At 40.4% G+C, this 129,737-nt stretch overlaps 4 protein-coding genes across 4 annotated transcripts; 1 reads left to right on the top strand and 3 right to left on the bottom strand.

The window, feature by feature from the left end:
- Nucleotides 1-5,146: 5,146 nt before the first annotated feature.
- On the bottom strand, nucleotides 5,147-6,377 carry mid1ip1 (MID1 interacting protein 1). The gene has a single exon (NM_001293138.1). It carries the CDS (start codon nucleotides 6,242-6,244, stop codon nucleotides 5,780-5,782), a length of 465 nt encoding a protein of 154 aa, NP_001280067.1. The 5' UTR covers nucleotides 6,245-6,377; the 3' UTR covers nucleotides 5,147-5,779.
- A 10,233-nt stretch (nucleotides 6,378-16,610) lies between these two features.
- Nucleotides 16,611-63,818, bottom strand: tspan7b (tetraspanin 7b). The gene is made up of 8 exons (XM_007901410.2): nucleotides 63,686-63,818; nucleotides 29,019-29,207; nucleotides 27,759-27,833; nucleotides 26,686-26,781; nucleotides 25,649-25,804; nucleotides 23,018-23,101; nucleotides 21,057-21,141; nucleotides 16,611-17,540 (listed from the first exon to the last, which is right to left on the bottom strand). Exons 1-7 carry the CDS (start codon nucleotides 63,764-63,766, stop codon nucleotides 21,073-21,075), a joined length of 750 nt encoding a protein of 249 aa, XP_007899601.1. The 5' UTR covers nucleotides 63,767-63,818; the 3' UTR covers nucleotides 16,611-17,540; nucleotides 21,057-21,072.
- A 5,348-nt stretch (nucleotides 63,819-69,166) lies between these two features.
- On the bottom strand, nucleotides 69,167-92,023 carry otc (ornithine transcarbamylase). The gene is given in 10 exon segments (NM_001292625.1): nucleotides 69,167-69,453; nucleotides 70,668-70,805; nucleotides 71,496-71,645; nucleotides 71,742-71,795; nucleotides 72,502-72,624; nucleotides 74,378-74,531; nucleotides 78,247-78,334; nucleotides 86,982-87,063; nucleotides 89,836-89,974; nucleotides 91,840-92,023. Coding segments are annotated over 10 exon segments (1,059 nt in total). The 5' UTR covers nucleotides 91,911-92,023; the 3' UTR covers nucleotides 69,167-69,393.
- Nucleotides 92,024-101,532: 9,509 nt separating this feature from the next.
- Nucleotides 101,533-129,266, top strand: rpgra (retinitis pigmentosa GTPase regulator a). Its single transcript, XM_042334405.1, has 16 exons — nucleotides 101,533-101,584; nucleotides 108,861-108,986; nucleotides 109,851-109,943; nucleotides 112,122-112,184; nucleotides 113,113-113,271; nucleotides 114,006-114,155; nucleotides 114,520-114,678; nucleotides 115,668-115,823; nucleotides 117,928-118,052; nucleotides 121,098-121,286; nucleotides 122,467-122,665; nucleotides 124,019-124,122; nucleotides 124,954-125,019; nucleotides 125,831-127,631; nucleotides 128,169-128,516; nucleotides 129,205-129,266. The coding sequence occupies exons 1-16, from the start codon at nucleotides 101,554-101,556 to the stop codon at nucleotides 129,264-129,266; spliced, it is 3,831 nt and encodes a 1,276-aa protein (XP_042190339.1). The 5' UTR covers nucleotides 101,533-101,553.
- Nucleotides 129,267-129,737: the final 471 nt, after the last annotated feature.

The following is a 129,737-nucleotide window of genomic DNA, read 5'->3' as shown; positions in this document are numbered from 1 at the left end:
ATAGAGTAAATCAAGGACAGAATACTCTACTTCTCTTGGTTCCCCCTGTGTATGTAACAAATGTGACGTGGAGTGCAGGTAACCTGATCTCAGGTCTCCATCAATGCTGTTCTGAACAGCTTCAAGGAGTCCAACAAATGCTCGGTAACTAGCAAATTTTACATTCTCACTTATAATGGGATATCTCATTAGAAGCCGAGAGCATAAAATTAATTGGGGTTAGTAATGGGAAAGTGTGAGACCCCCAAGAAGACACGCAGGAATCTCCTTAGGAAGACTGTTTGCTCTGATCTTTCTTCCCCCCCCCCCTCGTCTTGATGAACTTAGTGTGGAGGATCACTGCTGCCACTTGGCTAACTTGCTTAACTAGTTGAAGTATGGGAACTAAAGTTCAAGCATTTTTTTTATTAAACCGTGACTATGCAGATTTTATTGGAATTATTCTTTAACAGTGCAATAAAACTGGACTTTAGTTCCATAATGTACATTCATATAATATTCTTTACATTTGATATAGCGCCTTATCACTTCTTCGAGACATCTCAAAGCGCTTCACAGAATATTAAATTACAGGTTGCTCAGCAACAGAATTCAAATCTTTTGATTACTAAAAATGGGCATCATTTATGCTGGGTTTATGTCTGCAGGTTATGACCAGAAGTGTACCACTGTAGTGGAGGTGCTGACACTCACATTAAAAACAATGACAGTGCCTTTCTGGCTTTGGTTCCATATTATTTCCCGCTCGATGAAAAAGGCCAGTAATGAAATAACAAAGCACAAGTTGTACATGAACATCAGGTGGCTTTGCTGTCAGCTTGCTTTCTGGTCTCAGCTACTATTATTTAGATGCACCCCAGTTGCATGTACCTGCAGCTTTCCATTGTCAATTGTCAGCCACAAGCAGCAGCTTTGGGCAGCACAGGTAGAAAATGAATGCAACGGCGCACTGGATACATCTATGGCTGCCTCAAACAGGTTTCAGATGGTCCGACAATGGCAGAACTCCAATCCTGAAGCCGAAATATGACATTGAAGTGCCCCATAAACAAGCAATTACAATTTTGTTAAGGAAACCATTTGCTTAATGTGCTGTCATTGGGTTTCAGAAGGTGGAGTGGCCTTACTTGCCTCTTTAATCCACATTCAGAAGCCTAAAATAACCCTGACATTAGCAGGAGAAGTTTATTGCCAGAGGATGGTTAAGACCATCTCCTGAAGTGGTCTTCATCTCATCTCAATAGGCCTCAGCACCAGCTCTCTAAAGCTTACTTGGTTTGCATGACCCCCCTTTCAAACAACAGAAATAAGGTTTAGACTTTCCAATATCCTCTGAATTACTGATAAAAATTTGCTTCCACAAACTTTAAACATCATGAAAGTTTTGTTCCTAAATAGTTTAAGCATTCTAAACAGAAACATGCACCATTTCAACAAACAAAATCTCTCATAACTGGAAAACATAGCAAGTAGTCACAATAAAATTCAAGGACAGGATAAGAAAAGGCAAATAATTTTATTTTCCTAATGTAAATAAATCTTTGCCATGAGATCTGATTGCCATTTTCTCTCCTCTCCTGAAGGCAATGACCTTTGGTCAATCAAAACTCTATTTTAATGTTCTTCACATTGAATCATTTAAACTATTGGCCATTTACAGCACAAAAGGAGGTGACTGCTCTCAGTCTACGTTCCTGGATTCTTTTATTGGGGAAAAATAAAAAGATAACAGATGAAATGTCACCACCATTGGGAATTAAACACCCAGGAGTGTCAACAAACAATGGATGGCAATGGTAAGAAAAGTGGTACTTGAGCCAGTTCTGAATCAACCTGTAAGCGGCATCTGATTGTCAAGCATACACTCATATGCCAGTCTTAGCCTTTCTATCTTTATTTTGAATTATGTCTGGCTCTCCGTGGGATCCAAAAGGAAAAGAACTTGCGTGTGGCAGCACTGTTTAGTGTTGTGGCTACAGTTTTATTTTCATCCGTTATCATAAAATGTAGCTGGCACCAGTTTGTCCTTCGATATTTGATCGGAATCCAAATCAACGTTGAAATTATCTTGAGTCAATGAAGAAGAAAGTCGACTTTGTCCCTCAGACAAGAGCATTTTTTTAAAAAAAATCTGAATAGTTTTATCACTAAAAATAATAGATACAATAAACAATAGTAACCAAAGCAATGAAATAAATCATAAAACCAAGATGTGAACAAGACTAAAAATAAATAGCAACAATATTGATACAAAATGCACAATGTCTTAAAATTATCAATATTATTGTTAGTTAGTAGATACATCCTGATAGAGATGTTAGTGTTCAATCACCAAACAAAACCAGAGCGATATCAAGGTTCTCATTCTCAGCAATGGCCTGACAGAGTTGGGTAGTGGATAAACTTTCAGAGGACATGAGTGTCTCGGTAATTTGAACTTTGTCTCTTCCTCTTATTTACAGGCAAAATAACCCAGCTCAGTCTCTCTGCCCACTCCCCTTTCATACTCTACAAATCTATCTTGTTAGCAAAGATTATCAACATAGTCCAACGCTATACTGTGTACAAACAGAAAAGCAAAGTAGGAGGAGGGAAGACTGAAGTAAAGAGTTCCATATTTTTTCCTCTCTGGAAATTTCTCCCTCTGTTCAACTGTGGGGTGGGAGTGGGCGGGTCAGCATTTGAGCATCACTCATAAAGCATGGCATTTGAGTGGATTCACCAGTGATCATTATCACATATCACAATAAATTACATTTAAAAAATGCATGCAAATATTTCCTGCTGAAATTCCTATCTATTAGTGGTAACATTTCTTGCAAGACAACATACTAGACTTGAAACCAAATATTTGTAGAATGAAATTTTATCTGAAAGTACAGATACTTTAAATACTTGTAACAAAGCACAAGGACAAAGCAAATTATAATTGATCCTCCACTTGCTTATTAACAGAGATGTGAAGGGAAAGTGGTCACTGGGGGCAGGGAGAGGATTCCCTGCCCCCAGCCCTAACAGATAGGATGGTCCTACCAGGACAAACAGTGGGAAAGCTTGCCAGACAGTGCTGCGAATGGCAAGTTATGCAGTTTTACCTGGATCGACTCCAGCAGTATCCCAACTCACACTCTGGGGTCCCCAGGCCTTGCCAACCTACACCTATTGCTTTCTGGAATTAAGTAAGCAGGATGCGTCCTTCCAGGGAGAGAGCACAAATTCCATTCCAACAATCTATGTCTGCGATTTCCATTTGTAGGTGGGATGCATTGAATTCTCAGTTTGGTTTGGATACTCTTTAAGCATAGAGATAGGTTTCTATATGTGTCAAGACACCCAGCTGACCAAAACAAATTGACTGCCCACCTGTCAGACATCAAGTACTGGATGAGCCTTAACCTCCTGCAGCTGAACGTCTTCAAAACTAGAGCTATCCTGCTCACTGCCACCAGCATCCTCTCACCTAAGGTGCCCTCTCAACCTTCATTCCCACTCATAGGTGCAGGAGGTGTGCAATTTTAATAACAACCCTTAGATTTGATACAGCACCTTATTATGTCATTAAAATATCTCAAAGCTGTTCAAGGGATTTACTGCAGAGGTTGTCTATTCCCAGCTGTGGAAGAAAATGTCAAACAAAGATCTTACTTCGTTCTGTTTGCTATCCAGTGACCTCGGCTGGAGTGTGCACTTTTGTGGACATCAGGTAATAGTAACTTCAGGCCTGAATGTGACGCCCAATTGGAGATATAGTCAGACATACAGTCACACCTCAAAAAAATAATCACTTGATCAAGGTACCAGAAATCAATTGGCATTTATATTCTAGGAAATGTGTGTGTGTGTGGGGGGGGGGGCAGATCAAACGGGGTGGGAGTTAAAAAAAAAGGAAAATAAATAGCCTAACTTTTGAAGTCTTAAAAAAATTGGTCCCGTATTAATCTGTGTTAGGCAGAAAACAGTGCATCTGCTCTCCACCGAACACAACAGTAATATTAATTAAACCATGAAGCAAACACGATCGCCCATCACTGTCCATTTATCTTAATGCTACACTGAAATGCTTTGATTGTCTGTGGTGAACACTGCAAACTAACTCGTGATTGTAATATTAAATGACGGTGTTTATTTTAACAACACAGCTGAAGCTCCTCTTATTGCCTTACATTTGGGGGTTTAAGACTATGAGTCCCAATACATTAGACTAAATCTGGAGTGGTCATTACCGTCAAAAACTTAAGTCGCATTTACTTTGGGGGCTCCAGAATCCCCACTTGTTACTGTAATTGGATCTCTACACTTTTCCGGGTGACATTCCCTGCGATTATGGAGTATCCTCCTGTCTGCTGTGCCGACAAGACCCGAGCAGCAAAATAATAACGCATTGGGGGATTGGACAACGTCGCCTGAATAACACAGCGCGATTTGGTGCGTATTAGGATCTGAATGTGAGTCAGCGTTTACATCAAACCGGTTCATCAACACCCACCCATCCGACACGTGTTTAACTTCAGTTTTTCTGCTCAAACATAAAGGAGTTTTTCTGGTTTTTTTTAAAAAAAAATATATATATAAATGAGAGGCTTTCTGGTAAGGAATGGCATTAATCCGGGTTGAGAGCCAAGGTCAGGTCGGTAACCATACACTCACCGACAGCTCTCTGGGCACCGCCGCCCCCCCACACACCCACACACACGGGGGTTGGCTGTTGCACAAACTGCTCTGACAGTGACACCGGGGAGTAACGTACCGATGTCACTGCAGAAGGGAATGGATGTGGCAAAACTGGCAAGTGCACCCCCCCCCCCACTAACCCAGTCTGTGCTCATGCCACAGCCAGAAACCCACCCCCACAACCACAAAGCCCCACTGACAACACACAATGGGCTTTTGTAGACAGCAGAGAAATATATTTTAGACATCGTAAGCCTCGGGTCCGGTCACCTGATGTAATTCAACTTAAGCGTTTGGTTTATGGCTGATCGAGGCGAAGGCCTTCATTTTCTGCACGTGAGAGACATTTTGTAACCAAGATCTGATGGCCGACTGTTCCTTCCATCTCTCGTTGTTTAGTGGATCTCCCTCCCCCCCCCCACACACTCAGGCAAAATCACAAGAGATAAACTTAAGATGGCTTTCTTTTTTTTTTAATTTGATTACATGTACAATTCATATACCAACCTGTACAAAACTTTTTTTTTAAAATAAGAAAAAGAGGTTGATTATACAGACGTGGAACCCCGTCATTATTCCGTGCCAGGAGATAGAAACGTTCAGTTGGTTCCACAAAGTAAGTTATAGACAAGTAACTACAATATTCGGTCGTTGGCCCTTGGTTTTGCCGCACAATATTAGCGATTTTACAATCTCGACTTGGAGATATTTTAAAACTAATTTACACACCATATACATTGTAAGAAAAATATGATGCTTCAACTTTGTGCATTCCAAAAATGTAGTTAACAGAATAGCATTCGAGACACTTACAATTTTACAATTGACATACAAAGTAGTACAAAGTAAGATGATGTAATCTCAACCGGCGCAGCCGCTCAAAACCACGCTTTAGCTGCATGGATTGCAAGTTTACTTCATAAGTACGTCCTACAAAGCCTCCCTTTCCCCCGGCAACAAAGGGAAAAAACAGTAAAAGGCAGATTATGTGATCGTTAAGTCGGCGCTGCTATCGCTTTCTGGAGCAGAAAAATAACCCTACAACCTCAGTTAGGATCCGTCTAACTTCATTGGGGAGGTTAGTTTCTGCAATTTTCTTGTGTTGTGTTCAGTGCCCCCAACTACCGAATCCTATCTCCTGTTTGTACCGGTTAGTCAGAACGTTAGCTTTCCTGGTAAGTTTTGACAGAACAGTGTACAGTCCATTTAGATGATAATGGAATTGTTTCTGCAAGTCTTCTTCTCCTTCCGCTTCATCCCCCCTAATGTCCACGGTGGTGACTTTGTCTTTCTTTCTGTCGTCCAGTTGCACCACACCCCACTCTACGTCGGTCTTGATGGATTTGAGCAAAACGTAGTAGCTGTACATGTCCCTCTGGTCGGAGTAGAAGTTTGATGCTCCACTGCTGCTGACGCCGTTAACTTCGCTTTTATCCTTGTCGTCAAGTGGAACATCCCGCAAAAGGCTGGGCACCATTACAGTCTGGTCCATATTATTGACAGCGCCGATAAACTTGTTCATGGCGTTGAACAGCGAGTGCTTTTGGTTGTAAGAATCCACAATTTGCATCATCGTGGCTGAGGGTTGTGCTCGCTTTTTGTGTCTTTCCTGGTGGAATCACTCGATCGGGGGGAAGGGAGGAGGGGAAGAGTTTGCAACTTTCTTCCTTCCGCAGCGCCTGCCTCTCGACTCGCCGATATGCACTGCGACGAGCCCACTTCCTCAACGGCCTTATAAAGGTATTACTTAGCAAAGGAGGTCGGAACCTGCTATAGGATGACCTGGACGCCGGGCGCCGACCCAAATGCTGTAAGCGCCTCCCTTTTCCCCGCCGGCCGGCGCTGCCCCTTTCATACTCTCATTAGGTCTCTGACGGGGAGAGTCGCGATGGAGAGGAGGAGAGGAGAGGAGCGGCGGCGGCTGCTGCTGCTGCGCGCGATCCCGGGCAACGCCCCGTCGCCTGGCAACAAATCAGACCCGGCCATTGTGACATCGACCTCACCTTTTCGGTTCCACCCAATCGGGTTCCGCTTCCTTTGTGCCGTCCGCTCCATTGGCGTCGGGGCCGCCGGTGCGCGCGAGCGCGCGCGCGCGTGCGTCACTGCAGCGCCCGGCAACAGGGGCTGAGCCGTCACTGTGAGTGACAGGAGCAGCTGCTGGGAGCGGCTCCTCCAGCCACAGGCGCTGCTCTCCCCCTGTGGGGGGAGGTGGTTGGGAGGGGGTTTTCTTACGTTGCACACATCTGCATTTCAAATTATACGGCATCCAATTCAATTTTTTAATTTTTTTAAGAAAGGGTTCAAAGGAACACTGTTTTGCTGTTGGCAAATTTGAAAGGGAATCGCATGTCAACCGACTCTGCCCGGAGCAGTTATTCAGTGTTAACCTTTTAATTGAGTGTAAAATTAAAGATTAACCAAAGGAAGCAAAACACCTTCTTATCGTGTGTGTGTGTGTGTGTGTGTGTGTGTGCAAAAAAAAAACCCAACTGGTTTTCAACTTTAGGTCTGAGGCCTCCAGGCTTTCTGTTCTAAAGGAGATTCAAAAAGTCAGCATCCCTCGTATCCAAATGATCGGCTTAGCCGATGACATTGAAGGTCGCAGGAAGACCATGAGAGTTTTCACCCGACCTAAGAGATACTGAAGGCTGCAGAGAGTGCGGTTGCATGTAACCTTAGGGACTCATTCACACGCGCCATGTTTTAATTTGCTCAATTTCTGCACCTTCAATGTGTGGAATCATCGCTCAACAGCAACAAATTACATTTGATTAGCACCTTTCCCGTGGAGGCTGGATAGTCAGGGATTTAGACCCAAGCAGGGTTCAGGAGGGAGGGAGGGCAGGGATACGTGGGTGGCTGAAGGCGTGGTTGAAGAGGAGGGTCTTGAGAAACGCCTTGGAGGAGGCAAGGGAGAAAGCAGGGCAAAGGGACTGGGAGAAAGTTCCAAAAGGTGGGGGCAGAGAGGATGAAGGACTGACTGCCAATGGGTAGGGATTTGTATATGGAATAGGGGCAGGAGAATGGTGTCAATATGCTTTTAGCTGGTTAAGCTCCATCTGTACCTCAATGCACCTTCTGAGATCTGCAAGCCTTTAGATTTCACCAACCTGTGTGAACACTGCAGATTTAGGCGATGAGGGTGATTTGCTCCAGGGACAGTCTGCGTATTCCATTTCGGACACAAGGAAATTTCAATGTGTAGGTTTCAATACATATGTGGAACTCTTATTCTGATTTGGGTACTCTTTACCATTGTGTTGGTTTCTGCATGTGTCAGATACCCTCACTGTCCAATAAAAAGTGTTTTATTCCAAGAAGTCAAACCAAGAAAATGTTAAGTTATTGATCTAGACCCCTCTCTGCATGAGTGTACTATCCGCCATTCCAGAACCAGGCTCACCACAATCCTATCTTTCTCTATCCCCCCCCCACGCACACACGCATACATACATACTTGTCCTCTTTTTCTTTATTATCTTCTTTTTGTCCTGCTTTGATTTTTGAAATTTCCTCTTCCATTCATGTGAATTTAATTGTAAATGTAACTATAATTTGTCCAGGCTAATATTCCTCCCTAAATGAAATTCAGCTAAAAATCCAAATTACTTGGTTGCTCAGCTCAGTGTTGGTTGTAAGATATTGCTGGAGCAAATTGTACTAGTCGTCACATTTGGGTACATAACAACATTTACTGCATTCTGTTTTTTTGAGGCCCTTTGAAATGTTTCAATGTGAAAAGATGTTCTCTTTAATACAGGTATTTATTGTTATTTTATTCGAGACCATCATCTCTCTTTGTCAAACCTAGGGCTCATCTGCCTTGTAATTTATGTGAATGTTAGAGATTTCTTTGTCACAATCTTAAAGGAAAGTGGAGAGTTTCTCCCACGTTTTCTGGATAACATTCCTCCTCATCCAAATTCACTGCAAACTTTCAGATTTATTCACTACTCAGCTCTTTGTTTGTGGGATGTTTCTCGTGCGAATTAGCTATCACATTAGGCCACATAACATTCATTTCATTTCTAATTATTCTTAGTTTGTGAAGTGTTTCAAGGCATTTAATCTACGTGATAAGCATGACAAGTTTTTTTTCTCATTGGCAATCTTAGCAGTCCAATTATATCTCAGGGAGATGAATAAATCATTAGTGGTACAGCAACGGTTAAAACGAGAACAGCAAATCTTAAAAGGAGCACACTGAAGTATTTGTCCATGCATTCCTTAATAGCCACTGTTTGCTTCTCTCAAAATCTGTTGCTTTTCATTCAAAAGGCCACTGCTACCTCCTGCTGTTCTCCCACACAAATACAAGTATATCAAAAATTAGTAACCTGTTCAGGTACATTATTGATCCCAATTGAATCTGTTTTTTTATTTATTTTGAGAGATATTCACACCCAACACTGAAGAGTTGTGAAAAATCCAAGTTTCTTCCCAAATCAGAAACAGAAGATTTGCTTCAGCTCCACGTGCACCTAATACTTTCCAGAATTAGGTAAGCGGGATGTGTCCCTCCAGGGAGAGAGAGCACATTCCATTCCAACAATCTATCTCTGGGATTTCCATGTGTGGGTGGGATGCATGGAATTCTCAGTTTGGTTTGGATACTCTTAAGCATGGTGATGTGTTACCGCATCGGTCAGACACCTGGCTGACAAAAAAAAAGATCTGCACTATGATGTGTATAAATCAAACAGTACTGCGAGCTCCTATTGTGCACTTCTCTTGCATGGTGGGAATACACCACTAGTGTATTCTTGCTTGTTGAACCATCTCCCAGGTAGTATTGACAAAGGATTGTGTCTCTTACGAGCAGAGATGTTCTTGTTGAACTATTAATCAGATAGTGCTATCAACTAAAACTCCAGCTGCAAAGATTAAAAGCAGCATTAATAATTATTTAGTAAACTCGGGCATTGATTAGTTTTAGAGAAATTTGTATCTTGCCTTTTCTCATCCCTATACATTTTTCTCAAATCTTGCTGTGTTCCCAAGAACCATTAGGGTTCTTTGCATTTGTAATACTGCATCCCTTTTAATGCCACATAGTTTACAAGATTTACAAGTTATTCACTTCTGTGGATAGCAAGTACCATGTGTAACACAAGTTTGTCCTCCAACTTTCCCTATCTCCCTATAATTAGTTACTGTTAAACAATAAGTGATGATAAATCACAGTATAGCATGTTAGCAGTTTGAAATGATGTGTTCAACTTACATTAGGTTTCTCTTTCAGAGTTTCCTTAATCAGCCAATTCAGATCTATTCCTCAACTGATGTTCACACAAGTACTTCAGCTGAGTTGTGATTTGGTAGAGGAATTCCTATCCTTTGTTAATTCATTATATTGAGAGGAAATAAGCCAGATATTTGACTTTAACCATGAGCCATTGTGGTGGTGGGTGAAAATATTCTTGGGGGGCAGGGGAGGCAGCAAATATTTTTGGGGGGCAGGGAGAGGTGGAGCAAAAAGGTGGCCATAGATGCCACAGTTTGGAGCTGCTTGGAGGACTGGCTGTAGTTCTCAGGGCTCAGGGCTTTCCCCTCCTGGCTCCCCTTAAAGAGGTGAGCTGTAGATAGTTGGGGGGGAATGACTCAATCCCCTTTAGTAGGGTGACCATACCGCCCTAATTTCTGGGGATAGTTCCCGGATGAGGTATTGTGTCCCTGACTAAATTTGCCTTGTCCTGAGTTCAGCAACACATTGAGCAAGAACAATAAAATTCTACAACAGATACACTCCGATACTCAGATAAACTCCTCTTTGACCGTGCTTACGTTCACCTCTCCCCAGCTTGGAGTCAGGCTCTGCCACTGTTAAGCTCTCTGAAATGCTACCCTGCGTGGAGGGCGCTATAAAAGTGCAAGTTGTTGTTCTAGATACACAGATGCACTCATCACTCACCTGGCCTAGACACAGTGGGTCTAATGGCCTTCTTCTGTGCTCTATAATTCTATGATTCAATAATTCTATGATTTTAATCAGCCATTAATCCTACAAATTTCGCCAATACTGCCAACATCAGGAATTGAGGTGAGTTTTACATGTGTCCCTGGATTTGGTTTATGAAATATGGTCACCATACAGGTCTAGCCCTCACCACCCTCCGCCTATCTCAAGAGCCCTAGCATGTAGGATTCAAATTATTAAGCCTCAAGAAAGTTAAGAGATTGAAATGTATTTTCCACAGGGTGGTGGCTGTATTAAAAAGACTCAGAACAAAAATGGTTAATGCTATATGATTCACCCTCAAAAATAACAGAATAGCTATCTGCTTGATTGGAGGATTTAGCGACATGTGCAGATTCAGATGAGTAATTGTCCCATTGGGAATGTGATTTATGTGAAAATGGAATCAGTCAGGGGAAGAGGATGAAATGCAGATGGAAGCAGGCTCAGCTTTGAATAGCAGAGATCTGGGAATAGTTGACTCTTTTGCAATTTTTACTTGATTGTCATTGGGGAGTTTTTGCTTGCACCATGTCGAGTTGGTATGGTGGTCTGCAATAAGGTAGTTTTTACATGAACTGGATTAAGTGGGTTTGATTAACTAAATAGTACTTCAAGTGCTATTGGAGTATGCAACTTCATATAAATCAGTCATAGATGTAACACCCTGTAAAAACCCTGAATGTGGTCACAAGTCTGAATGAGTCAGTCATCATCAACAACAACAATATATTGCATTTATATAGAGCCTTTTATGTTGGGAGGATGTCCCAAGATGCTCGATAGTCGAGGGTTTGTACCAGAACAAGGTATTTGATTTGAGAGGAGTTGGAGCCAAGGGGTTGGGGTGGGGGGTAAGGTGACCAAAGGTGGAGTCAACGAGAAAAGAGCATCTATCACTGGAACAGCAGAAATCAGGAAGCATTACCCTAAGTAGTCTTGTTCTGTGTAAGAAAATATTAGAAACCAGTTTATGCAGATAAATGCTTAATCTTTTTTAAAATTATATGTTGGATCATATATTTGATCAATCTATCAATCAAATAGTGTAGTGTACTATTCAGGATGATCTCGCCATCCATTGTTGGAACTCAAACATTGAAAATTAGGTTTTACACAAACTGAAAAGCACTGTATATGTCATTAATCACCATATACCTGTATTATAATTTGGTTTGGCATTAATAAATAGTTGCAGCTGCACAAATAGTGATGCAAGTGGTTATAACTTAGAAGCCATTGCTGTGATTAACTGTCTTCAGTAACTAGTAGTACTACTAAGAACTGTACTGTAGATCACATTTTTTNAACTGAAAATAATTTATGAGTATACAGTGCCTTTGAAACTAGCTCGCCATAAAATGCTGTTTAAGATGAGACCAAAATACACACTCAAGTTTTAACTAATTATAGGATCAGAAGGTAAATTAGCCAATGAACAGTAGACATGGAATGAAGAGATGAAAGAGCGATTCAGGGCAAGAGAAGTTCAGTGACTTTTTAAAACACAGGCTGATTTATGCAGTCTGTTCAGCAGCTTTTTGTCTATATACATCTGCCCATGTTAGAGCTCATTTTGGTGTTAATCTGAGTACAGAATTTGGGATCATTTTAAAATATATTTTTTACTTCAGGATTATTTCATGAGAAACAAACGCTTTGTCTGCTCAGTATAAGCTTTTCAGTTATGTGAAGGCATCTATGTGTAAGAAAGTGCAAAAGAAAATTTCCTTTTTATGTTACATATTTTATGTATATTTTACCACTGAGTCCTGTAGCTCAGTGGTTAGAGCACTTGCCTTGCAAGCAAGAGACTTGGGTTAAATTCCTGGCTGGGCGAAATGTTGGGCAAGTTTCCTCACTCTACGCATTTGTTACTCAATTGGAGGATCGCTTTTCTGGGGGTAATAATTCCTGGAAAAAAAATTGGTCACTTCAGTCTACGACTGTTTGTGGGACACTGCTGTGCCCAATTGGCTGCCACATTTTGCCCACAAATATACAGTCAATTCACTTTACAGTATATTCTGTAAAGCGCTTTGAGACGTCTAGAAGATGTAATAAGGCGCTAAACCAAATGTAAGGATTATTATTATATTTTGTATACAATGGACTTTTCATTTGTTATGTACTTATTTAGGGTATATACTTAATAACATAAAGTACATTAGAGTACAAAAAAAATTGTCTGGAACTTTGCATTTCTAGTAATCACAGCAATATACTTGCATTAATGTAATATTCATTGATAAAGAACATCCTAAAGATCCCATTAACAATGGGAATGGTCAACAAAGAGCATCAAGTGGGAGGAATTTAGAGGTGATTGAAGGCACAGTCAAAAAAATAGGTTAGCCTGAAGGTTTAGGCAAGCTGAAGCATGACATTCACATTGGTTAGATGCTGACTTTAAAATCTATCCATCTATCTGTTGAGATGACCAGGCCAACTAATTAGCGTTGCCAGGTGAAAAATGTTGCTGTTAATTTGTTGCTTAAATAATGACATACAATTGCTTAGAATCTAAAGCACTGAAACATGAACTTCCAAAAGGGAGATTCCACCGTTTCACATTTCCTATTGCCTAGTTACAAAACATGTTTTACAAAGCTGCAAGAAATAGCCATAAACGTCATAAACCGAGAATTTAAAAAAAGTATAAAGTAAAAATACAAGGCCAAGTGTTGTGTGTCAAGACAGCAATACCAGGTTTAGCAATTTAGATTTGCTAAATGATGCAGTGTCATTGTTACCCAATCATGTCTGTAAGCAATGTAGCTTGGGGTGAGACTCTTAGATACTACAATGTGAGGAGTACAGGAGGGTACAGATTCAGGGATTTGAATGGCAAGTTCAGGACAGACACCAGGAAGTATTTCTTCACACAGGGGTAAATTGACAACTGGAGAAGGTATACCACAAAAGGTTGTTGAGCCCAGGACACTGGATTCATTTAACAGTTCAATGCTGTAATGGAGTGGGAATTCTGGAAGGGTCAGATGAAGCTGAAGAGGCTTCTACATCCATAATCTCACGTGTGGTATTATGCCTACTCATAAATATTTAACTTTGAGAACAAAAGCTGAGTTTAAAGTAGAAAACAAATACCCATTTGAAATTGTGTTTGTATTGTATTGCTATACTAAACTAACTATTCCTGATGGCCAGGAAAGGAGAGTTTCAGTGTTGTTTTTCAGCACAACTATTCTTAGTAGTTCCTGAAATGTAGCCAAACGTCTGTCAGGAGTTCCCTGTAGAGTGCCAACACCACTTTAAATTGCAATGCCAAGAAAAGCCTCAGAAAAATATTTCAAAAACTCCTTGGGTTTAACATATTTTTACATTTTTTTGAAAAAATTCCCAGCTCCCTGTAAATAGCTATTTGGAGATGGTTGTGAGTGACGCTTTGATTGGGAAATTCTCCAGATAATGAAAATAAGTGGAGCTCTATAATCTGTTCAATGCTGTCAGAAGTCTTATTTCATTTTTAAACTATAGACAAAGTATTCTTTTCAATGTCGATTTAAAACTTACAGGTATATTTATCTGCACCAAACTCTGTGCCACCATCACCCTTGCCAAGCTCCACTGGCTCCTTTGTACGGAATCGATCGAATTCAAGATCCTCACACTCATGTACAAATAACTTCATACCCTGACACCTTCCTACCTCTCTGACCTGCTTACATCCCACTCCACTACCCGCCGCCTTCATTCAGCTTGCTTTGGTCTCCCGCACGTCCCTTGTCCTCTCTGCTCCGCCATTAGTGGCCACGCTTTCAGCTACGCCTTGAAACTATAGAATACTCTGCCTCATTTCCTCTTCCTTGCCTCCTCCTTCTCCGTCTTCAGACCATACCTGAAGACCTTGCTCTTGGACCATGCCTAGGGTCATCTTCCTCCTTCTCCCGGCTCGATGTCAAGCTCTGCCACGTGAACGGCACTCTGTAAAGGCAGGTTGTTGCTGTTGTTGTTGTTGATAGTAGGTTTGTTATTCTGGTAGGAAGAGGTCAAAGGGCTGCCTTGACCCAAATTTTGTGACAACAATAATGAGAAAAAAAGTCATGTTTCACTGCAAGCAGGATTTTATGGTATATTTTATGGTATTTGTTGGTTGATTAATCTGTGTGCCACTCAGTGATGGAACAATAGGTTGAAGGCTATGGTTTTCCACATGTGTAACTCATAGTTATAGCTATGTCACTGAGGGAGGCACAAAGTGAAAAAAGCAGGTGCACTTTTCCACAGGAAGGGAAAATGCATTATCTGGTTTACATCAAAGGGTAGCATATGCAGAACTGTCTGATTAGATCATCTGCCCGTTTTTCAACCAGGGAATAATTTAATCCAAAGGGCTAGGCACAAGTATTATTTTTCAAAAATGAATATTCAGTATTCACCACACAACTCTTTGCAAATCAAAGGTGCCACAGTGCCCTCTGGTGTTTGTTGTGCAGCATATAATTTCCAAATGCAATCATTTTTTTTATCGTTATTACTAAATAATAATCCTTGCCTTTGATATAGTGTCTTATCACATCTTCGAGACATCTCAAAGCACTTCACAGGATATACTGGTTGTTTTTGGTCAGCTGGATGTCTGAGACACGTGAAAACCCATCACCATGCTTAAAGGTATCTGAGAATTCCATGCATCCAGAGATATATGGAAATTCCAGAGATAGATTGTTGGAATGTAATGCACATTCTCTCCCTGGAGGGATGCATCCTGCTAGGATATACTGTAAAGTGGTTTAACTCTGTATTTTGTGGGTGAAGTAAATCTGGGTATTGGTAAAGTAAAACAAACTGTAAATCCTGTCAAATTGTGCAGTGATTGTTCGGTTTCAATGGAAGAAGGTGGATTTGAGTCCTGGCACATATGTTGGAGAGCAAGAAATTGAGAGAAAGTAAACCCAGAACAATATAAACCCAGAATAATATATTTGTAGCTTGAAGTCATATAATGCCTTTAATCAAGGAGAGGTGCAGAGGACTATAATATGTGGAGGACAGTTTAATACAAAAGAATAATAATCCTTGCATTTGATATAGGTCTTATCACATCTTCGAGACGTCTCAAAGCGTTTCACAGAATATACTGTAAAGTGAATTGACTGTATATTTTGTGGGCGAAACACGGCAGCCAATTATGTCCCACAAACAGTCATGGATTGATGACCAAATTATTTTTAAGGAATTATTACTCCCGGAAAAGTGATCCATCAATTGACTAACAACCAGGTTCCTACTTACTGCTAGGTAAACAGAGGCGTGTGGAGTAAGGAAACTTGCCCAACGTTTCCCCCTGCCGGGAATTGAACCCGGGTCCTCTCGCTTGCGAAGTGAGTGCTCTAACCACTAAACTACAGGACTCCAGAATATGGCCAAGCACCCCTAATAGGTGAGCAATGATTTTTTTCAGTTTATTTTGTATCCTCCACATATCTACCTCCTCATTTAGAGCATTAAAATATCATTTAATTTTGATAAGTTGTTTCCTTCACTGTATAATTGCTGTCTGTGGTGTAAGTTGCTGTCGCAGATAAGAAATGAAGACCGGTCTATGGGTATGGATTTCATGTAGTCTGCTTGAAGGGAGTTTCTAAGATTCTCTATCAGAATGGCTTACTGGCCCACTGCTTTCAAGCCTGCCTCGTGTCAATCAGGAGTGGTAATTGCTGAATTGGGTTAAAAATAATTTGTTGCAATCTATGCTGAATTGGGTACAAGGATATTATTAGACAATCCTGATGGTCAAATTTCTCTTTTCCATAGATAATGTAGGGCCAACAATTTACATAGGTTTACAATAGCCGATTTGTGTATCCATATGAAGGGGTAGGTCATAGAAAGGTACAGACAGAGTAACGTTGTAAATCTTGTGCAGAAGAAAGTATGGTACCTTAAAGGGTAAGGGTTAGTTGACATATGGTACAACATAATGCTAATGCTTAGAACACAAGAGAAACTTAGAAACAAATGTAATTAACAGATTTTATTACTGAATACAGAATTCACAGAAGCTTTCTATCATTGCACTTATATTGGCATGCAAGCTGGTGGCAATGTTTTTAATGCATTAATTTTGAACTAAATGTAACTTCTCAAATGTTCTTTAAACTTTGCTTGACATTTATCTTCTTGTTAAATTAACAAATTCAGTGGTTGCATCAATTACTATACAAGGTGATGAAAAAACAGGAACGTTAAAGGCTGAATAACAGCCGATACATACAGTCCAGTGTAAATGTTAACTTCCACATACTCAAAATGAAGCAACATTATTTACTGTGTTCACATAACAAACAGCACAATTTTAACCACATTTTATACAGAATGGGAAGTTTTACAACTACGTTTAGTGGATGTTGCAGCAATACTTCATGACACTATGAATAAAAAAACTGTAGTTTACTTGTAGGGAAAACAATCAAGTGCCTTTTTCCCTTCAAGCACTACATTGCTATTGTAATTTTTTTTGCAAGTCGTCCACTTTTTATTTCTAAATCTATCTGGCTGAACAACAGTAGTGTACGAAAAAAAAAAAAAACTAGGCATATCTATATTAAATACTCTTTTAGATGTATCACTATAAATAACAGGTGTAAGAAATTCAAATTATAGTGCTAAATGGCCTCTACTCTCAAATATTACTACATGCAGAGCCACATCAATGCAGTTATGGTATCTGTCACTGTAACACAGAATGGAACCCAATTATTGTGACCAAATTATCTTAAAAAGTTTGTGTTTGAGTGTGAATAGAAGCTACCCTTTCATGGCACAAATGTATAACAAGAATTAGTGCACATCAAACAACAGAAAGGGATGGGGAGTGTTTTGTGTTCCTGGATGTTGATCCACACTTCTTCAAATCCTGAATTGGAAAGGCCAAATCAGATCATTGTCTCTGTAAGACAAAACATGCTGTTAAAACAGAATGCAAAAGTATGAGAAGTCGCTGGGAACACTCAGCAGGTCAGGCAGCATCTATGGAGAAAGGAAAGTGAGTCAACGTTTCAGATCCACAACCCTTCGTCAGAACTGAGAAGGGTCCCAGTTCTGATGAAGGGTCATGGACCCGAAACGTTGACTCACTTTCCTTTCTCCAGGGACTTCTGTTTTTGTTTTCAGATTTCCAGCATCTGCAGTATTTTGCATTTTGCAAAAGAAAGAGGTTGGGCACTGTTTGCATAGATGCACCAATGTCTATTTTCTTCAAGTTTATTTACAATTTTTACTCTCCTGGAAGGCAGTAAGTATACTTCTTTGGGCAGTGGCACCTCTCTGCTACACCATCCAAATTGTTGATTAATAAACTGGACAGTGAATATTGGCTGCCTATTCAACTCTAGGCACTAGCCTCAGGCTATCCTCACTCACTGTAAAACTAGAAAGTGATCTGAAGTAGCAAAGCTGATATTTTTACTCACTAGCCAAGAGACTCTAAACCTAAGTGTATTACCCCTGCTGAGATTGATTAACTCAGCATAGACCTGGTATTAACCTCCTGATTCAGTATAGTTTACTGAACAACATTGTATAGTGCATTCACCCAACAAACTATTAGGAAGCTCCTCTTCTCCATTTCTATAAACATTTGTGTACGAGTTGAATCATCTCTAGAGATTGCTAGAATAAGAATTTCTAACATTACATCTAGTCACAATGATGGTATCTCTCCCCTTTACAAAATTCTTGCTAAACATTTTCGCCGCTGAAGAACCATATATTATCTAGCTGTTTCTTGAAGTACAATCTCCCTGTACTCCAATGAAACATATTTCTGTATCAAGCTTTTGGTGGAAGTTGAACATTCTTTTTAAAAAAAACTAGTGGGCTGCTGAAGATTTAACTCGGGTAGCCTATTTAATATCCCTCTCTCTTCCAAATTTACCCTCTGAATACACAGGTGAGTCGAGGGACTTGGAGCAGGCCGGAGCCGGCTGAGCGGAGGGAGCTGGCGGGTTGGTAGGGGGTTAGGAGGTCGCAGAGGCCATGGAGCCTTTGTAGGTGAGGACCAGGATCTTGAACTGGATCCTCATCAGGATAGGGAGACAATGGGGTCGGGCGAGAATGGGGGAGATGGAGTCACTAATTTGTATGTCAAATAAAATGGAAAGAAAGTTTCTGAGATAGTGCTACCTATTGCTCTCACTCTGAGATAAGATTAACTCTCCGCTTAGGAATATTGCACCTTGATTAGATTACACCTGGTTAATGGTGGCCATTATGAAGAGAAGTCATAATTCACAGCAGTTAGTGGGGAGAGGAGTTTGTGCGGGACAATTACTGAGGATACGAAGAGCAGTCCATTGGCCTCTGACTTAATCAGGTATGCCAACCTCACTACCCCCTTTCCCTCTGAGTGTGTGAGCAAAGATGTCTGTTTCTGAAACAGAAACTGTCCTGAGGCATCAGCATAACAAGCATCAGCCTGGTAGTTCTCCCCCCTCACCACCGGTACTGTCTCTGGAGTCTGGGTGGCTCCCTTATCTTACCGGAATTACAGAGAGTGATTTACAGCCTAATCAGAGCACTGTACAACTTCTGGGATTATAACTCATCATATTTGGCAGTGTAGCCTCAAATCATGCACATTTTGTTTACTGCTGGCTCACGCTGTCTGGATATTGTGAGTCACGAATCAACTGCCGCCCTTTGGTCTCTTTTAACATTCCACTTAGTAAGTTTACTGATGTCAGAAATTGTGTGGAAAATCATGATCATAAACTTGCAATTTGCAACTCACGACCTTGTGCAGTCAGACTACATTAGCAATTGTGATAATTAAGGTGATCAGAATCACTTTCTACTCACCAAAACAAATATAACATGAAATTTTCATTCTAAGCATTTTGGGACTTTGCACCAAGCAATCATAAAACTGCTGCCTACTCAGTAAAGCACAGTTCTGCTGCCTTTAATAGATACTAACTAGCACTCAAAGATAGTTCTTATGCTTATCTTTCTCTGCCTGAGCTGGATTTAAAGACAAATCCCAGAAATTGAAGAAGTGAAACTGGAAAGATGTCATGGGGCTGACCAGCTTCCTCTTAGCTTCTCAAAAAAATCTAGTTGAGATAATAAATCGACAGCAACAACAAAATTACATTTGTAAAGTGCCTTTCACATCGAGAGGATGTCCCAAGGCGCTGAACAGTCAGGGATCAGAACCCAAGCTTGGGAGGGCAGGGTTGGGATGAGGGTGGGTGGGTGGGGGGGGGGCAAAGAACTAGAACTCTGCAGCTCGTGTACTATCACGCACCAGGCTTAGCGACCACATCACTCCCACCCTCGCTCGTCTCCACTGGCTCCCCATCCCCCAGAGGATCGAATTCAAGATCCTCATCCTCACCTACAAGGCCATTCACGGCCTTGCTCCCTCCTACCTCTCCAACCTACTATCCCCCTACTTACCTGCCCGTACCCTCCGTTCCTCTAGCTCCGGTCTGCTCCACATCCCCCGCCCCAACCGCCCTACCATTGGTGGCCAGACTTTCAGCCTCTCAGCCCCTAGGCTCTGGAACTCCATCCCCCAGTGCCTTCGCCTTGCCTCCTCCCTTTCCTCCTTCAAGGCCGGTCTCAAGACCTTTCTCTTTGACCGTGCCTTCAGCTCCTCTCTCGACTCTCTACCCCCTCCTCACTCCCTCCCTTCCCTCACCCTGACCATTTCACCCCTGCTTAGGTCCTGACCCAACTGGCCAGCTCCTTGGGACGTCCTCCCGATGTGAAAGGCGCTCTATAAATGAAATCTTGTTGTTGTTGTTGTAGAAGGGCGGCTGAAGGTACAGTTGGAAAGGAGGATCTTGAGACATGCCTTGATGGAGGCATGCAAGGGGACTTTGGGACGTCCTCCCGACGTGAAAGGCGCTCTATAAATATAATTTTGTTGTTGTTGTTGAGAGAGCACGGTGAAGGGATTGTGGGATGGAGTTCCAAAGGGGGCAGAGAGGCTGAAGGCCCAACCGCAGATGGTAGGGCGGATCAGGTGGGAGAGCTGGTGCAGGCTGGAGCCTGCTGAATGGAGGGAGCGGACAAGTTGATAGGGAGTCAGCAGGTCAGAGAATTAGAAGGGGGCAAGGCTATGGAGGACTCTTGAAAGTGACAACAACAAGATTACATTTGTATAGCGCCTTTCACGTCAGGAGGACAAATTTCTATTATGGGGCATTTTAAATGGCAGCAAACCAGACACAATTAGTTTATCATCTCCAAAAATAGATATTAAAATTACATTGAGCAAAATAAAGAAATTCTGACAACTTCTTCTGGTTAGGTATTAATGTTTGATCTCAAGCTATCAATGAATGCAATTCAGAGACCATATTTTGGCAGCTTTGTTGAAAAAATCAGCGTAAAAAGAATTTGTTTTGTTCAATCTGAAATCTAAAAACAAATGTATTCACCTATAGGAAGAACCTACCTTGAACTTCTCCTGGTTACACCATTTCATACTGGTTTGCTGTAATGAATCGGGACAAACAGCAGGCCAGCAACATTCCGATCAGCTGTAAAGTAAAAGAATAAAATAAATGCTTATACTGTACTGTTTTAGGAAGCATCCTGGGATATTTGGATTCATGCAAGCAGTGATGCTTAACTGCCTGTACTCCACTGAAACATTTCTTTATCAAGCTTTTGGTGGTAGTTGAAAATCCTTTTTAAAAAAAACTAGGGGTCTGCTGAAGATTTAACTGGGGTAGCTTCATTGAGTTTCAAATGGTTATCCTATCTAATATCCTTCTCTTCCAAATTTACCCTCTGAATACACCTGGGGATATTATACCATATATCTGGGGATCAGTTTACTCGAGAGTTAGACCGATTTGTATGTCAAATAAAATGGAAAGAGAGTTTCTGAGATAGTGCTACCTATTGCTCTCACTCTGAGATAAGATTAACTCTTCACTTAAGAATATTGCTCCTTGATTAAATTACACCCAGTTAATGGTGGCTCTCCTTCCCTTCATAACGCACAGCAGTTAGTGGGAAGAGGAGTTTGTGGTGGACAATTAATGAAAATGCAAAGTAAAGTCCATTGGCCTCTGAGTGAATCAGGTTTGCCAACAACCACACCACCCCCTCCACTACCCCTTACCCTCCGAGTGTGTGAGCAGAGATGTCTGTTTCCGAAACAGAGCATAAAAGACAACTGTGCCTGTTGCATCAGCAAATAAGCATTCTGTGCTTGGCTGTGGGTGAGAACAGATGGCAGATAATATCAACAACTAACAACACAGCACAAGCATGAAACCGGGAACAACTGAGACAGACTTTGAGAGAATCAAGGTGTCCAAATCTACTGTGAACCTTGTAAATTACTACAAGCAGCATGCCTGAAATGATCTCCTACTTCTTGGGAGTCCCAGCATCTGAGAATCCTTTCAAGGAGAATAAAATCTGCATCATACGATCGATTTGTTCACAGACTGATTAAGCTCAAATGATGGATGGATCCCAGAATATCCGCAGAGGTAGAGGGGGNTTGAAAAGTGGTAGAGTGAGGTCAAAGAATTGCTGGGAGAGTGAACAAAAACTGGCACTGTGTGCAATACACAGATTGTACTATATGATTGGCAGAGAAGGAAGCTGACACTGTTATAGAAGCAGCATGCAGCATGGAGGAATGGCAGTGTGTGAGAAGTGGGGGTAGGAATGGCACTATGAGGAGGGATGGGATATGAATTGCAATGTGTTAGAGGCGGGGAGGAGGGTTGGCACTGTGTGAGGTGTGGGGAGGAGGGGTGATATTGGATAGAGAAAATGGTTAACAGAGCAGACGTGTTGGGTAGCTCGTAAAATGGCAATCTTGATTTTCATTTGTTGTGTGACTGTAACCCAAAATACTGTTCATCCCAACTCATTGTCCTCTAGGACTGGAAATATGACAAGAGAGACAAAACGTTACCAAGATGTTATAAAAGACCTCTACTAATTTAACTTTTATTTGACCTGCAGAGGGTCTAAGGGGTGAAATCCTAGGACTTGGTCAAGTTACCTTGTCAGCATAGGTTTATAGTAGGAAATCCAGTGGAAATCATTTACTGATGTTGAACACGAATTGGATTCCAACAGATATTTTAACACAAAGTACACTTACTGAAACAGAGAATTCAGTTGTGGTTCTGCCTTAACTCTAGAAAATGAAGGCACTGCATGGGATACAATTTTGGGGTATTTTGTAACTCATTTCCATGTTCGAATTAACACAAGTTAAATGTTGTTGCACAGCTTTCTCAAATCCAAAGGTTGAGAAGCCACAAAATAAACACAGTTGTTGGGAAGACAGAGTAAGAATATATGCTTGTAGTTTATTTAACAGAACAACTTGCTTGTTAAAGCACAGAAAAACAAACAGAATCTTTCTGCGCTACAATTGTTTACCTGTAAGAAAGCAATTCCAAATGCAACCCCAGCAATAATTCCCATGTTCGTCTCCATAAAACCAGTCACCAACTCGTAGCAGCCCTGTAAAATCAATCAACAAATAAATTATGTTTTATATTTAATCTTATTGAAAAACATTTTTATCCAGTCTCAATTGTAGCTAATTCCTTGTGTGAGGTGACTTCTGACTGTTCTTTTCAAACATGATTTAGGACACTCTTGTGCGATTTTTTTTAAAACCTCTGGTTGGCACACACAAAAAATGTAGGTACTTTTCAAAAATTCATATGAGTGTTATCATTTGAAAGAGTCTAACTATTATTAATATGTATTAAGGAGCATTATTTTTCTTACCAATAATGTCTCTCATAGAGTTACATTTATGTTTCTTAATTGTAAAGTGGTCTTTAGAATTTATTTACTGACAGACAGAAAAAATATTTGCTTCAAAGACAACCAAAGTATTTTATTTTTAGATGCTCTGAGACAATAATAGAAGAGGACACAAGTTTAGAGTTGCAAAGGGTAATTCCAAACACATGCCAGGAAGCATTAACTACCCAGAGAGTAATTAATAACTGGAAAAGTTGGACAGCTAGGATGATTGAGACTAAGATACTGGACTTAAAAACAGGTTAATGCTGTGATATGAAGATGATAGGTAATATTCTGGAAGGAAGAGATCAAAAGGGCTGTGACTTGTGAGAATAAAAACAGATATCATTTACTCTCCAAAAGGAAGAAGCGGAAAGAAAAAAATACGCTCCACAAGATGACCAGTTATAAAATGGTATTAACAAAGGCTGAAGGTAATGTTTCTGATTGTCTGCCCTCTTGGTTAGATTTTGATACGTGTTGATGAGAAACTTTTAAATAGAAACTTAAAAAAAAGAATAGCCACAACAGCTCTCTTTTTCATCACAAGACTTTAGTAATTACAGATGCTGCTCACAGCTTTCTTTAGAGCCCTGTTTCCACCACGAACATTGAACAAACCCAGAGAGCACATTTTTGCATTTTGTTTCTCAAAAGACTATTATTAGAATGTTTTATAATGATAACAGACGATGAAAAGTCTTCAATCTATTTCAAACAGTGATACTGTAATTGCTACATCAATGGGGGGTGGGGGATAAGGGGACATGTACTCCATAATCTCATTATTTTGAGAGGAGACTATATTTGGAAGTCTATAATATACAATATTGTTATACTTCATGGAAAGATATCTATTTTTAAAGCTGAGAAGAAATTTGGTAGTCAAACGGTTAATAAAGATTTAGCAGACTATCTGAACTGATTGTGAGTAAGATTAAGATTGATGAAGAACCTCAGGGTACAGATGGTCATATAAAAGACCATAAGACGTAGGAGCAGGAGTAGGCCATTTGGCCTCTCGAGCCTGCCTCGCCATTTAATAAGATCATACAACAACAACAATTTGGATTTATATAGCGCCCTCCACGCCGGACGGTGTCTCAGAGTGCTTTACAGTAATGGATCCCGGGACTGACCCAAGGGGAGGGGGAGGAAGGTGACCAAAGGCGTGGTCGAAAAGAAAGATCTTCAGCAGAGACCTGAAAATGGGAAGGGAGGGAACGAGACGAAGGGAGTGAGGAAGGCAGTTCCAGAGCCTCGGGGCATAGTGGCTGAAGGCACGGCCACCGAGGGTGGAGCAGAGGATTCAGGGGACGAGGAGGAGGCCAGACCCAGAGGAACGAAGGCAACGGGTACTGTTTTGAGGAGAGAGGAGGTCAGAGAGGTAGATGGGTGTAGAGGAGTGCAGGGACTTGAATACGAGGGTGAAGATCTTGAAATCGATCCTCTCTAGGATAGGCAGCCAGTGCAGTCTAGCTGGGACTGGGGTGATCGGGGAGCGGAGTTTCGTGTGGGTGGCTGAGTTTTGAATGATTTGGATTTTATGGATGTAGTGGATGGGAGACCGGTGAGGAGGGCGTTGGAGTAGTCCAGCCGAGAGGTGACAAAGGCATGGACCAGGATTTTAGCAGCTTTTGGGGAAAGGTATTGGCAGAGATGGGCGATGTATTGGAGGTGGTAGAAGACGGTTCTGGTGAGGGACTGGATGTGGGGGAGGAAGGATAATTGGGGGTCATACTAAAAACTAAAGTCATGGGATGAGCCAGTGCCTCAGTGTATTAATCTTATGTGCCAAAGCTGGATTCAAACTTGTTTTAGCAACACATCTATATGGCTGACAGGCAGCATTGGAGAAACAAAATGTAAACAGATGGTGAGCATCTATGTTTACATATACAAACTGTGTCCCATTATAACTTCAAAACAGAATCTATTTTAATAATGATTTAATAGGGATCTTGTGATTTTCTAAGTCAGTTAGCAAAAACAGATGACTGAAGTTAGCCCTGCTGCTGGAGTGTCAGTAGGATGAGGAGTATGAGCCTGTTACTGGGTGAGTATAAGCCTGGGCTGCCGACAGTTTTGCAACTAGTGGCAAAGATATCTATTCCAAACTTAATGCCTGTGCAAAATGTAGCCTCTCATCATTCCATATCCATTGAAAAATAAAGGTTGATTACCTACAAAATGCCTCCTCCATTTTATATGATTAGTAAGGCAATAGTGGTTGAATAAAAGCTCCTCACGTACCTGCTGGTAAATTTTAGTGATGGCAATGGTTATGTTCTGCAAATCCTCTGGGTTACAGTCACTGTTGTTTATACAACAGCTCTCAGGTATGCCATGCTCAGGCCAGTAGGTGCTGGAGATCCAGTTTGTATAATTCTGTACCCCACAGCAGTGCAGCTGAAAAAACAAAATATTCAGTTTACACACCGTTTTCATTGGCTGCAGACAGCACACTTTTCTAGAACATTAATGAAACAATTCTATTTTACTTCAAAAAATGTTGTATCATTGCGCCGTTGACTGCCCTGCACCTTGGGATGTCCTCCCGGCATGAAAGGAGCTATACAAATATACTTTTGTATTGTATTTTCAAAATGTATAATTCCCATGTCTATTATTCGAATAATTTACATTTCTGCTGGACTGTGAAATAGTTCTCCCAGTTCTTCACAGGTTTCCACTGCCCCCAACAACATTGCTGCAAACTACTCTGGGACATTTACCAATGAGCTGTACCCCAGGATTGTAACATAGAGAGAACATCATTGGTGTCAAGACATTCAGCAGCCCAGCAGACATATAGGAGCAATGGGGTAACAGAACAAATAATAGAGATTCTCTCGCTCACCACCAATATACTAATTTAGAGAATGAAACCCAATGAAAGGAAGTGGATGCAATGTTTCATAATGTAAAGATTGTGTGATAGATAGGGGCTATCCCTTTCGTACAAACCATCCCTCCATTACTAAGCATTTAGTTTCCTTTGATCTAACTGTAGTGTATGTAACATTCCACCATAAACTCTTTGGACATTGAGAATCATCACCTGCAGTAAGAGGTGAGAATGTGTAGATTCAATAATGGGATGTGTTAGAATACAAGCACAACCACAGTACCTTCTCCCCAGACAGTTTAAGTTTTCAACTTTACTTTCAGTATACATGAATTATGTAATTTCCTGCAGACTGTTTCCCTTTAATAAAAAATAGTTGCTCTCCCCAGCATGACGGTCACCACACTCAATTGTGTTGTAGATAGATGATTAGTTCACTTACACTGTGTTGTACATCATCCACTGCACGACTTTTCTCATCCTTGCCATTGTAATTATGGACAGCATCTGTGTAGGTCTTGTAGAAAATGTCCTTTATCTTGAAGAAAGTAAACAGTAAAGGACTATTTACTATTTTCATAAACAAAATGAGTCATGCAGCAAGTATTATTGTCAGCGATCCCTTTTGCAGGTTGTAGAAGCAACTTCTTAGGTTACAGGCTTTGCTGTTGCTTACTCACTGGTCAGAGTTGTATCCAGTTTGTGCGGTAGAACAATAAGTCTACTAATTGGTGAAAACACAGATTTATTCTCCCCATTCCCTGTGTGTGTGTGTGTGTGTGTGTGTGTGTGGGGGTAAGAGAGAGAGAGAAAGGTGGTTGCCTTTATTTGGGTCATGTTAGCGAAAACTGAGAGTTCAACTTTGTGATACACAGGCCCATAACAATGCATCACTGGATCTTGAATCCAATATGAATGATTGGGGTGCATGCCAATGAAGTGAGCTTCAGATACTGTTAGACGTCATTGGGCTGTCATGTTGTTGCTGATGTCAATTCCTGTGTGTTACACACATAGGGACTATGCACCGAAGATGATGGCAGCAAATTGACATCAAATTGATTTTTTGCACATTCTCAATCAACACGGAGACCATGCAGGAAGGGACATTAGTGATGCTTACTTTGCATAATGTGCAACACACTGTAAGTAAGAACAACCTGATAATCTGGAAGTCTGCTTTTTTTTAGTGTGGCAAACCGGCTTCTCAGCATTGGAACCCAGATGTATGATGCAGGTCCACAGTAGACCCACATTATAAGTGAGATAATGAATCTATTAAAGTGAGTTATAACAGCGTTCTTGGTTAAACTAAAACATGAATGACTGCATTTCAAAGCTTTAAATTATATTTCTCAGGTCTTTCTGAAGTAAGCACTTTTTACATGAAATACACAATAAAGACTTTATATAGATATGCACTTTGCATGAAATTGCTGGATTGGGATAGAGTTAAAGTGGTGGATTTATTCTCCTGCAATTGTAACTCCTAAAAAAACAATTCCAAATACTTACCTCATGCCTGAACACAAATCCAGAAATGCCAGCGACCAGCTCAGCCAGGAACACCAAGGACAGGAACATGGCATACTACAAACAGGGGAGAAATTACTCTTAACTATTAATACCCAGGATGCTTGTATGGAGCAACAAAAATAAAAGTGAATGTTAGAAATCTGTAATAAAATGCAGAAAACAGAAGTGTCATATCTGAAACATTAAAGCTCTTTGGTTTGTTTAGGTGCTGACTGATCTGGTGTGGATTTCTAGCATTTTCTGTTTTTATGATGGATAGAATTACATCTGACTGCAGAATAATTTAGCTGGAGAATATGCACACTGCTGCAGTATCTGACATCTCAAGAGTTTCAGACTGAATGCCTGATTATCCTTGAGCATTGAGGTTTATCACCTACAGTAGATAACTGCAAACATAGGTGCAATAATGAATAGATGCAACAATGCAGGGTAAATACAGGGTACAACAGGTCACAGTGCATTCACCACAGACTGTGCCAATGGAATAGCACCACTAAATTGCAGCATTTTGACACTTTGGGAGAGCTAAAATAAATTTACATCAAATAATGTTAGCTGGCAAACAGACAATATTTCTCTTTATGGAGAGGAGGCAGAAAATATTTGAAGTGATTTAAACAGGAAGAGAATTAATTTCAGAAACATTAAAATGGAAAATAAAAAGAATCATCAACTCAGTGACCTGTTGTACCAACTCCGTGTGTCGCAGGGGAGGGGGGGGATTCCTGGCAGGGAATTGGTTGTGAATCCCCGTACATTGAAATCTCAATCATTGTGAATCTGAGTGAAGGTCAGGTACTTCTTTGCCAACATGGTGGGAAATGTATGACATGCATAAACCTGGAGCAGAGAGAGAGAAAGAGAGACTCCCCTCTTGTGTACCTTCTGGTAATCAATTTCAGAATAATACTGGCAGATCGTGGGAACAGATTGCCATCTCCCCTCCCTGCCTTGGTCAAGGATGGTGAATGGGAACAGGCAGAATACGAGAGAAGAAAATAACTTATTTATAACAATTTAAATTATGATAAACCATGAAGGAAATTTCCGTCCATCAGGTTTCATGGCATTTGATTTCATTCCTCTCTATCATTTATTGTTGAAGTGTAAATGAATGTACTCTCATAGTAAACATGTGGTAAATAGGTGGCAATTTTTATTATTGGTACTTGCTAGATACTGATATCACTCTGGGTGTGTATTATTGTGGTAAAATGCAATTTTTGTATCACTGACCAGTTTCAGCATCCATGGGCTGCCCCGACATGTTGCAAAGCACCCAAACAGTCCAAAGACAACAATTGTCGTCCCAGTTCCAATAAGCACATAGGGTGCATTTGTGGAGTTCTCAGCGACGAGTGAAATATAAGTTCCTAATGTGAGTTTACCCCATACTCCAACAGCCAATAGGACCACGCCTGTGATCTGTAAGATAAGGAAAGACTATTTAATCAAACATAAACTTTTTTTTCATTTCTTGACAACACAAAGCAGAATAGCATGTTAACAGTCTCAAATTCTTGATATGAGGCTCTAGCTTCCAGGTGGCATCAATAACAATGCCCACTTTATAATGCTCCTTTGGTGTTGGGTTGATGCTCAAAACAATACAACACCAATGTTAAAGTAACAATATAAAAATCAGGATAACTCGTGTAATAGCATCAAGTCCATTTCATACACCTAGGTGAAAAATGTGTCATTTCTTAATAGATTCAATGTATATTTTATTCCGTTATCTACCTTTACAGTTTCTACAATGGTGGGTCAAATCAAACTCACTCTCAGAGCCTCTCACAGGACCATTCTTAGTTTTGTTACAAATACACAAAATGCAAATACTACATGATGGGTTCTATTCACAAAACCGAAGATTTCGGCACAGTATGAAAAAAAATTAAATCACATCATCACAACAATAACCTCATAAAACATCAGATTGGAAAACAAAATAAATTGACTGTTGTTTAATCAACGTATGTTAAAGAATACATGAACATTCATTAGTTCCAGTTTTATTTAAAAAAAACTTTTGGGTGCTATGAGTGCTATTCAGTAGCTTGGGACATCCTCCCGACGTGAAAGATGCTTTACAAATATAATTTTGTATTGTATTGTATTGTATCAAAAGCTGCCAATTTAATTCTGATCACCTATGTTCTACAATCTTAAACAAATGGCAGGATTGTAGGATCAATGCTGCAGAGGGTATGGGGAAAAAGATCAGATGAACCTGAGAAAACTCACATAAATCACAGTAAAAAATAGCTTAAATAGCAATTAATTTACATGCACTTCAGTGTTGGTGTGAGAAATAGGCAGCCATGAGTGAGAAAGTGAAAGAGAGGGAGTACTCCATGCGCTTATGCTGCCATTGTCACTTGTGTTAGCAACTGAGGATTCTTAAACAGGAAAATAATATTTTTAATCCTGTATACTGTAATAGGAAGATGTTTGAACAAACTTTATTTTACCTGTATGATAAAGAAAGTTAATTCCTGTTACAATGTCACTGTAAACAAAAATATGCACCCAATCTACCAATTATCTAAACTGTCCCTCTTTGATAATTGTCTTTTGATTAACTGGAAGTGGATTTTTGATGTTTACAATCGCACATTATTCTAGAGGTATTTAAATAAGTCACTTTAAATATATCTTATTTAGTGCATTCAAAATGTTACCATTGCCACTTTGCAGACCTTTCCATCCCAACCAAAGAACAAGTCATGGTCGAACACAGTCATAGAATCCTAGAATCATAATTTTACAGCACAGAAGGAGGCCATTCGGCCCCTTGTGCCAACTCTTTGAAAGAGCTACCAACGAGTCCCACTCGCCTGCTCTTACTCCACAGTCCTGAATTTTTTTCCTTTTTAAGTACCTATCAAATTCCCTTTTGAAAGCTATTATCAAATCGGCTTCTACCAGTGCATTCCAGACCGTAATAACTCTCCAGGTAAAAAAAATCTCATCTCCCCTCTGGTTCTTTGCCAATTATCTTAAGTCTGTATCCTCTGGTTACTGACCCACCCAACAGAGGAAACAGTTTCTCCCTATCTACTCTTATCAAAATCCCTCATAATTTTGAACACCTTTATTAAATTTCCCCTCAACCTTCTCTGCTCCAAAGAAAATAATCCCAGCCTCTCCGGTCTCTCCACATAATTGTAGTCCCTCATTCCCGGAATATTTTTTGTAATGCTATCCTCACCAGCAATGTGCTGGGTTTAATGTCACACAAACTATTACCCTGCTGAACAACTATAATCATAATGGCTGACTTGATGATGTAATAAGAGGAACTATGTGGGTTTTGTTTGACAATCAAATTACAATAAAAATATTTTAACCACTGAAATCCCGTTTATGAACAAATGTTCCCTTCATTGCAAGAGATTTTTACGGTATCCAAATCGGTTCAATTTAAACTGAGCACTGAAATTAAAGCAAAATTAAAGTTTGGTCACACCTTCGCACAGAAATACCAGCAATAAAATACATGGGTTAATTTGCAGTATTTGCAAAATGGGAGACAAACAAATAAGAACTTCTTCTGGAAACCAGAAATGTAAATGAAATGTATTTCACACTGATCACAGGAACACTGGTCGCAGATATAATAATAACATTAGAGCAGAGCGGACGGAGTTCCTGTGGATTCACAGAAATTCTTATCATGCGCCTGAATTATTCTTAGAGAGATATGAAAGGAAATCTTAAATATAATTCAGTAGTGTCTCTCTTACTGCGGCGACCTGGTTGGTGTCAGCATTGGAAAAAAACACAAAATGGCAGAATCATGAATTATTCAATGGTCAGGAGCATACAAAGCAGTATTCATTCTTCACGGAACAATCTCTTGCAGGACCCTGATATCCACACACTCTCATTTTCCAGCAGGGTTCTTTGAATAATAATAATGAGTGTGAACGTCGTCACTAACTTTACAGTAAATCCTGTGACTCGCTTTGAGACATCCTCCTGATGTGAAAAGTACTATAGTAAATGTACGGATTATTATTATTTTATAAAGCTGCCCTGGCTGAGATCAGCGAGCAGCACCAACCGCGAATTGAACCTGCAACCTTCTGGGATGGTATAGCTAAAGTACTATACTGAATCCTGTTTTTACCCACTGGCCAGGGTGATCCAACTGGTAGCCCGTGGCCCAGGAGATGACTTCACAAGGCAGTGTGTGTCTGGAGCCCCGGCTTGGCCTGACCTGGCAGCAAAAACAGCTGCGCAAGGCACTGAGCAGCAGAATCTGTCAATCATTTTCAAAACGGTAACAGAAGAGAGAGACACACACACATTGACACACAGAGAGAGTGAGATACAGAGACACACACAGATAGAGAGTGAAATATAGAGACACACAGACAGAGAGAAAGAGAGACATACACACATTACAGAGAGAGATACAAAGACACAAACAGAGAGAAATACACAGAGAGAGATACAGAGAGAGAGAAATACAGAGAGATACAGAGCTACACACAGAGAGAAATATAGACACACAGACAGAGAAAGAGAGAGACACATACACACAGATACAGAGAGATACACATACACAGAGATACAGAGAGAGATACAGAGACACAGACAGAGAGAAATACAGAGACACACAAAGAGAGAGACACATACACACAGATACAGAGAGAGATACAGAGACACAGACAGAGAGAGATACACACAGAGAAAAAGATACAGAGAGAGAGATACAGTGACCGAGAGAGAGATACATAGACACACAGATATAGAGACACACCTAGGCAGAAAGATACAGATAGAGAGGAGCGAGAGACACACAGAGGCAGAAACCTCATCGCCTTCTGTATTATTGTTTTAAAATGTGTAAGACTTTTTACATTGCCTATTTAAAGTTTGCATTGCAATTAAAAATACAGTGAAATTAAGTAACACAGTACGCAATTTAAAACATAGGATTTCTATATGATTCTTATGGATTATGGTTCTGGAAGGGAAACACCAAAATATTGTTGATGTGGCTCGCACACATTTCTCAAATCCGGTATCTGGCCCTCAGCAGCCAAAAGGTTGGATCACCCTGCACTGGGCTTTCACCGAGCCATAAATACTTACTTTTTTTCCAGTTTAAAGTTCTCAAGTGTTATAAACAGAAGAGGTCTTGATGTAAATAAATAACTCCACTTATGAAACAATGTGACTTATCTAATCTTTAGATTATAAAACCCTCTGTTTTTAAATTTGGATTACAACCCAAACGCCAGGAAATGGCAATTAAACACTCGAACATTTTCTGACTGGTTCGAACAAGGCCGCGCAAAAATCTAACATTCGAGAATATATTGTTGAAAGTTACAATTATTTATTAACTGCAATGGATTGTTTTCTGTATAAGATCTATCTTTTCCACTACGACTTTGGCCATCTCGGCTCCCCCCACAGCTTGGGTGCTCCCCATCAGTCATGTGAAACACTTTTGAGGCATCCTCCAGATGTGAAATGCATAAATATGTGAAATGCATAAATTGTTGTTGCTGCACTCCCCACCTCAAATGAAATATTATAACACAGTTGGTTCGAATGATCAGAAACTGAGAGAAGGCTGAAGCGTGAAAACAGCTTCTCCCGCTGCACTAAACTGAACAAGACTGAATACAACCTGTGAGAGAGTCCTCCACAAGCAATGAAGATTGAATACTGCTTTGAATGTCCCTTATCACTGAATAATTCATGAGGCTGCCATTTTGTGTCTTTTCCCATTGCTGACTCCAACCAGAATGTAGTGGTTTCTGTGGTAAGAAGTGACACTGCTGCATTATACATGAGATTTGCTTCCAAATCTCTAACAGCAATTTAAGTGTCTGGGAAGCCATTTATGAGTGATTTTTTTCCTTAAAGGGCTAAAGAATGTTTTTTGAAATAAATGCTGAAAATTGCTTCTCTCTCCTGATGGAGAACTATAGCCAGAAGAGTCAAACCCAAGGTCCATTACTGCAGAAATTTTGATTGCTCCTTGGCTTGATCTATCCATTCTCTGCTTCTCTATTAAAACTCCTCTTGACCTCAGGATAGGAAACCTGCTCAATCTCTTTTCATTCACCGCACATTAGAGCTATGATATCAGGTAGATCTGCTGCCAATCAGAGTAACTCTTCACACTCTGCCGATATTCTCCCAAGTGGATTGTGCAAATTTTCTGTATAAGATCTATCTTTTCCACCATATAAGATATTCTCCCAAATATGCCACCAACGCTATCAGTATAATAATAATAATCCTTGCATTTGATATAGCGCGTTTCACGTCGGGAGGACGTCCCAAAGCGCTTCACAGAACACACTGTAAAGTGAATTGACTGTATATTTGTGGGCGAACGCGGCAGCCAATTGCACACAGCAATGTCCCACAAACAGTCGTAGATTGAAAATGATGAATTTATTATTGTTTTTGGTTTTGGAGGGATTATTATTAGGCGTGTGGAGTAAGGAAACTTGCCCAAGGTTTCGCCCTCTGCCTGGAATTGAACTCAGGTCTCTCGCTTGCAAAGCGAGTGCTCTAACCACTGAGCTACAGGACTCCACAAAGTATCTTACAATAATAGGCACTTCCCCCAACCACTTGCCTCAGTAAGACTGGAACTGGGAGTTGGGTGCAACTAAAGCGAAGATCTGAAGGAGCTACCAAGCCTGGTGATCAATTGACCTGCCACATCCAGTGACCAAACTCATTTGTGGAACTTCCTCTTATTCTTTTTCCACCTCCCTTTGAGGAATACACCAATTTCCATGATGTTATTCTAAGCTTTAGTCAAGTTAGCATTGCATTTAAACCAGAGACCTTCCTGTCCTTACCATATACAATAAATATCCAGGTGTTTCATGCTATCTCAACCTAATTTTACACCCTGTGTGTATGAAATTCTAGTGGCGACCAGTAACCGAATAGCGAATGTAAATGTCTTATTCTCCTGATGTGTAAACACTATACTATATAATATTGCCTTTACTAACTTTCTTGGCACTGCAATTCTTACCTATCTCCACTATATTTTATCTTTTTTCCTTTATAATAAGTTCCTAAAGAAATTCATTTGTTTTTTGAAATAACTGCAGCACTTGTTTTTGCATTCTTGCAATGACTGCACTTCTTGAGAACACAGTTGTGAATGGTACTGGCTCGCAAGGGCTGCAGATTTCAATGACTTGTCTATCCACTGTAAATGTCTTAACTGGTACCACAGGGATACTGGCCCTATGTGCAATCCACAGAGTGCACAGGCATATGCCTGACGTTTCCTGTTGAAAAACTGACAATGGAACAATGATGAAGCTTTTCTGTGAAAGCTTTGTGATGTTTCAGAGTGGTCACATGGCCCCCATCTCTTTGTGTTGTATGCTGAAGATATTTCCCATAAATCATATGCTTGCCCCTAACAAAATACTGTAATGCTTTTGATGAATAATATTTTGGATGATAAATTCCCCCCTCCCCCTCTCTCGAAGGCACACAACTTTTGTTTTTCTTTTATTGCGTTCTTCTATAGGATTTCAGTTCAATTATACAGCAGTCCCATATGTTCCATTCACACCCAGTATCTTACCCAATCCTGTCCTCACCCAACACCATACACCTGGGCATCTTCAACAGGTATTGATTGACAGAGATGAAGAGTGGGACTGCTGACTGACTTTCCCCTTGCTAATGCTGAGTTTGATCCCCACTGAGGTTAGCTCGCAAGGCACAGATCAGGCATCAAATCAGTATGTCACAGCTGTTCACTGAATAAGATCCCCGAGCTATTGTGAAGCACTTCTCCATTCATCTATTAGTGAAATTGTTATTCTACACTGAACAGTGGGGGTTGGGACAGGCCTATATACCTGGAAGACGCAAGCAAGCAATTATTTCTAGAATAGATTGTAAAATGCTGAATGTGTACAGGTGCAGGAGAGGAGAGTTAGAAGTTGTCATGCAATGTCACGTCTGTTGCATTTTTACATGTTTCTCATTTGTGGTTTTTGATTTCATTCTTGTTCATTTATGCTGCACCTCCATTAGTTTAGGTCCTTCATCCAATGTAAATCTCAAAGAAGCCATGTTAACCTTAAAGACGGTACCCCCTATAAACATTCAGAAATGCCAACTACTGTATTTAGAAAAGACTGACGTTTAAGATGGGCTAAACTTTCTTCTGGCCTTTCCTATAATTTTGAATTTCACACACACACAGTGAGAGAATTCAATTAATGCTACACGGGCACATGCATACACAGCAAAGTACAACTAAACCACCAGTGGTACTAAACACACACAGAAACAAAATGAAAGAGCTCAACCCACCTTCCATGCACAACACAAATCCAACCATTGTCACGCTCGTACTCAAAGTGAAAGAACCCAACTAAACTCAAACACAGAATCCTATCTGCTATTTAGAGATTCCATATCCCAATCCAAACAAATGAAAAATGTAATGCAAGTTCCTACAGGTTAATTAATATATATTATCAAACTTACTGAAATAAGCAAAAGTTCCTTGGTTTTGCATAATTGCACCAGCAATGCATGGAACTGTATTATAACAGTGAAGCAATTTTAAAAAATTGGACAAGCAATTGGACAAAAAATTGGCTGAATTACCTTAAAAAGCTTTAGATTGTGTTAATATAGCTCAATGGTTTCATGGAATACTTTTTGAGGTTTTATAGGGATATAGTCGTCTCAATTCGGTGTATTTTCTAGTCTTTGCTGCCATCCAGTGGACATATCTTGTAATTACTTTATTTTTCTTTCGTATATATTTATGCCTGTTCTTATATTTTTTAAAAATTAGGAACCTACCTTCTGTACAAACCTTCAATCCATAGTTTAATGAATTAAGAACAAACTGATAATCACAAATATGAAAAAGCAAGCAAAAAAGAAAGAAACCCTGCATTTTTATAGCTCTATCACATTGAAATGTCTCAAAGCACCTCACAGGTAATTACAATAAGGTGTGTGAATCTTTCTGTAGTCAAATGTGCTAGCCATTTCCAACAACAGGGTCCCACAAACAGCCATGAGGTAAATAACCAATTAATCTGGTAGGAATACTTTACAGGATACCAGGAGAAACCTCCTCTTTCTTTGATTGTCTGAGGAGATCTTTAAAATCCACTTTAACAGGTAAATGGGGGCCTTGGTTTAATAAGCAGCTGGAAATTTATGTGATCTTATATGGTGTAATTTTGATGGTGTAAACTTATATGGTGTAAGCTTGATTTGAGTCCATTTAATGTAAAAATTGTACTTTCCCCCAAACTGATGGATTTGGTGACCCAATCCTGGTGAATATAAAACAAGAATGTTGAATTATGTATCTAGCACACAAGTCCAGACAAAATAATTGGTTATGGAAAATGATACGCCTGAAACGTCAGGTACTTCTTATACTGTCCTGACTACTACTGTTTCCTTATTGAGAAGCTGAATGAGCTATACCTATGGAGCTCTGAAATAGTAGGTTAATAATAATAACAATAATAATTCTTGCATTTGATATAACAATTTTCACGTCTTCTAGATGTCTCAAAGCGCTTCACAGAATATACTGTAAAGTGAATTGACTGTATATTTGTGGGCGAAATGTGGCAGCCAATTGTGCACAACAGTGTCCCACAAACAGTTGTGGATTGAAATTACCAATTTATTATTGTTTTTTTTCTTGAGGGATTATTTTCAGGCGTGTGGTGTGATAATAATGTAGGAATGTACCGTGAACAATGGAATGATTTTTTGTATCGGGAGAAAGGAAAAATGGTAACAGAAGATGTTGTCTGTTGTGTTTGTTTTAGATTTCTGTTGTACCAAATATATTTATAAATAAATATTTTTAAAAAGCCAATAACTCACTCCCCCCACAACTCACCTCTGAGAGCAACTCACTCTCCAGCCACCACAATTCATTACCCCACTCTCGACAACTTACCCCTCCACTGACAGCAATCTTTCCCTACCACCAGTGACAACAATCCCATCAGTTTATTCGAGACTATGTGGAGTCCTGTAGCTCATCAACAACTTGTACTGATATAACGGCCTCCACAGGCAGGATTTGAGAGAGGGGGTAAGGCAGAGGGATTGAGGGTTGAAGGTTTGATTCCTAGTGGTCATTCTTCGTCAGGTTTGATAGCGTGTGTTGGCAGGCTGATTTATTCAATCGCACAAGTCACCACAACTGAGCCAGCTCCTACTTTCACGCAATATTTCTGCAGAGGGGTTTGATTAGCAATCAGGAGTGGGAACCTTGACTGATTTTTCTTCTCCTAAACCAAGGACCCTGAGGCCAATTGCAGATTAGCTAGCTCAGCAAAGCATCAAATTCACATCTTCAACTCTCCAGCCAATGTGGCTTAGGGCTGACTTTCTCCAATAGGTCATCAGAGGAGGTCTTTACGTAATATTACATGCAGCTCGGTGACTAGATGTACCTGTACATGATTTTCCTAGATGTTCTACTTTCTACAAACCTCTCCACCTTCCAATATCTCAATGGAATGAATCACTAGATGCTGGATTAATAATTTCTAAATTCTGTATTTACCAAGAAATAGATGTGAAGATTCTGTAGTTTTTATTAAAAAAATCCATGAACACAGGACCTCAAACTGACAGGAGGGCTGATTCAGAAAGAGTTACCCTCAGGTAAAACAGGCTCTGAGACGTTGAACCCCATGAAAGATACAATACAAAAGATATGAGGGAGGAAATCACTGCAGAAAATAAATTGGTGAGAGTGTGTAATGATTAGGTGCGATAGGGGTTAAAGTTGATTCGAGTTTATCTGAACTGGATAGAGCCATTTTACCACACTTTAGGCTTCCTAAAGTTAGCATAGATGAAGAACATTTAGACTATAAAAGGCTGTGGGGTTGAACTGCCTCATAAAATTGTTTTGCTGATTCACTGAAAAGGGAGATTTGAGCAGGCTGGCCTCACTGCGTGTTAGGATATCAGGAAAAAGTTCAGGGTGACAGGATACTGACACTGTTCAAGTGGACATTAAAGATTCCATGGCACTGTTTCAACAGAGGAGACTTTTTCTGGTGCTAACAATGCTCTGATAAAATTTGTTATTCAGTTAATGGTTCTTTGTGGGACATTGCTATGCAAAATTTGCCTTCTGCATTCAACTACAAAATACTGTCACTACACTTTACAATAAATCCTGTGAATTACTTTGTAAAGCTCTCGGGAGTGAAGGAGTCTAAATCAAATACCAAAAAGACTGCATTTGAACTCGGCAGTGGAGTGTAGTTCAATGGTTAGAGCACTCATCTCGCAAGCGAGAGACCTGGGTTTGATTCCCGGCAGGGCGAAACATTGGGCACGTTTCCTTACTCCACACACCTGATAATAATCCCTCAAGAAAGAAACAATAATAATTTGGTCACTCAATCCATGACTGTTCGTGAGACACTGCTGTGCACAATTGGCTGCCGTGTTTCGCCCACAAATTTTGTCAATTCACTTTACAGTCTATTCCGTGAAGCACTTTGAGATTTCTAGAAGACGTGAAAAGCGTTATATCAAATGCAAGGATTATTATTATCATTATTATAATAATTAGGATTATTATGACTGAATGCTGCTCGAGTCAATTAACCCAGTGCAGCAAGAAATTACTTTTTTGTAATCAATGTGAGGATTCTATAATCTTCTCTTTGCAAAAATAAATGATAAATAATAATCCTTGCATTTTATATCATACTTTATCACATCTTCGAGACGTCTCTAAGCGCGTCACAGAATATACTGTCAAGTGAATTGACTGTATATTTTGTGGGCGAAAAGCATTCTTTACAATGACTGTGCATGCGAGTTGTGTTGAAATCTAGTCATCAGGTCCTGTCTCCTGTCAAGAAATTTGTTCCCTGGCAGGACCTGGATAGGGCAATGTGTTCGTCAAGAATGGACACATGTTGCTGACAAAAGATGTAGCTTTTAGAATTTCTAAAGAATCACAGAGAAACCTGTTAATACTATTAAAAATGAATTGTTGAGAAACTTCAGGTGGACACATAGCTTCTTGCCTTAAGTTGTGGATTCTGTCACTGCAGTAAGATTGCCTTGAAGACAGGTCTTACTAGAATAAAAATTGAAAGAAGGAAATAACATGGAAAATGAAAGTAGGATACGCAGTGCTAAGCTTAACTGCCAAAGGAATGGAACCCTAACAAACCAATAGAGTATTGGAGCAGCAATGTTTGGTGGTAATGTACTACAAGGAGGTGAGATATTCACTGCAGAAGTCATAAGTGAATCAAAATCAACATACCAGTCTTCTTCATTTACCTGGCTGCAATACAAATCAAGATTAAACTTCATGGAATAATGCACACACCTCAACAGGCTGCATGGATAGTGAAATGGAATAACTAAACTGACATTCTCTTCTAACTATCCTTTCACACAACCAGGAATGTTCAAAAACGAGCACCTTGCAGCAGTTATCCAGTGCTTCTGAATTCAGTTCAACAATCTGAAATCCATGTTGTTGATGTGCATTACATTTCTATCGCGTTGTGAAGTCACATCGTGACTTTGTGTTGATCGTTGGCATGGTAACGAAGCTCAACTTCAAAAAGAACAGATGAATATTTGGAACAAGATATTTTAGTACTCTGCATATTAACTATGAATCTAGTTGTATACTGAATTCTATATAAATATACATAGAAAATACACATGGACTTGTGCCCCGCCACAAATTCAGAGTTTTTATTATTTGTCATATTCTAGTTGACACCTCATTAGCAAAAATACATTTGCTGGAGTTCTCCATACCATGGCAATTGTAATACAGGAATCAACTCATATGATTGCAAGATATCGTATAAAAGTTCACTCACAAAATACAGTCACTACACTTTACAATAAATCTTGTGAAGCTGTTTGAGACATCCTCCTGACAATAAAGGTGCTACATCAAATGGAAAGATACTGTTATTAATAATATTAAAATGACAGAGACCAGGAAAGGACTTGGATATATTAACAACAGGATCATTTAAATGCTACACTGATTTAATATCAATGATATTCATTGTGGAAATAAACCAAAATTCAAACAAGATGAAACAATGCAAATTTTGTCAGAGAATATATTCTACAAACAACTAGCCGGTAAATCAGAAGATCAGAAAAGAGTTATGGGTGCAGAATGTCCTTCAACCCATTTGATCTCATGCTTCCAGAATACACACCTTACCATCTTCCGATTAAAATGTCAAGTGGTTTCTTAATTGAGTGCAATATTCTGTTAACCACCCTTCCTAGTAGTCTGTTCCAGTTGCTAATTACTTTCTGTGAAATAAATATTCCTTAGTGTCTGACTTGAAATTGCCCTTCACAATTCTGAATGCACAGCCTTGTGTCCTGCTGCTTTGGCAGATCTGAAAGTATTGTTCTGGGTTACTCTCTGAATCCCACTTGGCATCTTATCAACCTCTATAAGGTGGGAGGTAGCAAAAGAAGTTCAAGCAGTTCCCCAAGGGGAGGGAAAGAAAGTTGCCCTTGACCATTCTTATTGCCTGGTTCAGAGCAAAATTCATACATATACTAGCACAGTAGCTAGATAATAATAGGAATAGGTTGAGGACAGTTAATAGGGATTGGGTGGCGATTCCTGATCTCCTGCACCTCCTATTCGTTTGTTTTGAACAGCGCACACAGAAACTGAACTGATAAATCCTGGAAATCTCGTTCTGTGTTTACAGGACTCAAGTATATGAGCAAATCTTTTTGCAGCCACAAAAAATTAAACATATTACCCTGAATATTTCCTTGTTGACCTGTAATCTCAAGATACGTTTGAATATCAATTTCATATTTTAAGACCTATTGCCAGTACATTCAGACTGATTCACTAATAATAATAATCTTTGCATTTGATATAACGCCTTATCACATCTTTGAGACGTCTCAAACTCTTTCACAGAATATACTGTAAAGTGAATTAACTGTATAGTTTGTGGGTGAAACGAGGCAGCCAATTGTGCACAAACAGTTGTGGATTGAATGAACAAATTATTACTATTTAATTTAAAAATGTTTTGAAGGGATTATTACCCCCGGAAAAGCAATCCGCCAATCAACTAAAAACTGTGTTCCTACTTACTGCTAAACAACAACAACAACAAATTACATTTGTTTAAGGCCTTTCACGTCGGGAGGATGTTCCAAGGTGCTGGACAGTCAGGGATTTGGCCCCGAGCAGGAGGTTGGGATCAGGAGGGGTGGAGGGTAGGGTGGCCGAAGGCATGGTCAAAGATGGGATTTGAAGGAGGCAAGGGAGGGAGAGAGGCAAAGGAACTGTGGGATGAAGTTCCAAAGGGTGGGAGTAGAGAGGCTGCAGAGGGATGTGGAGTAAGGAAATGTTTTGATTAGCCCTGCCTGGGAATCGAACAACAAAATACAACAACTACAAAATTACATTTATAGAGCGCCTTTCACGTCGGGAGGATGTCCCAAAGCGCTGAACAGTCAGATGTAGGGGCCCGAACATGGGGGAGGGGTGGGGTAGAGGTGAGGGAAGGCAGAGAGGTGGGAGGGCGACCAAAGGCCCGATCCAAGAGAAGGGTCTTGAGACCGGCCTTGAAGGAGGCAAGGGAGGAAGCAAGGCGAAGGGACTGTGGGATGAAGTTCCAGAGTTGGGGGCAGAGTGGCTGAAAGCTCAGCCACCGATGGTAGGGCGGGTCGGGCAGGAGACATGGAGCAGACTGGAACCCGCTGAACGGAGGGAGCGGGCAGGTTGATAGCGAGTCCGCAGGTCAGAGAGATTGGAGGGGACAAGGCCATGGATGGCCTTCAAGGTGAGGATGAGGATCTTGAACTCGATCCTCTGGGGGATGGGGAGCCAGTGGAGTCAGGCGAGGGTGGGAGTGATGGGGTCGCGGAGCCTGGTGCGTGAGAGTACATGAGCTGCAGAGTTTTGAATGATCTGCAGCTTGTGAGGGGAAGAATTGGGAAGGCCGATGAGGAGGGAGTTCCCGTAATCGAGCCTTGATGTGACAAATGCGTGGGTGAGGGTTTCGGCAGCCTGAGGGGTGAGGCACTGGTGGAGTCTAGCAATGTTGCGGAGCTAGTGGTAGGCAGTGCCGGTCATAGCGCTGATGTGGGGGAGAAAGGACCCAGGTCCTCTCGCTTGTGAGGCAAGTGCTCTAACCACTAAGCTACAGAACAAATTGGCCCTTAAGTATTTTCAATTTCTTCTTGATATTTGAGAATTCAGTAGTTATGCAATAATTTAAACGGCAGAGTATACCATACCCAGGAGGCATTTTCAATCTATTATACAGGTTACGCACTAGGAGGTGCATATTATATATGTCCCTGCCCTATATAAAGAGCTGCACACTGAATCCAACTGATAAACAAAAGAGGTGGCAGATGACGTGTCAAGGCTTAACACAGTGCTGATGAGTGTCTGGGATTTCAAAGTCCTACAGAACGAGTGGGTTAACACTATCTGGCTTGCTGCCACCCAAGGGAATTGTTAAGATGCACTAATTAAAAGTGGGTCACTAATTAAAAGTGGCTCTCTAATTAAAAATGGGTCAAAATACTAAAGTTGCAGCTTGGACATGACTTCATAATGAGTTATTTAATTTTAGTAACTAATTAAAACGTCGTTTGAAACTGGTAAATAAAATGTGTATTTTATTAGCCGTTCTTTCAATTTCTGAGGTGCTGTGATGCGATGAAGTGCAATAAAATGGAAGCTCATTTTTTTTATTTTCCTTGATTTCTGATTGTTTCTTATGTCTCGCTTTTTTTTGTTCAGCATTTATGCTGAAATAATGTTATAGTTCCAGACATTTATAGAGAATTAGAAAATATGTTACAGACCAGAGCTGGAAGCCTCCTACACTCAAAGTTATGCCTTCATAACAGACACTTCTGCCATCTTCCAAAGGTCAGCGTGGATTAAAGCTTAGCCCAGTTGTTAACCCTCAGCCTCCTCAAAACTGTAATTTTCCTACTAGACATAAAATCTTCTCAGACAACTTGCAATATTTTTCTGTTTGATGTTTTGTCCACTTCAAAGTGAATTGTTATTCTTAACACATTTATTTAGAGAGGCCTCAGAATATTCTGAACAGATACAGGTTTCAAATCAATTCTTCGATGTTTATTGCACTTCACTAAATAAATCCAAGAGGTGATGGACATATGGCAACTGTCTGCAAGACCATCCATCTGTAACCTTGGAAAAGTGTTCACAAGTAAAGTCCTGCACAGGTTAAAAAAGTGCTCTATGTTCTTGAACTACTTTACTATAAGATGCACTGAGAAAGTAGAACAGGGGGACAGGTTTACAGTTCCAAAAGGCAATTTCAGGACAGAGACATGGAACCATTTACTTACCCAGGGGGTAATTAACGACTGGAACAGGTATCCAGGAAGGGTGGTTGAAGCTCGAACTTTGGACTTATATAACCAAAACACTTGATGCTGTGATAAGAAGACAGAGCGTTGGGTATTCTGGAAGGAAAAAATCAAATGGGCCAAAGGACTTTCTTCAGCGCAACAAATTTGTGCTCTATAAACTGGAGGGTATAATGAGAAGCTCCATATTAACAATAATCACAATTATTCGAAAAGAGAAGGAAGTTTCTCCCAGTGTCCTGGCCAACAAACCCCCCAAGTAAAATTGGTCACTCACTCCATAGCTGTTGATGGGAAACTGCTGTACAAAAATTGGCTGTCGCGTTCGAGTACAAAATACACAGTCAATTCACTTTACAGTACATCTTGTGAAGTGCTTTGAGATGTCTTGATGATGTGATAAGGTGCTATATCAAATGGAAGGGTATTATTATTATAATCACATATTTAATTGACTTGTGAAGATCACCCCAGATGATTGTTTTTATATATCCAAAGATAACCTTTTAATCACAACAGAGAAATCACACCAGATGACTGCAGGATATTGGATTACATGATGGAGCCCAGAACAGTGCATTCAGGTATTGTTAATAGTAATAAAAACAGAAGTCACTGGTTACACGTAGCAGGTCAGGCAGCATCAATGGAAAGATCATTTTTAACAGTAAGATTGTTTCAAGATAACACTAGAAGTTAATAAAAATTCAGACACATTTACAAATGCAAATTTCTTCAAAGATATTTTAGAAACAACTTGCCTTTACAGCACTGAATTTTTTTTCTTGGAGTTTGCGAATTCAGTTTTAATGTAAAGTATACTCATTGGATTCTACTATTAAATTCAATATTATGCTTTTTTATATAAAACAATGACTACAGAGATATTAACACATGCATAGAAAAATAATCACAATTATTACTCGTCAGAATATTACTGGGGTATCCTGATATTTTCAAGGACATTTTATTTCAACTTCCAAGTAAGGCCAGAAATGGCAGCAGCTGTCACTAATATAGTTACACATTAGCAGGAACCAGATTGTGCATTATAGGTCACAGGCCAAAGATCAGTAAATGTAGTGGTTACATTTTCATAAATATAGAGTGAAAAATAACAAAATACAATGCCTGTAATTTTATGTTGAACATTATTTTGATTTGTTCGACATGAAAATGGTAAGACTTGACCCTCTAATGATTCTCATGATAAATGCTGTAAATGCACATTAGGACGATTTGTTGTTTAGTAAGCCATTAGGCTGAGTTATCGGATTTCACCTTGGGGACAGTGCGTGTTGTTGTGGATGGGTGTTGTTGTTTGGGGGTGGGGGGTGGATGGGGACGACAATGACGTCAGAATGTGCTACAACACCTTAGGGCTGCATGATGATTAACTAGAATTTCAACTAGATTTTTTCCATATTTCTGATCACTGCACAATTATATCTTCTGGAAGCAAACATGCATAGATGTTAAATATGAAGATTGGAGAGCACGGAACAGGAATACAATTAAATCCTCTGTGAATTCCTGAGGCATGACCAATTGCTTCTTAAACCATGTTAATAACTCCTAAGGCCTGTGCTTTTTAGAGACGATATCCAGCATAATTCTCAGCCATTTTCCCAATACAGCTGTTTAGATAATCAATCTATAATTTCCTGCTTCATATAGTCTGGTCATGTGCGGTAAAGCTCCAGCATTAGTGTAGCTCCTGAAATATCAATCAGAGGCTTACCCATTCCCTCAAGGATCTTACCATGTCTCCCTTCTGACCCAGTTACCTTAGTTCTTTAAGATTCTTCACAACAGGTGCTCTATTATTTATGAGTTATGTTAAAATTCCTGGGCCCAAATGACTGGATAGCACTGCTAGCAATCACTGTTTAGGCTCACATGGCTGTGGCCCATTGCATTAAATACAGGAGGACCCCTGCCTAGTGAGGAAAGGTACCTGGAATAATGTACAATATGTAAAAAGCTGTAAATTATACATTAAAATATGAACCATCATGGGTTTCACCCAAGGTTGCTGTGGGAGATACGGGTTTAAATAGCGGAGGCTTTGGCTATCATATTTCAATCTTCATTGGACACAAGAGTGGTGCCAAGAGACTGGAGAGTGGCTAATGTTACCCCCCTCTACAAAAAGGGGCAGAAAGACAAACCCGGAAATTACAGACCAGTCAGCCTAACTTGGGTAATAGGAAAACTGCTAGAGACCATAATCCGGGACAGAATAAATCTCTACTTAGAGGAACATGAGGTAATTAGAGATAGCCAACATGGATTTGTTAAAGGCAAATCTTGCCTAACAAATCTAATAGAATTTTTTGAAGAGGTGACTGCGAGGGTTGATGAAGGAAATGCGGTGGACGTTATTTACATGGATTTCAAAAAGGCTTTTGACACATATCATATCATACACCGCATAAGAGATTAATAAAAAAATTAGAGGCCCACAGTATTAAAGGGACAGTGGCAGTTTGGATTAAGAACTGGCTGAGTGACAGAAAGCAGAGGCTGGTGGTTAATGGGTGTTTCTTGAAATGGAAGGAGGTGTGTAGTGGTGTCCCCCAAGGATCAGTATTGGGACCACTGCTCTTTCTAATATATATTAATGATCTGGACTTGGGCATAGAGAGCACTATTTCCAAGTTTGCAGATGATACAAAGTTAGGTAGGGTAGTAAATAGTGAGGAGGACTGTAACCAACTGCAAGCAGACATACACAGAATGGTGGAATGGGCTGACATGTGGCAGATGGATTTCAATGTGGATAAGTGTGAGGTGATACACTTAGGTAGGAAAAATGATAGGAGGCAATATAGACTTGGTAGCTCAATCTTAAGGGGGTGAATGTACAGAGAGATCTGGGTGTTCAAGTAAGCGAATCATTAAAGGTAGCGGGGCAGGTAGATAAGGCAGTAAAAAAGGTATTTGGTGTACTGAGCTTTATTAGTAGGGGCATAGAGTATAAGAGTAGGGAGGTTATGGTTAATCTATACAAAACACTGGTTAGGCCTCAGCTGGAGTACTGCGTCTAGTTCTGGGCACCGTACTTCTGGAAGGACATTAAGGCATTGGAAATGGTGCAGAGGAGATTCACGAGAATGATACCAGGAATGGGGAACCTTAGCTATGAGGACAGGCTGGAGAAGTTAGGACTTTTCTCATTAGGGCAGAGAAGGTTACGCGGGGACCTGATAGAGGTCTTCAAGATCATGAAAGGTTTCGACAGGCTAGATAAGGAAAAGCTGTTTCCGCTGGTAGGTGTGTCTGTGACCCGTGGTCACAGTCTTAAGATATCTACCAAAAGAAGCAGAGGGGAGGTTAGAAGAAATTTTTTCACTCAGCGAGTTGTTCGAATTTGGAATGATCTGCCTGAAAGGGTAGTGAAGTCCGATTCGATAACAGCTTTTAAGAGAGAACTGGATAGGTATCTGGGGTTTGCAGGGTTATGGGGAGAAAGCTGGTGATTGGGGTTAGTGAAAGTGACTTGTTCTGTCAAAGAGCCGGCACAGATTTGATGGGCCGAATGGCCTCCTTCTGTGCCGTAACAATCTATGAATCTATGAATCATCCTATTCTCAGATATTGAGTACTTTGAGTCTTAGATTGTACTAAGATGTATATTGTCTTCAGTCTATTTCCCCAGTCCCTTCTGCTATACTTCTCTTGACAACCTGTTACCAGTATTATCAAGATCTGGCATCTACTTGTTGATACAGTGAGCTAATTGTGGAGCCCATTTCATTATCAAGAATGTGTCAGTATCCAGAGAGTCAATACACATGCAACTAAATCGAACATTCAACAACAGTATTCCAAATGAAATACAACCTTCTGGTCACATTCCACAGTTCCTATCTAATGAAATCACATCTATATTTGGACTGACCATCTATCTGTACCTCAGTAACTTCCTAACTCCATTGCGATTAAATGGTTTGATTGGACTTGCTAAGTAAGCCATTATGTTATCTCTCCTAGACAAATTTGCCATGACACCTATGATTTTATTTGATTTTTCCCCTTCAATAACCACTATGGAGATATGATTAGTAGAATGCATGTATAGAATTGTTTCTGATCTGACTGAGAATGACAAACAGCTTTTGGCTTATTCATTATAACGGTGAATTTGTGCATCAGTGACAAATATTGTATGGACTTGTCACATTTTCAGCAATGTTTGCTGAACGCTTGTATTTTATCTTGGATTTTCACCAAAGGAACAGGTGTGAGAGAACAAAACAAAAACGGAGGAGGGGAAGGAAAGATTTAAGAGTATATTAAAACTGTAAGATTAGTATGAAAGAAATAGCAACAATGAGAACATGCTATTTGTGCGAGATAATTATAAACACTTGTATTTGCTGGAAATTTCATGCAGATATTTTTATAATATAATATCCGCCTTTATTAAGCACTTCGAGATGCTGCCCCATGTGAAGGGCATTACATAAATGCAAGTTATTGTTGTTGCTAGTACTAGTTGCTAGTACTTAGACAACTAACAGAATATGGGGCCCTAAGTCTTGGGTCTTGTGAAATACTTTCCAAAATTGTCCCTAATACTTTACAAAATTAGGTAAGCAGGGTACTTTCCTCCAGAATGATAAAAAAACATAAACATGGTCAGACTCCGTCACTGTTAAGCGCTCCAGAACGCTACCTGGCGTGAAGGGTGCTATATAAATGCAAGCTGTTGTTGTAGAAGAATTCTTGTAAATACCCATCTCTATTTTAAAGATCAAACGTCCTGTTTCACCTTGATTTAGCACTACTTCACTCTTTGAAGTTCCTTATCCAGTTTGGTTTTTCTATGCTATATAAACACAAATAATTCTAAGCCTTGTTTGTTTAACACTCGCAAATGATACAATTATTTGTTCTTCCCCTTCCCTTAGTGCGGTCATGTGCAAACTGTATTTAGAACCAGGAAAAAGAACCAGTTATAAAGGTATCTCCTCCCCCTCTCCCATGGGAATAAAAGGAGGAAAAAAATGCAAGGCTGACACCACAGGGCATGCCTGTTAATTGGCAAGCCAGATCCCAACAGAATGCTCATCACGTTGCCCCTACCTCCTACTTCCTTCTGTTGTCAGCTGCGAGGATTACATTGAAACCTTACCCGGGTATATCGATTGATTGGACAACAGCTGCAGCATTCTTGACCATCTCCAATTAAAGGTAAGCAGAAGCAGAGAGAAAATCTGCTCCCCCGAATGGGAAACGCTCATTACCACTGCAATTACAACAACCGTCCATATATATTCATTCCATTAGCAAACAAGGCTGGTTTTACTGTGAACCATCTTCCCGCACCCCCTCCCCCATAGGTTTTTTTTAAAAAAAATTATAGATAGAATAAATTAGTTTTTAAAAAGCCAGTCTGGAAGAAACAACTGGTGAACACAGAACAAAGGCAAAGAGGATCAGGGTTGAAAAAAATATGTTAAATGGAAGCAATGCATTAAATTAACCCAGCACAAAGCTGTTCATGGTAAAGAGCAGGCTATAGACAAAATTAAAAAAGGAATCTATTGACAAACTTAAGCGATATCACTAGAAACTTGTGATCATTCAACACTCAAAAATGTCCACTATTTCACACATTTAGATTTGTCAAGGTTTTCAATTAAGCTGGTTGACAAACGTAAACTTTTTTATTGGCTATCCAAATTCTACAGCACACAGTCATTATTGTCAGAGGAAAAGAAAAACAATTATTTTTCATATCCTTCTGATAAGAACAAAAGGGTGTGAACGCACAGCTGACCACACACGTTAATCAACTGGAGGCCAACTGAAAGGCACACAACAGATATTGCAGCCAAATCAATTTGATAAGAGCAGTTTCAATGTTTCCTCAAATATCCTGTCATACAGCTGACCAGTCTGAATGAGCGGGCTACAGCAGGGGCCCACATCTTTCATGCTTTTAGGCTTAGGGCCATTGCCTTAACATTTCAGTTGGTTCAGAATTTTGAAAATTTATTTGCTTCAATTTTAAGTTTGAAGCCAATTTTCTGAAGCTTTTTTTAAAGGCAAGAATAGAAATGCTGCCAGTCACGTGTCTCGACCAGCCATCTCAGTGTGTTCATTGCATTTTGTTGCTTCAACCCTCTTGCAACATGGGCCAAACAAATAAACAAAGTTTATTTCTGCTTATGTGATGACATGACTTAACATACTGCATGATGAAGCCACCCAGCCATTGGATTATGCTTCGTGCAACACAAATGTAGCGGGGGTCAGAAAGGGATTACAGGGTATCTTCATGTGTGCACCACCCAAAGAAGGCCTAACGTGAACATGGCAGGGCTGTACATATAGAGTACCATATGATGGCAATCGTTGTGAAGGCATGTGGGCAATTAAATTCCCAAGTTCATGTGGAACAGGTGGACAGAGGCAATATTGCTAACTTCAGACACAACGGTGCCCACTGCAAAATGCTATGGTAAAATGTACTGGCGGTAGCTAGACCGACTCAAGCTCTGTTCCACAGATGGCAACGAGGTAAGTTGCGCATTGCAATAAAATCACAGGGCATAGACATACCGCACTTAAAAGTTGAATGTCTTTAAAACTTTCAGTTCCAGTACAAATGACAAGTGAGGATATGCTTGATGAGAAAATATTAGAGAGCAGAGGAAACATAATTGAGATAGTAAATGTTATTTATTTGTAACTTGCAAGAAAACAACTCAGTATGACTTTTAAACAAATTATAATGATGGGAAATCCAATTATAAGCAAGGAACTTAAAATACACAAGACCTATCAAACAACATGCTAAAACCACCAAATCGGATTAAATCACAAGATGCAACTTCAGCAGTTTGTTTACAAGTGCTCCCCATGATACATGCTCCAGAATCATTCTCCCATGGACAAGCAAATTGACAGAAAAAGATTAAAGCAGTTCCCCAAGCCCTATGATCTGGGTATATTAGATAAAAGTCTGTTTAAGGCAGCAACACAAGTATGGACTGCGATGACATCGATGAAATGCTCAAGCTTTGCTCCTGGATTTTGTAACATACCAGCATAAAAGAATTTCTACATTTCTATATAATAAAAATAATAATCCTTGCATTTGATATAGCGCCTTATCGTATCTTCGAGACGTCTCAAAGCGTTTCAAAGAATATATTGTAAAGTGAATTGACTGTATATTATGTGGGCAAAACACTGCAGCCATTGCGCACAGCAGTGTCCCACAAACAGTCGTGGATTGAGTGACCAAATTATTTTTTGAGGAATTATTATCCCCGGAAAAGCGATCCACCAATCAACTAACAACCAGGCTCCTACATACTACTAGGTAAACAGAAGCGTGTAGAGTAAGGAAACTCGCCCAAGGTTGCGCCCTGCTCGGGATTCAAACCCAGATCCTCTCCCTTGCGAGGCAAGTGGTCTATCCACTTAGCTACAGGACTCCACATTATCGAGTCAACATCATCTCAGCCTCTCAGCACACTCCCCTCCTTTGCTCTATCCAGCACCTTGGGATGTCCTTCCAATTTCGCCCACATTCCAGTTTGTAGATGGAAAAACGAGGAGTGAGAAAAGACATTTCCAGTTCTTTGGGACGTCCTCCCGATGTGAAACGCGCTATACAAATGTAATTCTGTATATGTGGGGGGAGAGTGACATCAATTAAAACTGATGTATGTACAGTAAACCTTGCATAAGTCCACACATTTAATATGATTTACGCAAAGTATGAGTTATGTCAAATTTGCCTAGAAAAAGCTTTTGATCGGGATTTGGGCAGATATAAGACTTATACGATTTATACAGATCAGACCTATTCTAGGTTTACTGCAGTAACAGGCTAGTAACACTCCTGTCCTCATCCAAACCAAGCACTATGAGGTGAAGCCAACAAAATGGTTAATGATCCAGATGAAAAATTTTAAATCAGAAATCAGATATTCTTCCCACCTATTAAAGTGGAAAATAATTAAAGCAGCCACAAACTGATTACGAAAATGAACTTAATTCAGAAAATGAGACACATTATGCAGGTGGCAATTTGAACTTTGAATAGTTGTAGACTGTGGTCCCTGGTTATTCAAGCTTTGCAACTTTTTAGTTCCTTCATGTCACTCAGTCATGTCCTATGTATTACACTTACCACTTTTCCTCTCCCTCTCAATAAATTCATGTTTCTTTGAGGAAATGTTTTGGGGGGCTATGTTAACAATAGATAGCATGTTAAAGACCGGATCATGTTTCACAGACAAGTTAGAAATGGAGATGGCGAGCATTCTGATCAAATTCCAGATGCAAGGATAAAATACTGAATTCTGGTTTTGCCTTTCTCACTTTCTGGTTTAAATGTGAGAATCATGCAGAGATCTACTTAAGCATATCTTTAATGTGACACATCAAATCTTCTGCTTGTTCATCTCAATGACTGTAAAAACAACCTATCAATTTGATTTTTAACCTAACTTTCTAACTTTATTCCCACCCTACAAAGTGGGAGCTGAAGAAAGAAGCAAGATAAATGTAAATGGTTAAAGTTATAATTCTATAAAATTGCAACTTGCATTCACAGAGTGCCTTTTCACATAAAAAGGATGTCTTAAGCTCTTCACAGAAACAATAGGGAGCGCTAAGCAGGGAGTTATAGGAAGAAAAAAATAAGGGTGTTAATTGAAGGTATGGTCAACAAAGAGCTTTTTGAGGGTAGGGAGAGAAGGAGCAAGTTGATGGGATCCAGGGAGACATTCCAAGAATCGGGCATAGAAGCTCAACTGCCATTGCTGCGATGGAGGGCATCAGGAGCAAAGGGTAGATAGTATGGGTTGAAAATTGACAGACTATGAAGGGATTTGAAGATCAGGACAAGGACCTTAAATTTACTCCAGTGTGCTACTTGAAGTCAGTTCAGTTTGATAAGAATAGGAGTAATGAGGGTAATGTGGGGGAAGATACAGGCTACAGAGCTTTAGATGAGTTGCAACCTGTGGTGGGCAGAGGGTGAGAGGCCAGCAAGGAGAGCATTGGAGAAGTCTAAATTCAAGGTGGCAGTGGTAACGGGTAAAGGATTCAAATGTGGAAGGGTTGAGTTAGGAGTGCAAGCAGGCAATATCCTAGATGCAGAATATAAAGGCTTTGTTCAGGGATCAAATATAGGGATTAAAGGAAAGCTGGGGTGAAGCAGAATGTCATGGTTACTCACTGGCTCAGTTAGTCAGAGTGAGCAATTGGCTTGAATAAAAAAAAGGTGAAATAAGTAGAAAACAATAAAAGATCCAGTAAAAAAAAGGACAAAGAGAGCAGAGTTGAAAGGGGATAATTTTAAATTGTAATATTTTTTATTTTAAATTCTTTTTTTCAAATCATTTTCATTGCTTAGGGTTCTTATTAGAGTGTTGGAAGATATCCTGATATTTGAATAGTTTTATAGAATAGTGCCAATAGACTGAAAATGTACCTAACCAGCTAACCCATGGAAAAAGGTGTTTCTGTAAAAGCAGGCAATCTCCCCACCTTAGCAAGTTAATCATGAAAATTAAATATTCAATAAAAATTGGTTTCAACAAGACCATTGTTTCCAATTTGGATTCAATTAGAATCTTTCGAAATTCAAATTCAAGCTTTGAATTTGCATTGATTGATGACATCCAAAAGGTCCAAATATAGCTCTATCTATCCTGACATGTTGTTCAGAGGCAAACCTTTATGTTTGCCTCTGAACAAAATATGACCTTTTGATATGACCTTTTTTTCCAAAATAAACTAGGCAAAGAAAATAACAGATAAAATTTGATTGTATTTTTTTCTTATACAGGAATCTGAAGAAAATTATTTCTCTCCAGATTGAATCTTGAGTAATTTAAGCCTTAAACATTGAGGTATAAGATTAATGCATTTGCACTGAGTTAAAACCACATAACCATAAAATTTTACAGCACAGAATAAGGCCATTTGACCCATCGTAATGGTATCTGTGTTGACTCTTTTAAGAGCAATTCTTTCAGTCCAAATTACCTGACCTTTCCCATATGTCTGTAGTTTACTCCGTTCTAGGTATTTATCTAATCCCTTTTGAAAGCTAAAATATAGTCTGAGGGTTTGAGGCGCCATCTAAAAATTACACTTGAAAAGCAACAGCAACTGTAGCAACTTCCGTTGACGTGTTTAGTTTTAAAGCATTCACTGAACACTGCAGTTTTTTGTGAATGTATCCCATGTTCATGCAGGATTTATATGGCTAAAATGAAATGAATTAAAACAACAACCTGCTTTATATAGTACTTGGGGAAGGGGGCCGGAGCACTTGACAGTGGTGAATTTGAAAATGGGAAGGAAGGGGGCAAGCTGAGGGATTGAGGGGTGTAGGGCTGAAGTCATGGCCCCCGATAGTGGAGCGGAGGGGACAAGGGCAAACTGGAGGCTGAAGCCAGTAGAGCGGAGGCAGCTGATGGGGGAGTGGAGGGTAAGCAGGTCGGATAGGCAGGGAGGTGCTATGCAAATGAGTGAAAGCATCTTAAAATCGATCCGTTCGGTATTTGGGAGCCAGTGGAGGCTGGCAATGACTGGTGTGATGGAGTGCAGAGTTTAATCCAAGCAACGGTGTTTTGAATTAATTGGATTTTGTGTATGGTGGTGCTGGGGAGACCAGCAAGGAGGGCATTTGTGTGTGTTTCTTACAAAGTATGGTCCAAACCTTTCTGCCAACAAAAAGTGCTTGTACATAGTGTCAGCTGAAACATTCATTTGAAAAGAAAACACCTGACTCAGTTGTCCTTTTCTATACAGTAGGGGAAAAATGCTATTCCTTTCACCCCTGTTGCTGGCAATACGTAAACAAATTGTATATTTCTCTTCACTAACAATTTAGTGACAGTGAATGATTTTTGTACTGTTCGGGAAGGTACGAGGTTCAAGTGTACTGAAGTGACAAATGCAATCAATGGAAATGGTGAAAAATATGATTTTCCGGGGGTAATAATTCCTTCAAAATAATAATAATAATAATTTGGTCACTCAATCCACGACTGTTTGAGGGACACTGCTGTTCACAATTGGCTGCTGAGTTTTGCTCACAAAATATACAGTCAATTCACTTTACAGTATACTCTATGAAGCGCTTTGAGATGTCTCAAAGACATGATAAGGCGCTATATCAAAAAAATCAAAATGCAAGGATTATTCTTATACAATATTGATCAGTGCCCCGGGATGCTACCCCGCTTGAAGGACACTATGTAAATGCAAGATGTTGTTGTTGATCAATCAAAATTCACCTTAACTATTCACAGAACCTTCAGCTGCTGTGTTTTTTGTCAGAACTTGCAGCTTTCATTGGATGGGTGTAGTGCTGACCATCTTCAATTGTGTACGAGTTTTAAAGATAAAATGAATGTGACTGTATCATTCCATATTTTGTGATTCTCCTTATGACATGGATTCCTGCTATCTATTTCCAGAAATGGAACTTGCAATGGTTTAGTTTTGTTTGTATTGCATATTTAAAAGTCATAAATAAAAAATGACAAAAGAAACTAGACCACAAACAAGAGTCAGTGCAGCCTGAAGATTACTGGCAAGGTGGGAATTCTGCAATCCTTGTGTCATTTTTTGCTTTTCCTCTGAGCAGTTTGAGAGTGGAGACAGAGGTGGTTTCAGCACTGGTTATAATCACAGCATTGATCTCCAAAGCAGAATGCAATTTTACAACTTGAAAGAACTTGGAATATTTAAATGTTTAGCTGCATGTTGCTCAAAAGTATCACAGCATTTGTTGCAAAGACCTCTCCAAATAACCCAAATACAGTAAAATCTTTCCTCAGCTCTTTGCTATCTTAGGAAAAAATATGCTTTGAATGGCACAGAAATTGGAAAATTCTTTGGAAAGTATCAAACAGTTATTGCAAACAGAAGTACGAGAAATCCTTCAAATTTAGTACAAATCAGACAATCAAATTCTATTTAATCTTGAATGGATTTATGAAAAATATCAATACCAATCTTAGAAAAAATTATAGAGTTGAATAAAAATCTTATATTTATCTTTCTCTAAATATCTTGCAGCTAAAATTCAAATGGAATACATACAAAAAGATCTGATGCTTTGGCTGCTGAGATGTTCTTGGTGCAGCTCTGACGTCTCTTCACCACAAGATACTTTTAATACTTACCTCAATATGAATTGTTTTTTGTTGGCAGAGAACCATGGATTGCCACAGAGATGTGAGGTCTTACTCCAATTGGACAGGAAAGATAATAATATGCATTTGATATATCGCCTTATCACGTCATTGAAATGTCTCAAAGCACTTTGCAGAATATATTGTAAAGTGGATTGACTGTATTTTATAGGCGAAACACTTAAAATCTAAGAGATCTGAGATCCAAGATCTAATGTGCAAATATAAGCATCACGACCATCCTTTTCCCTTTCAAATTACTAAAGGGTCTCTTCAATACTACCTCACAGTTTATAAATTTCTGCCAGCTTTGAAATTGTATTCTACCCTTTTATATTCATATTTTCCCATCAACATGCATAAAGATATTTAAAACATTTAGATTTTTATCTCGATGAATCCTGCTTCAAAAGAAAAGCTTACTTCTCTCTCCCCCACCCAGCATTTAATAAACCAACTAAACAGATATGGGAAAGATCTATGGAAACCATTTTGAGGAATTTTACTGTTGTTATTTTGACTCAGAGTCAGATTGCCATCTCAGATACCTGTAACATGAAGATAAATTTTCTCTATGAAAAAGCCATCTACTGGTTTGCAAAAGTTAAAATACTAAGAAGTACATTTTCATCAGATCCTAAATGAAAACAATAGAATTTCAAATGTCAATATGATTGATACCATTCACCAAAAAAGTACAATCATACTTTACTATTTGGAAGCAGTGTAATGAGCATTAAAGATTGAGGGGGGTTTACCTTAGGAATGTTTTGCTGAGTTTACCTATATACAGTATTTTTCCAATATTACAACACCAACTTCTGCATATCATATGCATCCTGAAAGCCTAGGCATTTGGAAAATAGGAATATTAAAGCATACAGGAAGCACGGATAGATGAGGTGGTTGATGAAATCTCAGACTTTTCAACCAACAGTTATTTCAGTTACCTCCTAATGAAATAAAACAAGGCTCATTGTTCCTAACATCAGTTTGTGGTGGACAAAGCCAGTAAAACAAGAAGAATGAAGATAGTACCAAAATCAAACGTACAGGCTGTGCCACAAACCAACTTAGCAAACTGCCAGCAAAAAAAATATTTTGGTCAATAATTTCTTGGGGCTTCAGCAAATTTAATTAATAGGTCTCATGCAGTGGAAATGAATCAGCATATAAAATATATGGCCTTAAAAATAACAGCTGGTGCTTTGATCATTTAGCCAATTTAATTTTCCATGTCTGACCCAAATTGTCAGGAGCTAAAATATGATTTACAGTTCAGAAAGATCAAATGAATTTTTAAGATTTTCAGGCGGAGACCCAGACAGGATAAAAAGGGTAGTCAAGTCTAAAAATTCTGAAAGAGGTATAATAACGGAGATAAACTGTCTTCCAAAAACATCACCATGTTTGCGGCCCAAATATGTTGTTATTATATCAACAAAAATGTGCACCTCCAATACATTTTTTGGGGAAAAAAACAATCAATCAGAAAGATACAGGTGCAGTAAATATTGTGGATTTATCTCCAGGCTATTTTACTGAAAAAAAGACCGAAATGTCATTTGAATGCAGGCAATGATCATTTATTTGGGTTAATGACCTAACATTAGTCCTAAGAATTAATAATTTTGACATGAACTTGACCAAAGGAGCGATTAATCAAACTGCTGCAAAAATGGGGATTTAAATGCATGTTTCAATAAATCCAACAGCCTTTTCATAAACTGATCCTCACAAACTCACAGACCTTGGATTAGTCCAGAACCCCCTCAACCCTTTATTTCAAGCTCAGATCTGAGAAGAAAATCACCATTACACTCTGCATCGAAATCCTAACCAGTAAATAAAGTTGGTTACTGCCAAAGTTCCTGATCGCTGCCGATTATTGTTGCTGGAAAGTGTGTGTGTGGATGTCACTCCATGACAGAATTGGGTTTGGAAATGATGCTTGTAACTGATGACACCTCACATAAACCATTCCACATGGTGTACCCTAACATTTTCATTTATTCTCATTAAAAGTATTATTGGTCTCCATAACTGCTTATGGAGACCAATAATACTTTTAATGAGAATAAATGGTGTCAAAATTGTTTTATAATTGTTTTCCTCACATTGCATACTACCTTAACACCACGTGGAATTAGTCTGGATTTCTGCTACATCTATTTCTATTATTTAAATACAGTACTACGATTCAATAAAGGCAGGATTCAAACATTCAAAACCCCAAATCAGGCATTTTACAGCCAGTGGTGAAAGCTTGGGTCAAAGGAACTTTTCAAAGGTAAAAGAAGAGTCCACGATTTGTTGAGAAAAACAGATGGCTGGAATTCTGCCCTGCTGAGGACAAGACAGCAGCTGCTTCTGGAAAGAATTAATTATACAAATAAATGTTCAGAGTAGTGTGAAGAACTGGCTCAAATTCATCTTCAACATTAAATTATAAATATTAGCAATGACCTCGTCCCCTTCCCTATTTATATCAAATATTCCCAGAAGCCTTGAGCCCTTCAAAACTAAGCAAGTGCTCTTTACTTCCTGGAGAGAAAGGGACAGTAAGTTCCCTACCACCAGGAATAAAAGGCCAAATAGGTTTATCATCATACTACATTACACATACCACAGTTCTTTTGGAAAAGCTATGTGAAAAATCATTAACTGAGAGACTTGACAGAAGTTCTCGTCCCAGTTTCCATTCAATCCTGCTACACAACCAACCACCATGTATGTCAGCCTGGCTCAGTAGTAGCTCTCTCGCCTCTGGGTCAGAAGGTTGTGGGTTCATGACCATCGGGCCTTGCACTCACATAGTCTAAGGTGACACTCCAATGCAGTGCTGGAGGGTGTTTCATTATCAGTTTAAAGTCTCGTTCTTTGATGAGACTTGAAGCTGAAATCCTTTTTGCCTGTTCAGATGAACGTTATATTCAAAAGAGAAGGGAGTTTTTCCCAGTGTTCTGGCCAACAATCGCCCCAAAATAAAATTGGTTATTCATTTCATGGCTGTTTGTGGGACATTGCTGTGTGCAATTAGGCTGCCGCGTTCGCTTACAAATACGCAGCCACTGCACTTCATAATAAATTCTGTGAAGTGCTTTGAGACGTCTTCCCGACATGAAAGTCAGTATACCAAATCAAAGGATTATTTATTATTATGAAGTGTGCAAGAGGTACTCAGAGTGGTTACCACAGCTGATCTATAATTCTCTTCCCTCACAATTCTCCAAGGTCTAAGAGATCTTGTCATGGTGGGAATTGTGATGCCACTCTATGGCATAATACAGTACATAGTTACAGTGACCATGTCACACCACCCATCTTGTTTTCTATGTAGGTCAATAAACAAATTCACAAAATGGATGAATTTCTATTTCAGGCACTTCCATTTCAACTGTATTGGTACTTTGGCTGCAGTGAGATCTGCTGATCGGCTTGACGTTTCTAGCATCTGCTTCCTCTCAAGCAAAAATTAAAATTAACATAAACCTACAATATATTACAGACACATCTTGCTAATCTGAATTTTGTTGAGATCGCAGTTCTTCACAATCATGCTGTCAACATTGTTTGATCGGTTCACTAATCTCCTTCCTATTTATTGTCATCCTTTAAGAATACCCTTCAAGTATTTTCAAGTGATGGAATTTTACCTCACCATTTAGCTAGAAGACCAAGCTGTCTCTTTTAGCAATGGCCATAAACAAACTGCAATTCAAAAATGCAATATCTTTTACTTTTGGACAGGTTTCAAAATCTGACTTTCATATAAACCTGCCAAGGTCACAATTTTTAAAAAACTTCATAAAAATGGTTTTGACCAATGCTTTTTTGGAGGGAGGTTCTGCCAGTCTTGGCTATTCCACTTGGGGAAAGGTAACCCGCAACAAGTCCTGAAGGTTCAACATTGACCTCGTCTGGACAATCTCTTTTTCATGCTCATCAGAGAAGAGAGGATGAAAACATGAGAAAAGAATAAAAGAGGAAAATAGAGAGTGAGTGAGAGAGAGAATAAGAAACAAAGAGAAAAAAACTTCTAACTGATCCAAATTAGTTACCACAGAAACTGCAACTGTTTGCCTTCCTGCTACTTTGTTTTATGACAGACAACTGGAAAATTCTCCAATGTTCAAATATTTCAAAGAAGGTTACTGGACTGAAGAAATTCAGCATATTCTTCTCCCTGCACCCATATATCTATAACAGAACGTACATCCCGTTTAAATACTTTAGCTTTAAATGTTAAAATCTCCCCAGCTAATTACAGTTTGCTGTTCTACTTGAATTTTTTGTTTGTTTTCATTTGTTACACAAAATACATACTTAGTTTAAAAACATAAAATAAATACTAGCTACGATTCGTGTAACTGCTTAGTTCAATGAAGATGCTATACTTTTACATTTGCTAAACAATCGTAAACAGTTCTCATGTTACAGTAGTCCAAATCTGTCCAATAACTTTGTACAGCATGTCACTCACCGTAACTGTATTCTTAAAAGTAGACTTTAGGAACAAGCACATGTGGCATTCTTTTTTCCTTTTACATGAAAAAAACTACAGAATTACAACTTGTTGTCATTATAGGTGAGGGTATAAATACAATGGTGAAGCGATCTGTTAATCTGTTAAATTTCCACGCTCCACACACACGCCACTGTTTACCCAGCAGTAAGTAGGAACCTGGTTGTTAGTCGATTGGCGGGTTGCTTTTCTGGGGATAATAATCCCTCCAAAAAAGAATTTGATCACGCAATCCATGACTGTTTGCGAGACCCTGCTTAGCACAATTGGCTGCCATGTTTCACCCACAAAATGCAGCAGTGCATTCTTGAATGCCTCGTAAAATATAAGTTGAGAAGAATCGTGTCAGTTGTGATAACATTAATTCATTATTTCCCTTAGGTCCTGGACATTCTCCTTGTCCAAATGTCAAGTTTATTTATAACTGTTTTTTATACACTGTCTTGGAGTGAGCAAAGCAGATCAGTCAACTTACACTGCATGTGAAAAAGATGCGTCTCCCATCCCCCCACCAAAGCTGTTGAACGATGGTTTCACATATATGAATTGCCCTCCAGCATCTCATCCAAGTGGCCATTCTTGAAATATGAGCTTAGAAGATGAGTGTTTAATGTAGGAATGAGTGGGATCTCGCCTGATTTTTCTTCTGTGGTCTGCTAGGGAGTGCCGAAGCTAACTACAACGCCCAGATCTGGCTGAGGTCTAACTACTGAGAGGCTAACTACAGCCCACAGATCTGTAGAGGGGAAAAAAAATCAGTACAAACAACAAGAAGAAATTATATTGGTATATGTTTTCACATCGGGAGAATATCCCAAGTCATTAATTTTCAACCGCTGTGGGGATTGGGATCAGGATGGGGTTAGGAAGGTGACAGAAGGTACAGTCAAAGAGGAGGGTCTTTGAATGGTCTTGAAGAAGGTAAGAGAGGGAGAGAGGCGAAGGGACTGTGGGATGGAGTTCCAAAGAGTGGGAGCAGAAAGTCTGAAGGCTCGACCACCAATGGTGGGGCGGAAGACATGCAGCAGCCCAGGTTCCACTGAGCAGACCGAGTGGATAGGTCAGTATGGAGGTTGCTTGAAACAAGTTTATCTACCAACGAATATAAATATAGGCATTGAGATTATTAAGATATGTGACCTGTATAGAAAGGAGTTTCTCTCGGTGTCCTAGCCAACAATCACCCCAAATAAAATAGATCATTCACTTCATGGTTGTTTAAGGGACATTACTGTGCACAAATTGGCTGCCACGTTCAAGTACAAAATGCACAGTCACTACATTTAACAGTATATCCTTTGAAAAGCTTTGAGACATCCTTTGAGACATCCTCCAAAAGGTCCTACTGTATATCAAATCCAAGGAGTATTATTAAATTATTTCATAAATGTGTAAGGCTCCTAATAACTCATTAGGTGTCCACTGTTCACCAGTTACCGATCTTCCAGATCAATGGAGACACACATACGTTACATCACCATCATCATCATCATCATCATCACCATCATCAGTGCTACAGGTTTTATTCTACAGGCACATACTATATCTCCCAGCCCAATCTTAACTGCATTCTTAAATAATTTGAAGAATACCACGCGCTGCTGTCAACCATTCAGAGGTATTTCATTTGGGATCGTCAAGAATGCAAATGAACTATTCTCCAGCGGGTGAAATTGCCCCTCACTGCAGTACATTGACTGGCAAGACAACTCAATGTAAACACACTGTATGTGGAGCAGAAAATAGAAGACATTAGGGATGGTGTGATATGGCTAATTTCTCACATCAAGACAGAAATATTGCAATTCAATCCACAGAAGTGTTAAATGCATTATATCCATATTCATAGTGCATTCAACATTATCCACCGATTGGGCTGAAATGGTAAAGGAATTAAGCAGCAATAACTTTGGGGGCAATTCATTTACTGTTACATACAAAGCGTTTATATTTTTTGAAAGCTATACGCGGGGGTGGGGGGGACGGGGACATACTGCAGTTCCATAAAGAAGCCACTGTGGGAAAATAGACTGAATGCATTGCTTCGTTGAAGCCCTTCAGGTTTTTTTTGTTAAAAGAACAGTCTGATGGGGGCTGTTTGCTGCATGTCTGCATTGCTGATGTATTAGTGAATTGAGAGACGAAGGCACAAGTCTAGAATGATCGTCTACTTGTACCCGAATGAACTGAGCAGCAAAACCAAAACACAACCGAGTATTAAATCTCTCCAGGGAAGTTGGTCTGGATGTTTCTATACAGTATTACACTACAGATCATAACGGATCGGACGTGATTTCAGCGCCCGATGCAATACGCAAGTTACTAAAGCGAAATGCGCATTTACTTGGGGGGCAAATACCCCTTAAACCAGGAAAATACACCTGGAAACCCACGGCTGCAATGTTAAGATTGAAGATCTTTTACGTTTCGCTGCAGTAGTTCTGCGCATCACTTGATCGCCAGTGCGTCGATTATAATGCAATTCCCATATAAATAAATATCTGTTGTTGATCTTTGTAATCAATCCCATATTTGCAAAACAACCCCTAGATTATGGGTATTTTGGTAAATATAGCAAGTCGTTACATATACAAAGACAATAAGCAACTGGATAAGAAAAAAACATGGTCCACCAGCCTCGCTTCCCAATCTTCAGCCTTTTTCTTTGCCCCAAATCGCACGTCCTGAAAGCAATATGTGTAAATATTTGTTTCTATTTGGACAACAGCTGAAGGACAGGACACAGTTCCCTCCACTTTACTCGCGTTTCTTACCCAAAAAACGAAGCTGTAGACGATAAGCAGAGTTTTCAGACACGTTATCACCGGTTTGGTCTCCATTCGCCGCGATGCCATACTATTCTCCGCGGTCACGGTTCAGTGCTCGCTCTCCTGCCGCCCCCCCCCCACACCGCCCGCCCCCCGCCCGCCAGGAGACTGCAGCATTAAAGTCATAGACCAGCGGCGCTGCACCACAGGACCAATGAACGCAGCCTCGATGACGTCAGCTCCGCAATGAGCCCACGGCTCTGGCTGCACGCCACGCATCGCCCAGGAAACCCCGCTGTCACTGGGCGCGGGGTCGAGAGCCGCCGCTGCTCGAGGACGGCGGCGGCTCCGCGCTCAGGCCACTTTGGAGTCAGCTCCGCCACGAGCCCAAACGCACGGCTGCCGCTGCCGCTGCCGCTGCCGCTGCGCCTGGTTGATGGGAGGGAGACGTGTTCGGACGGGTTTTGCTGGCAACACTGTACTGATATCTCCGCAGCCAAAGGGCGACAAACCGAGATCCCAGACACGAAGCAACAAGAAAATAAATGCGTATGCTCCTACCGCAAAAATAGTGTGTGCATTAGGCGTGGGGGCAGAATCACACACATGTTATCCTTTACATTACCAAAACCCACGTGAATGCGGATTGGTACTGTTCCAGACGAGGCACACGGTAAAACAATGCCAACGCAAAATGCATTTGTCTCGTCCTCCTCATTTTGGTCCCTAACATTTAGATCTTCATATTGTGCAGCTTCATCAGCTGTCACACCCGAGGGAGTCGGGCACCGAACACCTGAGGCCAAATCACTGCTCCATATTGACTTGACACCTAAATTATGTAGCGATGCGACTGTAAAGATGGGCACCGCATTCTGAAGTGTGGGTCGCAGACCACAGCCAGTTACCCCTCGCTGCTGCTGGTAACATTTTTGCAGCGTGTCGATTTCTAGTATTTCAGTAAATGTTTATTTAAGGACGACCCGAAGGTTACAGCGAGTACTTCCATTTATTTTATTTGAATCCCATTCCCGAGAGGCATCGCCCGCAGTAATTCAGAACCCAAACCTCTGGATGGACAGCATCTTCGATTTCCTGCTGTTTTGCAGGAAGCTGCACATCTGCTTGAGGTTGCAGCGTTTATGGTGTGCAATCGACTTATTCTCTACACGAATCCGATTCTGTGGGCTCCCGAGACATTTATGTTGAGAACACTGGAACACGCAGAAATTTCTTCCATTGAAAGATTATACAATCATGGCAAAGAAATGAGCCGTTTGAGAATAGCCGTATATGCACTGTATATATAATTCTGAATAAAGGATTGCGGATCTAACTGAGAAACATCAAGATTGCAGATCCAACTGAAAAACTACCCTGCGTGGAGGGTGCTAGCTAAGTGCAAGTTGTTGTTGTTGTAAAGCGTGCTATTTTTGAGATAGTTCAAATCAACATTTATCGTGATGTGTCCAATGCTACCTCTGTGAAAACAAAGGAGTAAGTAGGCGTCCTACATTTTATTCCTGGGCAATAATTCAAAGACCGTGTGTTGAAACTGCAACAGGATCTTCATCAATAAATGCTCAGAGGAAGCCACTGTGCTACTAGTACAATTTCGGAGAGGGAAAGAAAGGGGGGGACATTTGCTTTTGATTTAATAAACGTAACATTCTGGACATGCTCAACTGGCCAAAAAGCAAAGGATAGAAAAGATAAATTAAGCTTCTAGATCTTCTCTTGTGATTCCGATCGACGTATTGTGTAATTTCAGCATTTTCTGCTGGTACTATATTTCAAATGTATTCTTTTTTGTCCTTTCTGAACTCACTCTCTCTTGTAAGGAAACACTTGGTTTCCATTCTATACGTCCAACCAGTGGCATGGTTGCAATCAAACTTTGCGAGGGAAAACTCTGAGACCTCAAGCCTTTAGTGTTGCACTGGAGCATTTATCGAGCCGATTATTCTTGCAATTTATAAGGATCTTCTTTTCTCGGTCTTTGTCAACAATGATGTTGCTGATCTGGTGACACACTAATTCTCTGGTGTCACAGTAAAAGCTCACCATTTGTACATACGTATATGCTGATCAACTCAGGATAGATCCCTGTTGTGAGATTAAAACTACTTAAAATGTATTAGGCATAAATTGAAATAAACTAATAAATAATAATCCTTGCATTTATATTAATACAGGGTCTGATGATATCAAAACATCGAAGAGCTTCACAGAGCGTTTTTTTTTGGTAACGTGTAATGTATTTTTTCGGCAAACGTCAAGACAGAATTGGGTTAGATCGATGGTATGCATTCAATACACATTGAACCCATCCAAATTTTTGTTATATGATAACTTTGAAAAATGTCTGTTTGTGCGCCTGCATTATGATTTTCCATTTGTAATGTCGGTGATTGTGCTGAGATCAGGAATTTCACCACTATAGTGTTTACATATTTTATTTTCATGTAAGATTGCAATAACGTATTTGTTGATTGCTTTAGGACTAATACCATAATCTAGTAATACAACTATTCTTGATGTTTGAATTACTTTTTTTTACTGTCATACTAATCTTACTTGTAGCATCACAATTGTAAACCGAAAACCTGTGCAACCATTGAATCCAAGGTGACATAAGTTTTTGTAGTCTTGCTGCCAGTCATTTTTTTACTTAAAGTGTCAGTTATTTATTATTATTTGTCTCTTGAAAAACCTTGCATTTTAACTAACTCGTTCATATATCTAAATTGCTCTGTAAGTACGTTGACAGGGTTGGAATGAGGAAGACATAATGCTTTCCAATGTTGACATCACTCCCACTTCAAGACTGGTAACGCATTCATAAAATGGCAAGAAGGATAGTCTGTTTGGTGGTAAATTTGCTGTTCTTTGACAGTCTATGCGGATTTTCCATTCTGAGTCCCTATTATCAATATATGGTAAACTTACCGCCGAAAGGAGCATCGCTCCCCAGCTCGTGTTGCTTTTAGCACCGTGGCTGAGAACCAGTGAATCTCAGCCAAGCTGTGTCTGGCGGATACATGTGACAGGTTCCCTGGGACTTGAAGCTTCCATAATCTGTGCCAGAAATGTGCTCAGAACTCACATGATCTGTGCCACTGTGTTGCGTTGGTTGCAAGTTGTCAATTTATCACTTTTATGATAAAATAATGCACTACACTATTTTTTAAAATCACCCCCCAGTCTAATTAGATGATCGATTTGGATCAGCAATTGGATTAATACAATCAGCTTCAGAATCCTGGGTTAGGGAGGGGAGAGTCATCCAGGATTTTTGCCCCTGATACTAACCTAGTGATTCCGTCTGATTGTCTGTCTGTCTCCCAATTGATTTTAATTTAAGCATCCGAATTGATACATCCTTCTGGGGCAGGCATTCTGCATTATTGAACGCTTGTGTGTAAAGAAATATATTTTATTTCAAACTATCTCCATTTTAAATATCTGATCAATTGGGACTAGATTGAGTATGCACACCACTTGCATAACAGTGACCTAACATGAACCATTCAAACGTTACATGTATAAAGCAGTTCATCCTGAATTTATCAAATTGATCTGATCTCAGAAAACATGGTATTCGAAAAAGTATACAGCAGCTCTATTAAATACTATGATGATTACTGACAAAAGGCTGAATTGTGTGAAAAAGAGTATTGTAGAGATGTTTTTGTCTGGTGGATTTGGCATGGCATTTGGCAAACATAAAGGTTTCCCTCTGTTTGAGACTGTATGCTGGTGCCCTTGCTCATGAGCCCCCTTGTGGACTCTAAGTGGTTCCAACTGCCTGTCAAGATGTGTGAAGCTCAGGGCTGTGGAGTTGGATATGCATATGGGCACTAACCAAAGGCTCCAGTCTGCCTGCTGTTACACAATGTTGTTCACTCCCATACATTCCCGCATCTTTAACATCTTCTCAGAGCCACAAACATTCCCACAGTAGTTATACATTTGGTCTTTCTATAAACAACAACTGTTGTCAGTAGAAACATATGAGAATCTCAGTAGAGTTCACAAAGGCTAAACAGTTTCCATGGGAACACGGAAGCATAGAAGCAAGTGAAAGCACGTCTCTGCAAGATCATAAAACCCTTTGTTTATTTTCCACAGTTTTCTTTAGTTCATTACAAACCCAATAATCCTAATAGTTGTTTTTTGTAGAGGCTGGCAATAGGAAACAATACTTTTTTAGCATCAATATTTTTAATATATAATACAATTTTGCATGCATTCCTTTCTAGTAGAATACGTTGTTGATATCTACTTGATTTTGAAGCTAATTTTAATAATATATAGCATATCATATATCACAGAAAATAAATAACACAAGGACTAGCAGAATGGAATCATTTACAGTATTGTATAATCCATTTGGTTTCATTGTCCACCAGCCAATGGACTGAGAGTAAAGGAATTAGTAATGAGTGTAATCATTATTTCTGAGGTCAGTATCAAAACCGTTTACTCTTTCATGACTTTTTTTGCGCTGGAGATTCCAGTGTCAAATTACAACTGGCCATGAAAGGTTAGAGCTGTAAAGGAGAGGGAGTAAACGTACCAAATGGGAAGAGTGAATTGCGTGGCTCATTAAGTTGGAATAGCACTACAATAAAGGTTGAAGTAGGCTACAAAGGGCCTATTTCTACCCTTTGGGAATAGTGTGTTGAGCAAATTAACCGCTATTAATAATAATCCTTGCGTTTGATACAGTTGGCTACTTACTGCAATATCTTAAAGTGCTTTAAAGTCTTGTGTACATGTATATTTACAGGTAAATGTGGCAGACAATTTGTGCACAAACAACAATGAAGTGTGTCCAATTTTATTTGGGGGATTGTTGGTCAGGGCACCAGGAGAAATTCTCTTCTGATTTTCATTATTACTATGGGATTTTCAACATCTATCTGAAAGGGTAGACAGAACCTTGGTTTAACGTCTCCTCTGATGAATGGCCGTCCAACAATGCAGACTGAGATTCCCATATGTTTACAATGACAACAGTTATTGTGCTGCAATGTACCTCATTTGAGTGCCAGCCGAGACTGTGTGCTCTAACTCCCAATGTGGGGTTTGACCCTCAACCATCTGATTCAGAGGCTAGAGTTCTACCAAATGAGCCAATATGATGCGTTTGAAGGTGGTTATGTTAATCATATTACAAAAATATCTCAGAAATCAGCCATCGGAGCTCTGAAATACTTTGCGATTTTCCTAGCCTTCAGTCAAGAGGGAAAGAGAATCATTTATTAGATGTAACATAATACAGTGTTTGCATTACAATTTCTTGGATTCTTGACTTGTTAAGATGGAAGTTTTAAAAAATTATAAAGCTGCTTCATTTTTTCTTAAAATACTGAGGTTTAAGAATAAAAAGTATTATGAATAAACATTTGCCATTAAAGTCAGCGAAAACCACATTACCAAGAAATCTCTTGAATGAACAAGTAGTTTATAATTGCGAAATATGCAATTTGGATGTTTGAAGCTTTATATCAGAAAGAATAGATTAGAACAAACAAGAAAAGCTACAAATAATGTTTTAACAACCAACTACTGCATTGTAATGTAGTGAAATGGTACCATTTAATCATATTTCAAATAATTGTACAGTAACCAAGTTTTTTGAAGTTCATTGATATTATTCCCAGATGAATGCATCATATAATGGTGTTATTTCCGTAGTTCTATAGAATTCAGAATCGTGGCATCTCACTCAGTGGAGCGTAGTCTGTCAGTATGGAAACCATTACAGCCTGCAGAGAACAGAAACTCAAATCAGAAAAAAAGTCACCTTTAAACAGTGTTAAAACACCATCTTTAGTGTTAGAAAGCAGTTGTCTAAAACCTAATGATTGACTTTGAATCCCATTCTTAACTGATTTGAGTGAGTTTTACCAGTCAACAACGACAATAACAATTTGCATTTATAGTGTCCTTCACATGGGGTAGTGTCTCAGAGGACTTGGATTGTCCAGTCAATAGAATATCTCATTAGGAAGGAAAATAACATTTTGATGATGAGGGCAGCAAAGTTTGCATCACTTTATAAATTATGGGCCTTTTTAGCTAGTACAGAAATAAAGGAGAGATTATGATGGGAAAAAAATAATATAAATATAATACTGAATCATTTTTATGTCTAAACATCAATTTAGCAATGTATAATGTGCAAACAGATACAGCAGAGATTCATTCTGTCCTCACCTAACTTCTATACACACACACACTTTTGCAATAAAGAGAGAAGGGGAGGGGATAACAATCAGTAATGAGAACCTTAGATGATGTCCTCTTCCTAAATGATGGACACTGAGGGTAATTGTAACACCTCAACTGATGCTTAGACTTTGAACAGTGAGTTTAGCATAGACTGAGATTCAAAGAGGTAACCTTTTGTTCTGCATATCTTAGACAGTGCTATTACAAATTAGGCTACTGAGGGAACTATGGGTACATCCTGATTCACTGCAGATGCAGATCAGGTATTCACAATGGACCGCTATATTCAGTTGCTTAGCAGTGAGTTGCTTTTATGGCATGGGGTGGGGAACATAAATTGGGGGAGAGGGATAGGCAACCAAATACAAAACAAAAAATGTTTAATAACATTTTACTTCAATTCTTGAATTGCTCGAGTAGCTAGAACATTTTCAGGGGAAATTAGAACAATTATAGTTATAATATCGGCGGCAGACAACATAGTAATAGATGGGCAAGTGTATTGCAACAGATAATCCTTAAAGCTTCCGTAATAATTCAACAAAAATATCGCAACGTATCAAATTTTTAGTGAATCAAATTTGAGAATCAAGCCAAGATATAATAATGGGCAATATACCCTGGGGTGTGAGTAAATAATTTATTTTAGGCAGGTTTTAAAGTAGATTATGAATATTTCAAGAAGTTTTTATTTGCTGGGGGAGTTTTGTCTAATGATTTTTGACAATCATTTTTCTCTATGTCTTACCATGATTGTCCATTTCCTGTTTTCAGCTTCTTGGAAGACCAGTGATCTTGGCGAGTAAAATACTGCATCATCTACTTCTTCTTGTTTTCGTGGCAAACAATGCAAGAAAGCCCAGTTAGGGGCAGCAAACTTTCCAGTCTGTGAAACAATATAAGGAATAATATGAGTATATTTTCACAGAAAGTCAGATGAACTGAATATCAGGGTATTCAATATTCAATCTATTCTCTCATGGCAACATATGCAGTTGTAGGGCAACAGGTACTCACAGGGTTGAAAACCAATATCCCCCTTAAAAACCAATAGACTGCAAGTTCAAAGTCCAGATGTGGGGTTCAAACCTACAACATTCTGACCTAGAAGTCAAAGCGCTACCAACTGACACCTGCATTGTCAGAATTAGAGCACTTTCCTGCAGAAACCAGTGTGTTGTGGGGTAAATTTGACAGAGTGTTCATATGGGCTGATAATTGGCAAATGAGTTTTAATATAGGTTCATCCAAAGTATTGGATATAGTGTATATAATAATAATAATAATAAAGGAGATATATACACATTACACATATGTAGAGAGCATGCAAGAATAAAATTTGTTAAAAAACAGCTTGATGCTCTGATGGATAAGGATGATTAGGGTGAGTATTCTGTAAGGTTGAGATCAGATAGGCCAAGGGTTTTCTTCATCTGAATTGATCTTGTGATCTTGTGAGGTGCTTTTTCTGCCAGTGGTATGGCTTTCAAGTGGAATGCTTTTTTAACTCCACTGAATCACAGGCAGATATTATTATTAGTTAGTCTTTGACTGTTTTGACATTTCATAATCCTACCTTCAAGGTGATTTGGTAACCCTGAAATGCTTTCAGTCTCTCTAGTTTTTCCTCTTCCTGTCCCATGCTGATCCATGTGTCTGTTACTAGAACATTGGCTCCATTTGCTGCTTCCGATGGATCATTGGTCATAAACAACTTCGTTCCACACTAATTGCAATAATAATTAAAAAAAAGAACTTGGCACCTTTTCTCCAAAATTGCACAATAATTCCTGTTGAAAATCATATTGATGAGTGAAATCACCTGTTTTGACAATGACTCCGCAAACGTGATGATACTGCTCTTCGGTTCAAAACCCTGCAAAGAAGAAGGGTCCTTTGATTCAACAAAGTTTCTTTCATCTGAAGCTTCATAGACTACGTTGTAAAATGACATCCAACTCACATATACTCATTGATCAACAGGTAGACATGATCACGTAGATTTCAGTTAACTGTGTGGGGAAGCCCGGTAGTTGAGCTGGTTCATTCTTAACGCTTTAGAGTTTAACTATAAAGGCTATCTGTAACTTAAATTTGTCTGTCTGACTGGGGTGTTATCACTGTGGGATGTTAGAAGGAATCCCATAATTTCACTTGCAAAGTGGAAGTTGCAAGTAGCACAGCATTTCCAATTTGTGAACAGAATGCCACAGAATGCCAAAGTGGTACTCTTGTCTACAAGGCTAAATTAAGCAAGAGATAATGAGGTTCATTACTATCTTTGGCTAAGTTTTGGGACTGACACATTGGCCTTTCTTGGTCAATGTGCAAAGATTATCTTTGCATCTGAGTGCGTTTCAAGCAGGAGTAGAACATTCGTCCATCTAGGATACCCACCCAACTTCCCAAAATATTCCTTCAGCAGACTTTTCCTATTGAGAGACCATCATTTTATATATTCAGTTCTTAAAGTATGTACAGGAGTTGTCAGTGATATGCATCACAAGTTGTTCATGAATTAATGTGCATTTTTCAGTTACTGAAATATTAAGAACTAGAATGTTTCTGTCATCAGAGCTTACCTTAGGTGTAGCAATATGAAGATGCATACCCAGTTTAGCAGCGCTCATCATTAAGGAATGTAGAATATTGTTTCCATCTCCTATCCAAGCCACAGTTAGACCATTCAATGAGCCAAAATGCTCCTATAGATTATAACAAAGGCTAAATGTTAAAACCATCAGATCAAACAATCAAATTTATTTCATGAACAAGTGACACCTTCACCTCAGACTGCATGTTTTAGTCTCATTCCACGTTTTCTAGAAAATGAAACTAGAGGAGTCCAAATTTTATGGATCAATAATATGCTCAAATGCAAAGATTATTATTGGACTCTACCTAATAATAATAATCCTTGCATTTGTTATAGCGCTTTTCATGTCTTCTTGACGTCTCAAAGCACTTCACAGAATATACTGTAGAGTGAATTGACTGTATATTTGTAGGCAAAACGCGGCAGTCAATTGCGCACAGCAGGGTCCCACAAACAGTTGTGGATTGAAGTGACTAATTTATTATTGTTTTTTTCTTGAGGGATTATTATCAGGCATGTGGAGTAAGGAAATTTGCCCAAGGTTTCACCCTGCCGGGAATGGAACCCAGGTCTCTCACTTGCGAGGCGAGTGCTCTAACCACTGAGCTACAGGATTCCACGAGTCTCTACTTGAGTTCAATAGATTTTAAAATGTATTGGTTGATCACTTCCCGATTCAATACAGTAGTACATTGTGTCTAAATCTGTAGTAATAATGTCACAAACATCATTTACTCATGTCATATTGTACAATGCTCTGATGCTAGCTTAACACAAGAATTAACAACATACTTCTTTGAAAAGAACATCAAACATTTCTCTGTCCTCTTTCCATACTTTAGTAACAAAGGGAAAAATGTATATATTCATTCAATGGGGATTTATTTTGGGGGCTGCTGGAGAGGTGTGGTGGTCTTTTCATGGCCTATGAGGGACCGTACCTGAAGCCTTCTATGTAATTTCCATGAAGTAGGTGAATGACCTTCATTGACTGGCAGTTATCCTCTAGCTGCTGTAGCTATATTGCAATTGAGGGACATGTAATTTAGCTCCAAGTGTCAGCCTTGCTCAGTTGGTAGCATTCATGCCTCTGAGTCAGAAGGTTGTGGATTCAAGCCCCACCTTGAACTCACATAGTTCAGGCTGCCATTCCAATGTAATGCTGCATTTTAGGAGATGATGTCCTACAGATGAATATTAAAACATCTGACCAGGCAGAGGTCCCATCTACCTGTTCAGGCGGACGTCACAGATCCCACGGCACTATTTAAAAAGGGAAGAGAGGTTTCTCCCATTTTCCTAGCTCACAAGCTCCAGAGAATACAGGACATTCACTTAATGGCTGTTTTGGGACATTGCTGTGTGCAAACAGGCTGCAGCATTCACTTACTAAAATACACAGTAAGTGCACATTACAGTGAATCTCGTGAAACATTCTGAGAGTATTCCTGACATTAAATGCAAGGATTATTATTATGATTGCTGTAACCTTTATGAGAGAATGTTTACATAAGCAGGCATGGAACTTGACAACAATTACTGTAAAGTGCTTTAAGATGTTTCCATCTAACAAGGTGCTAGAAATTGCATGTCTTTTCCTTTATGTGTTTAATAAAATTTGTTTGTTCCTCAACTTTTTTAGATCTCCCCAGGCCACTATAGCTCAGATGGACATTCTGCTCCAACCTTCTGCTTAACTTTCCCTACAATCAATATCTCCACTCAACAGATCAGGAATTCAGTGTGGAAGATCTAAGCTGTGGCCTATCATTATGTAGTACTGTCTTCTGTAGTTACTGCACCACAAACCCATTCTTACTCCAGGTTAAACTCTAAAAAGCAGATTGTTCTCATAAGGATACCTGAAGAGTAAGGTAATCAGCCAGAATCTGGATAGGATGATACAGCTCAGACAACCCATTGATCACTGGGATTGTGCCATCCTGTGCTAGCTGCTCGAGATCAGAGTGTTTGTAAACCCTGGCCAGGATCAGGTCCGTCATCCCAGAGAGCACTCTGGAACACAAATCAGCAGAACCAAAGGTTAGGAAAATAACTCAAAACAAACAAGAGGTCATAGATATGTCATCGTGTTTGCTTGGTTGAATCTGATTTGAGATCAGATAATTTCAATATACCATGCTATCCAGCTCCCTTCTCTGAAAATAGACGTTTTCTGGTAATTGAGCCTGAAACATTACCTTGTGACCTCAGCAAGTAACAGTCCACAGAACATAAGAGGAAAATATTATGTTGCAATGCTTCAAGAGTTCAGATGCTGATTTGGGAACAAATATGCAATAGAGATGCAAATAAACAGGTGTTATTTTTAAAGATTTTTTGAACTAGTTTTGCTAGTGGCAAAACCCTTATTGTTATCTTAATTCAATAACCACAACAAATTACACTTATATAATGCCTTTCACGTCAGGAGGTTGTCCCAAGGTGGTGGACAGTCAGGGATCCGCACACGAGCTGGTGGTTAAGATCAGGAGGGGTGGAGGGCGGGGAGGGTAGGGTTAGTCATGTTTGCAATTTTTTACAGCAAATGCTGATATAGTAGTGTGAGGTATCGTAGTGTTTAAAGCTCCAATCTTTCTTGTCCAACCACCTATTATTTTAAAGCCTTTTCATAAATTCAGTCAATGAATCTATAATAAATGCATTTGTTTATTGATGTAGTCTGGTGAACTGTTCACATTGCAAATCGTTTTGTACAGGTTTTCGCCATCCAAAGTAATAGTTACTCACAGGTTAAACTGTGAAGAGTGTCACACATTTCTGATGACGCTACACTTTGCCAAGTCTTCACACCCCAGTGGTCAGGCCTACCCCTTTTGGGATATTAATAGTTTTAGCGAGTCACACATTACTTTGTTTTGATTCATTTTCTGTAACATTTCATCCAGAAGCAAACAGTAATGACGCTATTTTCAGTTTATCTATTGTGAGACAAAAGGTAGCTTTTTAAATGGCGATGTCTCTGAAATGGCCTAGAAGCAGCATCCTTGAGCCCATATTATCAAACAAACTTCCCAACAATACACAGAAAATGAAAAAATCAAAATAGAACACTTTTGATTGACAGATTCCTCTCGATCTGCCGAAAAAGGAATAAAATCATGCTTGCAATTTTTACAGAAAATGCTCTGTCCACAGTGAGATATAGTAGTGTTTAAAGCTCTAGTCTTTCTTATCCAATCACCTATTATTTTAGAGCCTTTTTATTAACTCAAATTCAATGAGTCCTGTAGTTCAGTAGTTAGAGCACTCGCCTCACAAGCGAGAGACTTGGGTTCAATTCTCGTCAGGGCGAAATGTTGGGCAAGCTTCCTTACTCTGGAAGCCTCTGTTTACCTAGCAGTGAGGAGGAACTCGGATGTTAGTCGATTGGTGTATTGCTTTTCCAAGGGTAATAAACCCTTTTAAAAAAATAATAAATTGATCACTTCAATCCACAACTGTTTGTGGGACGCTGCTGTGCACAATTGGCTGCCGCGTTTCGCCTACAAAACATACAGTCAATTCACTTTACAGTGTATTCTGTGAAGCGCTTTGAGACATCTCAAAGTCTTGCTAGGGCGCTGTACCAAATGCAAGGATTATTATTATTGTTATTATCTATAATTGATGTGCTCCTATTCAGCCAATTTAATCAAACACAGTAAGCAACTTCATAAAATATATCATTAGAAATAAATATACCAAAATAAACTTCTAAGTCTTAAAAGATGCTCAAATAGCTTTGATTAAATTTCAATATATACTATAGGTAAAATTGTATAATATACAAAGATATTGCACCCTAACATGCTCCAAGCACCTGAAGGAAAAAATGCAGCATAACCTTGAAATCTTAAATGATACAAAAAGCTTGGGCAAAGGAATAACATAATGTTAAAAACAGATATGTTTGGTGTTCAAACTTTTATCTTTATTAATAATGCAAAGGCACCGAGTGGAATTTAGCATTGACAATGACAAATGAAAATGCTGCATCTGTTCCATTCTCCTGTTATATTAATGTTGAGTGGTGTCTCATAAATATGCACCTATTGTTAGTACAATAACATTGCAGCAAGTAGAAGGTGATATCAGGTGGTTTGGTTCCATCTTTTCCCTTAGGGAAGCCTTATTAATTTTTACCAGACTAAATAACAATATAGACCACACGTTGCTGAGCAACAGCACACCAATCAGTTGTGTATTCAGTGCATATATACTTTGCTCTCCAGTATCCAACCTCCACCCTTTATCCAACCCCCCTTTCCTTTCCAAGGTCCTGGAACAAGTTGTTGCTTCCCAACTTTGCTCCTTCCTCTCCCGCCATTCCCTTCATAAATCCCTCCAATTGGGTTTCTGTGCCGCCCACAGCACAGAAACACCTTTGGTCAAAATGATAAATGACGTTTTGTCCATCTGTGACCAGGGCTCCTTCTGTCTCCTCATCCTCCTTGACCTCTCTGCTGCCTTTGATATCGCTGATATGGCTCCCCATCCCTCAGAGGATCGAGTTCAAGATCCTTGTCCTCATATTGAAGGCCATCCATGGCCTTGCCCCCTCCTACCTCTCTGACCTGCTGACTCCCTACCAACCTGCCCGCTCCCTCTGTTCATCGGGCTCTGGTCTGCTCCATGTCTCCCGCCCGACCCGCCCTACCATCGGTGGCCGGGCTTTCAGCCTCTCTGCCCCCACACTCTGGAAAAACGACAGATAGAACAGATCTGAGTGAATATAGTGTTGCTTGTCTATTTTTAAAATATTGTGACTTTTTAAATTTGAACAATTGTTTGATGTCACCAAACGTACAATACATCACCTCCAACTATCTGTAGGGAATGTAATAAACCCAATTAAAAAACACATAGATTTGTAAGTAATAACTATCTGCTGAGTATTCTGAACCACATGCTGCAGCATTATAGAAAGCCAACATGTAGCTTCATTTTCACATTCGAACTGTGTAGGTCTTCCTGAAATGCATTTAGGCAACCTATAGCTATTTACTGCTGTTTGCACTTTTAACACTGAAAGCACAGACAGCACAGGCACAGAATGTGTTTGCTCAGAATGCACCACAGAAAAGTTAAACAATGGGAAAATAGTGTTGTGTAAAAATATTCTAAATATTGCTAGACCTTTCCATGGTGTAATGCAATGTGATCAAAATGATGAGGCAACGTACTGTATAATGCTTTTGATAAGAGGGCATAGCATATGTTCATTAAATATTGATGGTATATTAGTTTCTTGCTGTGCAGGACCTGGAATTATTGCTTTGTTAAAATGGAACACAGCAACTTGTGGCAAAATATGAATGAGCATCTTATCTTTTGTGGGTATAAACACACAAAATCCCAGTGACTGGTGAGCCATCACTATACCTTACATTATATTCATTAATTGTTCTTCACCAAGTCAATTGCTTCTATTCATCTTGTATTACTTAACACCGTATTTGTAAACTGGAGAAGAAAATCCAAATTAATTTGGTATCATCCAGACCTCAGTTTGGTATTCAGAACTAAGTCCCACATTAAATCCCTTGACGTGAAGCAGTCTTAAATAGACTTTTTAAAAAATAGATTTCCTTGCAGATCATAAGACTTAATATTCCATCCAATTTTTTTACTTAGTCACCCTACAGAGTCCTGGAGCGACCTTTCTTCTTTCAAATTTCATATTAAATGATAGACAGTATTTTGTCAACATTGTTATGTCATTACTAACCTTGCTGTATCCTTGCGGCTCTCATTTACCCCGAGATGAATATCCTGTGTAGTAAGGAAGCAAGGGTGTCCTCCAAGCAGTGAAAATCCTGTGGAAGAGTAACAAAGAAAGTGAAATGCTCAGACAAATAACTAATGGAGAATGACTAGGAAATTATTTAAGATCCTTGAAAGTTTTTTGCACAGATCTTTATTGTAATCTGTAAAATATATAACTTTTCTATGCACGTCAGTCGAATTGTTTGCTGCTGAGGGTCTGAAGATCGTTAGGGACATGATCACCAAAGAGAACTATCAGTAGGTAGTATGCAGGCATTAATCCGAGGTTGCTACAAATGTTACCCAGTGAATAATGCTTTTAATTTATTCCTTTCCTGTCAGTAATGCACAGAGCATTTTTGTATCTTTTATCAGTAATAAAGCAGCACTGAGAAAGTATAATGAAACAGATGAATTTGCTGGATAGGTTTTCACAATTAAGTAAGGAGAAGCCAATTCAGGGACTGATGAGTGAGAATACAGTTGGGAGAAAAAAAAAGACAAAAAGAAAAACTATTGGATTCATAATGTGTCTGAAAGGCCAGCTGAGGAGCAAAACAATACATTTGAAAGTATACAAAATTATCCATTGTCTGAACTACTGTGCTGGCACCTTTGATACACTGATGAGTGTACATATGCAGAATTTGGGGGGTGGGAGTTGAAAGTTGGAACTTTCTGTTGTCACTGCCCTTTTGAAAGCCTTGAAAGCCTAGCTTCAGAGGTGAAAGTGCTAGATTGTGCAACACATCTTAGCGTCTTTTGTCCTATTTCCATGAACAGAGCACTTCTACACATCCCAATTTATTAAATGCCTCTTTGTCTCTGAAATTATGCCTGTCGTGGGAGGCGAGACCATTAAAATTACTCACCACTTAAACTCGGGACTTTTTTTGAATGATCCTGTTCACAATTGTCAAAACCTTCAATTATGATGTTACTTGTTTTAATTCTAAGTGACTATTCATTCAGATGCAGTTACTTCTTAAGATGTTACTGTTAATTGCATTCCTTCATGGTAGGATTTATGGAAATCTTTTTAAAATAGGAAGTTATGCATGAGTGTCTTTGTGTCTTTCAGCGTGTGTTTTACTGTTTCACAGCTGTTTATAACCAAATTTAATTTACAAAGATAATAATCTCTGCATTTAATTTAGCACCTTATCGCACCATAGGAACACCTCAAAGAGCTTCACACAATTTACTGTGAAGTTAGTGAAGTAGCGAAACAAATTCACAAAGATAACAAATAAAAATAAAAGATAATTATATTATTAATCTGAAAACCCTGTTTGTTGTCAAAGTTGATACTTTAGTACACCCCCCAGTTACATCGAGGCTCAACTATGCAAACTCACTGCTTGTCGGCCTCGCCAACTCCTCCCTCCATAGGCTGTAGATCATCCAGAACTTTGCACCCCGTGTCCTCTCCCGCACTAGGCTCCGTGATCCTATCACCCCCATCCTTGCCCAACTCCACTGGCTTCCCATCACACAGAGAATACAGTTCAAGATCCTGGTCCTTACTGTCAAAGCTCTCCACGGTCTTGCTCCCCCCTACCTCTCCGACCTCCTAACACCTTACCACCCTCTCCGCTCCCTCTGGTCAGCGGGCTCCGGCCTGCTTCACATCCCCCGCCTTGCTTGCTCCACTATCGGCGGGCGGGCCTTCCGCGATCTTCCTGCTTCCTCCCCTGCCCTCCACCCTCCCCCTCCCAACCCTCAGCTCGGGTCCATAACTCTGTCTGTTCAGCGCCTTGGGACGTCCTCCCAATGTGAAAGGCACTATACAAATATAATTTTATTGTTGTTTAGTGAAAGTGGTCTGGAAATGCTGTGAATATATATATTTCTTTTTTTACCCCTTTAGTTTTGTAAAGATTTCAGGACCATTCCTGGTGTATACTGGGGGGAACGAGGGTAGGGAGATGGACTGAGGGGAGAGGAAATTATAAGCTTACTGTTGAATTAATAGCAGTAATCAGCTACCACCAAACACACATCAATTCCCATTGTGCATCCATTGGGATTATTTACAGTTGGATCCCATTGTACCTCACTAAAGTATATCACAGGCCTGTTTATAATGCTGTTGCAATGTGAACTTGTGGTATATCACAAATGCCGTACACTCCTGACTTCCCGGGTATAGTGTGCAGGTACATATGGCCTCCTGACATCCCACTAACAATTGGAAAGTGGTTGCTGGCTTCCTGTGAGCATCAGTGGTGATGTCATTGGCAACCTGGTAACATGGTCAAAGTGTTGACCAGCAGCCGATCCATAAGGCATTTTGGTTATAATACAGACTCTAATTTTATGGACTTAAACCACTGTGACTGTATCTCACAAGCTGTTTTAACTCTTAAGGCCTGCTTTGCAATGGAAGACAGGGTCCAAAGTAATGGCAGCAGAAACAATGTGTATATGCATGCAATAACTAATTTTTTCTTTATCATGATTTCAGGAAGATGGGTACAGCCCAGCAATGCTAAACTGCATTAGGTATTAACTGACAACCACATTTAATTTTCATCACTTTGGAAAATCAACTGAAATAAATCCTTAATTTTGCTTGAAGCATCTGCTGTGAGTGTCTGGTCTCCACAGCGAGAAAGGATTGCATCCGAGTGCATTCCCTACAACTGCAGGTGGACTGTTATACTTTTTGTGGGCTGACACATCTCACACACTTACCACCCTAAACTGGAAGTCCATGTTTACCTTCAATCCTACTGAAAGCACCTTCTCTAATCTCCCTTGCTGAGGCATTTATATATTGAAAATGTCTAATAGTTGCCTAAGGTGTAATGTTTGATTGATTGCTGTTAGGGTCCCACTCAATAGGAAGCGGGTCCTACATTATTAATATTACTCCACAGCATGGATCCATCATTAAGAGATAATGCAACCTAAATAGTAATGAATTGCAAACCAAATGCTAAAATTATTTGGAAGCTTTGACAAGAAGGAATTATATTAGTCTTCCCCTTGATCTGTGTAAATATTTAAGCCACACAGTAAATCTGTAATGTCAAAACCTCACTCAGTTATAGCCCTTTATCTCCTTTTTTAATTTGCAGCTCAAAGACATACAGGCACCAGCATGTGTCAACTGAATGGATGGTCTATGCCAGCTGGTCATCTGTCTTCTTCATCAAAATAAGTCTCAAAGTCCAGTTTGAAGCCAGTTCTGTCATATGGAGGAGACATACCCACACTCCCAGGTCAATGTGTCACTGTAGAATACTTTAGTACTGCAGTCCACAGACCATCTGTGCACTAGTGAAATGTAAGCTCTTGTGCCTTACATAAACAGGTGCAATGGGGGAAGGAAAGATATGTGTATGCAGTTGAACTTGCCAGTCACATATGGAATGCAATGCAGGTGAGAGAAGGGCTACATGACTTGACTCTGTGCTGCATTATCAGGAAGAAAAACAATTAGGTTTCAGGCATGACTGCACATAATACTGTTAATCTGTTTATGTGATGATAACATGTGCATACCCGACTGAATACAATCATATTACCCTCTTCTGGTTGAAAGCTGCAACTACTGGGGTACAAAATGCCCAGACCAATAAGCAGAGCTCCAAGTCGATGAATGAATACTGTATAGCAAAACTGATAATCTAATGCTAGGGTTGCTTATAAATCTTTGTTAGATTTTAATGACTAACTACCTTTGCTGTGGAGCTTTGAAATGTGCTCACTATACCCACACTTTATACTGATGAGAGTTTATAGACAGAGAAACATCACTGATTAAAAATAAAAATTAAATTTTCAGCATAGTAATTCCACTACAAACTTTTACTTACTGTCCTTTCCACTTAACATCACTCATGCCACAACTTGCCTCTTCTGAACAGGTTGCTGCAATTTGCACTAATTGATATACAGGGAGTAGAACACACTTCAAAGCTAATCCCTGGAGACCAATCCCAGAGTCGAAATAGGCTCAGACCCAGAGAGTCATTTTCAAAAAAACATTTGCTGCAGAATTTTGTTTTTATTTTTAAAATTTAAAAAGTATTCTCCTCTGTGCAATGGATCAATTCTGCAAACATCTGACTGAAGGAAGGGTGTTCTGTAATCTTCTCACGTAGCTTGCAGAAACAATGCAAGTCCCTCTGTCCCTTCAGTGCCTTAAGCTCAGTGCTTCGCACACAACACCAGCTCAGACCTGTTTAGTATCTTTCTGAGAAGGTGTTGACTGGAGACATTTTTAGCTGCCTGCCTCCGTTTGCAAAGTGAAGCTGATTTCATAGCTCTGTTCTGTGTCACTTTCTACAGTGAGATTATCTTCCTTTCAAGAAACGTTGGCATAGATTTGAGCATGGATAACTCAAACAAAGATTGAGAGGTTCTGTGCCACAGCATTCCCAAGATATCACTGAGTAATTATTCATGTGAAAGTCAACTATAGATCCTATAGAGCATCTAAAGAATGCCAACACTTGAACTGTTAATACCCTGAGGTTTGCTGCAGGCAGTGTGCACCTTCTCACACATTATGGAAATGTTCATGATTCTGAATGAGTTTAAGACACAAGCTTTGAACCAAATGCACTTTGCTGAGAAGTGGGTCTCTTTAGGGAAATTCATCTGGATCCCAATACAGAACACCTAAATGATCTTTTTCCTGGCATCACTGGAGAGGGTCCATATCTGATGTAGATCACCTACAAAATACACAGTCACTACACTTTACAGTAAATCCTGTGATGCACTTCAAGACATTCTCCTGGCATGAATACAATACAACTTATGCTTATATAGCGACTTTCACATCTAAAAGCGCTTGACAATACTGGCTGAGAACTGGATAGCACCTAGTCTACCCTTATTCTTGCTTTCAGATTATTCCCCTACAGATTTTCTGCTATGACTACAACTGCTATGCCCTGCAGTGCTCCAGATTGATTTTATGGGTATCCATACCTAAATGCTTGTATCTTGATCACTTAATACAAATTGTTAATGGTTTATCTACTCAATTTAAAAATAATAATAATAATTTGGAGCTAAAATGCCAGCTATTTGGTGGCAATTAATGAAAGCTGAACATTTAAAGCAAATAAATGCTTCCATTAAAACTATGAACTGTGGTTAAACAAATGTAATCTTTCTTAACTTTTCGCCTTTAGTATGTTTTTAGCTTGGTGTCTCTTTATTTTTTCCCCCTGCAAGTCTTCCTTTTCTTCCTGTGTAACATGCTGTAATTAGATATAAATGGGAGACAGCTGCAGGCAGCGCTTACATTCATTCAATTCACGTTTCACACTTGCCTGAGAAACAGCGGCTCTTATTAATACTTTCCCTCCTGATTCTCTGTGCCGATTAGTGGTGGTCTTAACCCTTTCCTTCCTGAGTGTCTGTACCTACCATCCAGTAAGTATTGTAATCATTTTGCCTGTCACTTTGTCTCCTCCATCCTCCTCTATCTGACTCCTTTTTCAATCTACTGGTATCAGACAAGATGTATGTGGAACTCTCAGTAGTTTGGTTAGGGACCTCAAAGCAGGATGATTGGTTCTGTTTTTCAGATACCTGATTGATCAAAACAAAATCTACAGAAACATTGTACTCTTGAAAAAGTAATAAATCACAATTACTCTACTTTCCAACAACAGGTGGTGATAGAGATGAGCACAGAGACGTGCAAGACTATCTCAGCCGCAACAGTTCTATTCATGTCGGTGCTGATATTCCAATGGAAAATAGGCTGCAAGCAATATTGTTTTATACCTGTGTGCAGGTTATCTCTCTGTGTGTGTTTTCAGAAAAAATGTCATCATAAACCATAAACGTAGGTTTTCCCCCCATTTTGTTGTATCACTGACTTGTTTTTCTTTATCAATAATGATACTTCAGTGGTGCAGCCATCCAGCATCTCCTAGAAATGATACCAACAAACTCGCAAAGATCAGCAAAATGTTTGTAGAAAATACTAGTCGCAAATGGATGAATGACTCCATGTACAATTTTTGTAAGAGGGAATGGGCTCTGTGCTTGCACTGTACCAGTGCTGTATCTAGATCACTTTATATTGTTATAGTTTGCTGAAAAATACATAGTCATTTCATTGTACCATTCTCCTCTAAAATAGGTGACTAGACTTTACAGAATATCCTGTGACGCGCTTTGAGACGCCCTCCTAACATGAAAGGCACTGTATCAAATGTAAGGATTATTATTATTATACAAGATAATTTTTTCGTAAAAGGTCACAGAGAACTATGATGCACCAATGTGGAGGTGAGCTAGAAGTAAACACAAATGAGCCAAATTCGAGTTATAAAATGTAAAAAAAATCACTTATAAATCACAGCAAAGTCCCAAAACTATGTTCTCCGCCATTTAAGTGGAGGAGGCTGTATGTCAAGTGTGTCTGTCTCAACAGCTGTCAATGGATGGAATTTGATCTGAGCGATGGTGCTCAAAATGCTGATCTAATGACATACCAACATTTCTAATTTGTTTCCCCTTTCCCCAGAAACACATTGCATCTTGGAGAACGGACACTATAGTTACTGTAGTAAGGCAAATTTCAAACACTGAACATTTATTTTCTTTGTTTATAGTATTGCAATAGTCTGTCATTATAATTATAGTTGCTAAAACCTTCATATGTGAGTTGCTATTTGCATAAATCACTGGTGAGTTTGTTTTTTGGGGTTAGACAAGAACTTTGTCAATTGTGGTTACTAATGAACGAGTAGTAAATCAATGTTTAATGAAATACGTTTTCATGTTCGTGCTTGAGTTCATCTGCAAATGAAAGGATTATTATCTGGATCAAAGCCAAATTGAAGCATGCATACAAGGAGGTTTGTATTTCATAACCCAGTGTGGTGAGAGCAGTAGGCAGCAAACTTTGGGCTAATTCAGCACCAACTTTGTGCCAGAATCAAACAACCAGACTGCAAAATCATTTTAAATGAACTTCTTTCATAACATTATTGTTTATCTTACTACAGTTTTACTTATAATCCATGTCTTTATGTTACATTTACATTTGTTCATGTTTGTACTATGTGTCCTTCCTGTGCTGAGTGTCTTGCTGGTTGATAAGAGAGCAGATGATTGAATTGCTTCTTTGAAAAGTCGATTACCTTTGTGAAATAAGCAAATATTTTTCAAGGTTTCTGCTAACTGAAGTTTTGAAGTGTGTTTTTTATTCAAGTAATCATTAACTAAACCAATCGTAGATTGAAGACAAGTATTAGACTGTCCTGAAAAGCATAAAGTCTTTCTTCTGGGTCAGAAGTTGTGGGTTCAAGGTCTTCATCAGGATTCTGAGCTTGTAGTCAGGGTGATATTCCAATGCAGGGTGAGGGGACGGGGTGTGAAGGGGGGAGTCTACATTGCCAGAGGTCCTGTTCTCTGGATGAGGTATTAAAATGAAGTCCCAATGGCCTGCCAGGTGGACATTAAAGATCCTGTAACACTAATTGTAACAGACGGGAGTTCATTCACTTCATGGCGTATATTGGCTGCTGCATTCACCTACAAATATACGCTCACTGCACTTTGTGATAAAACTCTGGGAAACGCTTTGAGACATTTTGTTGTGAGAAGGTACTATAGTGAATGTATGAATTATTAGTCCTGCAAAACCTAGGACATTTGAGGCAGCAGTGTGGAGGCTAATGTGCTTTCAACAACTGTCAGAGTTAGTACAGCTGAATGAGATGTGCAGATTCCACATTGTCTGTGTTTTCATTGTGTTGAAACAGGAATGTACATAATACACTATTTGAAAAACAAATACAGTCTATCTAAAATGCAGAACAAAATTATAAAACTGTGAACGCTGGAGGCTCTAGAGGCTTTTTAATGTGGGCATGTCAGGTTGTGGGTGCGAGTTTGTGTATTGGGAAGAGATACCAACAAGTATCAAAGGAGATTCCTGCTCAAAGTAAGTTTGAAATGTTTTTGTCATTCAGACAGGGTACTAATAGACTATTATTACTCAGGCCACAAAAAGTTGGTGTAAATTCCTTTCAGCGATATTTACAAAGTAAAGTTAGTCAAATCACACAAGTACCCAGCATCCTAAATCCTTGATTTCATTAACGTTAACAAGTTGCTGTACTCAATACCCGTCACCTGAAATAATGATTCTTTCATGCTCCTAAAATACTGTATATTAACGATCCTAAAGTACTGTACATTAATGCTCCTAAAGTATTGCACATGAATGATCACATTTAGCAATACTGAAATTACACTGTGATTGGTTAAACTACCTCTGAATTGTTATTACTCCCATCCAATTCTTCCCCTAAAACTAACTGTACATTATTTTAAGCAGTATTATGTCATTGAATGAACAGCTTCACATATACAGTATATAAATTGTAATGTGCATGCCTTAATGATCTGTGCTTGGATTACCATAGTCACATTCAGCCCAAAGTTTTGCGATAACTTTGATGCTGTTCCCCCAATTCTGAATGACTTTACAATGTAAGATTGATAAAAACATTCAGAAACTAAGATTTGTTTCATGGCTTTGACACATGCTCCTGACATGAAAGGCGTTATATACATGTAGATTGCATTGTATTTATTGAATAGTTACTTTCTTTGATGTCAGAACAATATAACCAGGAAAGACTGTTCATATATCCACAGTAATAATGCAAAAATTGTGTAAAATATGTACATTGGAGAAAAAGTGCTCACCGGTTTCTGTGGATATTCTTGTTCTGGTGCTTCTTTTTTCAAATATCATGGCCATGGATTTCCCTTGCATCAAAGATAAAATCTGTTAAATCCACAAGTAAAACATAAAATATTAGGATATTAGAAAGTTTTCCTTGACCCAAAGACCTAAGATGATTATTTACTCAATGCCCTACATTGTGACTTGCTGGATCCATGCATTAAATCAGGGGTTCAGCCATAAATCAGATTCTGTTTCACTCTAAAAGCTTCAGATGAAACACTCAGTATTTCATTGATCTTTAATTCTTATATCACTGCAAATCCAAAACTCCATTTGAAAAGATGGTTCCAGCACCTTGAGACATCCTCCTGATGTGAAAGGCGCGAAACAAATGTAATTTATTGTTGTTGTTGTTGTTACAGATCCACAGGGGGTGGGCTAAGAGTTAAGGATAAGTGGCAGAAAACTGCAGCAGTAGGGTTAAATTTACTGTCATTTCTTAACCCATTCCTTGTGTTAATTACCACAAGAAGTGGGTTAAAAAAACACCAAATGTGTGCCTGTTACTTAGTTAACATCATAAAGACTCAGCTCACTCGTGCACTGCTTCGCATCTAGTTGGCCATTTGCCAGTTAAAACACAGGAAAAACACTTCATACCCTTGTGTTTCTGATTTAGGCAATTGCTACATGGTTAGAATTCCAAAAAAGGAGCTTTCATTCAGGGTGCAGGATATGTTAAAACAGGTTGAAGCTGTGATAGGAAGACTGTAGGATGGATGCTCTGGGAAAGAGATCAAATGGGATGAAAAATCTTCTTCATTTAAACCTTTCTTGCGATCTTGTGATTCCGAGTTAAGAAACTACTGCAAATTTGACCCCATTGCTTCAGCTGAGTTAATTCAGAAAACACTGTGAGCATAAATATCCCGAATGCCTCCCCAATTACAAAAGAAAGCTGTCTGAGCCTGTAAATCCATTTTGTCTTAATTGTTAAGATTGTGCAGAATGGATAGATAATTCTTCATTTTAGTCTTAATTTAGAAGCTTTTTTTTATGAAGTGCAGAAAACTGAAATGTAAACTCATAGTGGAGTGGAGTTTTCACAACCTGCACACATTGGGAATGGCTATTTACAAATTCTTGTAGTAAATCTTTCAAATAAGATATTTTGTTACAATACATGGTAAAACTACAGGTATATATTTTAAAATGTTGATTGTAAATCCACACTCAAATGTCTAAAACAACTGTTTGGGTTCACTATTTAGTAAAATGTATTTGTTAAAAACATAATTGGGTTAGATCTGCTTCCTAGGCCATAGTAACTGGAAGAAATGAGGCACTGGGGCTGTTCCACATAAAGAGGTGCTGAGCCTGAGTATGGCACATACCCATTAGGCTACAACTGAAATTGGGGCTCACGGCAACAGTCCTCTTTGCTAAACTTGTGAGATAATCAACTGTTAACGTAAGCACACAAGTTCCCACAGTTGTAAATTGCTGAATGTAAGATACATTACTTCATTAGCGGTTATTGGAAGGTAGCAGCCAATGCACCACCTTTAAAGCAACCAAAGCGACAGTTCGTTCCTGTAACCTTAAAAAGGTAGGAGTTTACATTGTGAAGTGTAAGATTCCAAGTGAAAATATCTCACTGGTGGTACTGAGAAGATAAAGCTACAGATGTAGAGAGGTTCTACACAATGCAAGCATTTCATCAATAAGTTCCTTTCCGTGCGTGCCCTTAGTCAATGACCAATTTTATCTGGGGGATTATTGAATGAACAGGAAGAAACTCCCTTCTGTTTGTTAAAAGTCCACCTGAACAGGCAGATGAGACATTTGTTTAACGTCTCATCAGATGCTGGAATGCTGGTAGGTGAAGCATTCAATCCTTTGATGTAAGGAGGAGCGGGAATTTGGAGCTTGATACAGAGTAGACTGCTGCTAGTCATGCAGCGGTACTGATCGCACTTTAGTCTGCACTATCAACAACAACTTGCATTTATATAGTGCTCCTCACGCAGGGTAGTGTCCCAGAGCGCTTGACAGTGGCAGAGCTCGATGCTGAGCTGGGAGAGGTGACCATAGGCACAGTCAAAGAGGAAGGTCTTCAGGCATGATCTGAAGATGAGGAAGGAAGGGGCAAGGCAGAGGGCTAGGGGAAGCGTGTTCCAGAGTTTCGGGGCGTAGTGGCTGAAATGATAATAATAATCATCATCCTTGTATTTGATATAGTACCTTATCATGTCTTTGAGATGTCTCAAAGCACTTCACAGAATATACTGTAAAGTGAATTGACTGTATATTTGTGGGAGAAACGCGGCAGCCAATTGTATACAGCAGTGGCCCACAAACAGTTGTGGATTGAGTGACCAAATTATTATTGTTTTGTTTTCTTGAGGGATTATTATCAGGTGTGTGGAGTAAGAAAACTTGCCCAAGGTTTCACCTTGCTGGGAATCGAACCCAGGTCTCTTGTTTGCGAAGCGAGTGCTCTAACCACAGAGCTACAGGAAAGCGCAACTACTGATGGTGAAACAGAGGGCACAAGGGATATACAGGAGGCTGGAGGCAGTCAGCCGGAGGCATCGTGTTGTGGTTTGGGGAGTAAGCGCCTTGGGAAGTCCTCCTGACATGAAAGGTGCTATACAAATGTAATCTTGTTGTTGTGAACAGGTTAGAGAGGTAGGGAGGTGTCAGGACATGAAGGGACTTAACAGGCCATGAACTATCAAGTTGGCTGGAGTACAATTTGAAGAATCATTGGAAAGAAAGGGGTGGAAAGACTTGAAAGGAAGGACTAGATCTACAGAAATTAATGAGATGGGTGGGAGAAGTGCTGAAAAACACCAGCCTGACAGTTACCTCTCCCTTCTGTTTTATTCTAATTTTCAGATCATTTGCTGTCCATAGAAGTTGCTTTATTTCTTCACCATCAAAATCTTTGAGTGTGAGGAGGTGTCGCCCCTTCAATGCGGCGAGACCTAGAACAGGGTGACTGTGCCTGCAAGCAGAAAATCCAGATGTTTCAAATCTAATATTAAGATTTAACCCCAGAAATTCTACAGCTGGAATTTTTTACGTTGAAACCAGTAAAATCCAATTACCCATATTGTGTTACATGAATGGTAAGACACATCCACCAGGGAAAATGTTCAAACATCAAAGAAAAACATACCACTTAACACAGGTATATATGAAAATTTGGCCATTGTAAACTACAATAACCAATAATAAACCACAGTAAGCAATGAATTTCTAGATCATAACTTTTAAACGTTATTCATACTAAAAGTAAGTATCGTCTTAAAATAGTTAATAATGAGCAAAAGTGGAGATAGGAGAATTGTTTTCACATAGAGTTGTTATTCATGGGTTAAGGAATGCCTACTAGGATGGTGGTTGAGGCAGAATCCATACTGCTTTTCAAAACAGATCTAGATAAATACCTTAAAAGAAGTCAGCTTCAAGGATATTGGGAAAGGGCAGGAAAGTAGTGACCTTTACATCTTGCAGGCTGTATATTAAAAGGGGTATGAAAATGGGACTGAAAATATTGCTCTTAAATAAGTTCAGGATTGTGTAGCGTAATGGTAGAACACACATTGGGTTGTATTTCTTTACGCAGAGGATAATCAACAGATGGAATGGGTGACCTGGAAAAGTATTTGAGCCCAAGTCAGCCTGTTGCAAAACAGTAAGGTTGATATTGTGGAAGAATGAGAATTCTCTTGAAATTATATGCGTCAGGCTGGCTTAGGTGGTAACACTCTTCCCTCTGAGTCAGGAGGTTGTGTGGGTTCAATCACCATGTCAGCACTTTGAGCTTGTAGCACAGTGCAATGCTGTTCCAGGTGAGGGCTGCAAATTGTGAAAGGGTCTTCCTTTGGATGGGTCGTCCTAACGCTAACCCTAAGGATTTAAAGTATCCCATGACACGATCTGAAAAAAGGGAGTTTTTCTCAGTGTTCTAGCTAATAAGCACCCGGAGATGCTGCCCTGCATGGAGGGTGCTGTATAAATTGCTGTTATAATCCCCTAGGCGATTTCAGACCTGGGATCAAACACTCTTCCTGGTCACCTATTTCATATGTTTTTCTCCCAGAGAGAAAAAAAAGTCACTTATTTCAAATCTCTAGGTGGGATATTATTGGGTGCAAATTGACTGACATGTTCACTTAAAAATACACAATCACTGCACTTCAAAGAAAAACTGTGTGCAGCGCTGTGGTTAGAGGACTCGCCTGGATTCCCGGTAGGGCGAAATGTTGGGAAAGTTTACTTACTTATCAAATAGAAGAAATCTTACAGTTTTATGTCTTTTGTCTAAAAGATATCGTCACGTTTGCAACCTTTTTAAAAATATAGACACACACAATTAATTTGATGAGGTTTGTGCGGCAAATAAAAACGTGTGAAGACGGCGTGTGTCCCTTTGACAAGCAGACATCTCTCTTTGCAATATAATTGTATTTTAAAGTTTGAAATGTGACATTTGCAGCTAGTGATGTTCTACTGATCAGGCACTGTGCTGCAACTGGATTCCATTTCTTGCTGTGTAATCGAGCTGTGACCCACTGACTAACTACAATATCGCTGACTCTCACTTCAACTCAAGTTGTTCTGCATACAACCTGTGAAGCCCCGGAGTCTGTTCAGCCCTGATATAAATGCAAGTGTTGCAGATTATATTACAACTATCTCGGCATTTAAAAGGTCGGCTCAAAATTGCAAGCAATCGGACCAAATACAGCACACGGGGGGTGGGGGGGTGGGGGGCGAGGATATGATCGAGAGGAACTTTGACTGTGTTCCTCTGTGACCTGCACTGAATCTCCTCTCCCATGAACGAGATGGAAATAAACTCACCGGAGTGTGCGCACGGGGAACTTGCTGAGTGAAACCGCGTGTCCCAGGACTTTCCTTAAGGGGAAGAACATGTTGGCGTTGGACGGTGCAGCTGAGATCTGCCGGGATCAGGTGTGTGAGTCTTGCTGCAGAGGTGCCCGAGGCTGTGCTGTCTCCCCTGTCCCGACCTGAGTGAGCAGTGGCTGCTTCACTGATCTCACATCTGATGCAATCTCAACGCCAGACGGGTGACGGGGGCAAGCATTACAACCCGGTGTCTGAAGGTGCCTGGTTGGTTATGGAAATATTCATGAATACTCTTTGCATAATTATAAAAATTGCAGTCGAATATGTTCAAGCAACCGCCCCCTGTTAGTAAGCGCCCTGGAACAGCCCAGACAGATTTTGTATGATCATACGTCTATTCAGCAACCACTTGTCTAACACAACCAGTGGCCACTCTTTAGCCCCGTCACTGAACAGAGAGCCTTTTCAGTGGCCAATTCTAAGTGATTTAAAGTGTAATTTCCAGCACCTGGGGACATCCTCCCGCTATACAAATGTTGTTGTTGTAATGTGTTACCAATTTCCACCTGCGTGTAAACTCCCACTAGACTGGTGAGGTGATGGTAGTAAATGCACTAGGAGTCTAGCAGCAGTGTAATAATAATATTATCACATCATTGTGATGTCTCAAAGCACCGCACAGAATATACTGTAAAATGAACTGTATATTTTGTGGGCAAAACGTGGCAGCCAATTGCGCATAGCAGTGTCGCACAAATAGTCATGGATTGAGTGACCAAATTTTTTTTAAGGGATATGATCCCCGGAAAGGGACCCACCAATCGACTAACAACCGTTTTCCTGCTTACTTCTAGGTAAACAGAGACGTATGGAGTAAGGAAACTTGCCTAAGGTATCGCTCTGCCTAGGAATCGAACACGGGTACTCTCACTTGTGAGGTGAATGCTCTAACCACTATGTTACAGGACTCCACTGTGTACACATGAGACTGCAAAAAGTTTTGGCCGGTAGAGTTTTTTTTAAATTTTGAGCCCGTTCAATGAACCAATAGACCCTTACTCAGAGGTCATCCTTATATAAAGCCCAATTTGATCCAGCTCCCTGAATGGTTGCTGAAAACAGACTTGACTCTTCATTCAGTTGTTTTTAAAAGTGTGTGGTTGTCTGTCTGTGTGGGGGGCATTTGTTCCAGAACTTAAGGTACATTGTTTTGAGAAAACTACCATAAAATAGCTTTGTTAAACAAAGAATGGGGGGGATTCGGTACAGATGTTAAGATTAGCAAGGATTTAGAAAATGTAGGTACAGATATTTCACTGCAATAGATTTAATATTAAAGACCTTCTCATCCTGCAAAGATAATAGAAATGCAGGAGAGCATTTTTTTTACTGCTGTACAAGGATCATAGGCTATCAAATTTACATAGTTGGAACAAGAAACTATGCAGGATATATTTCTGTCAACTAAAAGTATTCAGGGTTTTAATCTACATACTAGTTTATTACATACCTGGGTATCTTGTTTGACCCTGAACTGTCCTTTCTCCCCCACATCCGCGCCATGACCGGCACTGCCTACCACCACTGCAACATTGCCAGACTCCACCACTACCTCACCCCTCAGGCTGCCGAAACCCTCACCCACGCATTCGTCACATCAAGGCTCGACTATGGGAATTCCCTCCTCATTGGCCTTCCCAACTCTTCCCTTCACAAGCTACAGATCATCCAAAACTCTGCAGCTCGTGTACTCTCACATACCAGGCTCTGTGACCCCATCACTCCCACCCTCGCCCGACTCCACTGGCTCCCCATCCCCCAGAGGATCGAATTCAAGATCCTCATCCTCACCTTTAAGGCTATACATGGCCTTGCCCCCTCCTAGCTCTCTGACCTGCAGACTCCCTACCAACCTATCCATTCCCTCTGTTCAGCAGGCTCCGGTCTGCTCCATGTCTCCCACCTGACTCGCCCTACTATCGGTGGCCGGGCTTTCAGCCTCTCTGACCCCACACTCTGGAACTCCATCCCATGGTCCCTTCGCCTCACTTGCTCCCTTGCCTCCTTCAAGACCCTTCTTTTTGATCATGCCTTTGGTCATCCTCCCACCTCTCTGCCTTCCCTCACCCCTACACCACCCCTCCCCAATGCTCGGGCCCCAACACCTGACTGTTCAGCGCTTTGGGATATCCTCCTGACGTGAAGGGCGCTTTATAAATGTAATTTTGTTGTTGTTGTAATTTCTTTTCCACTGTCATTATTTTCCTGCTGGTTGCACTCATTCAATCACTCCAAAGTCTGTGGATCAAATTGGGTGAGCTGCAAGACCAAACATGATCTTTCCCCCTCCTTGTACTTAAACTTAACATACAGTTTTAACTCTGATCAGCAACAGTCTTATTTCAAAATAATCTTTCCATAAATGCATGAAGACCCTTTAAAGCTGTCCAGTTCTTTGGACCTTGGCTATGTGCAATCTATTATTTATTAACTCAGTGATCATACTTCCCCAAACACAACAAGAAAAAAACAGATAAACAGTTATTCCTATCTTTAATGATAGTGCCAAACCAAATATTGGGAAGCCACGCAGTGACATATGTATCTGCCACTATAATAAGATAATAATCCTTGTATTTGATATAGCGCTTTTTGTGTCTTTTAGATGTCTCAAAGCACTTCATAGAATATACTGTAAAGTGAATTGACTGTATATTTTGTGGGCGAAACGCAGTAGCCAATTCACACAACAGTGTTCCACAAATAGTCATGGATTAAGTGACCAAATTATTATTGTTTTTATTTTCTTGAGGGATTACTATCATTGCCAGACGTGTGGAGTAAGGAAACTTGCCCAAGGTTTCGCCCTGCCGGGAATCGAACCCAGGTCTCTCGTTTGCGAGTGCTCTAACCACTGAGCTACAGGGCTCCTACACTATAGCACTGGAATCCAAAGGTTTGAAAACATCACTGCCAGATAGAAAATAATCCTTGCATTTTTGATAATTCTTGAATTTTTTGATAGAACCCCTTAACACCTTATCATGTCATCGCTTCATAGGATTTTACTGTAAAATGTAGTGACTGTGTATTTGTAGGCAAACACAGCAGCCAATTTGCACTCAGAAATGTCCCACAAACAGGGAGTGGCCAATTTCATTTTGGATTGTTTGCCACCTAGAAGAAACTCCTATCTCTTTGAATAGTGTCATGGAATCACTATTATCACCCACCCTATTCAATGTATATCAACAACAACAAGATTACATTTGTATAGTGCCTTTCATGTAGGGAGGACGTCCCAAGGCGCTGGTCAGAGTACAGCATTTCAATGATGTATTGGATGGCACAAAGGAGGAAAGACTTGGTGTATCTATTCCAGGCCTCTCTGACAGAATTGAAGCGCTTCTGTTAGTGGATGATATTGTGCTGCTGGTGGACTCATCTATAGAATCATAGAATTATACAGCACAGAAGGAGGCCATTTGGCCCATCGTGTCTGACAGGCCCCAATCTGCTCAATGCCTCTGGGAACCTACAAACTGGGATGGGCAATCAAGGACAGAATCAAGATTTCAAGGGTGAGGCGATGCACAGTCAGACCCAGGAATTTGAGCAAAGAAGATTCTGTCAGGAAATTGGGAAGATGATCAGAGTTCTGAGAAAACTGGGCATGAGTTGGCTAAGGAGTGACCACGGGAAATTCCAGTGGACAGAACTCGTGAAGCTTCTCAGTTGACCAAGTGATCTAAATATAAATATAACTATAACAATGTAAAATAGATGATTTTTCCCAAATGATTGCGATTTTTATTTCTATGTAATAAACAGGTAATCATCTGGACATTGCCTTGAATCCTTTACAGTGTCAATCGTATAACGAAGGCTCAACGCTTGAAGCTAAAGACCCTGAACTTGCTGAAATTCTAAAGCAACAAAAGGAAAATTTGGTCAAGAACTCTAAAAATATCAAAATGAGAGAAGAATCTCGGAACTCTTCATCTGACACTGAGCAATTTCCATTCAAAGTAAGCTTTTTAGTTTTCCACCTCTACAGTAGAGCACAGTGTTAACATTTAAGGGCATGGAGGCTCATAGGATGGCTTAGTGGGTAAAGGTGCTTTCCAACATGGAAGTTTCACAGTTTTGGGTGTGACAGTCTCAGTCCAAGTGATCCATCTAGAAGTGGATTCTATTGTTCGTAGCACCACTAGGCTGGAGTTGGCAAAAATCAATCAGTAACATCTACAATCTGGTGTCTGTAGTTCTAGACCATTTTGTTCTTTTTGTTCTAGTAAATAAGGATATCAGATTCAAATTCCAGAAGTTATATTTTTTGTGACTTTGTTGTATTTTCTTTAATGGTGAAACAGAAAGTACTGTTTGAACATAACAGAAAATATTAAGGTGATATGAATCCACTTTTTCTCCACCTGATCCATATCTTTGATCCTTTCCCTACTTCACCCACTTCTGATGATCTCACTCTCCACTTCCTAAATTTGCCACGTTTTTCATTTTTGGAGAGAGTACAAAGGGACAACGTTACAAAGGGATTTAGACAGTTTAAGTGAGTGGACAGATGGAATTCAACATGGGGAAGTGTGATGTCATCCACTATGAATCTAAAATACCAACACAGAATATTTTTGTTATGCCCAGTGCCTTTGGAGGTCCTCCCGATGTGAAAGACGCTATGCAAATGTTATTTTGTATTGTATTTTCTAAATGGTGAGAATAAGAACTGTGGAAGAGCAAAAGGATTTGGGTATCCAAGAACACAAATCACTAAAAACAAGCTCACAGGTACAAAAGGTTATCAAAAAGGTTAATGGGTGTTTATCTCAAGGGGGCTGGAATATGAAGGAAATGATGCTTCAATTGTATAGAGCCTTAGTCATACCCAATCTGGACTACTGAGTTCAGTTTTGGCCACCGCATCTCAGGTAGGATATATCGGCTCTGGAGGGGGTGCAGTGCAGATTCACCAGAATGATATCAGGGCGTAAAGGGTTAATTTGTGAGGATAGGTTGCATAAACTTGGTCTCTATTCCCTTGAGTTTAGAAGTTTGAGGGGTGATCTGATTGAGGTTTTTAAAATAATAGAGAATCAATAGGGTAGATCTAGAGAAACTATTTCCCCTGATGGGGAATCCAGAACAAGGGGGATTAATCTTAAAATTAGAGCTAGGCCATTTGGGAGTGAAATTAGGAGGCAGGTTTTCACCCAAAGGGTACTAGAAATTTGGAACGCTCCCCCAAAAGGCTGTGGATGCTGGATCCATTCAACTTTTCAAAACTGTAGTGGATAGATATTTGTTAGGTCTGGGTATTAAGGGATATGGGACAAGGACAGGTAATTAGAGTTGAGGTACAGATCAACCATGATCTTATAGAATGATGGAACAGGTTCGAGGGGCTGAATGGCCTTCTGTTTCTATGTTTCTATGAGAATATAGAGAATTATATCGAGTGGTATTGCTATCACAGACAAATATGAATTAGTTTCAGTGCTCGCACACCAGTTGTATTGTACATGGGGATGCCGGGATCCTCGCGTTCCCAAAATATTTCTCACTGAGAATAAGAGTGAGCAATCATAGAATCATTGAATTATACAGCACAGAAGGAGGCCATTCGGCCCATCGTGTCTGTGCCGGCTCTTCAAAGAGAGCTATCCAAATCAATCCAACTCCCCTGCTCTCTCCCCATAGCCCTGCAAACTTGTCCTTTCCAAATAATTACCTACTTCTCTCTTAAAAGTTGTTATCGAATCGGCTTCCACCACCTTTTCAGGCAATGCATTCCAGACCTGAACAACTCGTTGTGTGAAAACATTTCTCCTCACCTCTCCTCTGTTTCTTTTCAGAACTATTTCAAATCGGTGCCCTTGGGTTACAAACCCACCAGCCAGTGGAAATAGTTCTCCTTGTTCATCCTGTCGAATCCCCTCATAATTTTGAAAACTTATATTACGTCTCCTCTTAACCTTCTCTGCTCCGAGAAGAATAATTCTAGCTTCTCTAGCCTCTCCTGATAATTGAAGTCCTGGTACCATCCTAGTAAATCTCCTTTGCACCCTCTCCAATGCCTTGATATCCTTTCTAAATTGTGGTGCTCAGAACTGAACACAGTACTGTAGCTGAGCCCTAACCAGTGTTTTATAAAGGTTCATCATAACTTCCTGACTTTTGTATTCTATGCCCCTATTTATAAAGCCTAGTGTCCCGTATGCTTTTTTAGCAGCTTTATCTACCTGTCCTGCCACCTATTTGGAGAGGACAAGTTTGCGGTCCTTGTATGAGCCCCCAGGTCTATCTGTTCCTTCACCCCCATTAAGATTGTACCATCAGCTTATATTGCCTCTCCTCATTCTTCCTCCCAAAATGCATCACTTTGCATTTCTCCACATTAAATTTCATCTGCCACGTGTCTGCCTATGTTACCAGTCTGTCTATGCCCATGTGCAGTCTGCTACTATCCTCCTCACTGTTTACTATTTTCCTAGCTTAGTATCATCTGCAAACTTGGAAATTGTGCTCCCTATATCCAAATCCTGGTCATTTATATAGATCAAAAACAGCAGTGGTCCCAATACTGATCCCTGGGGGTCACCACTGCACACTTCCCTCCAGTCAGAAAAACAACCATTCACCACCACTCTCTGCTTTCTCCCAGCCAGTTCTGTATTCATGCTACTGTCCCTTTAATACTGTGGGCTTCTATTTTGCTTACAAGTCTCTTCGGTGGTACTTTATCAAATGCCTTTTGAAAATCCATATAAACTATATCAACTGCACTACCTCCATCCCTCCTCTCCATTACTTCATCAAAAAACTCTATCAGGCTTGTTAGACACAATTTGCCTTTAGCACAACCATGTTGGCTGTCCTTTATTAATCTATATTTTTCTACGTGAAAATGTATTTTGTCCTGGATTATAGTCTCCAGAAGTTTCCCCACTACTAATGTTAGGCTGACTGGCCTGTAGTTCCCGGATTTATCCTTCTGTCTATTTTTGTACAGGTTAGTAACATTTGCAACCTTCTGGTCCTCTGGCACCACCACTGAAAATCTACCTTTCAGTCCAAGGAGGATTGAAAGATTGTGGCCAGAGCCTCCGTTATTTCCACTCTTACTTCCCTCGGTAACATAGGATGCATCCCGTCCGGACCGGGTGACTTATCTACCTTGAGCACCGACAACGTTTTCAGTACCTCCTCTCGATTTATTATTATCTTATCCAATTTCTCTGCCCTCTCCTCCAATGCTGTAGCTTTGGCTGCATCCTCTTCTTTTGTGAAGACAGATGCAACGTGTTCATTCAGTACGTCAGCCATGGCATCTGCCTCCTCAAGAAGATTTCCTCTTTGGACCCTAATTGGACCAACCCTACTTTTGACTAACCTTTTATTCTTTGTATGCTTATAAGATACCTTAGAGTTCTATTTTATGTTACCAGCTAATCTTGTCTCATGCAATCTCCTTGCCTGTCTTATTTCCTTTTTCAGTTCTACTCTGTATTTTCCAGTTTCTATTTAATTATCTTCTGTATTTTGGACATGACTTTTATCAAAAGTCTCCTTTTTCTGTTTTATTTTAATCCCAATTTCTTTATTCATCCAGAGAGGTTTGGATCCCCTACTTTTCTCCTTTGTGGAAATATATTTGTTCTGCCCCCGAACTCTGCAATATATTTGTTCTGGCCTCTTTGAAGGCTTCCTGTTGCTCATTAGCTGTTTTACCTGCCAATCTTTCTTTCCAGTCCACCTTGGCTAGGTCCCTTTTTAATTAATTGAAATTAGTTGAGTTCCAGTTAGTTCCAGTTGAGTATGTTCACCTTTGATTGTTCCTTGTCCCTTTCCATAAGTACTCTAAATGTAATGATGTTGTGATCACTGTTATCCAGATGCTCTCCTATTGAAATCTGCTTCATTCCCCAGAAGTAGATCCAGCACTGTTTCCTTCCTCATTGGACTGGAAACATACTGATCCAGAGGGTTATCCTGCACACATTTCAGGAATCCTCCCCCCTCCTTGCCCTTCACACATTTATTTTGCCAGTCTATGTTTGGACAGCAAAGTCTCAATGCAGCTCAAGCCTGTGGAATTTAAGACCTGTGTGCAAACAGTCCTCTATGGAAACGAGCTCCTGGAGATGCAGCGAAGAGGCTTTCTCTGGCCCATTTGCAAAGTCCAGGATCAATCATTGAGGTGGATTTGTGACAAACACATGACTGCAGGGAGGGAGGTCTCCAGCCTACACTAACCTGTCACTAAGCACCTGGAGGTGGAATCGGCGTCACAGCCAGAGTCCTCCCTCCCCACACTGAAACAGGTGTCTGCCATATAATCAATGAGGAAACTCTGAGGATTGGAGTGACAGCTGCTGGAGGGTATTACCCAGTGTCCGAGTGTGTGAGCACACGTTCTTACATCCAGCGTCTGGAGTCCACCTTGATTGGTTGCAGAGAGGAAAGCAGAATCTCCGCACCTCCAAACAGTGGAACCTCAGAGACCTTGGTGTCGCCACAGGAAAGAATGGTGCCGGAGCCGTGGTCAAGATGGTGCCGCGTTTCGCCCACAAAATATACAGTCAATTTACTTTACAGTGTATTTTGTAAAACGCTTTGAAACGTCTCAATGGTGTGATAAGGCGCTATATCAAATGCAAGGATTATTATTATTATTTACATTTGGTCTTGTTCAAGTAGTTTCTCCATAAGCATTGCATGAGAGAAGTTGAACTGGGTGTAGTGACCGAGGGAGGCCACGGGGTGGTGCTGTAGTGACTGAGGAGGCCACGGGGTGGTGCTGTAGTGACTGAGGGAGGCCACGGGTGGTGCTGTAGTGACTGAGGGAGGCCACGGGTGGTGCTGTAGTGACCGAGGGAGGCCACGGGTGGTGCTGTAGTGACCGAGGGAGGCCACGGGGTGGTGCTGTAGTGACCGAGGGAGGCCACGGGTGGTGCTGTAGTGACTGAGGGAGGCCTCGGGTGGTGCTGTAGTGACTGAGGGAGGCCACGGGTGGTGCTGTAGTGACTGAGGGAGGCCACGGGTGGTGCTGTAGTGACAGAGGGAGGCCACGGGTGGTGCTGTAGTGACCGAGGGAGGCCACGGGTGGTGCTGTAGTGACCGAGGGAGGCCACGGGGTGGTGCTGTAGTGACCGAGGGAGGCCACGGGTGGTGCTGTAGTGACTGAGGGAGGCCTCGGGGTGGTGCTGTAGTGACTGAGGGAGGCCACGGGTGGTGCTGTAGTGACTGAGGGAGGCCACGGGGTGGTGCTGTAGTGACTGAGGGAGGCCACGGGGTGGTGCTGTAGTGACCGAGGGAGGCCACGGGGTGGTGCTGTAGTGACCGAGGGAGGCCACGGGGTGGTGCTGTAGTGACTGAGGGAGGCCACGGGGTGGTGCTGTAGTGACTGAGGGAGGCCACGGGGTGGTGCTGTAGTGACCGAGGGAGGCCACGGGGTGGTGCTGTAGTGACCGAGGGAGGCCACGGGGTGGTGCTGTAGTGACCGAGGGAGGCCACGGGGTGGTGCTGTAGTGACCGAGGGAGGCCTCGGGGTGGTGCTGTAGTGACCGAGGGAGGCCACGGGGTGGTGCTGTAGTGACCGAGGGAGGCCACGGGGTGGTGCTGTTGCCCTGTCGCTGAGCGGAAGTGCGCGGTTGCTAACCGAGTGACGGGTTTGTTTACTTCCGGAGAGACATGGCGGCGCAGCCCGAGCAGCAGCTTCCCGGTGAGTGACAGACTCGGAGCTGTGAGTCGGTGTCAGTCACAGGAGGAGGAAACCCTCACAGCGTTAGTTTGATCTCAATAGAAACCCGTCGCCCGAGACCGCTATGAGACCGCGGACTGTGACTGTGTGAGTGTGACTGACCGTGTGGCTGTGACTGTGACTCTGTGACTGTGACTCTGTGACTGTGACTCTTGTGACTGTGTGACTGACTTTGTGACTGTGACTGTGTGACTGTGACTGTGGCTGTGACTGTGTGACTGTGACTCTGTGACTGTGACTGTGTGACTGTGGCTGTGACTGTGACTCTGTGACTGTGACTCTGTGACTGTGTGACTGACTCTGTGACTGTGACTCTGTGACTGTGTGACTGTGGCTGTGACTGTGACTCTTGTGACTGTGTGACTGTGGCTGTGACTGTGACTCTTGTGACTGTGTGACTGACTTTGTGGCTGTGACTGTGACTGTGGCTGTGACTGTGACTGTGACTGTGTGACTGACTTTGCGGCTGTGACTGTGTGACTGTGGCTGTGACTGTGACTCTGTGACTGTGACTCTTGTGACTGTGTGACTGACTTTGTGGCTGTGACTGTGTGACTGTGACTCTGTGACTGTGACTGTGTGACTGTGGCTGTAACTGTGACTCTGTGACTGTGACACTGTGACTCTGTGACTGACTTTGCGGCTGTGGCTGTGACTGTGACTCTGTGACTGTGACTCTGTGACTGTGACTGTGGCTGTGACTGTGACTCTTGTGACTCTGTGACTGTGACTCTGTGACTGTGGCTGTGACTGTGACTCTGTGACTGTGGCTGTGACTGTGTGACTGACTTTGCGGCTGTGGCTGTGACTGTGACTCTGTGACTGTGACTCTGTGACTGTGACTGTGGCTGTGACTGTGACTCTTGTGACTCTGTGACTGTGACTCTGTGACTGTGTGACTGTGGCTGTGACTGTGACTCTAGTGACTGTGGCTGTGACTGTGGCTGTGACTGTGACTCTGTGACTGTGTGACTGTGGCTGTGACTGTGACTCTGTGACTGTGACACTGTGACTCTGTGACTGTGGCTGTGACTGTGACGCTGTGACTGTGTGACTGTGTGACTGTGACTGTGTGACTGTGGCTGTGACTGTGTGACTGACTTTGTGGCTGTGACTGTGTGACTGTGACTCTGTGACTGTGACTCTGTGACTGTGTGACTGTGGCTGTGACTGTGACTCTGTGACTGTGGCTGTGACTGTGGCTGTGACTGTGACTCTGTGACTGTGTGACTGTGGCTGTGACTGTGTGACTGACTTTGCGGCTGTGACTGTGACTGTGTGACTGTGACTGTGTGACTGACTTTGCGGCTGTGGCTGTGACTGTGACTGTGACTCTGTGACTGTGACTCTGTGACTGTGACTCTGTGACTGTGGCTGTGACTGTGACTCTGTGACTGTGGCTGTGACTGTGTGACTGTGACTGTGTGGCTGTGACTGTGACTGTGGCTGTGACTGTGTGACTGACTTTGCGGCTGTGGCTGTGACTGTGTGACTGTGACTGTGACTCTGTGGCTGTGACTGTGACTCTGTGACTGTGGCTGTGACTGTGACTCTGTGACTGTGTGACTGTGTGACTGTGGCTGTGACTGTGTGACTGACTTTGTGGCTGTGACTGTGTGACTGTGGCTGTGACTGTGACTCTGTGACTGTGACTCTGTGACTGTGGCTGTGACTGTGTGACTGACTTTGCGGCTGTGACTGTGTGGCTGTGACTGTGTGACTGTGCTGTGACTGTGGCTGTGACTGTGTGACTGTGACTGTGTGACTGTGACTCTGTGACTGTGGCTGTGACTGTGTGACTGACTTTGCGGCTGTGACTGTGTGACTGTGACTGTGTGACTGTGACTGTGTGACTGTGGCTGTGACTGTGTGGCTGTGACTGTGACTCTGTGACTGTGTGACTGTGACTTTGCGGCTGTGACTGTGACTCTGTGACTGTGTGACTGTGACTGTGACTGACTTTGCGGCTGTGACTGTGACTCTGTGACTGTGGCTGTGTCACTGTGACTGTGCGGCTGTGACTCTGTGACTCTGTGACACTGTGACTGTGTGACTGTGGCTGTGACTGTGTGACTGTGGCTGTGACTGAGTGACTGTGTCACTGTGACTGTGTGACTGTGTGGCTGTGACTGTGTGACTGTGGCTGTGTCACTGTGACTGTGTGGCTGTGTGACTGTGTGACTGAGTGACCGTGGTTGTGTGATTGTGGCTGTGACTGTGTGGCTGTGACTGTGTGGCTGTGACTGTGTGACTGTGTGGCTGTGACTGTGTGACTGTGACTGTTACTGTGTGACTGTGGCTGTGTCACTGTGACTGTGTGTCACTGTGGCTGTGTGACTGAGTGATTGTGACTGTGTCACTGTGACTGTGTGGCTGTGTGACTGTGTGGCTGTGTGACTGAGTGATTGTGACTGTGTCACTGTGACTGTGTGGCTGTGTGGCTGTGTGACTGAGTGATTGTGACTGTGTCACTGTGACTGTGTGACTGTGGTTGTGTGACTGTGACTGAGTGACTGTGGCTGTGTGACTGTGTGACTGTGGCTGTGGTTGGTGCGGCTGTGACTGTGGTTGTGGCTGTGACTGTGTGACTGTGACTGTGTGACTGCGGCTGTGGTTGTGACTGTGGCTGTGGTGGTGCAGGTGTGACTGTGGTTGCGGTGGCTGCAGTCGATGCTGTGGTTGGTGGCTATGACCCACCTCTCGCACCAACCCATTCGCTGCGTTTACTCTTCTCCACAGCATCCTCTCCACCCCACTTGCCCCCCCCCCTCACCTCCCGAACGCCTCCTATTCCCGATCCTCACCCTGGTTCACCAGCCCCTCCGCTCGCTCAAGGGCCCGGTGCGGGCTGCCGAACACACTTGGCTCAAATCCGGCCACATCTGGCTGGACCTCATCAAGACCTACTGCTCCTCTCGCCTTGGCCAAATCGTCCTTCTACTCCAGGTTAATCCTGGAGGCAAAGGGCAACCCCAGGCTCCTGTTCTCCACCACCAACCGGCTCCTCCGCCCTCCCCGCCACACCTCGCAGATTCTTTCCTCTGACTCCCACTGCGAGGAAATGCTGGACTTCCTTGAGTCCAAAATCGAGAGAATCCGCTCAGCTGCCACTGCCCTCCTAACTTCCACCTCCTCCCTACTCCCACCCCATACTCCGACAATTACCCATCCCTTCTTTCACATCTTTGAATCTGTTAACCCCTTCTCTGTCTTCATCACCATATCCTCCATGAAGCCAACCACCTGCTCCTCGGACCCCATCCCACCCCTCTCCTTAAATCCCAGCTCCACCTCCTTGCCCCACTATTCGCCGACATCATCAACCTCTCCCTGTCATCTGGCACTGGTCCTTTCCCCCTCAAATCGGCCATTATCACCCCCACATTGAAGAAAACTTCCCTTGTCCCATCACAGCTATCCAGCTACCAGCCCATCTCAAGCCTCCTTTTCCTATCCAAGATCCTTGAGAGAGCCGTTGCCTCCCAGCTTCACTCTTTCCTCTCCTCCCACTTCATAAGAACATAAGAATTAGGAGCAGGAGTAGGCATTCTGCCCCTCTAGCCTGCCCCGCCATTCAATAAGATCATGGCTGATCTATTCTAACTCTACCTACCCGCCTTCTCCCCATATCCCTTAATCCCTTTATCTACAAAAAATCTATCAATCTCAGTCTTGAATATGTTCAAGGACTGAGCATCTACAGCCCTTTGGGGTAGAGAATTCCATAAATTCACTACCCTCTAAATCAAGAAATTTTTCCTCAATTCAGTGCCAAAGGACTTACCCCTAATTTTAAGACTGTGACCCCTGGTTATAGTTTCTCCAAACAGGGAAAGTCTCCCACTATCTATTCTGTCGTGCCCCTTAATAATCTTATAAGTTTCTATAAGATCACCTCTCATTTCTTCTCTATTCTAAAGAATATAGGCCTAAATTGCTCAACCTATCCTCATAACTCATCCTCCTCATCCTTGGTACCAACCTAGTGAATCTACGTTGTACCCCCTCCAAGGCAATCCACGACTGTTTGTGGGACATTGCTGTGCGCAATTGGCTACCACGTTCGCCCGCAAATATACAGTCAATTCACTTCACAGTGTGTTCTGTGAAGCGCTTTGGGACGTCCTCCCGACATAAAAAAGCGCTATATCAAATGCAAGGATTATTATTATTATCCACTGATTAACCCCTTTCTAATCTACTTGATATGTCCTCAAAAAAATCTAAAGGATTTGTTAAGCATGACTTCCCTTTTGTAAAGCCATGTTGACACTGTCTAATCATATTGTGATCCTCTAAGTATCCCACTACGACATCCTTAATTAAGGCTTCTCAGAATTTTCCCTACCACCAATATCAGACTAACTGATCTACAGTTCCCCATCTTTTCTCTCCCACCCTTCTTAAATAATGGTATGACGTTTGCGATCTTCCAATCAATGGGAACCGTTCCAGAATCCAAAGAATTTTGGAAGATCAGACACAAGGCCTCCACTATCTCATGAGCTACCTCTTTTAAAACCCTAGGATGCAATCGGGTCCATCAGGTCCAGAGGACTTGTCACTTTTTAATGCCAATAATTTCCCTTGGACTAATTCTTTGCTAATGTAAATTTCCCTAAGTCGCTCCCTGTCATTAGCCCCTTGGTTCATCTCTTATTTCTGGTAAACTTCTTATGTCTTCTAACGTGAAGACAGAAGCAAAGTATTTATTTAGGGACTCTGCTATATCCTTATCCCCCATTATAATTCCTCCTGTCTCTGCCTGTAATGGACCCACGTTTACTTTTGCTAGCCTATTCCTCTTAATATATTTATAAAAACTCTTACAATCTGTCTTAATGTTCCTAGCCAGCTTGCCCTCATCATCCATTTTCTCACTCTTAATAAACTTTTTGGTTTTCCTTTGTTGGTCCCTAAAACACTCCCAGTCTTCAGTTTTGCTACTCTTTTTGGCAGTTTTATAGGACTTTTCTTTTAGTTTTATACTTTCTCTAACTGCTCTAGTTAGCCACAGATGAACTGCTTTCCCTGTGGTACTCTTATTCCTCAAGGGAATATGTGACCACTGAGAATTTTGCACGACATTTTTAAACGTTTGCCACTGTTGGTCTATTGTCATATCCATTAATCTAATTCCCCATGAATCTGTTCAATCGGGTTTCTGTGCTGTCCACAGCACGGAAACTGCTCTGGTCAAGGTCACAAACGACATCCTGATCATGTGCGATTAGGGCTCCCTCTGCCTCCTCGTCCTCCTCGACCTCTCCGCTACCTTTGATGCTGTGGACCACTCAATCCTCCATTACCTCTCCTCCCACCTCAACCTCTAAGTTTCTGTCCTTGACTGGTTCAGGTCCTACCTTTCACACCGCCTTCACTTCTTTGAAGCAAACGGCTTCTCCTCCAGCCCCCGCACCGTCTCGTACGGTGTTCCTCAGGGATCTGTCCTCGGTCCCTTCCTCTTCATCCTCTACATGCTCCCCCTTGGTGACATCATCTGCAGACATGAGGTAAATTTCCACATGTATGCGGATGACACCCAACTCTATCTCTCTACCTCCACCCTCAACTCCAGGACTACTGGCGTCCTGTCTGACATCAAGTCCTGAACGAGGGACAACTTTCTCCAACTCATGTCAGCAAGACAGAGGCCCTCCTGATTGGCTCGCGCCAGCCCCTTCGTACCTCAGGCGCTGGCAGCATCCAGGCTACACACTCAATCTCACAAAGCCTGTCAGGAATCTGGGTATCTTGTTTGACCCTGAACTGTCCTTTCTCCCCCACATCCGCGCTATGACCAGCACTGCCTCTCGCGCACCAGGCTCCGTGACCCCATCACTCCCACCCTCGCCCGACTCCACTGGCTCCCCATCCCTCGGAGGATCGACTTTAAGATCCTCGTCCTCACTCTCAAAGCCATCCATGGCCTTGCCCCCTCCTACCTCTGTGTTTTGTGGGCAACGTGGCAAAACACACACAGCAATGTCCCACAAATAGCTTTGGCGAGACTGACCAATTTTATTTGGGGGATTTGTTGGACAGGACAGCCGGAGAAACTCCCTTCTCTTTTCGAATAGTTTAACGTCCACCTGAACAGGCAGACGGGAACTCGGTTTGATGTCTTATCCAAAGGACTGCACCTCCGACAATGCAATATCCCCCCAGCATTGCATTGGAGTGTCAGCTTATATTATATGATTCCAAGTTCTGACGTGGGGCTTGAAACCACAAGCTTCTGACTCAGGCGAGAGTGCTACCCTGCACCAGCCTAGCGTTGCAATAGCCACATGAGATTGCAACCTTTCAGACTTGCTGAACAGACTACTGAGGCAACTCGATCAGAGTTTTAGTGTGCAGCGGGACTGAAGGGACATGATGAAGAGGATTATAAATATTTGCCCACGGAGGTAACTCCATTGCTCGAATTCCATCGCCGCCTGAGGTGGCAGTTGAATCGATAGTATAGATGCATTCAAGAGGAAGCTAGACCTTTACATGAGGGAGTAAGGAGTGGGTGAAAGCTCATGCGAAGGTTAATCTCTGACCCGGACTGGTTGGGCCGTACATTCTTTGGAAGTCTTTGCAACTTCAAGACCATTGAACTGCATTATTGCTCTGATATACAATACACTGTATTGAGTGTGGGGGCAGTGGGGGAGGGTTAGTGATGAATAATCACACAAAGAGATTGGCTCTGTAACTTATTGAAAACATTGTTTCTCATTAGTTTTATGGGAACAGCATAAGTGGAATTATTTATTATGCAATATGCTCTTTTGGGTAGCATTATTATTTCTGAGTTAATTTGAAGTGATTGGAATAAAATAATTAGATCCCTCCTTGCTTAAAGCCCCCAACTCTACCACTCGCACCACACTACTTGCCTCTCCTTTAGCCCTTTGGAGAATGAAACTGGTGTGACTTGTCTCAAGTGATATTTTAAACAACCAAATAAATTCAAGGTGGAAGAAATCAAATTTTACTTGCGCAGCATTTTATCGTTCTGAGAAATACAGAAAGTGCATGTTTACTTTTTAAAAAGTTGCCTGTAGAAAAATTGCAGTCATACATGAGTTATACCTGAGATTTTCAGTTGAAATATTCATTTTTGCAGCTGAAGGGATAGTAAGAGAAAACTTCAAGATGTTGAGGAAATGTAATGTACGAAAGTTGAACTTTTTGACTTAAAACAAACGTTGCCGAATAGCAACAATTTACATTGCTTTACTCCTAGATTCCGGAGCTGTGTTTACATTCGGAAAAAGCAAATTTGCTGATAACATTCCCAGCAAGTTCTGGTTTAAAAACGACAAAGCCATCTCCATCTGCTGCGGAGATGAACACACTGCACTCGTAACCCGTGAGTTATCAGTTTCACAACGTTTATTTCAAGCATCTTTGTACTTGCAACCGACAACAGAGTTTATGTAACCTTCATTGTTTCACTTGTAGCATTAAATCAGGAAAATATTGCGGGGAGCAGAGGCTGAACAAAGGAGTCCATGTATTTCAATACTTTTGCCTCACGAATGCCACAATTAAGGCAATTCTGATGGAGAGTGCTGCTGTTATGGTGATCTTTTAAAATGTTTCTAATTTAGAAGTTCTTTTAAATAAAGTTCTAGGAAACAGGGGAGGTGTGAGATATTTTCCTGTGAATATTTGAGGCTTTCCCCTGGCGCATGTCTTTTTAGTTGTTAAGCCTTTGTTTGAGTTTGCTAATTGCAATGTGGTTAAGGTTATTTCCCTGTCGAATTGCCTAGCTGCTGTTTGGCGATGTACTTTTTCTTCAAATTATTTTTGCTCCAAGCAGCGTTGCTGTATAACTGGTTGCTAGGAGATGGCTGGTCGGTGTTCATTTTTTTTTAGTTTTTACTCTGGAGAAACACTGAGCTGTTGCTTTCCTTGCCACGATAACATAGTGAGATCAGTAGAATTGTAAGGACAGGTGTTGAGCATCAGTGTACCTTGCTGCTGAATATGCCCTCATGAGTTGTTGCATTTTTAATGTAACTGTTTAAGGGATAACATCACAGGAAAAGACTTGTGTTCTCCTTCAGCCATGAGGTTAATTTAATTCAAAGAGGAATGTAACTGGGAAACATAAATAGAACGAGTAAATAAGAGAGTTCCAAGGTTTGAAGGGTTGAGAAACGTGGTTGGTCTGAAGTACAAATTCCAAGTAAGCTGAATGCTCATGCAGAGCTCATTTGTTTTTCTACAGAGAATGGGAAGGTCTACCTCTTTGGCAGCAACAACTGGGGTCAGCTGGGCTTGGGGACAAAAAACCCAGTCAACAAACCCACTTGTGTGAAAGGTCAGTCCTGTTACTCAGTGTTTGGAACTTGGTAACATATTTATGATGCTTATCCAGCTCGTCTAACATTTTAAGACTCCCAGGGTTCAGAATACATTGTTACCTTCAAGATCTCATTGATGTGCCAGATTAGGCTGGTGAACTATTAATAATATTTGGACCTGACATCCCGATGCAGTGCTGGAGGGATGTTGCATTGTCAGAAGTACCGTCCTTCGGTTGAGATGTTAAACTGAGGTCCAGTCTGTCTGTTCAGGTGGATGTTGAAGTCCCATGACACTATTCAAAAACAGAAGGGAGTTTCTCCCAGCATCCTGACCAACAATCTCTGAAATAAAATTGGTCACTCACTCCAAGGCAGTTTCTGGAACATTCCCGTTTGAAACTGGCTGGTGCGTTTTGCCCATAAAATACACACTCCACTTTACAGTATATCCTGTGAAGCACTTTGAGACGTCTCAACGTTGTGATAAGGGGCTATAATAATATAATAATCCTTGCATTTGATATAGCGCTTTTCACGTCTTCTAGACGTCTCAATGCGCTTCACAGAATATGCTGTAAAGTGAATGGACTGTATATTTGTGGGCGAAACGCGGCAGCCAATTGCGCACAGCAGTGTCCTGCAAACAGTCGTGGATTGAAAATGACCAATTTATTATTGTTTTGGAGGGATTATTATTAGGTGTGTGGAGTAAGAAAACTATATCAAATGCAAGGATTATTATTATTAAAGCGCTTTGAGATGCTGCCTTGAGTGGAAAGTGCTATATAAATGCAAGTTGTTGTTGTTAACTGCAGACCAGTCTGGTTTTACCAGATGTGCCTCCATAGAGCCAGTCTAAGTGAAACCCTGTTCAGCTTGAGCATTACTTCTGGGCATTTGAACTCAATGATTTGGCAATAAAACCCAGCATGTTATTTCCCCCTTTTATTGCTACCTCACTCTGTTTTGACATGGGGAGCAATGATTGAACTAAAATCTAGGTGACTTACAGCTTGCCCCTTGGCAATTTTTATCCAATCCATGGAGTACATGTGTCACCTATTTTATTTCCTGTATGCAATATCTTGCGTCCAGCTGAATTAAATCTTATTTAATCTCCAGGCTTGACTATGCAAACTCCCTGCTTGTCGGCCTTCCCATCTCCTCCGCCCACAGGCTGCAGATAATCCAGAACTCTGCAGCCCGTGTCCTGTCCCACACCAAACTTCATGACCCCATCTCCCCCATTCTCACCTGACTCCGTTGGCTCCCTATCCTTCAGAGGATCCAGTTCAATATCCTGGTCCTCCTTAGCCTCCTTCAAGTCCCGCCTCAAAACCCTCCTCTTCGACCATGCCATCGGTTACCACCCCTTCCCCTCCCCTCCCTTACCCCCCCTGACCCCAGCTCGGGTCTGAAATGCTATACACTGACCAACGACTTGGGACGTCCTCCCGACATGAAATATAAATATACAAATGTAATCGTTGTTATTTGCCAGTCATTAGAAATAGTCTTTGCTATTAACAACCTGCTGATGTTTTATATAGTACTACACAAAGCATCTGTAATATACTATTTGCTTGACAATGGTAAAGAATTTATTATCAAGAGTTAATGGTCTTTGTGTATATTTATGCAGGAGCAAAGGGAAAGTTCTGCTATCATTTTGTAGTAAAATGCTGCCACCTGGAGGAAATTCATATCATTGCTTCAGCACATCAGTTGATGGCATAAACTGAGGGAGGAGGCTCAATCACGGGAGAACTGGTTCGGCAAACATGTAACATTTTAAAAGTACAGTAAAAATAGCAAATTAGCTTGCTTGCTGATTTAAAAAAAACACTTAAAATATACAGTGCGACCAAAAAATCATAATTTCTTTAAAACGTATTAGGCATTGTAATGGAATCGTGACTTTTTAGTCACCGTGTATTTTTGTATTTAAATATCATTAAAAAGGATGAAATGACAGTATGTTACAGAATAGGGCGCAATATCAAATGCAAGGATTATTATTACAGAGGTGTAAGTGTTTGAGAGTGCTGTTCATTTCTAGTGTAACTGATCTGTACAAATATGATGTGGAAAGAAAATAAAACAAACTTCCATCACAGCAAAAAGACTATTGCAACTTTAAAATAAGAACTGATTATTTTACATATATTAAATCTGTTTTTATTGCATTTCAGCATTGAAGCCGGAGAAAGTTAGACTGGCTGCTTGTGGAAGAAATCACACTTTGGTCTATACGGGTATGTTAGATGCTGGGTATTCAGACAAATTGGCAGTAGTACATCTTAAGACCTTTAACAGCACAGAAATTTAGTTCTGGTTGCAAACCTGTATTAATGAGTGGCAGATTAATAGTTAATTAATTCCTACTGTGTTAGCCAGACTATTCAGGAACGTGCCAACACGCCTGGCATTGCCTACTCCTAGATTTACCCTCAATGGTATTGGTGTGAGACTTTGCACAGTGCAATATGTCAAGATTAATTTGGACTTGACACTGTCAGTGAACTAGGCTAACAGGTTTGTTTATACATTCCAATAAAATGTATGTGGTGATAGAGAAGATATTGCTTGGCTTTAAGTAAGGCTTTTAAAATATAGCTCCAGGAGAGTGTTCCTACATTCAGAATTTTGTTTATGTTCCCTCTATTGACCTCAGCCCCACTCTCTTTTCCCTTTGTAATCCTTGTTCTGATCTTCAGATGCCTCCGTGTTCTTTCCCCACTATATCCCTGCAACCTCTTTCAGAACCACTTTCCCACTCAAATCCTCTGCTCCTCCAAATCGGGCCGCTGCATGACCTCTGCATCACTCTATCGCTCACCGAGCTTTCAGCAACTATGCCCCCATACTCTGGAACTCTCTTTCAAAATCTCCATCCTATGCCTTGTCTCCCCATCTTCAAAATCCTTTTAAACGTCTACCTCTTTTAACAGCGTTTTCAGTGATTTCCCTCATAATCCACTCTTTCTACATTGCTCAGTGATTCATATTGTTTTTGTAAAGTGCTTTAAGATTTTATCCCACATGAAAGATGCAACATAAGTGCTTGTTAAGATTTTGTTTAAGATCAAGCTTTGGTACATAAGCAAAATATCAGATCCAAAACAACAGAAAATGAATTTCTGAGATCAATGGATACAAAAATAACCAATGTGTCTGTTTCAGAGCAGGGAAATGTTTATGCTGCTGGTGGCAATAATGAAGGACAGTTGGGTCTCGGAGATACAGAAGAAAGATCAGCATTTCAGCAAATAGAGTTTTTCACAGATAAACACAAGGTTAAACAATTATCAGCTGGGTCCAATATTTCGGCAGCTTTGACTGGTGAGATATTTTGATACTGCATCAGTGCTTTGTTTATCATCAGTCACTGGACATGCGCACAACTCAAACAGTGTGGGGATATATTGTGTCCTACTTTGCATATCATTGCTCTTCTTTTGTTGTGTTCTTTTTGCAAAGATGCTCATCTGATGGTCCAGGCTTCTATTAATGAGGGGGAAATTAGAATTAAATACAAATCTAATGATTTTATCCCATGTCGCAATTTAAAGGAATGCATTCTAGGCGAATCGACTGGGGATGTCTCTCTCTCTCCATAGGGAACAATTTCATTCTGTCTCAGGTTTTCCTACAAAATACAGTCTATACATTTTACAATGAATCCTATGAAACACTCTTAGAACTGAAAGGCACTATAACAAATGCAAGAATTATTATCATTGAATGTCACCATGTATACTTTGTCCAACTCAGCAACTTTATATCATTAAGCTGGACCTCCCAATATGCAGTAGCAACTAGAGATTTGACTCCTAGTGGGGTTTTGTCTGATCTGGAGCTGACAAAGCCTCCCAATATAGATTGCTTGTTGCCTCTGGAGACAAACTAGTAATGTAAAAGCAAGTTAAGCCATCGACTGGCCTTATTTTGCAATAATGTGCCAATTAACAGTAACAGATTGAAATTCCCTTTTCATTATGTTATTGGAAGGAGTAAGATTTCACAAGAGTTTTTTGTGTTTATAGTTTGTTTGATTGTATCTTTTTGTTGTTCAGAGGATGGGAAGCTTTTCACATGGGGTGATAATTCCGAGGGACAGATTGGCCTTGGTTCTGAAAGCACCGTCAATGTGCCTCATCATGTGGATGTTGGGAAGTCAATCTCATGGGTTTCCTGTGGCTACTACCACTCTGCTCTGGTAACAGGTATTCCAGCGCCTTGGAACGTCCTCCTGACGTGAAAGGCGCTATACAAATGTAATTTTGTTGTTGTTGTTGTTAACAGCAAAATCAATGGAAATGTAGAATTGTTTCTGAATTATTGCTGCAAACTATAAAATTGTAACTTTATAGTTTTGATCTTGCTGTGCTCTCTCTGACGAGGCATTTTGCACAGTTTTATATTTGTGTCCTGTGTCCATTTTCTACAGTTTCACCTGATTATTGATTTCAAAACAGTTTCATAAATGTTGAATCAGCTAGCCAGTAATTGCTGTGTACACAGGATAACCTGGAGCAGGGCCATGAGTTGTTGGGTTGTTACAATACAGTTCAATTTGATTCCTTGCAGATGACGGACAGCTCTATACATTTGGAGAATCTGACAATGGAAAGCTAGGTTTTCCACTTTGTCAGAAAAACAATCACCGGATCCCACAGCATATCCCTGATATTTCAGGCAAAGTTACTCAGGTATCCTGTGGTGGAAGCCATACAGTCATTCTTACAGGTATGTTCACCACTTTAACAAGTAGATTTACTTTCTATTGTGCAAATCACACATGGGCTTCTATTATCCTGCTCAGACAAGCTTGGGATTATGTTTTTTATAAAATATGGATAGATGCTGCAGTTGTGGATCTGGTTGTTTTAGTTTTGATATCTCAGAGTTAAGATTGTAAGTTATTGATGTTCTGATTGCTTTGGTCTCGTGATTGTTTCTTGTTTTAATGGTCTTACATAGCAATAGAAATTTGCGGCACAGAAAGGGGTCATTTAGCCCATCCTATTTTTTAACTTACTTTTTATTAAACTTCCTTCCCATATACCTTAGTATTTTTACTTCTCAGGTTCGTATCCAATTTTCTTTTGAATAATTAATTTGATCCAATCTCAGCAGTGACTTGTAATGGCTGCATGTCCCAACGACCCTCTGAGTGAACAAATCCCTTCCTTAATACTTCAATTCTAAGAATCCTAACAATCTTGTGAGACATCTGTTAGGGATTGTTTATTGCAGTGGTTTACAAAGATGTAACACACTGAGTGCATCTATCCATGATCTACCCATAATAGCTTTAATAGGATGAAATCTGCAGGGAATTCAATATCTGTGAGATGAAAGATGACAAAAATAAACCCAACTGTTGCAGATCATGCATAATCCTTGGAGCAGTGTTCCTGTGCAATGGATCCTCCAGTGATTCTTCAGGGTACAGTCTCCTCTGTTCCCTGTGATGATCCATTATCTCCCTACTTTTAGATGCTGCATGTATTGGGTGATAATTGTCTAAGCACATCTTTGATTGCGAATGTTTCAAATTGAAATCTGTTCACACACAAACACACATGAAATATGTTACGAGGAATAAATCACTCGTGACTGCTGTAAGATGAGAGTGGGTTACAAAGTAGAAAATTGACGGGTTTTATGTTTTGACAGCAATGTTTTGTGCTCTTTTGAGCAGTTTCATTCTGCTGCTTGTTCTTTATCTGCAGAGGATAATGTATACACTTTTGGCCTTGGCCAATTTGGGCAGCTGGGACATGGTACATTCACTTTTGAATCCTCTGTGCCAAAAGTGGTCGAACGATTGAAGAAGAAGGAAGTGCAGTATATTTCCTGTGGGGAGAATCATACTGCCGTAGTGACAAGTATGTGATATGTTTTGTGTTAATCATCAGAAACATTCAACACAAAGAAATGTTACTTTCTAAGTTTTATTTAGGAGTTGAAGTTGTCAGCTCTCCGTGGTTAGGATTTTCGCCTCCAAGTCAGAAGGTTGTGAGTTCAAGCCCCATGTCGAGGCTCGAGTCTAGGCTGACATTGCAATGCATGACTGGGAGAGCGTTTCACAAAGTACCATCCTTCAGTTCAGGTGCTAAAGTGGTTTGTGACTGCCTGTCCAACTGGACATTGAAGATCTAATTGCACTGTTCGAAAAGAGAATAATAATAATCCTTGCATTTGATATAGTGCTTTTCACGTCGGGAGGACGTCCCAAAGCGCTTCACAGAACACACTGTAAAGTGAGTTGACTGTATATTTGTGGGCGAACGCGGCAGCCAATTGCGCACAGCAATATCCGGCGTTTCTCTAGATTTATTGGTCATTCATCTCATAGCACCATTTTTTTGGTGGGACCTGGCTGTGCACAAATTGTTTACTCTGTTTGCCTACTAAAACAATCACTATATTTAATAGTGTCGTAGAAACTGGTTAGAACATAGATATTGGGACCCATGAAAGCTTCAACCAGCATTATAACAAGGGTGAGATTGCCGGTCTGTGATGCTGAATTCATTGAGCATGTGCGCAGAAAGCCAGACTGTTTCCTGTCATTTAAAAAAAGACTGCCTTGAAGGTCATCAGATCACTTGCCAATATTGCTTCCTGGGGTCTGTGTATTTTAACAAAAATGTGATATGTGCACAAAAAGTAGAAGCATACACAGCTGATAAATATAAAACATTCTAAGTCTGGTATTATTTTGCATATGAAATGGAGAAATGTTTTTTCAATTTTAATTTTGGAACATACTGAATCAGACTGTATAGATAAAATATAAAGCAGTCATAACTTTTCAGGTCAAAATAGCTAATGCATTCATTTTACCTGGGCTCACTTTAGATTTGTAGTAATAAAAATTGTATACTGGTTGAACTTTCAAGCACAGGCTTCAGTGAAGTGAGTTTTTCTTTATTCCTGCTTAGGATCCCAAGTTTCAGAGTGTGGGCTTCCTCCAACTCAAAGTTAACATTGAACAAAATTACATCCATGTCAGCTACCAAATGGCACTTTCTTTTGACAAATATTAAGAATTTAATATGGTGGGGAGGTGGGGTTACCTCTATCCCAGATACATTGTCTAGGAATCCTAACTATCTCTGACAAATGTCTCCCAAGATCATTTATTGCAGTGGCTTACAAAGATGTTACTCACCGAGTGCGTCTCTCCATGATCCACCCATAATAGCTTTAATAGGAGAATGAAATCCGGAGTGAATTCAATATCTGTGAGATGAAAGCTGACAAAAATAAACCCAACTGTTGCAGATCATGCATAATCTTCACAGTCTGGGACGTTGCTGATGTGAAAATTGGTTTAAAAACTACAGCTTAGTCTTCCCAACGAAAATAAACTTGTATTTGTTTAAAAAGCTCCCATAGATTTTTTGCGATTCACTCTTTATTGTTGAAATCTGCAGTGCATTTGGATGTAGAATTCACCATAAATGGATTGTACACTTGAGTCTATGATTTTCGATTAGATCCAAGATGACTGGAGAACAGCAATAATAATCCTGGCATTTAATATAATGCCTATAACATTGAGAACATATCAAAGCGCTTCACAGAGTTTCTCTAAAGTGTAATAACTGTGTATCTGTAGGTGAACATCGCAGCCAAAGAATGGTTGTAATATTGCTTTTCTTCCCCCTTTATACTGAGCTTGGGACCACTGATTACACCTATGAAGAATAACATAGCAGAATGGAGGAGTTGTTAGTTATAGTGCAATGTAAGTGGAAAAGTAGAGGCCTTGTCAGAGCCTTTCGGGTCTTGTCAGAGCCTCAGTTCTTCAGTTTCAGTTAGAATAAATATTGTCCAAAATGCCATGTCAACATTGTTTCTGAATAGGTTGTGTGAAGCTTCTTGGGGTAAAAAAAATGTAGGGGAATGTTTCCAAATAATGTATGTTGTTTGGGTATAGTAATCTGAAATAAAGAGTTGTTTTCTATTGTTTTTTCCTGGTAGCAAATGGCCTTCTGTATACCTTCGGAGATGGACGACATGGAAAGCTGGGACATGGAGAAGAGAATTTCACCAATCAGTTCAAACCAACTCTTTGCTCTAGGTTTTTGAAGTTCACAGTGCAGTCAGTAAGTATTGTTTTCAGAAAATACCCCATTTGTATACATAATCTCCAGTCCAGAATTGGATTAGAGCCTGTAAGATACCGCATGCAAACTGTTGTGTGCATGTAGGAAGTCGCGAACAAGGTTTCTATTTGCTCTGAAATCAGCTATGCAACCCTAGCAACTTCATACCAACAGGACTGTGTTTGCTGGTAACACAGGTTAAGTGTTTATGCTTTTACAGTACACAGTTTAGGATGAGAGATATTGCAGTGATAAAGAGAGATAGAAAGTGTTAGAGAGACCTCAGAGTGAGACAGAGACTCTCAGAGGAATGGAGAAACTCTCAGATAGGGACCGAGACACTCCGAGAGACTGAGAGATTCTCAAAGAGAGAGACACACACACAGAGTTAGAAGGACAAATAGTTAATGAGACTTGGAGAAAAAATGACAGAGTAAAAGAGAAAAAAAAGTCAGAGGAAGAGAATTGGAGAGTGATGGCAGTATTTTAAGCTGATTTATTCATGAAATTGGCATGCACTAATTGACTAGCATTACTGTTACATAACCCTACATGTGTTTTATTTTGTGTACAGTGGGATTAACACAAATGCCAGGTGTGTATTGTTCGAACAAGAACAAAAATGTTTCATTTACAACAGGAGATGTGGGAGAAAGATGACGATTAAACTTCTCTGAAGGCTTTTCGGGATTTCAGGCATAACTAGATCTGGTTCTTTTGCTCAATTATCCATTTGACATGAGAATCAATCGCATTCTGAGTCTAACAGGATTGCGTGGAGAATGAATATAAATAGAGCTTCAAATTAGCAAAGTTTCAAAAAATAAACTCAGTGGAGTCATAGCTTCACAGTGGTTGACTGGATAATTAACTTAAACCATGAATACCATATAATTGTAAATATATTTCTAATTTAGCTCTTTAAAAATCATTTAGGCATATGCACTAGAGCCTATTTTAAATTGGATTAGACCACATTCTGAATCTAGGAACATGAGCAATACTTAGTGTTTGTATTAGATAATAAATGGAAAATGTTTCATTCATCAGCCTTATTGATCATTTCACAAGCACAAAAAATCAAAGGGTGCAAACTGTTTGATATTTAAATATTCTGTGTAAACCTTGTTTGTGCATTATTCTACTCCATTACAGAGGAATATAAGTACACTACTGTGCTATTGACTCCCCTTGCAGGTTCCACACTGTCTTCCACTTTATTCAATGTTGATCAGAGTCCTGAGACCAGGTCTTCACATCAATTCAGTTTGCAAAAATTAACAAGCCTTGATGGTCCTAAGCGGTGGATCCGGCATTTAACACAGCAGTGAAACAAAAAGTCACTCTGTGCCAAATGACTTGCAGCTTTAATCAGCCTTTTTAGAAAAACATTTATATTCTAGTCCTTTAATCTGCAAATGACATTTGAGAAATAATATGTGTTGGAATAACAAAACGGCGTTTGGAGGGGATAAAAAGCAAGCTGCATAGCCTTGAATTTCCACGAGCTGAATGCATAACCATTCATAGAAGAAGCAAGCCACAGCATATAGAAACAAGTTTAAATGAACAAAGAAAGAATCCTTGTCAACATGATTTTTACATTTGTTTGAGATGAATGTTTGCCAAAATGCAAAATACTTTTAAATATACATGTATCTATAGAGTGTTTCTTTTTTATAGTCCATGTACAGTTTTTGTTTTTGATTAAAAAGTAAATGCATTCCCCAAAGTGAGAAAAAGAGTTCATATCCCTTTAATGTGGATCACAAAAGGTCTTGAAATAGATGTCTTTCACAAAGGACATTGACATTTTACGTTCCTCTCCATTGAAATGCTGTCACAGTTCAGCGTAAATTCCGAAATTTGTAGTGAGAGCATAAAAGGCAGTTGATACATTTATATAACATCTTGCATCCTGGGAGTACTTCTCCAAGTGCTTTACACTGTGGTTTGGGCAGCTAGTGTTTATTTTTCTTTAAAATAGATGTAAAATTCATGTTGTACTTGAATGTTTTATTCTAAAATGTTCAAGCATAATAATAATAACAATCCTTGCATTTGATATAGCGCTTTTCACGTCAGGAGGACGTCCCAAAGCGCTTCACAGAACACACTGTAAAGTGAATTGACTGTATATTTGTGGGCGAACGTGGCAGCCAATTGCGCACAGCAATGTCCCACAAACAGTCATAGATTGAAAATGACCAATTTATTATTGTTTTTGGTTTTTGGAGGGATTATTATTAGGCGTGTGGAGTAAGGAAACTTGCCCAAGGTTTCGCCCTGCCTGGAATTGAACTCAGGTATCTCACTAGCAAAGGAATCTTACGTATAATATTACATTTCTCATATTCTGCTGTAGCAGCGCTCCACTCGGCAAGCACCGACCTGCTTCACATTCCATTAAATGCCTTTGGCCTTTCTACCCCCACCCTTTGGAATTCATCCCACAGTCCCTTTGCCTCGCCCTCTCCCTTGCCTCCCTCAAGGCCCATCTCATTACCTTCCTCTTCAACCACGCCTTTGGCCAGCCTCCTACCCCTATCTTCTTAGTCTTCCACTTCTGATTACAACCCACAGCTCGGATCCAAATCCTTGACTATCCAGCGCCTTGGGATGTCCTCCCGACGTGAAAGGCGCTATCCAAATGTAATTTGTTGTTGTTCCCTGTCCTACCCACCCCAACACCTGTGATTGGATTTTTAACCTACCTTTCTCCACTCTCTGGAACTCATTGCGAAATCTCCACAACTTGCTTTACATCACCTCCTTCAACATCCATCGCAATTCCTTCCTCTTTGACACACTTTCAGTCATCTTTCCCACTCCCCAATCCTCTCACTCCCACCTCAGCCCGAGAGCAAATTCTGGACTGTTCATTGCCTTGGGATGTCCTCTTGATGTTGAAAGGCCCAATATAAATGTAAATTTGCTGCTGTTGTTTTTATAGCTGCTGCTCAAAAACACACCCTAAATAATGTGAAATAGTTTTTATGTCCACAAAAAGAAGTATTGTTCATGTTTGTCTGGACATTTCCACAGGTTGCCTGTGGAGGATGCCACATGATAGTGCTTGCTGCTCCCAGGCTAAAGGACACAGAAAATGTTGTCCTTGATGATGAAGACAAAAATGAAAACTATCTGAGTACCACTCCTGAGATATTGGATGACTCTTCTACATCAAATACTTTCCACCGAACATTATCAGCACGTGTTAGACGGCGAGAAAGGGTATGTACAAAAAATGCATTTATTATTGTTAGAATTAACACCTTTCAGATAGTTTTACTTTATTTCTTTTAGATTTGTTTTATCCCCTTTACAATAAATATTTCTATTGTTGGTCAGCTGCATGCTATTCTCATTCAGCTGAAAGTGCAGGATAGTTTATGGATGACATCCTCTATAGATCTGATGAATGCTGTTCTGTATTGCTTACTGAAGAAAGCATTGGTTTATAACAGGAGTACTGCTCCCTTCTTCCTGTCCTTCGGATATTGATAATAATAATACTTCCATTTGATATAGAGCCTTATCACGTAATTGAGACGTCTCAAAGCGCTTCACAGAATATATTGCAAAGCGAAACATGGCAGCCAATTGTGCACAGCAGTGTCCCACAAGCAGTCGTAGATTGACTGAACAAATCGTTACTTTTTTGGAGAGGAATTATTAGCCCTGGAAAACAATCCGCCAATCAACTAACAACCGGATTCCTACTTCCAGTTAGGTAAACAAGAGGTGTGTGGAATAACGAATCTTACCTAACGTGTTGCTGCGCCTGGGAATTGAACCCAGGTCCTCTCGCTTGCTATATCTTGGATATAAACCCATCTATTGTTGTACATTAAAGATCCTATGACACTGTTTGAAAAGAGAAGAGTTTCCCCTGGTGTCCTGGTCAGCAATACCCCAAGTAAAATTGGATATTAACTCCATGGATGTTAATGGGGACACTGTTGTATGCAAATTAGCAGCTGCGTTTGCCTTCATAATTCATAGTTACTCCATTTTACAGTATGTCCTGCGAAGCACTCTGAGACATCTCAATGACTTGATAAGACATTATATAAAATGCAAGGATTGTTTGTTTTATTACTACCTAGAGTGTTTCATTGCGCTGGGCATTTAATCTAGTTGAATGCTCTTGCTCATATAGTTAGAGCTGAAAGTTGAACCTGAGACTCAAGTACCGATGCTTTACCGCTAATGCTTCTATGGTTGTTTAATAATAATAATAAAAATAAAATAATAATAATAATCCTTGTGTCTGATATAGCATTATTCACATCAGGAGGATGTATCAAAAAGCTTCACATGATTTATTGCAAAAGTGTACCAAACCATTGTGTTTGCTTCCATAATAGTATTACTCTGCAATTCCTGATTGTTCTGCTCATCTTGTTTTCAGGAACACTCGCCCGACCAGTTTGGGCGGATGCTTCGCACATTACCTCCCCTGGGAGCTGCTGTTAGTTCTTCTTTACCAGCCACTAGTCAGACATTTCCACCTCGATTACCCAGGATGACAGTTTCTAAAGAGAACCTTATTGCCTCAAAGCCTTCTAATGTTGTTCAAATCCATGAAGCATCAACGTTTCCCAGTAAAGGTAATAAACCTAGAGTATATATAGTTGCATAGAGCCAAAGAGGTAGGAATTGAAACAATTTCTGTTAACATTGGAACACAATTCCCCGTATGTAAACAGAACAAAAATGAATTGGGTTATAACATGCTTTAAACCGCCAGCATGACTTATTGAAAATCACATTGTAATATAATATAACTGCAAGACTGAATTGTCATTAATGACATGAATAATGAAAGATTACCACGTTGTGAAGTATTTTACCAGGTATCTGGAATTTGAACCTAGCTGGACCGGGCCCGAAACCCAAAAATCACAAAAATTCTGCAGGCTAAAAAGCCCACGGGCCCAAAATTGCCCGTGTGTGGACGCCCCGCCGGTCCAGCTCTCCCAAGTTTGTGCCAATAATGGGCTGAGCAGCTGACATGATGCCCTCAGCTTCCTTCCTCACCATCCTTGCTAGCCTTCACAGTGTCCATGTGTAGGTCTGCTTTGGTGAGTTTAATGTATAGTATGTTCTCACAAAAAGATGGTACATATATTAAGGTAGCTGGAAATTCCAGCATGCCAAAACAGATCTCCCCAGGGTTTTAGCGGGGTTTAGGTGTTTATTTGGATATAGTGAAGTGATATTTATATGTTTATATAGTATAGTGATAGTGATGTTTCAATATTTATTTAGATGTAGTGTAGTGATGTTTGGATGTTTATTTAAATAGTTCAAAAACACATACAGTTGTTTATTTAAACAGTTTATTTTACAGTTGTTTATTTAAACCGTTACAAAAATACAAATAGTGCAGTGATATTTTGATGTTTCAGTGATTAACACTCCAGTGTTTTAGCAAAATTAATAATGTGTATATAAAAAATATTAAAGTTGAGGTGCCACAGGGTGAGTGATAAGGTGCTATATCAAATGTAAGGATTATTATCATTATTATTATAATCTTGGTAAACCTGGTTGGAAATTCAGAATGATGGACTTGACAAGTGTAGCATTATAATGTTTATAAATGAAATTACCAAAAATAATCTAGATAGTTTACAGAAAGATAGCACAGTAAAAAGAAGCAGGGGATAAAGATGAGACAATGTAATTTTTAATTGATGACATTTTGTGCAATCAACCCATAATATCTTACATACATAACATGTACAAGCCTGGTTTTAATAAGCAGGCTTGTCATGATGCTGACAAAAAGAAAACCACTAGCTTCCTTTCTACCTCCAGACAACCACAATAATCAGTCTAGGGACTTGGTCCCACAGCTTTGCACACATGATTAAGCAATATAAAGCAGTGGCTTTGATTTTCCTACCTCATTTCTCAATACTAAGTCGGCACACAGTAAAGATATGCATTGTTTACAGCTCTGAAGGACAAAGAAGAAGTCGATCAAAAACATGACGAAAACGAATCTGAGGACGAGGAGAATGAAAAAGGCCTTGGTAACACAACCGATTTGCTAAACATGGTAAGGTGACACCACAGAATCAAGAAATATGAATATAATCAATGCAAAGAGAGAGACTCAATAATAGATGCCCAGGAGAGCATTGTGAAAATATGGCTGAGTTGCGGGCATCAAGTCAGTATAGACATGAAAATAAAATAGATTCTCTGGACTAATGCCACTCCTGGAGGTATTTGTCAGTTAGAAAATATTCTCTTTAGTATCATCAGGATTTAGGCAATGCCAAATTGGAATGATCCATTTGGCTGTTTTATAAATGGAATACAATTTCTGTTGTACCTTAAGCAAGTTTTAATCCTCCACTCTTCTAATTCAGGTCTATTGCTCGCTCTCCACTTATTTTGCTTGACCATCGTTTGTCAAGCCTTTAACCACCCCTAAACTTTCTTACCAAATCTATTTTGCTACTTCTTTCCTTGCTTTCAAAATGTACCTTTGCCTGTGCCTTTGATCATCATCTGTAGATTTGAAAGCAGCATTTTAACTATATTAAACAGAAATGTTTAAAAAGCTGTGGATAGTATTCAAAATGAATATTGATTTTGGTGTTTATATTGCCTTTGTATATATATGTATATAGTTATATTGGAATCCATGTAATACACTTAAAGTTTTTAAAAAAATTCAATAGAGCTTCTGTAGCTGACAGAAAATTCACAAAGTATGAGACTATTACACATTTGATAGTGAATACTTGGGTTTTTAAAATGCTTACTCATTTGTTGCTGTTGCAAATTTCTGTTTCATAACTATAAGTCAAACATTTCATAAATTAATTCAATGTTCTATTGTGTAACTTTTTTNCTAAATCTTACAATTTATGTTCTTTAGACACATGCAGTGATAGTGAATCAAAATGACAAGACCCTGACCTTATCACCAGTTCACAAGGAACAGGTAAGACTTTTGCTCTTTACCGAATCTATTGAAATGTTCTGACATGATCTTTAACAGAAGAAAACTAATAAATGTTGTGAAACCTGGTATACAGCCCACACCTTGATGCATATTTCCCTTTACATTACTGCACTTAGAATTGCAAAACAGACAAACTGTTTCTAAGAGTGTACAAGTCATACATTGGATACTTTTTCCTGGCTACCTTTTTTCAGCACCTGCATCAAGCACCCTGCCATTTTGGTCATAATCCAACCCTGTCTATTTTGTAGTCCACGATACAACTTGAGAAGTAGATATTTTATCATGATGTATAGTTGGGATGACTTTTTCTAATACACTGAAACCTCTTGAAGTGAAATGAAGTTGTGCATTTGTACTTCAACTCAAAGTACCCCAATATCATGGTGAGCAGGGATTACTTAAATGAAGATGAAAAAGTACCTTTAAGTCTTAAACTTTGCAAGTCAATAAATGAAATGCAAAACATTGTGGCATGTAGTTTAAGAAATTAACCTTAAACAAGCTTTGCTGTTCTTGCAGATAATTTGAAATATTTACTTAAACTCATCAATGAGCTGACAAGATTATATTTGTTTTTATAGCTACCTAATGAAGTTTCCAATCTTTCTATTTTCATCCATTCACATATTATAGACTCTTATCTGTTTTCATGCTTATTTTTCTGTTTAATATTTGTCTCTGTTTTTCCAAAACCTTAACTTACTGTGGATTATATATATATTTTTTAAATTTCATTCACTATAATTTTCCTTTCTTCTTTTCATTCACTGCTTGTCACCTGGAATAGAAGAAGGGTAAAAGCTGTGGTAAGGGTGAACAAAGTAACACCAATTCTAATATTAAGTATCCTGTTAAAAAATCAGTAAAATGTAAAAGGTTAAACCTGGGCACAGCGAGTGTGCTTGAAGCTGTTCAAGATGGAAAACATATCAGAAACAAATCAGTTGGCAAAGAAAATAATTTAACCAAAGTTAAATCATCCACCTCACGAAAGAAAATTCAATTGGGTGACGGTCATAAAATAAATGATGCGAAAATTCTTGTGGACAGCAAAATGGCTCAAAAAAATGACAAAACTAGTAAACACAGAACAGAAAAAGACTCCAAAGACACTAGTTTAATAAAAGAAAGTAAATCTTTCAAAGAAATTATTCATGTGTCTGACAATGAAACATTGGAAGGAGATGGAGCAGCAACACTGCAGAAGCGAATGAAAGAAGAAACTACAAGCATTGTCAGTAAACATATAGATAGTTACATCACCAATAGAATGGAAGTGAAAGATAGAAATAAAAGGTTCAAGAAACATAAAGAAATAAAACACAGTGTTCGAAAAAAGCCTTTAGATAGTGAAATGGAACAGGAAGGAGAGGAGAAGGTAAATCCAATATATAGAAATTTTAGAGGCAAGATAAAGAATGGCTTAAAGGAAAATGTTAATCTTAAAATACAAAAAGAAAGTGAATTGAAGAATAAAGTAATGAAAGTGGCAAAAAGACCTAAGGGAGGTGTAAATGAAGATATGAAAGAAGCTGACAAGGTAGCTGAAGAAGCAGCCATGGCCATGGAAAGGATGGTGACTTTTGAGGAAGGCATAGTAGTAGTTGAAGAAGAGCCCGAGGAGAACACAGCAGCAGATAAAGAGGCAGAGGAGAGTCTGGCTGCAGATGAGGAAGAGGTCATGGGTAGCATGGCTAAAAATGATGAGCAGGCTGAGGAGATAGTTGACAATGAAGAGGCTAAGGAGGAAGAGGCTAAAGATGAGGAGGAGTCTGGGGAAGAGGAGGCTAAAGACGAGCAAGAAGCTGAAGAGGAAGAGTCTGACAAGAGTGGAGCTAAAGATGATGAAGAGCTTGAGGAGGACGAGGCAGTGGATGAGGGTGGGGCTGCAGACAAGGAAGAGACTGAGGAAAGTATGATTGCTGAGGAGGAAAAGAGTGATGAGGGTTGTGAGAAGCAAGAGAGTGGTGAGGATGGTGAAGAGGAGGAGGAAGAGAGTGAGAAAATGTCGAGAAAGAAAAAACATGTAAATAATGGAAGAAAGGATGAAAGTGGAGCGGTTGAAAAAGAAAGGAGTGAATCTGAATGGGATACAAGTGAAGCCGAACAAGAAGTTGAAATGCAGCACAGAGAGACTGAGGGGGAAGGAGAAAGTAGGGGAAATGGTAAGGAGCAGGATGACGAGAGTGAGGAAGGAGAGAGTAGGGAAGAAGCAGAGGAGGAACAGGAGAATGGAAATGAAGCTGAACAGGAAGATGGGAGGGAAGATGTTGAGCAGGAAGGGGAGAGTCAAGAAGAAGGTAGTAAAGATGTTGAGGAAAATAGGAAGAGTGGGGGAAATGGTGACAAGCAAGAAATCAAGAATGAGGAAGTTGTTGAGCAGGAAGGGAGGAGTGAGGAGGAAGAGAATGGCAATGACGAAGAAGAGAATTGTGAGGAGGAGATGGAAGTGACTGGTGAGGAGGGAGAGAATGGTGAGGAAGGTGAAGAGGAAGAAGAAGGAGGTGAGGAAGTTGAAGAGGAAGAACGAGGTGAGGAAGGTGAAGAGGAAGAAGAAGGTGAGGAAGGTGAAGAGGAAGAAGAAGGCAGTGAGGAAGGTAAAGAGGAGGAAGAGAGTGGTGAGGAGGAAGAGAGTGGTGAGGATGGTGAAGAGGAAGAGAGTGGTGAGGGTGGTGAAGAGGAAGAGAGTGGTGAGGATGGTGAAGCGGAGGAGGAAGAGAGTGGTGAGGGTGGTGAAGCGGAGGAGGAAGAGAGTGGTGAGGGTGGTGAAGAGGAGGAAGAGGAGGAGGAAGAGAGTGGTGAGGGTGGTGAAGAGGAGGAAGAGAGTGAGGGTGGTGAAGAGGAGGAAGAGAGTGAGGGTGGTGAAGAGGAGGAAGAGAGTGAGGGTGGTGAAGAGGAGGAAGAGAGTGAGGGTGGTGAAGAGGAGGAAGAGAGTGGTGAGGGTGGTGAAGAGGAGGAAGAGAGTGGTGAGGGTGGTGAAGAGGAGGAAGAGAGTGGTGAGGGTGGTGAAGAGGAGGAAGAGAGTGGTGAGGGTGGTGAAGAGGAGGAAGAGAGTGGTGAGGGTGGTGAAGAAGAGGAAGTAAGTAATGAACAAGGTGAAGATGAGGAAGAAAATGTTGAGGAAGGGGGTATTGAGGAAGATGAAGAAAGTGAACAAGAGAGTGGTGAAGATGAAGAGAGTGGTGAGGAAGGTGAAGAGAGTGGTGAAGATGAAGAGAGTGGTGAGGAAGGTGAAGAGAGTGGTGAAGATGAAGAGAGTGGTGAGGAAGGTGAAGAGAGTGGTGAGCAAGATGATGATGAAGAAGAAGAGAATGGTGAGGAAAGTGAAAAAGAGGAAGATAGTGAAGAAGAAGGTGAAGAGGAAGAGAGTGACAAGGAAGAAAGTGATGAGGAAGGTGAAGAAAGTGGTGAGGAAGGTGAAGAAAGTGGTGAGGAAGGTGAAGAAAGTGGTGAGGAAGATGAAGAAGAAAGTGGTGAGGAAAGTGAAGGGGGTAAAGGTGAAGGTGATGAAAGAGGAAAGGGAAGTCAAATTAAATATGAAACAGAAAATAATAGTTCTGAAGAAGATAAAATTGAAGAAAAAGAAGAGGTGAAACAAAAACAGAAAATTAGATCTAAAAAAAACACTGCAGAACAAAAAGAACGGACAATTACAAAACAAACAGTTAACAGAACACATCGCTCAATGAACGGACAACCAAATTCTGAACAGTTTTGGAATAATGTGTTACCACATTACTTAACACTGAAGTAGTACATGGCAATTAGGTTTTACTTTTAAGCATTAAGATTTGCCAAAGTTTAGTTTGTGAGTTGTGTCAACCACATGTTGGCACTTGTACAGAGGGAATCGCAAGTATCCTCAATTATGTTATCCACGATCAATGCCAAGGATTACAGATGGATCTGTAATCACATATCACATTGGTTATTAATTACATGACACTAAAGCTGTTTACACTGGTAGCGGAGTCAGAGGCTTTTAAGATAGTCACAAGAAGAGCAAAAGGAGAGCTTAGGAGAAAAAAAATAACTCATAGAGTTGTTGATGTGGAATTCCCTGCCACATAAGGTGGCAGAGGCAGACTCCTTTGTGGGTTTCAAGAGAGAAGTACCCTACTTTTTATATTCACTCTGATATGGCTAAATGTTGTTTCGCAGCCATGGATTCCTTAAAGGGAGTTGGCTACCCTGTTACCCCTGCAAGCAAGCCTAAGTCCTAATGGGTAGGATGATCCTAGCTGGACAAGCAGGAAAGCAGAAGATTGAGGGGTGATCTTATTGAAGCTTTTACAGATAAACTATTTTCTCTGGTAGTGAAATCCAGAACGAGGGGGTATAATCTTCAAATTAGAGCTAGGTCATTTAGGAATGAAATTAGGAGGCAGTTTTTCATCCAAAAGGTAGTGGAAATCTGTAACTCTTTCCCCCAAAAGGCTGTGGATGCTGGATCTATTCACATTTTCAAGACGGGCGTAGATAGATATTTGTTAGATCAGGGTATTAAGGGATCTGGGGCAAGGGCGGGTAACTGGACTTGTGGTACAGATCAGCCATGATCTTATAAAATGGCGAAACAGACTCTAGGGGCTGAATAGCCTACTCCTGTTTCTATGTTTCAATGACAGTTTTCTCAGTGGGAAACCATGTGGTATTAGCCGTTTAAGTTCCAGCAGTACCCCAACGCACAATAA

Source organism: Callorhinchus milii, unplaced genomic scaffold (assembly GCF_018977255.1).
Source record: "Callorhinchus milii isolate IMCB2004 unplaced genomic scaffold, IMCB_Cmil_1.0 Scaffold4, whole genome shotgun sequence".
NCBI classification, from domain to species: Eukaryota; Metazoa; Chordata; class Chondrichthyes; order Chimaeriformes; family Callorhinchidae; genus Callorhinchus; species Callorhinchus milii.
The sequence above is the reverse complement of the archived record's forward strand: the minus strand, read 5'-3'. Positions and strand labels throughout refer to the sequence as shown.

Coding starts and splice junctions, on each gene's coding strand:
- mid1ip1 (NM_001293138.1), bottom strand. CDS start 6,244: ATGATGCAAATTGTGGATTCTTACAACCAAAAGCACTCGCTGTTCAAC.
- tspan7b (XM_007901410.2), bottom strand. CDS start 63,766: ATGGCATCGCGGCGAATGGAGACCAAACCGGTGATAACGTGTCTGAAA. Junction 25,805..26,685: donor TGGATGATGTACAACACAGT/GTAAGTGAACTA, acceptor TTGTTTTTTCAG/CTGCACTGCTGTGGGGTACA. Junction 23,102..25,648: donor TCACTAAAATTTACCAGCAG/GTACGTGAGGAG, acceptor TTGATTTTACAG/GGCTGCTACGAGTTGGTGAC.
- rpgra (XM_042334405.1), top strand. CDS start 101,554: ATGGCGGCGCAGCCCGAGCAGCAGCTTCCCG. Junction 109,944..112,121: donor CAAACCCACTTGTGTGAAAG/GTCAGTCCTGTT, acceptor ATTGCATTTCAG/CATTGAAGCCGGAGAAAGTT. Junction 118,053..121,097: donor TGAAGTTCACAGTGCAGTCA/GTAAGTATTGTT, acceptor ACATTTCCACAG/GTTGCCTGTGGAGGATGCCA.